The 144,179-nt window shown below is 37.0% G+C and overlaps 1 protein-coding gene across 1 annotated transcript; it reads right to left on the bottom strand.

The window, feature by feature from the left end:
* Window positions 1-26,238: 26,238 nt before the first annotated feature.
* Window positions 26,239-105,795, bottom strand: LOC113306054. Its single transcript, XM_026555038.1, has 20 exons — window positions 105,276-105,795; window positions 105,080-105,177; window positions 104,579-104,670; window positions 104,309-104,432; window positions 50,513-50,745; window positions 49,933-50,425; window positions 35,693-35,797; window positions 35,376-35,471; window positions 35,189-35,271; window positions 34,995-35,066; window positions 31,208-31,275; window positions 31,001-31,064; window positions 30,885-30,900; window positions 29,637-29,705; window positions 29,442-29,505; window positions 28,522-28,600; window positions 27,807-27,896; window positions 27,457-27,545; window positions 26,663-27,138; window positions 26,239-26,364 (listed from the first exon to the last, which is right to left on the bottom strand). The coding sequence occupies exons 1-20, from the start codon at window positions 105,793-105,795 to the stop codon at window positions 26,239-26,241; spliced, it is 3,057 nt and encodes a 1,018-aa protein (XP_026410823.1).
* Window positions 105,796-144,179: the final 38,384 nt, after the last annotated feature.

Below are 144,179 nucleotides of genomic sequence, written 5' to 3'. Positions count from 1 at the left end.
GCCCAATTCAGTCAACTGTGGGCTTAATCAAAAGCCTAAGTTTAAGGCCAAAGCCCATTCACACTTCAAAGACTAACTGAGCCCAAGCTCAGTTCATTGTATTGTTATCAAACCCATTAGTACTCAAAGCCCAATTTAAGCCAAAAGGCTTCATAGCCCAATAGCAATTTAGGAACCCAATTAGCTAGAACACTCCAAAACACACCCGATCTCTGTGGATCGACCCGTACTTGCACGAGCTACAACTGACGACCGTGCACTTGCGGTATTACTGTAGGCCCCCGTTTTTATTGCGCTTAATTTTATACACATCTCCGGGCCCACCAAGTTTTTGGCCGGGGATAATTTTTAGACCTCTTCGAGGCCTGCCAAGTTTTTGGCGCCGCTGCCGGGGATTGGTGCTGTGTTTTTCTTGTAGTTTTATTAGCTATTTTTGCATTTCACTTCATCGCACTTGCATCTGCATCTGCTTCACTTCATTTGCTGTTGGACCTGCTGTTCTGAACCTGTTTTTCCTCTGCTGGGACGCCACCAAGGAAAAGAACCAAAACCCAACTGGGTTTTTGCAACAATATCAGAGCAGCTGGGCTGTGCTTAAAAGGTAACCCATTTAAGAGAACCCGAATTGTGGGCTTCCAATTTTTTAATTGTGGGCATGTAATATTAAAGCCAATTTTTGGGCTTCTCTTATTTTCTGTTGGGTTTGTAATAATTTATTTGTGGGCTTGTATTGTTTAATTTGTGGGCTTGTATTTAATTTTTTTGTGAGCTTGTTTAATTTGGACTTGTATTTTGTGTTCTGGGTTTTTAAACCCAGCTGAGCTTGTAACCGACCACGCTAGTTGAACTCGTTAGTGGGCCGAGTACCCAAATTCTAGGCCGAGATTTTGGACTCAGTTCCACCAAAAGTTTTCAACCAAGCGGAGCCAAAGCAAACGCAAAACAAACAGTGGGCGTGCTCCCATACAAAAACCAAATTTTATTTTCTTTTTTAAAAAAAAAAAAAAAAAAAAAAAAAAATTGCTCCCAATTTTAAAACCAAATTTTTTTTTACTCCCATTTCAAAACCAAATTTTCAAATGTCTCCCACCAAAACCAGAATTTTCCCAAAAATCCAAACCCTTTAAAAACCAAATTTTTGAAAACCCATTAAAACCAAATAGTGGGCTTTGTGTCTTTTCAAAATGGGCCAACCTCGTGCTCTCCATGAATACATGTATCCGTCAATAAAAATTCCATTATCATGTATTGTATTACCTCAAACCAATAACCCTTTTAAAATAAATGCAAGCATGATACAAATACTTCCTATATTTCGAGGGTTCGATTCTGAGAACCCCTATACTCATGTAAAAGAGTTTGAACAAATTTGTCGGACTATGCAACCTGATCATATGTCCGAAGACTCTCTGAAATTGCGTTTGTTTACATTTTCTTTAAAGGAAAGGGCCAAAACATGGTTTTACGGTTTGAGACCACAATCAATCACCACTTGGGAACAACTCACTAATCAATTTTTCCAAAGATTTTTTCCACATCATAGGACCATCGCTATTCGTCAAAGTATCAATTGTTTTGTCCAATTGGATGAGGAAACTGTTTTTCACTATTTTGAACGTTTTAATGATTTGTTGAGTGAATGTCCGCACCATGGAATTGAGAAGTGGAGACTTGTCGTCATCCTCTATGAGGGACTAGACTTTAAATCTCGAACCATGGTTGAGTCTATGTGTAATGGTGAGTTTATTGATAAATCTGTGGATGATGCATGGAATTTTTTAGCCGAGATTGCAGAGAAAACCCATCAATGGGAATCCGTTAGGGAAACAGGAACAACACCACATGATATGAGTCATCCCCATGAATTAGAGTTTTATTCTTGTAATAGCTCCGACCTTAGGATTGAAAATTATCCTAGATTGCAAAATCCCTATCATGATGATGATGATGATTATGATGTTATGTTAGAAGAACATGTCTATACTGAAAATGTTATGGAACCTTTGGGTTCAAATACATTAGGTTTCTCTGCCCCGACCTTAATGCATGATATTTCTTCTAGTATTCCATGTGATGTTTCCCCTGATGTGCCGATACACGAGAATAAATCTGTTGATGATGTTGATAATTCTGATTGTAATCTTGCCAATTTGATTGATGATTGTGAGCATGATGTGACATGTGTAGATGAGTTAGAAGATTTTGATTTGATTGATAATGATATGCCTATTCTTCTACCTAAGTCACAATCTGATGGCCTTCCACCCAACCTAGATTTGGTTTGTAACAAAAATTTTAAACCAACTTTTCTGAAAATTCCTAATCTAGGATTGGAACTGTGTGCCTCCCAAGTCCTCTTGGACTATTTTGCTTCAAAATATAACACTTTTAAAGAGCCACAGTTGGAAATTGCATGTTTGCCCATCCCGAAAACAGTCCATTTTGAGTTAGACCTTTTGAATCCTGAACCCCTAAAATTGTTAGATTTTGTGCTTAAAAGTGAACCTGTTGAAAATTTTTGGTTTAGGGGTAATTCATTCGGTTTTTCACTCTCACTCCCATTTAAGTCCAATTTTAGTGTTTTGAAACTTTCTTTGTCTCTACACTTTTTCTTTTGGGTTGATCCTCAACTCTTTAGATTGTTAGTGTATGGTGAATTTTTTGTATATAATCCAGTAGATAAAATTTCTTAAAAACCCCTTTTTTTCGTTTTGTATATATTTTGCTAATCCAATATGATCTCGGCTGAAATATGTTGGATTTTTGCCTTGAATAACGGAGTTTTAATTCTGCTTTCGCCGAAATCGGGTATTCTCTCTCCTTTTACTCTACTCAGCATGTCCCTTTCCATATGTTGCATTTTAATTCTTTCCATATTTTGAAACATTGAGGACAATGTTTAGTTTAGGTTTGGGGGTATAGAGTAGATACCATGATAATATGCCATAATTAAAAACGAACTCCTTCTTCTTTTTGAAAAAATTGAAAAATTCCAAAAAAATTGAAAAATCAAAATTCAAAAAAAAATTAAAAAAATGAAAAATCATAAAAAATGGAGCTCATTTACCTTGAAATGTTGACTCTTGTGCAAATATGTATTTTTATTAGGAGTCTTAGTCTAGATATTTAGGCACCCTGATTCTAGCACAATTCACATTGTGATAAGAAATTTGCACGCGCACGATCTACCAATACATGTATGGCCTCGATCTTCAAGGTGTTTGATAGGAAGTTATGATTGCCAATCACTTTAGAATACTGAACGAAACTTGACTAGCTTGTTCTTTGGTTGGTTGGGATAGAAGGTGGAGGTTACATTAAGAAAGACAACCATCGAATTTAACTGGGTGCATCAAAAAGGGCTACCTCTTGCAAAGTGTCATGTAATCTTTTGTTTCCTTTTGTATATGTATCAAAAGTGTTTCCTTTTCAAAAAATAAAATAAAATAAAATAAAATAAAAAAATGATGTATATATTCAGAAGAAAAAAAAAAAAAAAAAAAAAAAAAAAAAAAGAATGAAAAAATCAATCAAGTATTTATCAATTCCATCTTCTCTTGTTCCAAAAATAAAAGAGAGTCAATGTAAATAAGAGTCATGTAAAGAGTCATTTTTTGTTTGTAATAAGCAAGGAGGGTGTATGCCATTGATGTACAACGCGAGTAATTGTGAAATACCTCCAACTCATTCACAATTCTCGTAAAGTCCGGACAGCTAGCTAGATTTCGACCTTGGTTCTTAGCCTGAGAAACTATCTCTTGGTGATTAGTAGTCATAACATCCGATCTTTCTTTACACATGTGTAGATACACTTTACACTCTTATCACATGTCTTTTTTTTGTTATCAGTGCTAGGATTGTGCCTTCGATAGCTAGATTGACATCTCCATTTTGCTGTGAGCTTAACTGACTTGCACATGTCACATTTGATGGAATCTGAGCTTATATTTTGACCTAGGTTTTGTAGGTACACCTCTGGTAAACCTTCACGAGACTTCAACTCGTCCACTAGGGACACTTAGTGGTTTAAAAGGCTTAGTGCATACGCTAAATGCATTCGAGAGACCAGCGACAGTGGTATAGTTAGGATTTCCTTAGTTTTGTTTTACTTGAGGACAAGTAAAATTCAGGTTTGGGGGTATTTGATGAGTGCCAAATATTGTATATATTTGTCCCTTTTTGTTGGCATTTAACTCATCTTTTGATCATTAATTCTACATTTTATCCCATATTCTGTATTTTCATTGTTTTCAAGAATAAATATTTTTCTTACTTAATTTTGCATTTTTAGGTAATAAATAAAGTCTGGATGACTTGCGGAGCGGAAAAGAGCAGAAAAGTAGTGAAAAGCCGGGAGAAATCACGCAAGGAATCCGCGAAGAATGGTGCGCACAACCTCATTTTCTACACACAAAAACGCCTCCGTTCTCAGCCATCAGATCAGTTCTCAGAAGCATCCGATGGTCGATCCTTCATAGATCATCAAAATCTGAAGTCTCTGCCAAGCACCACAGCGCTGAAATTCCAAGCCTTCAGATTAGATGGTAGTTGAATCCAACGGTCGCTCCCTTGCTGTTCATCAAATCCCGATACTTCCGCCTTACACTACAACACCTAACCCCATCTAGAGCCGTTAACTTCGTTGTATCAAAAAATCTGACGGTCGCTACCAGCCTCTTCAGGAGGAACCATCCGATCCACCTACCAACTTCACATCCCACGGACCATCTCACGAAACATCACCTCTTGATGGACCCGCCTCACACCAGAACATCCCATACCCTAAAACTATCGAACCAACCTCATTCTTCCTCTTCCCTTCTCTTTCTTTTCCTTCTCCTTCACCCGACAGTTGCAGAGCTCTGCAACTCGAGCTCCTGCCTCTCTTCCTTGTCGCAACAGACACCACACCACACCGTACATCACCACCCCATCCCAAGTTTCTCCCTTGTCTCGTTTTTAGCATCAAACTAGGTTCTACAAGCTAGAACAGTGAGAAGCTAGGGTTACACAATCGAAAGAGGGGACAAAACTTGAAGAGACAGGAGCAGAAGAAGAAGATAAAGCATGGGTATGAGCTTAATCGCAGAGGGGACAACGAAATCAGAGAGTAATTTTGGGAATTTGAGAAAACCCTAATTGTACTGTCGATTGGAGATTTTTGGGGAAAATGGGTGTAAACCCTAATTTGATAATTTGGGTATAAAAGGGGAACTATTAGGTGAAGAGAGATTCATGCTGGACTAGCCAGTGTCCAGAACTTTCAAGTTCTGTTAAATTTTAATTTCAGTTCAATTTTAGTTCACTTTTCAATTTCAGTTATGTTCATGTCTACTATGTTCTGTTGATGTTACTGTTAATCCTGTTGCTCCCTGTTAGTGTTAGTTTATCATGTTAGGTTAAATTAATTCCTGTTTATGTTTCTGTTAATGTGTTTATTTTCATATCCTGTTGATGATCCTGTTAATTTGTTAATGCTCCTGTTATGTTAAACTTGCTGTTAGTTTGATGGAATGCTAGGCTAGATACCTTTGAAGCATTGAACTGATTGTGCAATGGAAGAAATCAGTGCTCATAGCAAGCTGATTATCTTGCCATTCTATTTGTGTATGCTTAGGTTGCACTGTTGATTGAGCATTGGGAGAAATTAGTGCTCATAGCAAGCTAATTCTCTTCCCATTCTTTTAGTATGCCTGTATTCTTGCCTTAGTTTTGCTCCATGTTAGCTTCACCATCCCCCCTGCCTTAGGCTAATTGCCTTTGTGTCACTTTCACTTTGCTCCATTTTGTTTTGTTTTTGTTCACTGTTTTGTTGCTGTTTAGTTTTTAATCTGTTTAGTCTTTGCTGTTTTTGCCAATCTTTTGTTCTCTGGTTTGCTTCCAATTTGGCCTAGAGCCACTGTTTACCACTCCTTGTGCTGCTGCTGCATTGCTGCCTTTTTCTTCTTCTTCTACTGCTGCAGCTGCTGCTGCAACCCCTTGCTGCATTGTTTTCCCTTCCCCTACAGCTGCTGTTGCTGTTGCTTTTGCCCTGCAGCTGCTGTGCAGCACTTGTGCTGCTGCCTTCCTTTCTCTTGCTGCTGCTGGTGCTCCTAGGCCTGCTACCTGGTGCTGCCACTCCACTTCTCCTGCCAAGCCAAGTTCAGTTCCTCAAAGGCCCAAAGGCCCAGATCCTTGACTGAATCCAAAATCCCAGAGCACAACTTGGGCTCATCAGAAGACCAAAACAAAAGCCCAAGGTTGAGTTCACTGAGGCCCATTTCATTAAGGCTCAAAGCCCAGTTTATTAAGGCCCAACCACAGTTTAGGTTAAGGTTAAAAGCCCAATTCAGTCAACTGTGGGCTTAATCAAAAGCCTAAGTTTAAGGCCAAAGCCCATTCACACTTCAAAGACTAACTGAGCCCAAGCTCAGTTCATTGTATTGTTATCAAACCCATTAGTACTCAAAGCCCAATTTAAGCCAAAAGGCTTCATAGCCCAATAGCAATTTAGGAACCCAATTAGCTAGAACACTCCAAAACACACCCGATCTCTGTGGATCGACCCGTACTTGCACGAGCTACAACTGACGACCGTGCACTTGCGGTATTACTGTAGGCCCCCGTTTTTTGCGCTTAATTTTATACACATCTCCGGGCCCACCAAGTTTTTGGCCGGGGATAATTTTTAGACCTCTTCGAGGCCTGCCAAGTTTTTGGCGCCGCTGCCGGGGATTGGTGCTGTGTTTTTCTTGTAGTTTTATTAGCTATTTTTGCATTTCACTTCATCGCACTTGCATCTGCATCTGCTTCACTTCATTTGCTGTTGGACCTGCTGTTCTGAACCTGTTTTTCCTCTGCTGGGACGCCACCAAGGAAAAGAACCAAAACCCAACTGGGTTTTTGCAACAATATCAGAGCAGCTGGGCTGTGCTTAAAAGGTAACCCATTTAAGAGAACCCGAATTGTGGGCTTCCAATTTTTTAATTGTGGGCATGTAATATTAAAGCCAATTTTTGGGCTTCTCTTATTTTCTGTTGGGTTTGTAATAATTTATTTGTGGGCTTGTATTTGTTTAATTTGTGGGCTTGTATTTAATTTTTTTGTGAGCTTGTTTAATTTGGACTTGTATTTTGTGTTCTGGGTTTTTAAACCCAGCTGAGCTTGTAACCGACCACGCTAGTTGAACTCGTTAGTGGGCCGAGTACCCAAATTCTAGGCCGAGATTTTGGACTCAGTTCCACCAAAAGTTTTCAACCAAGCGGAGCCAAAGCAAACGCAAAACAAACAGTGGGCGTGCTCCCATACAAAAACCAAATTTTATTTTCTTTTTTAAAAAAAAAAAAAAAAAAAAAAAAAAAAAATTGCTCCCAATTTTAAAACCAAATTTTTATTTTACTCCCATTTCAAAACCAAATTTTCAAATGTCTCCCACCAAAACCAGAATTTTCCCAAAAATCCAAACCCTTTAAAAACCAAATTTTTGAAAACCCATTAAAACCAAATAGTGGGCTTTGTGTCTTTTCAAAATGGGCCAACCTCGTGCTCTCCATGAATACATGTATCCGTCAATAAAAATTCCATTATCATGTATTGTATTACCTCAAACCAATAACCCTTTTAAAATAAATGCAAGCATGATACAAATACTTCCTATATTTCGAGGGTTCGATTCTGAGAACCCCTATACTCATGTAAAAGAGTTTGAACAAATTTGTCGGACTATGCAACCTGATCATATGTCCGAAGACTCTCTGAAATTGCGTTTGTTTACATTTTCTTTAAAGGAAAGGGCCAAAACATGGTTTTACGGTTTGAGACCACAATCAATCACCACTTGGGAACAACTCACTAATCAATTTTTCCAAAGATTTTTCCACATCATAGGACCATCGCTATTCGTCAAAGTATCAATTGTTTTGTCCAATTGGATGAGGAAACTGTTTTTCACTATTTTGAACGTTTTAATGATTTGTTGAGTGAATGTCCGCACCATGGAATTGAGAAGTAGAGACTTGTCGTCATCCTCTATGAGGGACTAGACTTTAAATCTCGAACCATGGTTGAGTCTATGTGTAATGGTGAGTTTATTGATAAATCTGTGGATGATGCATGGAATTTTTTAGCCGAGATTGCAGAGAAAACCCATCAATGGGAATCCGTTAGGGAAACAGGAACAACACCACATGATATGAGTCATCCCCATGAATTAGAGTTTTATTCTTGTAATAGCTCCGACCTTAGGATTGAAAATTATCCTAGATTGCAAAATCCCTATCATGATGATGATGATGATTATGATGTTATGTTAGAAGAACATGTCTATACTGAAAATGTTATGGAACCTTTGGGTTCAAATACATTAGGTTTCTCTGCCCCGACCTTAATGCATGATATTTCTTCTAGTATTCCATGTGATGTTTCCCCTGATGTGCCGATACACGAGAATAAATCTGTTGATGATGTTGATAATTCTGATTGTAATCTTGCCAATTTGATTGATGATTGTGAGCATGATGTGACATGTGTAGATGAGTTAGAAGATTTTGATTTGATTGATAATGATATGCCTATTCTTCTACCTAAGTCACAATCTGATGGCCTTCCACCCAACCTAGATTTGGTTTGTAACAAAAATTTTAAACCAACTTTTCTGAAAATTCCTAATCTAGGATTGGAACTGTGTGCCTCCCAAGTCCTCTTGGACTATTTTGCTTCAAAATATAACACTTTTAAAGAGCCACAGTTGGAAATTGCATGTTTGCCCATCCCGAAAACAGTCCATTTTGAGTTAGACCTTTTGAATCCTGAACCCCTAAAATTGTTAGATTTTGTGCTTAAAAGTGAACCTGTTGAAAATTTTTGGTTTAGGGGTAATTCATTCGGTTTTTCACTCTCACTCCCATTTAAGTCCAATTTTAGTGTTTTGAAACTTTCTTTGTCTCTACACTTTTTCTTTTGGGTTGATCCTCAACTCTTTAGATTGTTAGTGTATGGTGAATTTTTGTATATAATCCAGTAGATAAAATTTCTTAAAAACCCCTTTTTTCGTTTTGTATATATTTTGCTAATCCAATATGATCTCGGCTGAAATATGTTGGATTTTTGCCTTGAATAACGGAGTTTTAATTCTGCTTTCGCCGAAATCGGGTATTCTCTCTCCTTTTACTCTACTCAGCATGTCCCTTTCCATATGTTGCATTTTAATTCTTTCCATATTTTGAAACATTGAGGACAATGTTTAGTTTAGGTTTGGGGGTATAGAGTAGATACCATGATAAAATGCCATACTTAAAAACGAACTCCTTCTTCTTTTTGAAAAAATTGAAAAATTCCAAAAAAATTGAAAAATCAAAATTCAAAAAAAATTAAAAAAATGAAAAATCATAAAAAATGGAGCTCATTTACCTTGAAATGTTGACTCTTGTGCAAATATGTTTTTATTAGGAGTCTTAGTCTAGATATTTAGGCACCCTGATTCTAGCACAATTCACATTGTGATAAGAAATTTGCACGCGCACGATCTACCAATACATGTATGGCCTCGATCTTCAAGGGTTTGATAGGAAGTTATGATTGCCAATCACTTTAGAATACTGAACGAAACTTGACTAGCTTGTTCTTTGGTTGGTTGGGATAGAAGGTGGAGGTTACATTAAGAAAGACAACCATCGAATTTAACTGGGTGCATCAAAAAGGGCTACCTCTTGCAAAGTGTCATGTAATCTTTTGTTTCCTTTTGTATGTATCAAAAGTGTTTCCTTTTCAAAAAAAAAAAAAAAAAAAAAAAAATGATGTATATATTCAGAAGAAAAAAATCAAAAAAAAAAAAAAAAAAAAATAAAATCAATCAAGTATTTATCAATTCCATCTCTTGTTCCAAAAATAAAAGAGAGTAGTCAATGTAAATAAGAGTCATGTAAAGAGTCATTTTGTTGTTTTTGTAATAAGCAAGGAGGGTGTATGCCATTGATGTACAACGCGAGTAATTGTGAAATACCTCCAACTCATTCACAATTCTCGTAAAGTCCGGACAGCTAGCTAGATTTCGACCTTGGTTCTTAGCCTGAGAAACTATCTCTTGGTGATTAGTAGTCATAACTTCGATCTTTCTTTACACATGTGTAGATACACTTTACACTCTTATCACATGTCTTTTTTTGTTATCAGTGCTAGGATTGTGCCTTCGATAGCTAGATTGACATCTCCATTTTGCTGTGAGCTTAACTGACTTGCACATGTCACATTTGATGGAATCTGAGCTTATATTTTGACCTAGGTTTTGTAGGTACACCTCTGGTAAACCTTCACGAGACTTCAACTCGTCCACTAGGGACACTTAGTGGTTTAAAAGGCTTAGTGCATACGCTAAATGCATTCGAGAGACCAGCGACAGTGGTATAGTTAGGATTTCCTTAGTTTTGTTTTACTTGAGGACAAGTAAAATTCAGGTTTGGGGGTATTTGATGAGTGCCAAATATTGTATTATTTGTCCCTTTTTGTTGGCATTTAACTCATCTTTTGATCATTAATTCTACATTTTATCCCATATTCTGTATTTTCATTGTTTTCAAGAATAAATATTTTTCTTACTTAATTTTGCATTTTTAGGTAATAAATAAAGTCTGGATGACTTGCGGAGCGGAAAAGAGCAGAAAAGTAGTGAAAAGCCGGGAGAAATCACGCAAGGAAGCCGCGAAGAATGGTGCGCACAACCTCATTTTCTACACAAAAACGCCTCCGTTCTCAGCCATCAGATCAGTTCTCAGAAGCATCCGATGGTCGATCCTTCATAGATCATCAAAATCTGAAGTCTCTGCCAAGCACCACAGCGCTGAAATTCCAAGCCTTCAGATTAGATGGTAGTTGAATCCAACGGTCGCTCCCTTGCTGTTCATCAAATCCCGATACTTCCGCCTTACACTACAACACCTAACCCCATCTAGAGCCGTTAACTTCGTTGTATCAAAAAATCTGACGGTCGCTACCAGCCTCTTCAGGAGGAACCATCCGATCCACCTACCAACTTCACATCCCACGGACCATCTCACGAAACATCACCTCTTGATGGACCCGCCTCACACCAGAACATCCCATACCCTAAAACTATCGAACCAACCTCATTCTTCCTCTTCCCTTCTCTTTCTTTTCCTTCTCCTTCACCCGACAGTTGCAGAGCTCTGCAACTCGAGCTCCTGCCTCTCTTCCTTGTCGCAACAGACACCACACCACACCGTACATCACCACCCCATCCCAAGTTTCTCCCTTGTCTCGTTTTTAGCATCAAACTAGGTTCTACAAGCTAGAACAGTGAGAAGCTAGGGTTACACAATCGAAAGAGGGGACAAAACTTGAAGAGACAGGAGCAGAAGAAGAAGATAAAATGGGTATGAGCTTAATCGCAGAGGGGACAACGAAATCAGAGAGTAATTTTGGGAATTTGAGAAAACCCTAATTGTACTGTCGATTGGAGATTTTTGGGGAAAATGGGTGTAAACCCTAATTTGATAATTTGGGTATAAAAGGGGAACTATTAGGTGAAGAGAGATTCATGCTGGACTAGCCAGTGTCCAGAACTTTCAAGTTCTGTTAAATTTTAATTTCAGTTCAATTTTAGTTCACTTTTCAATTTCAGTTATGTTCATGTCTACTATGTTCTGTTGATGTTACTGTTAATCCTGTTGCTCCCTGTTAGTGTTAGTTTATCATGTTAGGTTAAATTAATTCCTGTTTATGTTTCTGTTAATGTGTTTATTTTCATATCCTGTTGATGATCCTGTTAATTTGTTAATGCTCCTGTTATGTTAAACTTGCTGTTAGTTTGATGGAATGCTAGGCTAGATACCTTTGAAGCATTGAACTGATTGTGCAATGGAAGAAATCAGTGCTCATAGCAAGCTGATTATCTTGCCATTCTATTTGTGTATGCTTAGGTTGCACTGTTGATTGAGCATTGGGAGAAATTAGTGCTCATAGCAAGCTAATTCTCTTCCCATTCTTTTAGTATGCCTGTATTCTTGCCTTAGTTTTGCTCCATGTTAGCTTCACCATCCCCCCTGCCTTAGGCTAATTGCCTTTGTGTCACTTTCACTTTGCTCCATTTTGTTTTGTTTTTGTTCACTGTTTTGTTGCTGTTTAGTTTTTAATCTGTTTAGTCTTTGCTGTTTTTGCCAATCTTTTGTTCTCTGGTTTGCTTCCAATTTGGCCTAGAGCCACTGTTTACCACTCCTTGTGCTGCTGCTGCATTGCTGCCTTTTTCTTCTACTGCTGCAGCTGCTGCTGCAACCCTTGCTGCATTGTTTTCCCTTCCCCTACAGCTGCTGTTGCTGTTGCTTTTGCCCTGCAGCTGCTGTGCAGCACTTGTGCTGCTGCCTTCCTTTCTCTTGCTGCTGCTGGTGCCTAGGCCTGCTACCTGGTGCTGCCACTCCACTTCTCCTGCCAAGCCAAGTTCAGTTCCTCAAAGGCCCAAAGGCCCAGATCCTTGACTGAATCCAAAATCCCAGAGCACAACTTGGGCTCATCAGAAGACCAAAACAAAAGCCCAAGGTTGAGTTCACTGAGGCCCATTTCATTAAGGCTCAAAGCCCAGTTTATTAAGGCCCAACCACAGTTTAGGTTAAGGTTAAAAGCCCAATTCAGTCAACTGTGGGCTTAATCAAAAGCCTAAGTTTAAGGCCAAAGCCCATTCACACTTCAAAGACTAACTGAGCCCAAGCTCAGTTCATTGTATTGTTATCAAACCCATAGTACTCAAAGCCCAATTTAAGCCAAAAGGCTTCATAGCCCAATAGCAATTTAGGAACCCAATTAGCTAGAACACTCCAAAACACACCCGATCTCTGTGGATCGACCCGTACTTGCACGAGCTACAACTGACGACCGTGCACTTGCGGTATTACTGTAGGCCCCCGTTTTTATTGCGCTTAATTTATACACATCTCCGGGCCCACCAAGTTTTTGGCCGGGGATAATTTTTAGACCTCTTCGAGGCTGCCAAGTTTTTGGCGCCTGCCGGGGATTGGTGCTGTGTTTTTCTTGTAGTTTTATTAGCTATTTTTGCATTTCACTTCATCGCACTTGCATCTGCATCTGCTTCACTTCATTTGCTGTTGGACCTGCTGTTCTGAACTGTTTTTCCTCTGCTGGGACGCCACCAAGGAAAAGAACCAAAACCCAACTGGGTTTTTGCAACAATATCAGAGCAGCTGGGCTGTGCTTAAAAGGTAACCCATTTAAGAGAACCCGAATTGTGGGCTTCCAATTTTTAATTGTGGGCATGTAATATTAAAGCCAATTTTTGGGCTTCTCTTATTTCTGTTGGGTTTGTAATAATTTATTTGTGGGCTTGTATTTGTTTAATTTGTGGGCTTGTATTTAATTTTTTGTGAGCTTGTTTATTGGACTTGTATTTTGTGTTCTGGGTTTTTAAACCAGCTGAGCTTGTAACCGACCACGCTAGTTAACTCGTTAGTGGCCGAGTACCCAAATCTAGGCCGAGATTTTGGACTCAGTTCCACCAAAAGTTTTCAACCAAGCGGGAGCCAAAGCAAACGCAAAACAAACAGTGGGCGTGCTCCCATACAAAACCAATTTTATTTCTTTTTTAAAAAAAAAAAAAAAAAAAAAAAAAAAAAAAATTGCTCCCAATTTTAAAACCAAATTTTATTTTACTCCCATTTCAAAACCCAAATTTTCAAATGTCTCCCACCAAAACCAGAATTTTCCCAAAAATCCAAACCCTTTAAAAACCAAATTTTTGAAACCCATTAAAAACCAATAGTGGGCTTTGTGTCTTTTCAAAATGGGCCAACCTCGTGCTCTCCATGAATACATGTATCCGTCAATAAAAATTCCATTATCATGTATTGTATTACCTCAAACCAATAACCCTTTTAAAATAAATGCAAGCATGATACAAATACTTCCTATATTCGAGGGTTCGATTCTGAGAACCCCTATACTCATGTAAAAGAGTTTGAACAAATTTGTCGGACTATGCAACCTGATCATATGTCCGAAGACTCTCTGAAATGCGTTTGTTTACATTTTCTTTAAAGGAAAGGGCCAAAACATGGTTTTACGGTTTGAGACCACATCAATCACCACTTGGGAACAACTCACTAATCAATTTTTCCAAAGATTTTTTCCACATCATAGGACCATCGCTATTCGTCAAAGTATCAATTGTTTTGTCCAATTGGATGAGGAAACTGTTTTTCACTATTTTGAACGTTTTAATGATTTGTTGAGTGAATGTCCGCACCATGGAATTGAGAAGTGGAGACTTGTCGTCATCCTCTATGAGGGACTAGACTTTAAATCTCGAACCATGGTTGAGTCTATGTGTAATGGTGAGTTTATTGATAAATCTGTGGATGATGCATGGAATTTTTTAGCCGAGATTGCAGAGAAAACCCATCAATGGGAATCCGTTAGGGAAACAGGAACAACACCACATGATATGAGTCACCCCATGAATTAGAGTTTTATTCTTGTAATAGCTCCGACCTTAGGATTGAAAATTATCCTAGATTGCAAAATCCCTATCATGATGATGATGATGATTATGATGTTATGTTAGAAGAACATGTCTATACTGAAAATGTTATGGAACCTTTGGGTTCAAATACATTAGGCTTCTCTGCCCCGACCTTAATGCATGATATTTCTTCTAGTATTCCATGTGATGTTTCCCCTGATGTGCCGATACACGAGAATAAATCTGTTGATGATGTTGATAATTCTGATTGTAATCTTGCCAATTTGATTGATGATTGTGAGCATGATGTGACATGTGTAGATGAGTTAGAAGATTTTGATTTGATTGATAATGATATGCCTATTCTTCTACCTAAGTCACAATCTGATGGCCTTCCACCCAACCTAGATTTGGTTTGTACATTTTAAACCAACTTTTCTGAAAATTCCTAATCTAGGATTGGAACTGTGTGCTCCCAAGTCCTCTTGGACTATTTTGCTTCAAAATATAACACTTTTAAAGAGCCACAGTTGGAAATTGCATGTTTGCCCATCCCGAAAACAGTCCATTTGAGTTAGACCTTTTGAATCCTGAACCCCTAAAATTGTTAGATTTTGTGCTTAAAAGTGAACCTGTTGAAAATTTTGGTTTAGGGGTAATTCATTCGGTTTTTCACTCTCACTCCCATTTAAGTCCAATTTTAGTGTTTTGAAACTTTCTTTGTCTCTACACTTTTTCTTTTGGGTTGATCCTCAACTCTTTAGATTGTTAGTGTATGGTGAATTTTTGTATATAATCCAGTAGATAAAATTTCTTAAAAACCCTTTTTTCGTTTTGTATATATTTTGCTAATCCAATATGATCTCGGCTGAAATATGTTGGATTTTTGCCTTGAATAACGGAGTTTTAATTCTGCTTTCGCCGAAATCGGGTATTCTCTCTCCTTTTACTCTACTCAGCATGTCCCTTTCCATATGTTGCATTTTAATTCTTTCCATATTTTGAAACATTGAGGACAATGTTTAGTTTAGGTTTGGGGGTATAGAGTAGATACCATGATAATATGCCATAATTAAAAACGAACTCCTTCTTCTTTTTGAAAAAATTGAAAAATTCCAAAAAAATTGAAAAATCAAAATTCAAAAAAAATTAAAAAATGAAAAATCATAAAAAATGGAGCTCATTTACCTTGAAATGTTGACTCTTGTGCAAATATGTATTTTTATTAGGAGTCTTAGTCTAGATATTTAGGCACCCTGATTCTAGCACAATTCACATTGTGATAAGAAATTTGCACGCGCACGATCTACCAATACATGTATGGCCTCGATCTTCAAGGTGTTTGATAGGAAGTTACGATTGCCAATCACTTTAGAATACTGAACGAAACTTGACTAGCTTGTTCTTTGGTTGGTTGGGATAGAAGGTGGAGGTTACATTAAGAAAGACAACCATCGAATTTAACTGGGTGCATCAAAAAGGGCTACCTCTTGCAAAGTGTCATGTAATCTTTTGTTTCCTTTTGTATAGTATCAAAAGTGTTTCCTTTCAAAAAAAAAAAAAAAAAAAAAAAAATGATGTATATATTCAGAAAAAAAAAAAAAAAAAAAAAAAAAAAAAATACAATCAAGTATTTATCAATTCCATTCTCTTGTTCCAAAAATAAAAGAGAGTAGTCAATGTAAATAAGAGTCATGTAAAGAGTCATTTTGTTGTTTTTTGTAATAAGCAAGGAGGGTGTATGCCATTGATGTACAACGCGAGTAATTGTGAAATACCTCCAACTCATTCACAATTCTCGTAAAGTCCGGACAGCTAGCTAGATTTCGACCTTGGTTCTTAGCCTGAGAAACTATCTCTTGGTGATTAGTAGTCATAACATCCGATCTTTCTTTACACATGTGTAGATACACTTTACACTCTTATCACATGTCTTTTTTTTGTTATCAGTGCTAGGATTGTGCCTTCGATAGCTAGATTGACATCTCCATTTTGCTGTGAGCTTAACTGACTTGCACATGTCACATTTGATGGAATCTGAGCTTATATTTTGACCTAGGTTTTGTAGGTACACCTCTGGTAAACCTTCACGAGACTTCAACTCGTCCACTAGGGACACTTAGTGGTTTAAAAGGCTTAGTGCATACGCTAAATGCATTCGAGAGACCAGCGACAGTGGTATAGTTAGGATTTCCTTAGTTTTGTTTTACTTGAGGACAAGTAAAATTCAGGTTTGGGGGTATTTGATGAGTGCCAAATATTGTATATATTTGTCCCTTTTTGTTGGCATTTAACTCATCTTTTGATCATTAATTCTACATTTTATCCCATATTCTGTATTTTCATTGTTTTCAAGAATAAATATTTTTCTTACTTAATTTTGCATTTTTAGGTAATAAATAAAGTCTGGATGACTTGCGGAGCGGAAAAGAGCAGAAAAGTAGTGAAAAGCCGGGAGAAATCACGCAAGGAATCCGCGAAGAATGGTGCGCACAACCTCATTTTCTACACACAAAAACGCCTCCGTTCTCAGCCATCAGATCAGTTCTCAGAAGCATCCGATGGTCGATCCTTCATAGATCATCAAAATCTGAAGTCTCTGCCAAGCACCACAGCGCTGAAATTCCAAGCCTTCAGATTAGATGGTAGTTGAATCCAACGGTCGCTCCCTTGCTGTTCATCAAATCCCGATACTTCCGCCTTACACTACAACACCTAACCCCATCTAGAGCCGTTAACTTCGTTGTATCAAAAAATCTGACGGTCGCTACCAGCCTCTTCAGGAGGAACCATCCGATCCACCTACCAACTTCACATCCCACGGACCATCTCACGAAACATCACCTCTTGATGGACCCGCCTCACACCAGAACATCCCATACCCTAAAACTATCGAACCAACCTCATTCTTCCTCTTCCCTTCTCTTTCTTTTCCTTCTCCTTCACCCGACAGTTGCAGAGCTCTGCAACTCGAGCTCCTGCCTCTCTTCCTTGTCGCAACAGACACCCACACACCGTACATCACCACCCCATCCCAAGTTTCTCCCTTGTCTCGTTTTTAGCATCAAACTAGGTTCTACAAGCTAGAACAGTGAGAAGCTAGGGTTACACAATCGAAAGAGGGGACAAAACTTGAAGAGACAGGAGCAGAAGAAGAAGATAAAGCATGGGTATGAGCTTAATCGCAGAGGGGACAACGAAATCAGAGAGTAATTTTGGGAATTTGAGAAAACCCTAATTGTACTGTCGATTGGAGATTTTTGGGGAAAATGGGTGTAAACCCTAATTTGATAATTTGGGTATAAAAGGGGAACTATTAGGTGAAGAGAGATTCATGCTGGACTAGCCAGTGTCCAGAACTTTCAAGTTCTGTTAAATTTTAATTTCAGTTCAATTTTAGTTCACTTTTCAATTTCAGTTATGTTCATGTCTACTATGTTCTGTTGATGTTACTGTTAATCCTGTTGCTCCCTGTTAGTGTTAGTTTATCATGTTAGGTTAAATTAATTCCTGTTTATGTTTCTGTTAATGTGTTTATTTTCATATCCTGTTGATGATCCTGTTAATTTGTTAATGCTCCTGTTATGTTAAACTTGCTGTTAGTTTGATGGAATGCTAGGCTAGATACCTTTGAAGCATTGAACTGATTGTGCAATGGAAGAAATCAGTGCTCATAGCAAGCTGATTATCTTGCCATTCTATTTGTGTATGCTTAGGTTGCACTGTTGATTGAGCATTGGGAGAAATTAGTGCTCATAGCAAGCTAATTCTCTTCCCATTCTTTTAGTATGCCTGTATTCTTGCCTTAGTTTTGCTCCATGTTAGCTTCACCATCCCCCCTGCCTTAGGCTAATTGCCTTTGTGTCACTTTCACTTTGCTCCATTTTGTTTTGTTTTTGTTCACTGTTTTGTTGCTGTTTAGTTTTTAATCTGTTTAGTCTTTGCTGTTTTTGCCAATCTTTTGTTCTCTGGTTTGCTTCCAATTTGGCCTAGAGCCACTGTTTACCACTCCTTGTGCTGCTGCTGCATTGCTGCCTTTTTCTTCTACTGCTGCAGCTGCTGCTGCAACCCTTGCTGCATTGTTTTCCCTTCCCCTACAGCTGCTGTTGCTGTTGCTTTTGCCCTGCAGCTGCTGTGCAGCACTTGTGCTGCTGCCTTCCTTTCTCTTGCTGCTGCTGGTGCTCCTAGGCCTGCTACCTGGTGCTGCCACTCCACTTCTCCTGCCAAGCCAAGTTCAGTTCCTCAAAGGCCCAAAGGCCCAGATCCTTGACTGAATCCAAAATCCCAGAGCACAACTTGGGCTCATCAGAAGACCAAAACAAAAGCCCAAGGTTGAGTTCACTGAGGCCCATTTCATTAAGGCTCAAAGCCCAGTTTATTAAGGCCCAACCACAGTTTAGGTTAAGGTTAAAAGCCCAATTCAGTCAACTGTGGGCTTAATCAAAAGCCTAAGTTTAAGGCCAAAGCCCATTCACACTTCAAAGACTAACTGAGCCCAAGCTCAGTTCATTGTATTGTTATCAAACCCATTAGTACTCAAAGCCCAATTTAAGCCAAAAGGCTTCATAGCCCAATAGCAATTTAGGAACCCAATTAGCTAGAACACTCCAAAACACACCCGATCTCTGTGGATCGACCCGTACTTGCACGAGCTACAACTGACGACCGTGCACTTGCGGTATTACTGTAGGCCCCCGTTTTTATTGCGCTTAATTTTATACACATCTCCGGGCCCACCAAGTTTTTGGCCGGGGATAATTTTTAGACCTCTTCGAGGCCTGCCAGCAAGGTATACTCGGCCCGAAATACCAAATGTGTATAATCTAAGTCTATATATATAGCATAAGACTTTTTTCTTAAGAAGTAGGAGATAGAATAGATAGACTTTTGAGTGACAGATAAGTTCAAGTCTTCACATACCTTTTGTCAAGAAGTTCCACCGGTTCCTTGAGTAGTTCTTCCACTTGTATGATGAATAGCCATGAAGTCCTTGAGCTCAACTACACTTATTATCCTAGTCCGAGACTTAGCTATAATAGACTAGAAATCAAGACTTATAGTTTTGATCACTAACATTGACAAACATGCTTGATATAGCAACGCATGCGAGTTCGACCGAGCAGTGCTCTAACAGGAAGTAACTGAAAAATCGTGCGGAACTCAGACCATCCACCTCTAAGATTTACCGAATTAGTTCACTTCGGATGGTCAGATAGGTGATTAGAGAACATACCTTCACTGGCTACTTGTCTAACATTATCAAACTCATAATTTTTATCCACAACAAAATTTAGTCCTCTGACTGCGGTACTAGTAGATCCCCCCTCGTTATTGGAAATATCGCCAGCGGTAAAGCCATCGCTGCGATATTACCAATAACGCCCGCTAGAAACTTGGTCGCTCTGTGGTTTTCCCGTAATGGCACAATTGGTTTGCCATGCTAGTTGGTATGCCAAACCGCTATTTTTTTTGGCATGTGCATAGGAATAGGCTTAATGTTGGACAAAACTAGATCCAAACAAACGTTTGTGTCTGATAATATAAATCTTGTCAAAGCTATAAGCGGTACTCATGGGAAGATTTGAATCTTATTCAAGATTTTTTGTTTCTGTTTTGATCGGATTCAAGATTTTATTTTGCTTTTGTCACAACTATGTAAAACGGATTGTACGTATGTTTCAGGGGATTTAAATAAAGCAACTGATAGCCTTGCTAAGTAAGACCATCTCCAATGAGGGATTTATATCCTTGAATAGGGGAATTGCCATGTCTAATGGGATTGGGAATTCCCCAAAACCCAATTTCTCTCCCCCTATAAGGGAATTTGATTGGGGAAGAAGGGAAGTTGGGAAGCATTCTAAACAATCTGTCGATAAGTAAACAGAACATGGATAGGTATTCAGAACATGGATCGGTATTCCAAATACCGATTTGGTTCCAAATTTTTTCACCCCCGCTATTCAGAACATGTATCGATATTCATTATACCGATTGGCTCCACACTGTCCAAGAAACAAAAAAAGTTTTATTCTTTAAAAATGTTTTAAAAATGCTATATGTTAAGTTATTAAATATTGGAGGAAATGGTTTTCGCTAAACTGTTTCCCGATCATGAAAAAGTAACGCGATCATGTAACATTCAACCGATCGACATACTTTTTAGATGTAACATCATAAGACATGGTGATCCCTTACTGCTTTACACGTGAATTTTATTCGCTGCCACGTCGTATTTTAAGGGAATTTTACCTTCCCTCACCTGAGATGGTCAGCTTGTATACACTTTGTAAATATCACCCGGATGTCTCAGGGTTCCGAGTTTTCTTGTTGGGAATCTAAATTCCGCTTGTAATCATTAAAGTCTGATAGCGCATTTTGCTGACGCACTGAGAGTGCATGCAAACCTATTCACGGGTGGTTATTCACCCAGTTGAACATCCAACGCTTATAAGGGAACCTTTTGCAAGCCATACATCCCACACATGCACCTTTTGACATAACTAAAAGAAAATGCATACACAACTACAAAATTACAATGATTTGATAAATCATCTCTCTCCACGAGAGTTGCCAAAAAAGATGTCACATTAATACATTGATCTAAACAAGAAATCATCTCTCTTTATGCTCTTCATACCAGGTGAAAGACCCATTCTGCTGTCCAACTTGCATCATGCCAGTCCCACTTTGATTTCCCGCCTGCTATAAAAGAATACAAAAATGATAATGTTTTCCTTCCGAAAAGCAAACCTGACACTATACTGGGAAGTCTTTAAAACAAATAAATTAGTTAAATAGCTTTTGCTGATGTAATAAATACTAACAGCCAGGCAATCCATATATTTGTATTAGAATGATTATTCGAGGTTTTCTTTAAAGAGCGAGACTAGACCCATATAACCTTCCGAGTCTCCTAGATATATATAGAAAGTACAAAAACCATTAATGTGAAAACAAAACCAGTGTCAATAGGTATTACCTGGTACAAATTAAGTGCTGGAATCATTGACATTTGAACAGGTTGTCCGCAATTGTATGGGCCACCCAATGGAGGATACTTTTGGCTCAGTCCACTTGGACCTGAAAGACCCTGAAAACTAAGCATCCCATATGCATAATTAGGGCTGCACAAAACCGAACCATAACCGAAAACCGAAACCGAAACCGAAATTTTTTAACCGAACCGAACCATAACCATGTTTCTATGGTTCATTAATGGTTGTCAGTTTCAGATAACCGACAGTATCGGTTTCGGTTTAGGTTTTATCTCAAAACCGAACCAAAAACCAATCGGCTAACCGATTAATAGTGACCATAGGATTAAATGATTTTAGGCCGTGGATGGGGATATTTAACCCTAATAACTTACTTCACTCGACTGAGTCTTCTCTTCTTTCGTTCTTCCTCACGAGTCACGACTGAGTCTTCCCAGTCCATCAAAGTCCCACCATCACCTTCTTCTTCTTCTTCTTCTTCTTCATCTAGTTTGATAAGTAACAAATCTATCGAAGTCCTAATCACTAATCAGTCGAACGAAGATGGAGTAGAACTGTAGAAGAGACCGAAAATTGAAAAAGGTATTGTGTGTATCATTTGAACTGATTTTGATAAAGGTATTGCGATTGTGTATTTGTGTGTATCATTTGAAATGATTTTGATATTATGATTTTAATTATGATATTAGGGTTTGTAAAATTGAAAAAAATTGGGGATTTCAAATTAAGGTCATTTAGGTTGATTTAACAATGGGTTTTGCTTAATTTTTAATAAATTTTACAAGTTAATTCAGATTGAATTTGTTAGTGGTGGAGTTGTAATCTTAGGTGTAGATTTGAGCACAAGGACGGATTACGAAATGTACTTCTCGTTCCCGTCTGTTTTGATGCTTTGTTTGTGAATTGGATACTTGTTTTTGCTGTAGTTGATATTTGTATGCACTTGACCTGGATTTTTGCTATAGTTGATACTTGTTTTTGCTAGTATGCCGTTTAGAGTGGTTGTATATTGACATTGTTTAACTGAGTTGTTTTGTTTCCCTTTCTATTTATAAATTACGATTAAATTGCTAGAACAAATGCTAAATGCAGACTTGCTTTTTGACATAAATTACGATTAACATAAATGTATGGTTTATCACATTGCAGACTTTCTTTTTGACAATGCGAGGATCCAGTTCAACACCTACTGCCTCTGTTTCTTCTAATAAGCGTCCACCTCGACCTCCACCTAATGCAAGTTCAGATGGAGGTGCAAATTCAGCTGGAGGTGCAAGTGCTGCTAAAGATGCTAGTGTTGCTGGAGATGCTAGTGCAGATGGAGATGCAACTGAAGCTGGCATAAAAGTTACAGAAACACATAGAAATAAGCGTAAAACCCCTGAAGATGCAACTGAAGATGACACAGAAGTGACAGAACCAAAGGGAAAGAAACGTTCTGATGTGTGGAACCACTTTGATATGGACCCCAAGCCTTCGAAATATGCAAAATGTCGCCACTGTAAGACAAAGAATGTAGATCAGGGTACCAAGTATGGGACATGTGGTATGAATAATCATTTGAAGATATGTAAAAAGAAGCCCAAGGAGGAAAAAGGACAACAAACTCTTGATTTTCAACCGGCTAGGCTAGGAGAAGAAGGAAAGTTGGTTGCGACAAATTTTAATCAAGATGCATGTACAAAGGCAGTGATTTTATTTGTGATTTTAGATGAGCAGCCGTTTTGAGTGGTTGAAGGAGAAGGCTTCAAGGAACTTTGTAGGGTACTTGAATCCAGATTCAAGATCCCTTCTCATATGACCATTTCGCGGGGTGTATTAAATTTGTACGAAGCTGAAAAGGAGAAGATGAAGAACTACTTCAAGGAAAACAATGTGAGAGTTTGTCTCACCACTGACACATGGACCTCAAATGCCCAAAACAAAAGCTACATGGTTATAACTGCACATTTTATTGATAAAGATTGGAAGCTGCACAAACTGGTAATCAACTTTTTCCAAATTTTAGGTCATTCAGGTGAGGTAATTGGGAAGATGTTAGAGGAATGTTTGTTAGATTGGGAACTTCCTGGGGTTTTTACTATTACGCTTGACAATGTTAGTGCTAACGATTTAGCTATTGATTATCTAAGGGAGGATGGTCATTTAAAGGAGCAAGTGATTAGTTCAAATGGTGTACTGAATACTAAGTTTATACAAGTTAGATGTGCTGCTCATGTGCTTGCGCTTGTTGTGAATGCCGTCTTAGGAGAGTATCACATGGCTATTAAGAGAGTAAGGGAAGTGGTGAAGCATGTGATGAGTTCTCCTGCTAGGTTGAGTAAGTTTATGGATTGTGCTAAACAAGAAAAGATAAATTGCAGAAAAAGGTTTAGTTTTAGATGTGGATACAAGATGGAATTCTACTTACATGATGTTGGAAGCTGCTTGTAGATATCAGAAAGCTTTTGAAAGGCTAGCACGGGAAGATAAGGCTTTCAAAAAGAAGTTTTGTTTCAACGAAAGATCCATCCCTCCTGTATTTTCTACTTCTACCGGTGCTAGTGATGATGTTGACATGGAAGAAGCTTGTACTCTTGCTCATAACAAAGGAAAGAAGAAGGCCCCTCCTCCGCCTCCTATACATGCTCCATATATGGAAGATTGGGCCAATGCAAGATCATTTGGAAAAATTTTAAAGGTATTCTATGATTTGACTGGCAAGTTTTCTTACTGTACTCGTGTTACTTCACATGAGTTCTTGTTTAACGTAAGTGGCATTCATAGAACAATGAACACATAGGTAAAAAGTTCAGATCCATTTCTATCTGGTATGGGCACTAAAATGCTAGACAAGTTTAATAAGTATTGGCGAGAATATGAGAAAATGAACACTCTCATGTTCATTGCTGTTTTGCTTGATCCACGTGAGAAAATGAAAGGTTTAAATTTTATTCTTGATACTTTAGATATCACGGGTCCGTCATTACGTAAACACTTATCGACTTATGTGAGAACTGATTTTCAAGAACTTTTCGAAAAGTACAAGTGTCTCTATGCAAATGATGAAAACATGTCTAGTGCCACAAGTGATTGTAATAATGTTACTCAATCTTCTGGGGTTACTGATGATGAAGATTCCGCGTATGCTAGTCTAATAGCAGAGAGAGCAAGAGAAGATGAGGAGGATGTCAATGTTGAGGGTAAAACTGAGTTGGAGTTATATTTAGAGGAGAAACGTGAACCGAGAATTAGCCATACCGGTGTTCAGTTTGAAATTTTAGGTTGGTGGGGGACTAATAGTACAAGGTATCCTGTATTATCACACATGGAGAGAGATATACTAGCCATACCAGTCTCTTCTGTTGCCTCGGAATCTGCCTTTAGTACTGGAAGGCGAGTTATTGATTCATATCGAAGTTCACTGCTGCCTCAGACAGTTGAGGCGTTGATTTGCACGCAAAGCTGGTTACGAACACCGGTTGATCTTGATCCAAATACCTTAGGAACTGATGATGCCGAAGATGTTTCAGGTATTTTCTCTACTCACTTTTGTAAAATTCTGATTTGTTATCTACTCATTGTTTGTCACTTATTGATGTAATTTCTTGCAGAATTTTTAGGTTCTCTTGCAACTTCTAAGTTCATCCGCATTGACATATATGATGAAGAAGAAGAAGATTAAACTTTGTTATCGTGAAGTTGATTATAAACGATTTAACGGGTTAGCAGTAAGTTTTTCTAGTAGCACTATGACACACAACAGTATGATCATCCAAAACACCACTTTATGTTGGGCTTGTGTACTGACTTGTTTTCCATATGTATATTCCTTTTAATGAACCTTAAACTTTATATCCTCTGAACTTCGTAGTGCCCTAAGATATTGTGAATAGATATGTCTTTGATTTTTTATATTAAGTTGAGAAATACTTGCCTATAAATGTTGGTTAGCATCAGGTTATAGTTGTTAGTTACCTCAGTTTGACTAATCAGTAGCTGTTAATTGCTTATTCATAGCTTTGACTAGGTAGTAGACTCTTGACATTGTTTTCCTGCGAAATCCCCATTATGCCAATGAGAATGATTTACACCTGGTAGTTCAACTAGGTTGGAAGTTTTGATTCTGGGTAGGCCGTATTATGTACTCTGAGTATGGTTTGGGTTTGGTAGATCAATTAAAAGAGTGCAGAGAAGTGATCAGTCCTTGCTGCGAAAGACTTAGCTTATCGACTGAAAATGATTGGAAATATGTCGACCATGTGCTGCTGATCTTGTTTATTTTGCTTGGGAATGTTGTTATTTGTTATTGTTGTTATTGCTTGGGAATGTTGAAAATGATTTGTGAATCCACCATTTGTATGCTCATCTCTGTTTGTTTATCATTCGCAGGAGTTCCCGTGGAAGGAGGAGAGGTAGCTTGGGAGCCAGCAACTGCACTAGTTTTGTTTCAATTAATATGTAATTAAAATATGTTTGGGGTTTTTCTTAGCTCGATACTGCGAACCTGTATTATTTTTCAATTTCTCTTAGCAGAATGAATCTTTTCACACTGATGAATTGTAGTTAATGAATGGTTAGGACTCTTAGGAGGATTATTCGAGTTAAAGCACTGACACATTATTGTTTATAAATCATTCGGTTAACCAAAAACCGTCTGGTTTTTAACAAAACCGAATAGAAACCGAAACCAAATAAACCGAATAGGCTATACGGTTTCATTGGTTTTAATTATTGAAAAACCGAGTACATTGGTTTCGATTTAGGTTTTGCCAAAAACCGATAAAAACCGAACCATGTGCAGCCCTATGCATAATCACCATGTGGAGGTTGTTGTAGGGCATTGGCCGGTACAGATCCTGAATGCATTTGATCCATCATATGTCCGTATGGCATTGGCGGGACTGTCTGATTCATCGAACCTTGCATACCCTAAATGAGAAAATGCATCGAAAAGTTATTCTAGATCATAGTGAAAAAAAAGATCACCATGGTCAAAATATCTTATCACAAAGAAAGATGGGTTTCAATGTCTGATAAGCGATAGACAGACTAAAAATCAGCAGTCTTTTAACATGATTTTACTTTTCATGTTAAATAACAAATTCACTGAGCATCAGCCCTAGATGAACTACATTTGGGTATTGCAAGAGCTTGTATAATGATTTATACATTAAGACTTATAAGAAGATCAAAACTTCTGCATAACCTGAGAGAGACAGATAAATACCATTTCACCGGGCATTGGTGGCAATTGTTGCGAGTTAGACACAGAGAGCATGAGCAAGAAACCTGCCATTTGGGGAGGGCGAGACAAATGAGAATGTGATATCAGCGGCATATTTGAGGGTGGGACTTGTAAAGAAGGTATTTGCTGTTGGTATGGTTGATGATGTTGTTGTTGTGGGGGCAGCATATGAGGAAAAAACTGATGATAAGATTGACCAGGGGCAAGAAGGGATGGATGCGAACCCAGAGGAAGCTGAGGTGGCCTCACAAGCATAGAAACTGGAAAAGATTGCCGTTGTTGCTCGCCTCCGATCCGCTGTCTGAATGGCATGGATAGTCGCATTGCAACTCCAATACCAGGAATGGCTCCTTCATTTCGAGGCAGACCAGTAGCGAAAGGTCCAGTCGATGGGCCATCAGGTACTGAGAAATTACTGGGCACACGACCCACCAGAGCAGGATTGTACACATCAAATCCTGAAAATGCTCGCAATAAATCAACCAACGGTCACAGAGAAATGGAGGTAATACAGACAAGCAAGGATTTTCATAGATTAATTACAAGATATACACTCAAAACGGTCAAATACTTCAAAAAAAAAAAAACGGTCAAGGAAAGATAAAACAGGAAGGACATAAAAAAGAAGAAGGAAAATCCGAGGAAGCGAAGCAGAAGAATTATATGGTATGGAGAAGAGCATACGAATGGGCCTCTTGTCTCAACGTAAAGGGACAAGATGGACATTTTATTAAAACAATCTTAAAAATGACCATAAGGAAGGTGTAAAACCAAACCTTGCTCATATCCTGTATTGAATCTATCCCAAGGAGGATCTCCTAGTCTATTTCTACACCAAAACCTTGTTGTATGATCATTGCTACTGCTGCATCATTAAAAGAAAAAGAAGAGTGAGCCAAATCCTGATGCACGAAATACTGTACATAGTCGAAATGCTTTGTATAGTCGAAACTAACTAAAGGTTGGTCAAGATAGTTATTAATAAAACTGGCAGGCAACTATAGACCAAATGCTTTGTATCTTTTATGAATAAAGAAATGTAGGCGCACTTCAGTCTGACCATTTAAGGTAAGAAACCAAGACTAAAGCTCATCCAGTAATAATTACAAAAACCATGAAAAGTTACCTGCAAAGATTATAGCCACTAGGATGACATGCAAGGCCCCGTACACTATTTTCATGTGCCCCAGTTATTTCGACCTGAGCAGTATCATGCCTGTTCATCGATATAAAAATCACACACTTATTATGTAATGTTTTAATCGAGTAAATTAAAAACTGTAGCATAAAGATATTGCTCCTCTCCACTGTATCGTTATCAATATTTCAAGGGATATTTTGATTTTGGGTCCCATAAAATGGTATACCTTTGCATTTGGAGCCTAACTTTGTCCAGCTTTGAGTTTGGGTCCCGATCAAAGGTTGACTATTCTTGACCATCCAACAATCAGTTAAATATGGGTTATTTTAACGAAAATATTACTTTTTATTTATTTACTAACTCTACCAAGTTATCCAAGACAGTGAAATGACTAACGAAAACGTTTTATTTTTGTTAAAATATCTCATATTTAACTGATTGTTGGATGGTCAAGAATAGTCAATCTTTGACCGGAACCCAAACTCAAAGCTGGACAAAGTTAGGCTCCAAATGTAAAGGTATACCATTTTATGGGACCCAAAATCAAAATGTCCCATATTTCAAACAACTGGAGTACTTTTCATCATTTGACTAAGACTTCCAAATAAAAAACTCGAGAATTACTAGCATGGGTAAGTAGAAACAGTAAAAGATATAATGGAAGTAATCAGTAATAGTTGATGATGGAAAAGATGGTTACGCAACGAGCCAATGGAAGATGGACGCATCAAAACTGCCGCTGACAAAGTAATCTTCGTGGAAAGGATCCCATGCAAGAGCTAGCAAAACAGAAAGAGCATAAGTGGAGAACGTTCCATCTTTGGACCAAATGAAAAGCAAAAATCTCATGTGGTTCAATGTGCCAATGACAATAAAATCCAGAAAACATACTGAATATAGATTCCTTATCAAACAAAACACAATTGATCTTTACTTCCCAAATTATTGGCTATTTAAGCACAAAACTGAAAGTAAGCATTTCATCTGAAATTCGCTTCTGTGGAGAAGAGGTGTTAAAGGTTAAAAGCTGAACAATGTTTGCCTGGTGAAAGGTGCGACTAGGCTTAGCTACATACCAATTGGAGAGGCATTTCCCATAACCAGACAACTGAATTCAACACCCGCATTTTATTTATAATAAATGAAATCTCATTGTCTCAGGTTATGGGGTTTTAGGTGAACCTTCTTATGCAGAAAATAATTTAGCCTCAAGTCTAACTTCTATATGAAAACAGCTTAGTTCCAAATCGCTATAATAGTTTTTCATGTGATTATGGCTAGGCATGAATTTAATAATTCATAAGATAACATCAGAGGAACCAATAAATATCTCCATTAAGCATCAACAAGCAACCTAACGAGAGTTCTAAGCGACCAAAAATTATTTCCACTCACTTACCTCATTGAATACATGTTTCGTACAGATAAATATAACATGTTGGGTACGAATGAACAGAGTTCCTGGTACGAATGATATGTGACACTCTGCACCATATAGATTTTAAGTTGTATAACCAAACCAATTTTAGTTCCACATCCATATGTCCAGATGGACATACAAGAAGTGAGAGATCTTAAGAAAGTAAGGAAATAAAGGAAAAGTGAAGAGGTATTACTAACCAGTTACATCGTTCCAATGTCCACGAAAGGATCGAAGCTCTTTCACAGCTCTAACATCATAAAGCTGAACATCGACAAGGAAAGCGTGTCAAGTGTCAACCAATAAATTAGCAACAAAAAAAAAATGTTTTACGCCCAGGGTAAAAATTGATAATGGCATGGTGCATTAATTGACACTATAGTCATCAACTGCACCTTGATGAGTTGATCCTCCGAAGCTGTTAGTAGCCAGTTACCATTCTGATTCCATTTAACACAAGTAACCTATTATAGGGGCGGCATGGTTATTAGAGGGCGGCAGTGTGATAGTAATGTCCCTCTAGTTAGTTAAGGGATGTCCTATAAAAGGTGTAAATTAACTAGATTACCCTATCCATTTTTTAGCCTAAATCAAAGCTAAATTTAAAAATTGTTTTCTTTCTTCTTCTCTTCTCTTCTCTTCTTCTTTCTTCTTCTCTTTCTTCTCCATTAAAATTTCATCATCTTCGATTAATCGACGATTCGAAAATTAATCAAGTGTAGTGTAATGACTTATACGAGGTATGTTTTGAAAACCCAGTTACAATTTGATTTATTTTGTTCGATTTAAGTTTAATTTCTATCAAAAATTAGGATTTTAGATGAAAATTTAAATTGAAATTTCTGGGTTTATGTGAGTTATGGTTGCTTTTAACTCAATTACAAACCATAACTGGATATTTTGATGTTGTTACGGTTGGTAATAGTTCAATTACCAACCGTATGTTCTTATATCTGAGAATTTTCTTCAGTTACGGTTGGTACCCATTTTAGTTTACGAACCGTAACTCAGTTACGGTTGGTATCGAGCATTTAGTTACCAACCATAACTCAGTTACGGTTGGTATTGAGCATTTGGTTACCAACCGTAACTGAGTTACAGTTGGTATCGAGCATTTAGTTACCAACCGTAACTGGTTTTACGATTGGTTTTTCTTCAAATTTAGCCAGTTACGGTTGGTAGTTCATCTTTTACGAACCGTAACTTCGATTTACGATTGGTTATGAGCAAAATTCCAACCGTAATTAGCTCTGAAAATGTAAAAAATATGAATTTTTTACGTATTTTAGATAACTTTGAGCAACAAAAAGCTAGTTGGGACTAATTTAGAAGTATACGCGATCATTTTCAGGTTCTGGTTCTTCATTTTGTTGGTTAATTTCTTCAATTGATTGAGATTGACCTTCTCTTCTAAACTTTTTTTTTTAACTCTGAAAATCTGATTTTGGTTTTGATTTTGAGTTAATATAAGTGAAATTAATCATTAACACTAAACTTGATTATCATCATTAAACTAGGTTATCAATTATGAGGATTAACTGTCATTTCCAGTATTTTTTTTATAAGGAACACCTTGAATGATCATGTAATGACCCTTTTTGTCCTATTAGAATGCCGCCCCTCTAATAAACCATGCCAAACACTGTCTTTTTATGACCAAGTTTGCAAAAGAAGATTAGGTTAATGTGCATGGAAAACCAAACAGCCTATGGAAATGAGAACAGTTAAGCTTCAAATGAGTAAACAATCAAAATATACTTGCAACGATTGAAGCTCTTTCCCAGACTCAGCATCCCAGAGTTTTACAAGATTGTCTTTGCCACCTAATGCAAAGGTAATCAATCCAGTTTGAGATTGATAGCTAATGACTTGAATACAAAAATGTACATAAAAATTCCCATAAGAACGTTGACACCTGAATCTAAAGAACATATTTAAGTATAAATGTAGGCAAAAATGAACTGACCTGAAGCTAGTAATGACTTTGTTGGGTGGCAATCGACACTCTTAACATTCCGACCATGGCCTGCCATAGTTCAAAACAGCCATATCTCTTAGCAATTTTCATGCATGCTTAAAGCTCATATGATACTCTCAGATATGCAGAAGAAAGCAGTACTATGTCACAGATCGCCAAAAAAAAAAACAAAAAAGATACAAGTGTGAAATAGTTCTTCAAAATCCGTAAACATTAATGATGCCATTTACTTAGGGAGAAATGCTTAAACTGACACAGCTAATGAAAATATGATAATTAGAAACCATACTTTGTCATGATAATCTATATCAGGGTGTGCAGAGAAGATCGTCTCATTGTGGTAGATAGTGTGGTAAACATTATCTCGTATGGGTGAAGATGCTACTTTGGATCTTATAGGGAGCTTGTGAGAGTTCTTATGTTCGATCACGTTGTGGTGAGTCGATGGATTGATTTAGTCAATCAGTTGTGTAATTCTCAGTGGTGATTCTATAATGAATAAAGATGTCGTAGCCGTTTGGTGGATGTAGACAATATTACACACATTATGTATATTGTTGAACCACGCTAAATCCGTGAGTACTTTACTTCTTGTTGCTTTGTTTATGGCTTGCATCTATGTGGTTCTCTTTCTCTTCTTCTTATCCTAGATCATAGTAAGGTTCATGGAGCAATCCGAGAGATCAAGTGTTTCTTGTTAGCTAATATGTTTCCGCAAGATTAGCACGTAGATGGCTCTGAACCCCAACAATTGGTATCAGAGCATTAGGTTAGATACCAATTGCCCCGACAATTGGTATCAGAGCTATAGGTTGGGTAGAAGATTTGAAGAGAAAGTTTTGGATTTTCTGGTTGGAAGAAATTTTGAAGACGAAAGATTTGGTTTCATCAAGTATGTGAGGATTTGATGTTGCAGCTTCCGAAGATGCAGAGTTTGATGTTATCAAGTATGTGTAGGATTTGATTTCATCAGTTTTGGATACAAAGTAAAGTAAGCGTACCTCTAAAGGAATGAGATTATATCAGGTGATCTACATTCGATATGGTCAAGATGTATGGTCTTGATGTTTATGGTGCTCTACGTTGGAGATTTGACATTGATACTTATTGGAGCATAAATCATATACATGGCTTCAAGTAAGTTTATTTATTCTCTATACTTCGTACCATATTCTTGTAATCTGTTTGAAAGACCTAAGTAGATTGGTTTTCAATTAATCAGTGTTTGCTTGGCAAGACACAAGAAGGAAAGAATATCATAGTTGGGATACAAATTTTTGGTTTGTATGTTTGTGGAATTAAAGATGGAATATTAGCATATCAAAGTCTCATTATTGTTCCATATCAAGGGAAACAATAATTTGGTTATCAATCGTCATCAATTGGATTCTGTTGCTGCTTGTATTTAACCTGAAGTTGAAGAATGTGAAGATGGATTCATACTCGTTCTTCCTTAGTTGTTTGTTACAATAAGGATATGGGAAAATCTCGTTGTAGGTTTCGTTTTGGAAATATTGTCCGTTGGACAGGGTTTGATATATTCCAGAAGTGAAGAGTTTGATTCTCAGTCTTAGTATTTGAAGCATGTGGCTACAAATAAGTTGCAGGACATGGATCATTGGATGAGATGTGATATTGTTTGTGGTGGAGCTATGGATTCTTATTATTGTATAAGAAGCAGTTTGTCGACACAGTTTGTTAGGGTTCGTTTATCTGTGTTGAAGTTTGACATTATGTCGGGTTGAACAATATTTTCTGGAGTTTCTCTCGTACTGTTTCCGATGGAGAAGCTAGATAGTTTGTGATATTTTGATTCTTGTCGATGACGTTCAATCGAAGAGTTGTTTTTGTTATACACCATTTGAAGTCGATCGGAGCTAGTTGAAGTGCAAGATCGTTGTGAGAAACAGGTTGGTCTATTTGTATTGCGGATACGTTATTATTTTGGTAAAGACCCATTGTGAGGAATTAAAAAGGTATCGCTTGGACACTTCAAGAGTTTAAAGAATAAAGATACAATACTACAATGTGTATGGTGGTGTGGCTACGGGAGCTAGCGCATACTACTTGGAGAAAACACGGTGCATGAATTCGAGTGGGCTACAATTTTGGCGTGTTTTTCCTTCAACCTTTTATTATGCATTGGCTATTTGATTTCCCGATGATTAGTGTGAGACTTTCTGTTGGAGAGAGCAACATTATAGCAATGATAATATTTGGGGGTTTGCTCATCTGCTATAGTTATTGAAATTGATTTCAATAGTGAGAGCCTGTAGAGATGAAGGTAGAAATTTTCTATTGAGAATTTTTTTTCAGCAACAATATAGTTTCCGTCAAGTTATAAAAACAACAGCGTCATGAATTTCTTGGAGCTTGAGGAAGTTACCGAAGGTTTCAGATTATGGCTGGGTGTGATTGGGCCTTTGTGTGAGGATGAATTATCAGATTTCGAACGTTGGTGTACGTTTTTGGATCAAGATTGGTAAAGGGATATGCATAAGACAGAATGTGTGACTTTATGCATTGTTACGAGGGTAGCAGTGAATTCTTCGACGATGGTCACAGTTTTATCCGAGTCCGATTGTATTGTGGTTTGACTGTCATGAAGTCGAAACTACATGCTTGCTTAAGAAATTTATAAAAGACTATCTTGACAATTATGCCTGTAAAAGGACATTGTTGTCAAAGCCCATTGAAGTTGCTGAGGTGATGTATAAAATGATGGTGTGTCAGTTGTTGAAGTCTCTGTGAAGCTGGACACGTGTTTGGTATGTATGCAATGGTTGGAGATATTTTGATCTTTTCTAAAGGAATAAAACTGAATTGGGGAAATATGATCGTAGAATCATGATCCAATCGGAATAGGCTCGTAAAGCAAGATTCATAGATATGAGCTCGAGATTGGCACGCAGTGGAAATGATTCATGGATTGGTTGTATTTGGTGCCAGTTAGAGTCATGCTCAATATGCTTTGGTACATACAAGATAGTTAGTTTCTTGGAAGCTAACATGGAGGCTGGTTTATTATAAACTAACCTGAAGTATCTCGTTAACTCGCTTTCGTGGGCATGCTCGTGGAAAGGAGCAAGTGCGTGGTCAGTTGTTTGAAGAAGCAATTGACGTGGATGGAGTTTAGAGACAAAATTGAACATTTTGGTTATGCTAAGGTAATGCTTAGGCAGACGCATGGAGGCTACTATGGTAGTTTTATTTGATAATCGATTAGTTATGGATGTCAACCCTAACGGATGTGGTGCGCAACTTGGAGTTAGTGACTTAGAAGAGCGGAACATTAACTTAGGTGGAGCAAGGCAGGCCAAGACGGAGCTGTGTTCGTAGTATGGAACAAGTTCGAAGGTGGCGAAGGCTCAAAGGCGCATAATAACTGTAACTAAGTTCGATTGGTAGCATATGGACAACGATCGTGTATGGTCTGATTGAGTTGGCATGCAATAAACTATAATGGTGCCAATAAATGTGGAGTTGTGAACATAAAGGAGTAAGGTGTTTCTCAAGATGTTGCATAACGGATGATCATATGATGATAGTTGTTGAGATGGTCAGATTTTTTCCCGTGGTGGAGATTTTTACAATCACCGGTAGGTTGGATTGTTAAGTCTGAGTTGGTGACGTTCAAGTTTGGTTTGCTCTCTTCTGGTGGAGGTTCTACGAAACAAATTTGGATCAACTACATTTCGGTTTGATTCCTATTGAGGATATGTAGGCAACCAGTGATGGTGCAATCGATATTCAGAAGATGGAGGGATAACAGTACCTTAAATCGCAGACTAATTCCTTATGAGCAGATTTATTTATCTTGAAATTATTCAAGCTACTTCCCCAACACCTAACCCGATGGTAAGTAACAAATATAAATATGTTAAAAGTCCATAAAACTGTATCCTCGTATAAGAAATCATGCATTTTGGAATAACAAAACAATCATATGTAATAGGTCGAAAATCACACTTTATTGTGCCTAGATCATCCCCTGTAACCATCCAATTCCCGTTGTGACTCCATACCATAGACCTAATTGCTTGATCGTGAGCCTATTTGAACGGACATCCAACAACAACAAAACATTGAGTATGTAGATTAGATCAGAACAAATATTTTCAAAAAGAAACAAACAAGTGAAGTGAACAGTACAAACCTGAAGAGTCATCTCGAAGTTAAATGATTGTCCATTCCAAATAGTTATTTCACCTCTTTGCGAACCAGTTAAAAGATATCTCCCTGAAGGAGTCCACTTTAGTAGACGAAAAATTGATTTTCTTAGAAAAGATGATACCTGTCAACTAATAACATTTACTGTATCATATAAATGAACTCATGTTTTACTGATCAGTCTCCCGCTCGGTACTGATAACATGGTGCATTTCCTTCTCCTATTGTCAGATGTGTGCTTTAGAATAGCAAAACTAAGAGCTCCATACATTGATGAAATTAAGTATCACAAAAGAAACTTACCAACAAACGATTTATTGAACACCTATTTTTATCAGTGGATGCATGAACAAAGTTTGCAGCAAAACTTGTCGATGGATTATCTGCATTGACAATTCTCGGCAGCATCTGCACTGTGAACACCATTTTTCTAGCGTCACAATCAATCGATCAAAATGATATAGAAATATGAAAAATAAGAGGTAATTAGGATATAACAAACAAGATATAAACATATGAAGACATAAACACAAGTGATTTACGTGGTTCGGCTATGCCTACATCCACGGGGTAATGATAGTAACGATTTTATTAAGTTTGGTCTTGATTACAGAAGTTATGAATCCCCATTAGAGAGGGAATTCAGTGAAATTTTTCAGTAACGAAGGTATACGAAGGTAAAACGAAGGTTGGAGACCAACCCATATATTATTCCTCTCTTCAGACGTAGTGGATTTCTTCCTCCTCCTTAGCTAACTGAAAATCTGTCCCCTTTTTCTTCCTTATCTTCTCCCTTTTTATAGGAAAAAGAGGTACTTCTTTATTACAAAAATGACATTAGCTTAGTTTCTAAGCACTCTTGGAGTTTTTATAGTATATTGCGTTGCTTTGTTATTATCTTGCTCCAGCTTCTAATCACCATCCACGTGTCAAAGCATTTTATAGTGTATGCAATTTTCCCCTTTTCTTGAGGGTTGTTGATGAAACAATATTTGAGAAAAAACACTTCCACCTGGTTCGTCATTGCAGTGGTTGTTTCCTCCATCTTCTCTTGGTCGAGAGGCTTTTTCGCTCCTCGTGGAAGAACTTGGTGAAGAATATATCACAACCTTGGTTTTACCTATGTCAGTATCAAAGTAGATGAAGGTTCTTCAACCTATTCTTCACCGACTTGGATGATCTTCATCACCCAAGTCGATGGTACTTCATAGCGCCAATCGGGCAGCAAAAACAACTTGTTCATCATAGCATCAGCAGCTTCGGTACGTCTCCCACTAAGTAACATCTCTTCGGCAATTGGTATGCATTAATGTAAAATGAGTCTATCGTTGATCCATGTGTCGGACTTTGGATTAGCTACTCTTTGCGTCATCTTCGTGCCTTGGAAAAATAAGAAAGAGATGCCCAACATGACATGCCTTTTCTTGAGGGTTGTTGGTGGACGATCCTTGAGAAAAATAACTTATGCCTTGCGCTTTCATGCTTTTATCAGTGCTTCTTTCTTCTGACTTCTATGCTCCTTGCGGTGGAATTTCGGTGAAGAATATGTTGCGTTGCAGTATATATACTTGCCCCTATTCTTCATCGAAATTCTGAAACGTCTCCGCAAACCAAGAGTTTAAATGTGTTTTACCTTTTCTTTCTGACGCGTGATTTCTGGTACTTGGCTTGCCCCTCGTACACTTCGAGTTAAATGTACTTCACAACACTACTTTAACAACAACAACATTCAGCATCAGTGTTGTGTACAACAACAACGACAGGTTCATATTTTGGGTGTGTCACTGCGACAACAACGTCATATCAGCAATGAAAATTGCGAAGCTGTTCTCGTCTTTGGTATTGATTGGGCGAAGATTAGGACCGAAGTCTCTTCAACCTTCAATCTTCTTTTTTCTCGTTGTTTCGTGATTGGACCAAGGAGCATGCTCTCGTCATTGTTGTGGAGTGCAGATGGGAATTTGTACTCTCTGTGGAGCCTTGAGTTGAGCGTGCCTCCATTGCTAAAAACTTTAAATATTTTAAGTGATAAGCATTATTAAATCAACATAAAGTGTTTTGAGCAATAACAAACTCATTTAATGCTTGTATGGTTGCTCTTGCCCCTGCATTGTGCAGATTTATGAATTCCTTGCGGTGATCACGATGAGTGTTTGAGACCATAGTGTCACGAAGGGATTACCTTGTGTTACGTTTGGGACCTGTTACCCCGTTGGCCAATCCCAGGCCAGGGAATTACCGAACGGTGGGGGTCTAAAGCATGATAGGTATCTCTTTCTGTTGGATGCCTTTCCCCTGGTCATACACTCATAGACACATACGGGGGAGTCCGGAGAGATTGCATATAAATTATTTCCCCATTATGATGATATATGACCGGTGGTGCTTGCCCCGGTTCTCAATTATATACGTCGGTATCCAAAAAGAGTGGTGGTGCTTGCCCCGGCTCTTTAGGATATGCGATATGCGAAATGAGGTTACGAGGTGTATGCATATGTATTATTTATGAAAATATTTTCATGTGTATTTATAATATATATATATATATATATATATATATATATATATATATATATATATATATATGCCATTTTCTATAGTTAGAAATATTTTATAAATGTATGCATATGCATTTTAAAATGTATGTGAGTATTGTCGAAACGTAAGGGATAAAAATATTTTGCAAACTCTTTTAGTTGTGTGTGTTGTATGTATGCCCCCTTTTGGTTTCGGAAGCTGGTTGACGAAGCTTGTGAAAGTAAAAGTGATTGACCATATTTTTTACCGACTTGGGTGATCTTCATACCCCAAGTCGAAGGGCCTTTGTTCTCAACTTGCTAATGTGTTGTTGTTAGTTATTGAAGACTAATTATTATTTCCTAAAGTTAGTCGTGGTTATTTAGGGAAGGAGTTTCCTAAGAAGGATAGGATTCTTGGTGTCCAAGTTTGTAACCTATATAAATAGGTAACTAGGCTTTGTAGAATAATTGTGTAGAAAACGATTAAGAGATCGGTGAGAGATTTCTTGTATAGCTTTTAGGGCTAAAGCTAGGGTTTCGTTGTAAGAGCATATTAGTGAGGAACAAGAGACAAGGTTATCGTCTCGGGTAATTGTTGCGGTGTAACCAAGGGTTTGCTGGGATTCACACGACCTTGTAATCGTTTTTCTTCATAGTGGATTTGAGTTGGTGCCGCTCAAAGTGGACGTAGACAATATATACAAGTTGTATGTATTGGTCGAACCACTATAAATCTTGTGTCTTGTGAGTTGATTTATCTTTCTCGTATTATTATAGTTGCTTGTGCTTGGCTTACTTATTATTCATCATAATATCTCAAGATCCATTATTTCGCGGTTGTCAGTGATTCCATAAGCAAATTCTGACAACTGGTATCAGAGCTCGGGTTAGAGCTTTAGGGTTTATCGTAGTACGATTGGAGTGGGAGTTATGGATGATAATAACGAAAGTACGGTAGCTAGGGTTAAAGTTTTTAATGGGAAGAACTTTGTGTTTTGGAAGTCTCAGATGGAAGACTACCTATATGAGAAAGACCTTGTTGATCCATTGGGTGGAGTTGCGAAAAAGGGAGCACGCAAAGATGATGAATGGAAAACTCTTGATCGCATGTGTGTAGCCGTGATCCGTAGATGTATAACGGAGGAAGTCTACAATAACGTACAAGAGGAAATTAGTACGAAGAATCTTATGGATAAACTTGAAAAGTTGTATCAAAAGTTATCAGCCTCGGGGAAGATTATGTTGTGCGAACAATTATTTAATCTGAAGATGCAAGAAGGCGAAGCGATTTCAGCACAACTTGAGAAGTTTAAATCAATTATTTCTCAACTTTCAAAAGTTAGTATTACTTTTGATGATGAAGTTCAAGCTTTAAGGTTGTTGTCGTCATTACCAAAGAGTTGGGAAACCGCAAGAACAACCATTAGTAATTCCGCAGGTAGCGAGAAGTTGAAGCTTGATGATGTGCAACAAAGGTTAATTGCTAAAGAGGAGAGAAAAATAGAACAAGGTTATGTTTCTAGTTCTTCAAGTTCGGTCTTAAGTTTGCAACAAGAAGATAGAGGCAGAAGTTCAAATAGGAACGACAACAACAAATCCATATGGAAGTCTAGAGGAAAGTCTAGGGGGAGATCTCAATCCCGGACTAGAGGTGTTGTTGAGTGTTGGGCGTGTAAGAAAGTAGGACACTACAAACGCGATTGACCGGAAAACAAAGGTGCTAATAATGGTGGAAACAAAGGTATCAAGAAGAGGTCAACGTAGTTGCAGCTGCGGAACCGGTGAAAGTCCTTGTTGATAACAAGAAGGTTTTCGACTACTCTCTGATGACAAGCAAGATGAGTCTTGGATTATAGACTCGGGATCTTCTTTCCATCCAACGGGTGATAAGTGTATCATGATATCTTATAAAGAAGGATACTATAGCCAAGTATTCTTAGGTGACGGTAATGCATACGACATCATTGGTTTGGGTGATGTGATCTTGAAAGTCAACGGTTCGACATGGAAATTGAAGGATGTACGACACGTTCCAAATTTGAAGAAGAACTTGGTGTATGTGCGCCAAGTTTGTGATGATGACTGTGAAGTTGTGCTTGCGAAACACAATTGGAAAGTGAAGAAAGGAGCTATGGTATTAGATCGTGGAGTTAGAGTCGGTACTCTATACCGGACTTCAGATGGAACTACTTTAGCAGTGGCTAGTAGTGGTGAAGACACTAACTTATGGCATAGAAGATTAGGGCACATGAGTGAGAAGAACATGAAGATTTTATGTTCGGGAGGATATCTACCTAAGGTGAAGTCTGTTGATATGAGTTTTTGTGAAGACTGTGTTCTTGGAAAGAAAAAACAGGTTAGTTTCAGCAGAGGCGGCAGATCCTTAAGAAGTGAGAAACTTGATTTGGTTCATACTGATGTATGGGACCAATTGATGTTGCATCTCACAACGGGTTCCAATATTATGTCACCTTTATTGATGATCACTCAAGGAAGGTGTGGCTGAATAAGTTCGAGGTGTATGAAGTGTTTAAGAAGTGGAAAGCTTTGGTTGAAACGGAAACGGGTCTGAAGTTGAAGTGTTTAAGGTCAGACAACGGTGGTGAGTATGACAAAACAGAATTCTTACAAATATGTGCTACAAATGGAATTTGTTTGGAGAGAACAGTTCCAAGGACGCCACAGGAGAATGGAGTAGCAGAACGTATGAATTGGACGTTGAATGCACGTGCTAGGTGCATGAGGTTGCATTCTGGTTTGCCCGAGACCTTCTGGGCACATGAAACAGAGACGGATGCTTATCTAATCAATAGGACACCTAGTAGTCCATTAGATATGAAGATACCAAAGGAGGTTTGGACCGACAAAAAGGTAAATCTTTCATATTTGAAAGTTTTTGGTTGTGTTGGTTATGTTCATCTTAGTCCCGGTGAGAGGTCTAAGATAGGTGCTCAAGCAAAGAAGTATATATTTCTTGGTTACGGAAATGACGCTTTTAGGTATAAACTTTGGGACTACGAGGGTCACAAAGTTATTAGAAGTAGAGACGTCACTTTTAATGAGAATGAGTTGTACAAGGACATGAATAAAGCACAAGTTGAAGATGTCGGATGAAGAAAAGTCGATAAGGAGTTGCATATCAATATTGATGATGGTTATGGAAAAAGTGTGGTATAAGAAGGGCACGGTGTCGCTGATGGCAGAGAAGTACAAGGTGAAGAGAATTCTGCTGCAGTGGGAGTTACTGATATAGTTCCACAAGAAGTACGAAGATCATCAAGAACTCCAAAACCAAACCCAAGGTATGCTCTGAATTATCTATTACTTACGGATGGAGGTAAACCTGAAGATATTAAAGAAGCACTAGCGGCTGATGATTCATGAAAGTGGCAACTTGCTATGGAAGATGGGATGAATTCACTTGAGGAGAATGACACTTGGGTGTTAGTAAAATTACCAAGAGGTAAGAAGGCGTTGCATAACAAGTGGGTTTACCGAATGAAATCTGAGGAAAATGGAGAAATTCGCTACAAGGCGAGGTTGGTTGTGAAAAGTTATCAGCAAAAGCCTGGTGTTGATTACAACGAGATATTTTCTCCAGTTGTGAAGATGACTACTATACTAGTGGTATTAAGTCTAGTGGCTTCTAAAGATCTCTACCTTGAACAGTTGGATGTAAAGACATCTTTTCTTCATGGTGACCTAGATGAAGAAATTTACATGAAGCGGCCAGAAGGATTCATAGTAAAAGGCAAGGAAGAGATGGTGTGCAAGCTAAAGAAGAGTTTGTATGGTTTAAAGCAAGCCCCGAGACAGTGGTACAAGAAGTTTGATAACTTCATGCATAGAGGTGGTTACTCACGGTGTAATGCAGATCATTGTTGTTACTTCAAAAGGTGCGGTTCTGACTACATCATATTATTACTTTATGTGGATGATATGTTGGTTTCCGGAACATCTCTACAAGAAGTTGAGAATTTGAATAAAGAATTAGCAAGTGAGTTTGCTATGAAAGATCTTGGTGAAGAAAAGCAGATTCTTGGTATGAGGATCATAAGAGATAGATCTAAGGGTGTACTTATGCTTAGTCAGGCTGAATATATTGAACGAGTGCTGAAAAGGTTCAATATGGAGAATGTTAAACCAGTTAGTTCTCCACTTGGAAGTCAAATCCGTCTTTCAAGTATGCAGTATGCGAAGACAAATGAAGAAAAGGAGTACATGGCTAACGTACCATATTCTCCGGCTATTGAGAGTCTAATGTATGCTATGATGTGCACGAGACCGGATATTGCACATGCAGTGGGAGTAGTGAGTAGATATGCAAGCAACCCAGGAAAATAACATTGGGAAGCTGTGAAGTGGATTCTCAGGTATTTGAGAGGAAACAAAAACGTACCATTGTGTTATGGAAAAGGTGGTTCTATCTTGAGGGATTATGTGGATGCAGTCTTCGCAGGTGATGTAAATAAAAGGCGAAGTACGACCGGTTATGTTTATACTATGGGGTCAGTTGCAGTGAGTTGGAACTCACGGTTACAGAAGTTGGTAACATTGTCTACTACGGAAGCTGAGTACGTAGCAGTAACAGAAGCGAGCAAGGATATGATTTGGTTACGAGGTTTGTTAGATAAGTTGGGAAAGGAACAACGAGATAGTGTTCTGTTTAGCGATAGTCAAAGAGCTATGCATTTAGCCAAGAACTCAGCGCTAGGACGAAGCATATAGATATTCGTTATCATTTCATTCGGGATCTCTTAGAAGAAGGAGAATTGAAGCTCGAGAAGATTCTTGGTGTGAAGAATCCAGCGGATATGTTTACCAAGGGAGTTACATCAGACAATCTAAAGCTCTGCAAGGCTTTAGTTGGTCTCTCAGAATGAGGATCTGGGAGGGGAGCCGCACTTACGTGAAGATGCTTTAGCACCGTCAATCCAAAGTTGAAGAAAAATAAGAATTGAAGACAATCAATGAGTCTTCAAAGTGGGAGATTGTTAGTTATTGAAGACTAATTATTATTTCCTAAAGTTAGCCGTGGTTATTTAGGGAAGGGGTTTCCTAAACCGGCTAGGATTCTTGATGTCCAAGTTTGTAACCTATATAAATAGGCAACTAGGCTTTGTAGAATAATTGTGTAGAAAACGATTAAGAGATCGGTGAGAGATTTTTTGTATAACTTTTAAGGATAAAGCTAGGGTTTCTTTGTGAGAGCATATTGGTGAGGAACAAGAGACAAGGTTATCGTCTCGGGTAATTGTTGTGGTGTAACCAAGTGTTTGCTGGGATTCACACGACCTTGTAATAGTTTTTCTTCATAGTGGATTTGAGTTGGTGCGGCTCAAAGTGGACGTAGACAATATATACAAGTTGTATGTATTGGTCGAACCACTATAAATCTTGTGTCTTGTGAGTTGATTTATCTTTCTCGTATTATTATAGTTGCTTGTGCTTGGTTTACTTATTATTCATCATAATATCTCAAGATCCGTTATTCCGCGGTTGTCAGTGATTCCATAAACAAATCCTGACAGTTGCTCATTGATCAGCTTTATGTATAGCTGGTGGAGCTGGTCTACTACATTGAGGTTTGACCTACACGCCGATTTTGAACTTCTTTCATCATCTTTATGAGACTCGGAGATGTGCCGCTTCGTACGCCCATTTTAGTGTCTCCATGAGGCTCCTTCATCGAGCAAGTGCTGCACCTGACTTCAAAGCCTTTGGTTATCAACGTCCAGCTACTATGCTTCTTTATGGTAGAACTTTGAGATGCTGTGGAGGGTGGCTTCGTTGGTTATCTCTTGAGTACCAGAGTTGTGGGGTTTATGAATCCCACCCTTATGATCGGACTTTGCACCGTCATCGGTCTTTGTATCTTCCTTATGGAACCTTGGTTCACCTCCATAGGGTCTGAGTCATCGTCCGGGTTTGGTTCTTCGTTGAAAGATTCCTCTTCATCGTGATACTTGTACCTCATGTAGTTTTAACATCGAGTATCCGCATCATGGTACTAGGAGACTGGAGCTATCATAGTTGTCGTCGGGTTTAAGCTACGAGCCGGGTAAACCGAGCTTCAGGTTTCTTACGTCCGTCTTGACACCCTCGTTGCGGGATTTGACATCTTCACGATCGCAATCTTTGCAAGATTTGACATCTTCATCATCGTCATGGGACTTGCATTATCGTCACTTTGGGTACCCTATCCTTCGTTGTGACGTTTGTACTGTTAATATACATTTGAGCTGCTGCGGTGGGGGGACTATCTTCGAGTTGATTTTGTCATCATCCGAGTGGAGGGTCTATCCAAACAGCACCAACGTCTGAGCTTATGCATGTCTTAGGAGTTGTTGAGCTTGAGCACCGTGCATCTCTGGACGTCATCTTTGCCATGCATCTCTGAATTTGAGCTGCTGCTGGTCCTTTTTGGTGCTGATCATTGGAGCGCCGTCACTTGAGCATTCCACCAAATGAAGTAGTCTTTGAAGTAGTTTCTGATAGAGAACACCATTCTACAGCAATGACTATGAGCTTTGGGTATCGTACGGGACAACTGGTTGATATCCTGCTCCTTCGATCTCCTTGCTTGAACTTGGGTTTGGATTATGTAGCAGCATTATCGTGTTGTATTCTAGACCATCATTGGAGTTGCATCATCGTACTGGAGGCTCGTGGTTATCCTTGGCTGGGAGGATGAAAGCTTTATCTTCGGAATGGAAGGTCATAGCCGTCGTTGCCGTTATCAGATTTGATCTATGTCAGACCGACTGTGCTTCGGGTAATTTTGGTTATCGGAATTCGCATCGGCATATGGCTTTACGTCTTTGGACTTTGGCACACGTTTTCGTACAGAACACATCGTCACGAAACTTTGGCTCATCGTAGCAAAAGATTGTATATCATCGTCGGCCGACTTTATACCTTCGTTTGTTATGAAGCAGTGACATAGATCTTCGTAAGAGATGTTTCAGCAGCCTTGTCGTGTTATACTCTTCGTTTCTTGGATGCAAAGAGTCCATGTTGGGATTTCACTATTAAGGTACCTTGAATTGAGTTGTTGATTGTTTCATAGCATCGGCCCTGCTATGAATCCTACTTGGGAGATCATTCATTAAGTTGAGCTGCGATTTTTCTTCACGTCATTTACTGGAGTTGCATCATCGGAAAAAGAATCGGATCTGCATCATCAGGCTGGGAAGCGGAGCTGTTTCTTCATCGTTGTATTTTGCTTTGTTGTCACAAGACTTCACCTCTTCGCTATTGAACTTTGGTTCATCTTTACCAGACTTCACACTATCATGATATTTGTACATCGCGTAGAAGGTAGGTCAACCCATCGTCGTCGACGTCAGACCTGGCATCTTCATGCCATCGTCGATATCAGACTTGGGTTAAACCTCGGCTTTTATCTGTATTCCAACAATAGCTGTTAATTGAGCTTGAGCTAAACTTTTTTGGTTGCCTCCACTGGCATTTTAGCTTGGTCATCCGACTGGGATCCGGACTGCAACACTGGATTTGGGGAGTTATCATCGAATTGGGCTGATCTTCGTCAGAGGTATTATTGGGATGGGGCTTGCCTCTTAGTCGTCGGGCTTTACCAACCCTGGAATGAATCGGTGCTATCATTGCTTGGAGGATCATTAATACCGGCGTTGGATTTGGTTCATTGTCAATGCTGATCGTCTTAGCTTGACTTTGGCTCCTTAAGAGTACCTGAACTGTCTTCTGCATCGCAGGAACCGTGAATTGTTTCACGGACTTTGGTTAATTGCTGTTTGTGTTGCTCCAGCCGGGTCGTATTCGCATCGATGGTGCTGAAAGTTAAATTTTGCCCCTTGATTGTGGATTAGTTCTTCGGTTCCTTGTTGCGATGGGAGTATTCTTCCTTGCTAGCTTGTCTCCTGAATATAGCATTTCCACATCAACGATGAGATACTCGATAGCATGTCTCAGCAGCAGGGATGCTCCACGTCGCAGATATATAGCCTTTGTCATTGCCGTTGCATGTTTCATAGCCTTTGAAGAGCCTCGGTTGCTACTGACTGAGCTACTCCTCATCAGCTAGCAGGCGCATATCTACTTCTTTGATCCCTACTGGGGTTCTCCCTATTGTTGGTATGGCTTGTAGAGTTGTTATCTCAATGTCCTCCAAACAGCACCGTCGTTCGAGATACCGCCTGTCTTAAGATTTGCTGACGTAAGTTCCTTACATCTTCTTCGTCCAGCTTTGATTCGTCGTCTGGTTTACGTTGTTCAAAAGACTTTGCATCGTCATTTGGTTTTGATGTCATCGCCATTGGGCACAGATCATCCAGTTGCTTGTGCGCCAACTCTATCTTCGGAGTCGAGCTTAGGCTCATCGTCTTCTTCGTCGTCAAGAATAGATCATCGTCTTTGTACTTTGGATCGTCGTGGAAATCTTTAGCTCTTCGTCCTCATTAGGATTGAACCATCGTCCTTGGGCTTTGCTTCGGGATTCTTTGATCATCGGTTCTAGACTTTGGTTCGTTCGGTGGTTATGAAATGGCGGCTTTACAGCATTATTGGACTCGAGTCGTGAAGCTGCAGATTTTTGGTTGCACCATATGGTTCGGCATGGTCGTGAATGCTTCAGCAGTTAGAGATTGCATCGTTGTTGGAATTGCATCTTGGCGATCGGGTTTTGTACTATCATTTTTGGCGGCTTTGCATCTTCGTATCAGAGTTAGGGATCGAAATTGCACTTTGGCTTATCGTCGCTGGCCTTTGGGTCATCGTCTTTTGAATTCGTCTCAAGACTTTGCAGCATCGGTATCGAACTTTGGTTCACCTGCTTCAGAATTTGAATCATTATAGCAAGGCTTTGGCTTATCATCGTTTTATGGGTTGACATCATCGTCACAGGTCCTCGTGCATCTTTTGCAGTGATGTAGGTCCAATCTCCAATTTGAACTGCTGCTCTCTCCACGAATTGAGTTGTTTAAGCTGGTCTGGATTTGCTGGGTCTTTCGTTTGAACTGTGGGAGCGATGACTGAAGCTACACCGAAGAATTTTTATTATCGTTGCATCGCCGTAGATGCCATGCCATTGGTCGCAGACCTGCGAAAAGATGAATAGAAAAACTTGCAGTAATCTCTTGAATTGAGCTGCGAATTCTCAACGCTTCGTCCTATTCCGTCATTTTTTAGCTTTGGCAGTTGGACGAATTATTGTCTGAGGCGATGATTTTGTTCTTTCAGCTTCGTATTTCCACCAGTGCAACATCGGGCTGGCCAGGACGCTTATCATCGAAACCGAGCAACATTATCGTACTTAGATTCTAACGGCAACAGCATCCGGTTGAGAATCAGAATTGTATCATCATTGTTGGCTTTGGGTTGTCCTTTGGCTCATTGACTTTAGTTCCTCGTCATCATCGGGGTTGGACCATCGTTGCTGAGGTTGAAGAGCCTTCGTGATACTTTGGTCATTTACACCATCGTCGCAGGCATTGCCTCACCGGAGCTGCATCACTGTACATCGGGTAGCTCATTGTTCTTTTTGGTTTGGTCCGTTATTAGTACTACTCCATCGTCGCAAGGCTTATCTTCATAAGCACAAGGACGGGATCTATCATCGGAGCCTTACATCGAAGCATCATCTTCTTAGCTCATTCGTTGGGATGCTGGTACAAAGTAAGATTAGAACAAAGGTTAATCAAAAGCCTACTTTTAACTTTATTGATTCATAAAAACTAGGAAGTAAGATAAGAAAGCATTTTCTGACAAAATAAAGTAGAGAAGATACAGTAGTTTGACTTTTATACTGACATTTGACAAAGTAGATAAGATAGAGACACAAAGTACAAAGAATAAAGTCATAAAGTACGAAAGATAAAGACATAAAGTAATGAACTGTCATCCGACATCTGAAACATTTTTTTTTTATCAAACAACTATAATCATCGAGTCACCTTTACATCAAAATGAAGGAAACCCGAAGACAATAATCATTGAGTCATTTTCTCGAACAACACAAAAGGCAAGGTTATAAGGACCCATTTTAGAAAACTCCATCGAAGGTTCGAAAATTATGATATCAGAACGATGATAGAAGCTAGTACAAGGCTTAAATTAAGTTAGAAAACGAAAATTTCATTGCACTTTAATTCATTTTCCAGCCAGTAATGACAAACAAGTCTTTTATCTTAAACACTAAGTCTAATCTTAAAAGAGACGTGAAGAAAGTAAATAATCAGGGAACCACAAGGGTCTTGCAAAATGAAAGATGTCGGGATGGGAATCAACAGAAATATTAAGAAGCACTTTCAATGATTCATTAAACCATTTATACCATTCAAAATTTATCAGTATCTCAAAATGGAGGAGCTAACACAGATACAAATCAAAATATGAGATCGAAGTGGCATAAAGGTACACAATTCACAGTAGCAAGGAAAAAGAGGTTTTCTTCTTTCAAACAAAAACTTACAAGACCTTATTAAAAGCTTAACAAATAATATTTGAGATATGGGTATAATAAATCCATTAAACAGAAAACAAGTTCAAAAGATTGATTCACTGGATCATCGTGAACAGTGACTTAAAAATCAGTAAAATGGAAAACTGATTTCAGAAACTTAGCAAAAAGTTTGAAAAATTATAAAATGGAGGTAGAATAAATTCTTTACCCAATCCATGTTTCTAGCGTCAAATTGTGAACTCCATTTTTCTAGCGTCACAATCAATCGATCAAAATAATATAGCAATATGAAAAATAAGAGGTAATTAGGAGATAACAAACTGTTGGAATATTTTCAACGCCGCTAACCAAAGGGGGGTCCTGGGGGGCATCGCCGATAAAAGCCTGTTCGAAAATTTCGAATCCAAAAGACACCATTGATGTCTGTTGATGAAGGAACCTGACGTTTCGTGAATAGAAACCTGTTGGCGAATAAAAAAACCTATTCCCAACAGGTGCAAAACCCTTTATAAATAGCTTCTCCCAGTTTCGTTTAACATATAAGAAAAATCAATCTGTTTTCTCTATTTCAAAAAGCATCATCAGAAATCAGAAATCTCTTTGTGTGTTCTTGATTGAATCAAGGGGTACAAACCTTGAATTCAGTTTTCGTTGCAGGGCTTTCATTGTATCCTGAAGGCAATATTTCGCATACCTGTTGTAATCGCCAATTGTTATTGGGAGGGTAGAAATATTTGTCTAAAAGAAATTTATACAAGCCTTGAAAGTTTTGGAGTGCAACAATTTCTTCTCTGTGTCATTCATCCTTTGTGAAACCCATTTTTTTTTCCAACACAAACAAGATATAAACATAAGAAGACATAAACACAAGTGATTTACGTGGTTCGGATATGCCTACATCCACTGGGTAATGATAGTAACGATTTTATTAAGTTTGGGTTTGATTACAGAGGTTATGAATCTCCATTAGAAAGAGAATTCAGTGAAAGTGTTCAGTAACGAAGGTATAACGAAGGTATACAAAGGTAAAACGAAAGTATAACGAAGGTATGCGAAGGTAAAACGAAGGTAGGAGACCAACCCTGTTAGTGGATTTCTTCCTCCTACTTAGCTAACTAAAAATCTGTCCCCTTTTTCTTCCTTATCTTCTCCCTTTTTATAGGAAAAAGGGGTACTTCTTTATTACAAAAATGAGATTAGCTTAGTTTCTAAGCATTCTTGGAGTTGTTATAGTGTATTGTGTTGCTTTGTTATTATCTTGCTCCAGGTTCTAATCACCATCCACTTGTCAAAGCATTTTATGGTGTATGCATGCACATTGACAAAGAAGAGAGACCTTAATTTGTATGCCAACATTCTTAACATCATGACCACGGACAAGGACGCACTGAAACGCTGGTACTCAATTTGGTATTACTTACAGGCAATAAGCAGAATAAAACTGTATATTTTGACACTGCCCCTGGTCAGACAATATGAATGACTAGGGGAGGAGCAAAAAAACATGCAGAAACAAATCTATCACTTCTCTCCTATGCATTTCATTACAACAACAAAGTGCTTCAAAAGAGAAGAATACTTACCTCTGTTGCTGCATCTGAGATAGGTTGCAACACAGTCCTATCCCTTGAATCTACCAGAGAAGCACGGATCCGGATCTCATGTCTGTATCTTGACTCTGATAGTTGGTCCATGCTCCACGATATTGACCACATATAGACTACTCTTATATAATCATTCCATCCATCATAATCATCATCGCTTTCATACCCCTCATATATCTGCAGTTTTATCATTCTCTTTTGTTGAAGATGGTACACGAATTGGTCTTTACCCGGCCTCTCAAAGAGAACGAGTCCACCTAGAATCCCCTTTAGATGAAAATACGGATGTATAGGAAATACTTTATGATCGATAGAGATCAGTCTTATCCAAGAATCTTGGACAGCATAATCCTTCATGAGCCATACTTGAGCACCCTCTTGGTCACTCCAATATAGATATAAAGCACCTCCAAGTGCACACATCTGTAATTCAGTGGTACCCAAAAGTTCATGCGGCATCTGGAGTTGTCTCCTGACCTCAGTTTGAATATCAAACGATACCAGCAGGAATTCGTGATTTCAATTGGTTTCCAGCCAGTGGAGTTTACCATTGCAAAACTGTAGCTCTCCCTTGGGAGCATGTACAAATTGGATACTACTTGTCTTCCATATGTCTGCCTTTAGGGAGTAGACATTCAGATCAGCAGATCTAAACGATGTAATCACCAGTGTTCCAACTCTATGATCTTCATTTTTTGGGTCATAAGAGAACCCATATCTAACATCCACAGTTTCTATATCAAAACTTTTTCCCGTTCTAAAAGAAGGGTTCTGGGAGTCTTCTATAATGCCCTGTGTAAGAGTTCCATAAAATCATATCTTTAGACGCAGTTATGTAACAGACTAACCCGTGTTCGCAGCCGACAAAGAAATGTCTTTTAAATTCGAAAGGGTAGTCAAGGTCAATGGGGTTATCATAATCTACTTTGAATCCAAGTTAGGAATTCGCCGAACTATTCGAGTTTCACTCAAACTCATCCATCAGATTTGCTGATCCAAGCTTTTAATTTTTCCTTCACAAAAAATATTGCGAATGTGAGGACTCGAACCTGAGTCTCAAGGTCCCAAACCGAGCACCAAACCATTGTGCCAATACTTAACGCACGTCAGATTCTTTCTATCTTTAATATATAATGTGTTATACCATTTTTATTTCATATTAAAATTTATTTTTCACCTTCTAAACCAATTATGTATATTAAATTAGTCTTTCATATTATAAATATTGATTAATTTATTATATATGTCTGCCGAATTTTGTTTTCCGAACTCATATCTCAAAAACGAATTATACACGTACGTATGTCGTTCCGCACTACTACCCAATCACAAACGTTGACCGAATTTGTGACCGAATTTAATTTTTAAAAATCTGAATAATATCCGTACTTTTGTCGTTCCGTATGTATGCCGGATCCCAAATTGCTAACCAGGCTTTGAATGACTCGGGATTATACTTCGTGTAAACTATATCGTCCTTATCAAGATTTTCTACCAGGACCCCTAAGTTACAGTTACCAAAAACATGCTGCGATGAAGCTTAAAAAGATAGGGGTTTGAGAACAAATCCGACCAAGATTTGGAGACACACCTAAACCGTGCGATTGAATCAATGGGCAGTCGAGACAAGATGTTGATGATGATATCCTCCGGAATTTGCGACATAATTCAATTATTCAGCTACCACCACGGCTTCCAATTTAGGGTTTTTGTGTAATCAGAAGTTTAAGCAGAGAAAGGAGCAAACTTTGTGTTATGGTTTCAGTTAGGGTTCGTGGAAAACCTATTTCACTTTTCAAATAAACGAATGGGAGCAGAATTTCTTTTCTGTTCTTCCGTTTGATAAGAAAGAATAGGGGGAATTAGGTGTTGGAATATTTTCAACATTACTAACCAAAGGGGGGTCCTGGGGGGCATCGCCATTGATGTCTGATGATGAAGGAACATGACGGTTCGTGAATAGAAACACCTATTCCCAACAGGTGCAAAACCCTTTATAAATAGCTTCTCCCAGTTTCGTTTAAGATATAAGAAAAATCAATCTGTTTTCTCTGTTTCAAAAAGCATCATCAGAAATCAGAAATCTCTTTGTGTGTTCTTGATTGAATCAAGGGGTACAAACCTTGAATTCAGTTTTCGTTGCAGGGCTTTCATTGTATCCTGAAGGCAATATTTCGCATACCTGTTGTAATCGCCAATTGTTATTGGGAGGGTAGAAATATTTGTCTAAAAGAAATTTATACAAGCCTTGAAAGCTTTGGAGTGCAACAATTTCTTCTCTGTGTCATTCATCCTTTGTGAAACCCAATTTTTTCCAACATTAGGGTTTGAGTTCAAATGAAAGAAACAGAGCAAAATCAGATGGTTTGGGTTTTTTTTTCTATTCTTTTGTTTGATAAGAAAGAATTCAAATAAACGAATTGGAGCAGAATTTCTTCTCTGTTCTCCCGTTTGATAAGAAAGAAAAGGGGGAATTAGGGTTTGAGTTCAAATGAAAAAAACGGAGCAGATGGTTTGGGTTTTCTTTTCTATTCTTTTGTTTGATTAGAAAGAAAAGAGGTAAGTATAAATAATTTAAAATAGAGATTGGCGAAACTAGCCGTTATAATAGTAACGCGAACGGGGAGACTGAGTTTAACCGGTTCAATTCATCTCTTTTCTCTTTGTTTTTCGGAGTGTTTGTCACTTGGATTCGCCCTCATGACCGATGTAGCTCTCGTGACCAAAGTAGTTAATTCCGGATTCGGTCTATTTCGGTCTGGACTGATATACTGGGTCAACTTTATAGGGGGGAGATTTTTGGTTGAAATTTCGGAGTAATTATGGAAATTTTGTTTTCGAATTTTGTACCTACCTATAATATGTATATCATACATTTTTCACACATGGATATAATAAAAAATACCACCAATTTTTATAAAAAGAAACAAATATTCATTTAAATAGTAGAAAACCAAGATCCGTACAGATTTGAAAACTTTCAACGGAGATTTCCGGCTACTTCTGGAAAATTTCGGCCGAGTCAACAGAAAATCAACCAAGAATTCCGGTCAATTCCTGTCAAATTTCGTCTCGGTGAAATCAAACATTTCTCCACCTTGAATACCAAAATCGGAATTTCCGGTAGAATTTCGGCCCAAATTATGTTAAATGATCCAAACTTTTGAGATGGGCTCCGATATCTAGTTCATATGGCATATAATTTATACAATTTGATATGAAGTCTAAATTATTTTTGGAAGTATGTTGTAATTACAACCTGCCCAAAATGTGCATCATGAACCTAAAATCTGAACTAATGGCAAGAGTGATATCCCCTTTACAATCAGCTTATGTATCAGATAAACTTATCTTAGATAATATCTCTCTTGCTCATGAGATTATCCATACACTTAAAAGGAAAAAGAAAGGTGATAGTTATTTGGCATTGAAGCTCGACATGTCCAAATCTTTTTACAAGCTAGAATGGGATTTTTTTCATTGAAGTTATGAAGAGAATAGGCTTTAGAGAGAAGTGGTTTTCACTCATTTATCAGTGCATATCTACTACAAAGATTTCTATCTTGCTTAATGGTTCTCCTTGTATACCATTTCATCCCACCAGTGTATAAGACAAGTACTAGTTTCCCACCAACGGTACTAATAGAGCTTGTCAATCCCAAAGAAGACTTTAAACTGAGCGGCCGTAAGATATTTCTCCTAATTAGGTTACTTTCCTCTCCGAATAGGAGGCTTCACCAGTAACAACACAACCGAGGAAGTTTATTGTCACGAAGGATTAGTTTGCTAGAAATGCAAACTTCAAGTATTTATAGACAAGGAAGTTTGGACAACAAGGAATTTCCAAAATCGAAAATATTCTCAAGATATTCATTAAAGCTCAGACTCGGTTTCTATAATTCCTGGAAATGCTCTATCCAAAATATTGACCGAAAATCTCTTTGGAAAATCTCTAACTAGTAAATGCACATTACTAATTCTCATTTTCTTAAAATAAAATTAACAACCTTAATTAAAAGATTCTTAACTTATTTATGTTTCGATCCTGGGAATTTCTTCCTTTAGCTATTAAGGAATAACTTTGAACAATTAAAGATTAACCTTTATTGCACGTGTTCAAAATATGTCGACATCCTTACTTTGTAAGTCCTCTTTCATATTTACAATCTTGAAACCGATTTTCCACACTTCCAAACAAGTTTAGAATTGGTTCATGTCACTTTCAAGAACTATGTGATTGATCAAGAGCACTCAATCACAAATCATGGGTTTAACGGTTCTACCAAAACAAGTTTCGGTTCTACCTCCATGTGAGTATTGTGCATAGTCACACTAGCTTTCCAAAATCCGGTTGACTAGGTACTAGGATTGGTCCCCACATATATATGGTATCTAACTTGAATGTGTTGCACATGTCCATAGGATCGGTTCCCCAGAGTTGGTCTTACACAAATCACAAACTCGATCATACCATATCAGGTGATTACTTAAGATCGGTTTCACTAATAAAAGTCATACCAATACAAAAGTCATGCCTTTGTGAATAGTTTTACCAAGAACACAAACAAGTCATGGGCGGTTATACTAATCACACATATTGGTTGTTCAAAATATATGCAATGAATAACAATACAAATAACGCATGGTAATTTTCTTTTCGATTCACAAAACAAGTTCATGAATTTACTTCCTTAAAACAAATGTAAAATATTGTTTCCTAGGATGAAATCCTCACCTCATACCCATACATAATCACAATCGCATTCAAACTATTATGTCGATGTCTTATCTACAAAGTTTAATGGTTAAGCAATAAACCTCATATTGTATTCCTTAATACTATGTCTATCTAGTGTTCAATCATGCTTCGCAATTTTGTTTTCAATACGCACGACTTGAAAGATACGCTAGGGAATGAAACAGTTCATGTCAAATATCATTAACCTCAAGTGGAAGGATGATGTTGTCGTTGTAGCTCCTTGATTCTTCACTTCTTCAAGTCTTCGCAATACCTGTAATGTCTCATATCCTAATACTTTCAAGCTGACCTATACGAAGTTAAATCTAGTACATAATCAAGCGACTATTAAATGAGTTTTGATTCACTAAAATATGACAACCAAACTTGACATACCAAATCTTGGTGGGTTCAACCGAGCTATGCACTAACAACTACCAAAACAGTTAAGTTTATTTTCCCAATCAATCAATATAGATCTCAATGAGAAGCTATAAAGTGATGCCGATCTAACACAACTAATCAATCGAATAAACCCAATTCTAGTTGGATCCCAGCCGATCAAGGTTTGTGCACACACAAATATATGAGAACTAATCAGAAATATTCTTCGTCTTCAAATTTTCTTTAATCTTCAATAATAACCTGCACAACACACTTGAATCTCTTATTATCAATCACACATAAAACAGAGTCTGTTAACAATGGATTATCACAAGATGTATTTAGATCTACAAACAGTTCTAAAGATCCCGTCGATACTTCGATCTAGTTTGAGTGAATCTTATATCAGAAGAGAAGATTCTCAAGAATAAACAAACTAGGTACATTTAAAGTTTCAACAACCGTTAGTCAATCAAACCAATTGAAAACTAATAACACTACAATTATCTAGTTTCCCACCAACGGTACTTGTAGAGCTTCTTGATCCCACCGAAGTCTTTAAACGAGTGGTCGTAAGATATTTCACCTAATTAGGATACTTTCCACTCCGAATAGACGGCTCCACCAGAAACAACAAGAAATGAAGTTTGCATCGCTCTTAGGATAGTTTGCTAGAAATGCAAACTTAGGTATTTATAGACCAAGGGTGTTTGGATACCAAGGAATTTCCAAAACCGAAAATAGTCTCAAGATATGCAATTAATAGCAAAATTCGGTTTTCCTAATTCCAATAAATGCTTGTCCAATATTTCTGAAATCTCTCATTATAAAATCTCCAATTAGTAAATGCACATTAGTAATTTTTATTCTCTCGAGATATGCATTTAATTGTTGGTAATTAAAGCATATAAAACCAAAAACCTTAATTAAAAGATTCTCAATTTATTTTGGCACAGGATCTCCTTGAGTACTAAGGAATATCTTTAAACAATAAATGATAAGAGTTGTTGTACGTGTTCAAAGTATGTTGACATCTCTTCACTGTAAATCCTTATTCATATTTACATGGATTTACATTCTTGGAATCAGTTATACCACACTTCCAAACAAGTTTAGAATTGGTTGACCTGTATTCCAGGATAACTATGTGATTGATCAAATATCAAATCACATACATGGGTTCAATCGGTTCTACCAATCACTAGGAACGGTTATACCTCAATATGGAAATATTTGTGATCGGTGGCACAAGTTACCAGGACCAGTTACATCAGTTATTAGGACCGGTTACCATGTTCCCATGGTATTGCTTGTGATCGGTCACACCAGTTACCATGATCGTTTGCACCAATTACCAGGATCGGTTACCAATTACAGGGATGGATTACACAACACTTTATGATCGGTCACACCAATTACTAGGATCAGTTACACCAATTACTAGGATTGGTCACACCAATTACAAATATTGATCATACCATCTCATGGTGATTACTTAGGATCGCTTACACTAATTAATAACAATCACTCATACCAAATAATAAGTCAGGCATTGTGATTAGTTATACCAAGATACATAACAAAGTTACGATCGGTTCTACCATATCACACATATTGGTAATCCAAAGATTTGCAATGAATAGCCGAACCAATAAGCCTAATGATTTCCCTTTCGATTCATAAAACATGTTCATGAATGTACTTCCTTTAAACGAATGTAAAACATTGTTTCTTAGGATGAAATCTTCACCATAACCCTTTCACATAATCATAACAGTATATACAAGACTATGTCGATGTCATATCTACGAAGTTCAAAAGATAAGCATTATTCTTCGTAGCCTTCCCTAATACTATGATCATACAAGTATGAACATGTCACATCACTAGAGTATTATACAATATGTACAATATATACAGCTTCGCATTTATGTTTTCAATATAGCACGACTTGAAAGATACATTAGGAATGAAACAATTCAAGTCAATATTACTAACCTCAAGAGGAAGGATGATGTCCTTGTTGTATCCTTCAAGTCTTCAGAGTAATACTTGTATGTCTCAACATTCCTAGACTTTCTAGTCTAACCTAAACAAATTTGATTCTAGTATATAATCAAGCGACATTAGATGAGTTTTGACACACTAAAATATGACAACCAAACTTGACATACCAACACTTGGTGGGTTCAACCGTATATAGTCGTCATGTTAGAGTTTTACTAACATGTCAATTACAAATTGGTCGTTGTTGTTATTAGTTTACCACAACGACAAATAAAGTGACCATTATGTCCAGGTTAATGTCCGTTTTTTACGTAGATTCATCATCATGTTGAATATATTTTAACGTACCGACCACAGTTTTGTCATCATCATTTTCATTATATTACCTTGACGACTATGGTCATCAAGAAGTTCCAGGAAATTGTGATTTCTGGACCTTTTAGTCGTTAGGTTTAAGATTTTCTAACATGAGAACATACTATTAGTCATCATTCTTTCGAATGTACGATCATGCCAACTATTCACCAGAATTTTTGTCACAAGGTCTTCAGACTAAACTGGTCATCAATCTGACAAATTTATACCTTGACGACCCCGGGAAAAATTCGAACTAGTTTTGTCAGACTGTAACAGTCGGTATGTTTGTATGATAATTATTTTCAGAGCAATGCTCGGTTGAACCCATAAGTTTTGTTATCTGAAGATTGTTGTCAATATTAGATGATCAAACTATATCTTGATTTATAGTCTACTAAGTCAAGTCTCGGACTAGGTTAAATTGTAGTTGAGTATCAGAGATCACCCTTGAAGACTGAAGATCGACGAATGTATTTGGAGAACTTTTATATCAGGTATGTGAAGACTGAACCATTCTATTTTACTCAATTTACCATTATTTTTATCTGTTGGGACTATGTCGTATGACTTATAGTAGAGTTACAAAGAATAAGTTTCGAGTCAAGTTTGTCTTGTGAAAAATCTTGAAATATGATTTAGTAATTAAATGTTCAACGGTCCTTTAACAATATTAGTTATATGAATTAATTTTTGGATCAACTGAAAATTGCCCATGCAAATGATTCGTCACGTGGGAATATTTCAAACATAATAAAAGAGAAATATGAACTTACTGAGAGTTCTATTAAGGGAAGGTTAACGAACCAGTTCGCAAACCATAGATATCTGAGTTACAGAAATATAAATAAAGTTGGCGAACCAATTCGCAAACTGTAAGTTCAGTTGGGTACAGTTCACTAACCCGGTTGAAAAACCATGGTGAACTGAAATTTTAGTTGGATACAAACTAGATAGCAGTTGGCTAACCCGGTTCACGAAATATGGTCAACTGAATTCCAGAGTCTTGTACGTTTGGCGAACTCGGTGTACGAACCGTTGCACCCTGACTCGTGAACAAGCCATGTGGTTCACAAACCGTTGTACTAATTGTCCTGACATATTTAGCAGATTCTTAAAGACTTATTATTTTAATATGTTTAGCATTGCTAGATTTATCTTAAACACTTATAGGACTTCATTGATCACTTAAACACTTATGTGTGTGTGTCATGATTTAATTTTTAGTTGTATGAATGAACATCATAGCTTTCAATTATTTGGCTAACTTGCCAAACCGAAGAGTTATTATACACGGTTTCATAACTGAACCTATATGTATATTCTTCAATTATATTTTGAAGACCTAAAAGTGTTTTCTTGATTCTCAAGTTATCTTAGCTTGAATTCTAAGCTTACCTTGGCCTTAAAAACTATAAATAGAGAAACTCTTTCAACCGAGAAATTCAATCCCTGACACTTTGTTTCCTAGTTGATTCTAGAATTACCCTATATTGACCCAGGTTTCCTCTGAGAAACATAATTAGGTCTACGACTGAAAGACTTCACTTTGGGGATTCGTGAATCCAGGTCCGACTATATTTACCTTGATAGTTTGTGTATCCTGATCTTTCTTTACTGCTATCAGTTTCTCATAATCTCTCTCAGGAAAGATAGATAGAAATTGCAAAGTTTTCTTCGTCTTAGACTTTGTGATTCCTCAAGATAGATATATAAAGATTGATCTTAATTGATCTTTATACGATTGTTCTTGAGAGGTGGTAAAAGATCCAGGATTCTCATCTAAGTGAATGTAAGTGTTCTAGATTGAGGTTTTCTAACTTTATCTATTGCAAACATATTTCTACACACCTTGATCTCTTGATCTAAACGAAATTTTTAGAGCATTGGTCGGTTGAACCCGCCAATTGTTGGTATGTCAAATTTGGTTGTCATATTTTAGTATCAAAACTCAATTAGAGTCGCTTGATTGAATGTACTAGAGTCAACTTCGTTTAGGTTAGACTAGAAAGTATAGGAATGTTGAGACATACAAGTATTACTCTAAAGACCTGAAGATCGTGAAGACATATCGACTACAATGAACACATCATCCTTCCACTTGAGGTATTGTAATACTGACTTGACTTGTTTTCATTCCTATCGTTGCTTTCAAGTCGTTTAAGATTGAAAACATAACATCCGAGGTTATATTTTAGTATTTAGTATTAAACTTGGTCATTTTATTATGATCAAAGTTTCAAGGAAGAATATTTGATTACGAAGTATAACGTTTATCTTTTGAACTTCATAATGTGTTAGATAGATTAAAACACTTACAAACCACATACATCTTCCAAAAATAATACAGAAAATCCCAGGATAATATTTTCTCCCAATCAATACTATCTTCCAAAAATAATCAAAGAAAATACGAATAATAACTCTATTTTTTGTTTTCTTCAAAATCTTCAAACAAAATCTTCTCTCTTTAACGAAAATATCTTTGAGAATAATATCATTTTATTTTCCTTCACGCGAAGAAAATGAGTGACCCCCTATCCAGAGTAGGGGTCCCTTTAGCAATTGAGTGCCTTTAGTAATTGTGAGGTGCCCTCATTAATTTTTCCGGGTGCCTCCAACACATTTTCTAGATTCCTTTAACACTTTTCTGGGTGCCTTTAGTAATTTTCTCAGGGAGTGTAAATATCACTTTTCGAGCTAGCAAGAGCTTATTTCCTCAAAAACACATATAAAGACATAAAAACTCATAATAAGTACAAAATAAAGTACCAAAAATACATAGAATTGAGATCAAATCAGACACAAAAAATGTGTTTGTCACCCCGCCCAGACTAAAGCAAAGGAAATGACTCAACAACAACTCAAACAACAAGGTAATTAACTAAGTCGAGTAATACTCGAACCGAAATGGTAAATAAATATACTGGGTATTACACTTGTCTATGAGGGGCTGGGAACGTCAGAGGTCTGGGATTTAATATATTCCACAGCCGAGGGAGACTCCGAAAATAATACAATTACCTCTTGGGGAGTTAGACCTACGAATGATATAAACACTACCGTTCTTTTAGCTTTGCTCACGTCCGTTTCATATTTTTATGCGAGTTTGGTGGTATTGTAATTCCCCTATAGGGAATTTAGGGTTCGCTGAATGGAATATAGGTAATTAGTTGTCATTTCCTAACAACTGGCTTTTTCAGAACAATTAGCTTCAGAGTTGGCAGAAAAATCTGCAGTTAAGCATTAGACGGGAGTAATCTATGGATGGATGACCTCACGGGAAGCTGCTGATGGATGACCGTAACGGTGCCCATTGAAAAACCCACAACGCCGGATGACTGGATTGTCTAATCATGGACAATATTGGTGAAGGGTCTGGTCATTACAAATATGCTTCTAAAAAAACAAACACAAACTTTTTTACCGTCAACACTAACAAGAAAAATAAATACAAGGGTCTGGTCATTACAAATTTGCTTCTAGAAAAACAAATACAAACTTTTTTTTACCATAAACACTAACAAGAAAAATAAATACAAACTTTTTACTGTCAACAGTAACAATAAAAATAGACAACACGCATTACTCAACTCAACATATTCTATAATTCATTTTATGGAGAAAAATATTCACAATAACCTATTGAGCAGAACATATCTACAAGTCCTAATTTTGCAAAAAAAAAGATCAGTAAAAAGAGAAAAAAAGAACAATAATATTTTTCCTTTGCTAACTTTTCTTCAGTAAGTGACTTTTCACCATTTATATGATCTCAATGTTGCTGCAGTAATAGGTTAGTTGAGACTTGTGAAAGCAGATTTCAGACTTAATTTTAAAACTAAAAATATAGCAAACTCACAATAAAAAGATATACGAAAATTTTAAAAATAGACTAAGGCTCCGATTCCACTATTCCTTCTAGTTGATTGATTTATAATGAAATTTCAAGAATTATTATTAAGCTCTTTTGTCGTTAATTCACTATTAATCTTTAAGGTATCCAAATATTAAATTGTAATCCCTAAGCATGAATTATCGAAGAATTAATTCTAAGCATAATACATCACATTGATTCACAACTAATTAAGAAAACCAATTTTATCTTTATGTTGATCCTAGTGAATTAAATTAAAGAAATTGTAAAAATAAATTACCAATCAAGCATAAGTGAATAGTTTCCTACATTGCCCCAGTCACGCGAGAATTAGCTCATCATCATGTTGGAAACACGCTCAAAATTCATTTTTATTACTCAAAGGTGTTCAAAAAAATGAAATGGGAGAAAAACAATAAGACCGGGTTTGTAACACTTATGTTTGTTACAAACCTAACTGTTATATAGAACGATATATATGAAGTGTCGCTGCTACTGTATCACTACGACTGTCTCTTAGGGTCTAATGTTCTTCGTTTTCTTCACAGCAGCATAAATGGTGATTCTCTTCAACTCAAAATTCCTCCACTTTGTAATGTTCTAAACTCTCCCAAACTCTCTGTAACCTTTTCCTGACTCCCGTAGACCCTTTATATACCCTACAACGATCGGAATCGCGCTCAATCACTTCAAGAAATCCCATCATCACTCGGCAGTAAAGAAAATATTCTTGGGAATATTTGATGTGATTTTTAATTGTTGTTATAGTGATAAGATTCGTTCAAGACTTGTGAAAGCAGATTTTAGACTTAATTTTAAATAAAAAATATAGGAAACTTAAACAAAAGTGATATGAAAAATATGGAGAAGACTGGGGCTACGGATTCCACTAATTACCAATATCAAAGAGATTTATATTTTCTAATTATAATTATGCAAATCCTTCGTTCCAATTGATTTTTAATATTGCAAAAGTTGATTTTTTAGAAATAACAATTGTAAATCGAAAGTATGGGACATCAAAACTCCAGGCTAGCATGCTCCATCAATTGAAATAACAAATGTTTAACAAAACCCATTTTATCTATTTATTTATCAAGGCAAATAATCATGTAATAATTGCATAAATTAAATAAAATAGAGATTACCACATTTCATTGGCGAAATAGCTTCCTCCGTCGCCCCAGAGGATGGGTTTAGCTCATCATTGTGTAAACTTGCTCAAAATATTGATTCATGCTCAAAATTTGTTTACAAAGATGAAATAGAGAGAAAATAATGAAAATCGGGTGTTTGCAACGTTTATAATTGTTTCAAAACACTGTTACAAAGAACGATAAAAAAGAACTGTTGTTGTTGTATCTCTGCGACCCTCGTGTGGCTGTCGTTGTCACTGTAGCATGAACGACTTCCTCTGGTGGTCTTTTGTTCTTCGTGTTCTTGGTGCAGCAGTAGAAATAGAGTTCTGAAACTCTTGATTCACGCCTCCTGATCTCTCCTCTCAACCCCAAACTCTCCGTACCCCCTTCTATGTGATCCTAGGAACCTATTTATACATCATTGCGACATTGAATCTCCCAAAATATCTTTATTTAATCCCATTATTTCTTTTATTCTCGAAAATATATTGTTTCCAAAAATCGTTTTCCTACGCGTCTGCAACTGTATTTCTTTCCTTCTATACCTTCTTCACGCTCCAAAATATCGATCAACTCTTTCAAACACGTGTAATACACGTTTAAATTCCTCACAACTCGTGCAAGCTCATGTTTTTCCTCCAACTCCCTGTTTGGATTAAACCAAGTTATCCAGCCAAGTTTGATCGAAACAAACACCCATACTAGCTCTGTTAGGACATATCACAACTACCCATGAAGTTTCAACGATTGAATCACACAAAAACTCCTCTAAACATTCGATCGAACTTCTGCCAGTGAAGTGAAATGTTATCCCCCCAAAATTGGTTTTTTTGAATTTGAGAAGCAGATGTCCTCCCCCTAATCATGTACGTGTTTCCCTTTAGCACTTGCCTTATGGGGTGCAAATAGTAATTTTTGGGCGTAAATAGTAATTTTTATGGGGTTTCTCCGGCACATTTTTGGGGTGCTTCCGATGCATTTCTGGGGTGCCTTTAGTACTTTATCCTGGCGTGTAAAACACCACTTTTCGAGCCAATTTTGCCGCAAGAGCTTATTTCTCTATAAATACCTACAAAGACATAAAATAACAAAATAAATACAAAATCGAGCACTAACAATACATAAAATTGAGACATATTAGACACATAAATGCGTCTATCAACACCCCCAAACTTATTATTTGCTAGTTCTCGAGCAAATCAAAACTACAAAATAAAAATGACTACACTTAGCACGTGCAGCAAGCCGTTAAACCGCTAGGTGGCCCTAGCGGCGGAGTGTTGTCTCCGGAGGGTTTACCAGAGGTGTACCCACAAAACCTTTACTCCAGACCCTAGATATCTATGCAGAACCTTGAAAGGAACTAAAGAATCTCCTTGGTTGGCATACTCTCATTGACTACAGGAGGAAGTACCCTGATGCGAAATTCCAATTGTTGTACACGAGTTTGCACTCAGCATACTAAAATTCATATATAAGTGACAGATCTCTACTCAGATAGTTTCTGTACATCATAACCGGAGTCAACCAATCACATGGAAAGATTAAGAAGATGGATAAAGAGATGGTTAAAAGTGAACGGTGTTTCCCATATCTGCCTGAAGGCCTCTGCCAAGGTGAACCTATCCTAATGGACTGAGATACCGGTATGACTAATATCAACACATCTGGCATATACAAGGGAACCAGTGGTCGATAAACCTAACTCTAGGTCAACACAACTGGCATATACAAGGGCACCAGTGGTCGACTTTATTGAATTTATTCCGGTTGGTCTGATGGTCTGTTTTTTTTTTTGGCATCTCAATCACTCTATTCCACCCTAGCAATGGTAACAACTTGAATCGTGTGCCCCACCAAATCACTTAAATAAAAAACAGAAGGATTAGGATTCAACGAGATATGGCGAAACTACCATGTTATTTTTTAATTCTAACACCTGAGCTCTGTGCTTTTATGAATAGACTCTTTAGATGTTTCCTCAACTCCTACAACCAAAATGTTCCCATCCACTTAGATTGGTTAGTGCCAACCTTAATAAGAATAACTTTCTAGGCTCTGGAGTTTATTTATTGCAACTAAAAGCTAACAAAAAGTTTCTTCCCCACCCCCAAACTTAAATCTAACATTGTCCTCAATGTTTCTAATGAAAGAGCAATACCAAACAGTAAAGTAACATGAGGAATTAGTAAAGAGAGGTCGGAAAGATAGTACCTGGGTGAAGAGAGAAATCAAAAACTAATATACAACATACAATCGCCTCGATGGTCAATCAAGGGTAAACAGGGTCCTCCAGAGGGACCTCCTCAATATCACCTGTAGGAAAGGGCTCTAAAAAGGGTTTCAATCTCTGACCGTTAACCTTCGAAGAACTACTACCATCCGGTGTCTCGATCTCAAAGCTCCATGAGGAAAGACAGTGCGAACAATAAAAGGACCCGTCCACCGAGAACGTAACTTCCCAGGGAAAAGATGCAAGCGGGTATCATACAGAAGAACTTTTTGACCTGGAGAAAATGACTTTCTTAAGATATTTCTATCATGCACAAGTTTCATTTTGTTCTTATACTCCTTAGCACTATCGTATGCATCTCTACGAATCTCTTCCAACTCATTGAGCTGGAGTTTCCTATGGGCTCCTGCCTTGTCAAGTGAAAAATTTAGCTGCTTAACAGCCCAATAAGCTCTATGTTCTAACTCAACAGGTAAGTGACATGCCTTGCCATAAAGTCGATAAGGTGACATTCCAATGGGGGTCTTAAACGCAGTACGGTAAGCCCATAAGGCATCAGTAAGCCTAGACGACCAGTCTTTCCGATTAGGATTAACTGTTTTCTCTAATATACGTTTTATCTCCCTATTGGAAACTTCTACCTGACCACTAGTCTGTGGATGATACGGGGTAGCTACCTTATGTGTAATACCATATTTTTCATCAAAAGCCTAAAAGGTCCATTACAAAAGTGCGACCCTCCATCACTAATTATAGCTCGCGGTGTACCAAAACGTGTAAGTATATTATTTTTCAAGAACTCAATCACAACCCTATGGTCATTGGTTTTACACGCAGCCGCCTCAATCCACTTAGAGACATAGTCTACAGCGACAAGGATGTATAAGTTACCAAAAGAATTAGGAAACGGACCCATAAAGTCAATACCCCACACGTCAAAGACCTCCACAACTAAAATAGGGTTCAAGGGCATCATGTTCCTACGGGAAATGGTTCCTAATTTCTGGCAACGTTCACAAGTCACACAGTAACTGTGGGAGTCTTTAAACAACGAAGGCCAATAGAATCCACACTGCAATATCTTAGCAGCAGTTTTCTTAGCACTAAAGTGACCCCCACAAGCATGATCATGACAAAAGGAAATAATACTGGACTGGTCACTCTCAGGTATACATCTCCTAATAATCTGGTCTGGACAATACTTAAACAAATAAGGATCATCCCAAAGAAGTGCTTAACCTCAGCTAAAAACCTAGAACGATCTTGTTTACCCCAATGTTGGGGCATTCGACCAGTAACAAGATAGTTCACTATATTCGCATACCAAGGTAATTGGGTAACAAAGAACAATTGTTCATCAGGAAAGCTATCCCTTATAGGAAGGGAATCATCAGGGGAACTAACAACTAGCCTAGACAAGTGGTCTGCTACAACATTTTCGGCACCCTTTTTGTCTCTAATGTCTGGAGAAAACTCTTGCAACAAAAGGATCCACCTAATCAATCTAGGTTTTGTATCCTTCTTAGACAAAAGATATTTCAAAGCAGCATGATCAGTATATATGATGATCTTAGAACCTAAGAGATAGGGTCTAAACTTGTCTAAGGCAAACACAATGGCTAACAGTTCCTTCTCGGTAGTGGTATAGTTCAACTGGGCATCATTCAGAGTTTTGCTAGCATAGTAAATCACATGAAGTAATCGCTGACCTAGCACAACACCAATAGCATAATCTGAAGCATCACACATGATCTCAAAGGGTAGGTTCCAGTTGGGTGCCTGGACTATGGGGGCGGGGGTAGTGAGTAAATTCTTAAGCTTCTCAAAAGCCTCTAAACAAGCATCATCAAAGACAAACTTAACATCTTTTGCAAGCAAATTGCAAAGAGGTCTAGAAATTAGGCTAAAATCCTTAATGAATCGACGATAAAAACCTGCATGCCCTAAGAATGACCTAATATCTCTTACGGTTTTTGGGACCTGTAAAGTCTTAATAAGGTCAACTTTGGCTTTATCTACCTCTATACCCTTAGAAGATACGATATGCCCTAAAACAATTCCTGAACGAACCATGAAGTGACATTTCTCCCAATTAAGCACTAAATTTTTTCCTTACACCTAGTCAACACTAGTGACAAATGATGCAAGCACTCATCGAAAGACGAACCAAACACTGAAAAATCATCCATAAAGACCTCTAAGAACCGTTCTACCATGTCAGAAAATATGCTCATCATGCAACGCTGAAAAGTCGCAGGGGCATTACAAAGCCCGAAAGGCATGCGTCTATACGCAAAGGTACCAAAGGGACAGGTAAAAGTGGTTTTCTCCTGGTCTTCTGGGGCAATAACGATCTGATTATATCCAGAGTAGCCATCTAAAAAGCAGTAGTAGTAGTGACTATGTCCAGCTAATCTCTCTAGCATCTGGTCGATGAAGGGAAGGGGAAAGTGGTCCTTCCTAGTGACCTTGTTCAATTTCCTATAGTCAATACAAACACGCCAACCCGTGGTCACTCGGGTCGGGATTAACTCATTGTTATCATTCTGGACTACAGTAATACCGGATTTCTTGGGTACAACCTGAACGGGGCTGACCCACTTACTGTCTGAAATGGGGTAGATAATGCCTGCATCTAACAACTTAAGGACCTCGTTTCGAACTACCTCTTTCATATTAGGGTTTAGTCGACGTTGCATCTCCCTAGAAGGTTTGGTATCACTCTCTAAATAGATCTGATGCATACAAACAGTGGGACTTATACCCTTAATGTCAGCTATGGTCCACCCTAAAGCTTCCTTGTTGTTTTGAAGGACGGTTACTAGCCTACTTTCCTGGTCACTATCCAAGACGGAAGAAATAATCACAGGTAAAGTCTCAGACGGGCCTAAAAACCTATATTTCAGGGAATCTGGCAATGGTTTTAGGTCCAACTTAGGAGGCTCTTCTAATGAAGGAACTAGGGTAGACTTAGAAACTGGTAGTGGTTCGACTTTAGGTTTCCATCCATTACTAGTATCTAACAAAGGGGTTGAATCTAACAAAGCATTCACCTCATTAATCACATTATCATCATCAAAATCAATCCCAAAGTGAGCTAGGCATTTCTCTAATGGATCTTCTAACAAAGTGTTTGGTAATGACTCCTCGACTAATGTTCCTATCATGTTCACCTCTTCTATGTTCGAGTCATCTAGTTCAGAGGGTAGCTTACTAATATTAAAAATGTTCAGCTCAATAGTCATATTACCAAAAGACAATTTCATAATACCATTTCGACAGTTAATGATCGCATTGGATGTAGCTAAAAACGGGCGACCTAAAATTACCGGTATCTGGTTCTCTGGGTCAGGGACAGGTTGGGTATCTAGGATAACAAAATCCACTGGATAAATAAACTTGTCAACCTCTATGAGAACATCCTCGATCACACCACGAGGAATTTTAACGGACCTATCAGCTAACTGAAGTGTCATCTGGGTAGGTTTCATCTCACCAAGTCCTAGCTTAAGGTACACATGATATGGTAGTAAGTTCACACTAGCTCCTAAGTCAAGCAACGCTTTCTCAACACGGTATTTACCTATTGTGCAAGAAATGGTAGGGGACCCTGGGTCTTTATACTTAGGAGTAGTGGTATTCTGAATAATAGAACTCACCTGACTAGCTAGAAAGGCTTTCTTCTGGACATTAAGCTTTCGCTTTCGCGTACACATATCCTTGAGAAACTTGGCATAAGAGGGAATCTGCTTAATTGCATCTAGTGGAAGGTTGATAGTTACCTGCTTAAAAACCTCCAATATATCATTAAAATTGGACTCCCTCTTAGTTGGAACTAGCAGCTGTGGGAATGGGGCTCTAGGGACAAAGCCGGGCTCAATATGACCCTCATTGGTCTCTTTAGAGACTCTATCAGTCTCCTCAGTTTCTGGTTCAGAAGGGTGAACTACATGTTCACTATCAGGCATGGAAACCTTGTTGTCTCTCACTCTACCACTCCTAAGGGTTTTAATAGCATTCACATGATCAGATGGTCTTTCACCTATTTCATTAATTCCTCTAGGGTTGGGTTGAGTCTGACTAGGAAACTTACCTCTTTCTCTTAAAGACTCATTTATCTGACTAACCTGGGTTTTCAACTCGGAAATAGCCTGAGAGTTAGCCTGACCTATTCTCTTATTTTCTTCTAAACCTTGAGCAACAGATTGCTGAAACTGCACAGTGTTACGAGTTAACAAAGCAAGAGACTCTTCTAAACTCATAATCTTCTTATCCGAAGGGTTCTGAAACTGTGCCGGAGCTGAAGGATTCTTAGTATAGCCAAAACCTGGGGGAACCTGAGCATTACTAGACTGACCTTGATTCTGGCCCTTGGACCAAGAAAGGTTTGGATGGTTTCTCCAGCCAGGGTTATAGGTTTCTGAATATGGGTCAAACTTCTGTCGGTTATCAAACCTAGTGTTGTTATAAAGAGCATTGGCTTGCTCTTCAACAACATGGCCTTCCCAAAAAGGCTCATTTCTTCCACTACTACCACTAGAATGACCTAATTCTAAGGCTTCTAACCTTTTGGCTATAGCTGCTATTTTGGCATCTGACTCATAAGATCCTTCTACCCTATTAACATTTCCTCTACTTAGAAGGATTGTTTTCTGGGGTTCCCTACTATTTTCCCATTGTTGGGTCTTATCGGCGATTTCATTCAAAAATGTCATCGCTTCATCAACAGTTTTATTCTCAAACCCACATGTGCATAAGGACTCAACCATGGTTGTTGTTAAATAATCTAAACCCTCGTCTGAACTAACCTAACCTTCTCCAAACCATGATGAGGACATTGAGATATCAAGTCATTGAACCTTTATAAGTACCTATATAAAGATTTTCCCTCTTATTGGGCAAAAGTACATATTTTTGTCCTAATAGACGATGTTTTATGCCTTGGGAAAAACATATGTGTAAAGGCAGAAGTAAGTTGGTCATAGGTTTCAATTGACTCAGAGTCCAAACTATACATCCAAGATTTGGCTTCATCTTTTAAGGAAAAGGGGAATAACCTAAGTTTCAACGCATCATCACTTTGGTTTTTAATTTTCAGAGTACTACAAACTTCCTCAAATTCCCTAACATGAAAATAGGGGTTCTCATTCTCCTTCTCTAAAAACATTGGGAGCATCCGTAAATTCCCAGGTTTCAGTTCATAATTTGCCTCGGTTTCAGCTAACTTGATACAAGATGGACGAGAGGTCCTAGTTGGGTTTAGCAAAGCTTTCAAAGTTGCCATTTCTGGCACTACCAAAGGACTAGGAGTACTAGGGGTACTTTCATCACGAAGAGACAGATTCTTAAAACTGAAGTTTCCAAAAACGGGGCTCTCAAAAGAAGAGTCTTCGAGCTCCCCGCCTTCACAAGAAGAACTACTAGGTTTGTCACTAATCAGACGACCTAGAGTGTTTCTTTTCAAAGCCCGTTTTAAAACTTCGGGCATACACTAGAAAAACAAAATTAAAAAGAGAAGTCCTAAAAAGGAAGGGATATTCTATGCAGACACAAACAAGGCTGACTCCACCACAACAAACCTACTGATTTCTAGCAAACAAAATGCATGATGGCTCCACTTAGATTGTTTCTAGACCAGCTTCTAATCCTTCGAACGGGAATTCGTTACAATTTAAGCAAACCCCTCTGGAATCAATCCGAGTTAAAGTAAGTTGAATAGAGGCGAGGGAAGCTCGGTGGAGCTTTGATACCCAAGGCCTCACCGGTATTACAAGGCGGTGCAGTCACGCATTCAACTTACAAAAACCGTCAAGAACTTCGAAGTACGCGTAAAAGAGTAACCAATATTTTTCGAATGACTTTCCTGTTAAGCTTGTTACCCTATCGGTCTCGTTCTAGTCAAAATTTTAGGCTTAGGTTCGCGTTTGGTGTCGTTTTCCTAAGGCGGGAAAGAAGAGAACGGTGATGAAATCCGAACCCTTATCTTGTATGGCTAGTCCTTGCCCTTTACTAGGAAATTAAAGCAGTTGTTTTCAAGTCCTCAACATATATGCATACGAAGGAAGACAATAACTCGCTGACAGGGGATTCACGAGTGTTTCGACAAACTTACCTCTCGTACCAGACGGAGGATGAACCTTTGTAGTCGACTCGGGCCACGACTCCTATGTCATGTACGAACCCGAGGGGCCGAGGTGATATCGTAATCACCGTCCTTTTATGCAAATAGTTTATATTTAAACTACCCTTCCGTAGGGTTTAAAAAATAATGTCCCGAAATTTAAAGTCCAAAGTCCAAAAATATAAAGTGCAAAAGAAAAAGAAAGTCTAAAAAATAAAAATCTACAAAAATAAAAATGTCTCTTTTTTTTCTCTCTTTTTTTTTAAAAAAGAAAAAAAATCTTCTTCTTTCGCTCCTTTGGCTTTGCCTTTTACTCGAAGTCTTTAAGTGTTCACCAAAAGCTTTGGCAAAATTTTCTTTCGCTCCAAATTCCGAATTCTGTAAGAAAAAGACAAAAACCCAAAAACGTAAAGAAGAACAAATAAAAATAAAAACCAAAAAAAAAGAAAATCTAAAAACTCTAGCCTAAAGACAAGTCCGCGTCGGCGGAGCCAAAAATTGATGTGATTTTTAATTGTTGTTGTAGTGATAAGATTCGTTCAAGACTTGTGAAAGCAGATTTTAGACTTAATTTTAAATAAAAAAATATAGGAAACTTAAATAAAAGTGATATGAAAAATATGGAGAAGACTGGGATATGGATTCCACTAATTACCAATATCAAAGTGATTTATATTTTTTAATTATAATTATGCAAATCCTTCATTCCAATTGATTCTTAATATTGCAAAAGTTGATTTTTTAGAAATAACAATTGTAAATCGAAAGTATGGGACATCAAAACCCTAGGCTAGCATGCTCCATCAATTGAAATAACAACTGTTTAACAAAAACCATTTTATCTATTTATTTATCAAGGCAAATAATCATATAATAATTGCATAAATTAAATAAAATAGAGATTACCACATTTCATTGGCGAAATAGCTTCCTCCGTCGCCCCAGAGGATGCGTTTAGCTCATTATTGTGTAAACTTGCTCAAAATATTGATTCATGCTCAAAATTTGTTTACAAAGATGAAATGGAGAGAAAATAATGAAAATCGGGTGTTTGCAACGTTTATAATTGTTGCAAAACACTGTTACAAAGAACGATAAAAAAGAACTGTTGTTGTTGTATCTCTGCGACCCTCGTGTGGCTGTCATTGTCACTGTAGCATGAACGACTTCCTCTGGTGGTCTTTTATTCTTCGTGTTCTTGGTGCAGCAGCAGAAACAGAGTTCTGAAAACTCTTGATTCACGCCACCTGAGCTCTCCTCTCGACTCCAAACTCTCCGTACCCCCTTCTATGTGATCCTAGGAACCTATTTATACATCATTGCGACATTGAATCTCCCAAAATATCTTTATTTAATCCCATTATTTCTTTTATTCTCAAAAATATATTGTTTCCAAAAATCGTTTTCCTACGCATCTGCAGCTGTATTTCTTTCCTTCTATACCTTCTTCACGCTCCAGAATATCGATCAACTCTTCCAAGCACGTGCAGTACACGTTTAAATTCCTCACAACTCGTGCAAGCTCATGTTTTTCCTCCAACTCCCTGTTTGGATTAAACCAAGTTATCCAGCCAAATTTGATCGAAACAAACACCCATACTAGCTCTGTTAGGAGATATCACAACTACCCATGAAGTTTCAGCGATTGAATCACACAAAAACTCCTCCAAACATTCGATCGAAATTCTGCCAGTGAAGTGAAATGTTTTCCCGCCAAAATTGGTTTTTTTTGAATTTTAGAAGAAGATGTCCTCCCCCTAATCATGTACGGGTTTCCCTTTAGCACTTGCCTTATGGGGTGCAAATAGTAATTTTTGGGCGTAAATAGTAATTTTTATGGGGTTTCTCCGGCACATTTTTGGGGTGCTTTCGGTGCATTTCTGGGGTGCCTTTAGTACTTTATCATGGGGTGAAAAACACCACTTTTCGAGCCAATTTTGCCGCAAGAGCTTATTTCTCTATAAATACCTACAAAGACATAAAATAACAAAATAAATACAAAATCGAGCACTAACAATACATACAATTGAGACATATTGGACACATAAATGTGTCTATCTATATTTTCTTACCTTTTTAATCTCCTCCATGCGTGATTTTCTTCTGGAACACTCCCTACACATTCCATAACAGGTTGAACATGCTTCGTACTTGAGTAGTACACACATAAACACGGAGAAGAATAACGAAATCTCGTGTATTTCTCCTCCCGTAACCGTGTTGCTCTGATTTTTTTGTCTTCGAATATCTAGGTCACAGTGATGCTGACGAGGGAATAATAGGTCGTCAGATAAACCTCACAATCGCGTTCCTCCTAAAAAAAAGGATGCTGACGAGGCTGATGACGAGGATATGCCACAGTGCTTTAAGTGTAAAGGTTTTGGTCATTTTGCAAATGAATGCCCTAATCGGAGAGAATACACTGGGAACAAAGGTCTTGTTATAACACTTGATGAGATGTCTGAGATCTATGATTCTGATGAAGATAGGAAATCAAGTGTCGATCTTCTATGTGAGAACGTTGATTTTGATAGTTGTAGCAATACATATATCAATCTTGATGGTTTCGGTGAAGAAGAGAATCCAATCAAGCTGGAAGAATCAACTGACCCATTCTTTGGAAACTCTGATTGTAATGTTTCAGGATCTACTATGTATCTAGCTGCGTTCACATCACAGATACCTGAATACTATCCGAGGTTGATGTGCTCGTTGTATTCTCAAAAGGGTCATGAACTGTCAAGATGTTACAAGTACAAACATCAAGTGACGCACGCCAAAAAACTTCAACGAAGAGCAAATCGATTGGCAAGAAAGCTTAAACTTGCTCAGAAAACCGCTGAGGTATGTAGGATTTTATCTTCGTCTAAGAAGTTGGTTTCCAAAGACAAAATAAGACCATTAGAGAAGAAGGTATGGTCAAGACGCCTTGATAGAAAAAAGTCAGAGGATTCCTCTCAATAGGGAAATGGTGGACAAATTGTTGTTCACCACAGCACAAATTGATTGTGTTGTTTGGTAAATCTTGTCTCATGTGCCTGATCAAAAGAGACAAGTTTGTGAACGCACAGGCTTTAGAAAAGTTTTTTTTGGTTCGCTTTTCCTGTCTATCAAATAAGGGGTTATTTTTGTCAATTATACTCTTTCTAGGGTTTTAGAGTTGGACGTCCACGAACCTTTTTAAAGGTTTCGAACCTTACATTCCTTTTTCCTCTCTGATATCCTTTTTATCTTAAGACTGCTTTATGGGATTGTGAATTCCACTCACAAAAATCAGTTGGTTATGACTGTTCTATGTAGCATCATGTTTTTGGATGGAAAAGATGTCAATATGATTGTTAATCCATCAATCAAGGAAAAAGTAAAATATCCAGCATCTCCTTTGTTAAAAAGAAAGAGGAGGAATACAAGAAAGCCAACGGCTTCCCTTTCTAACTCTCAGAAGTTTTCCGAAGTTCCTGATGAGTTAAAGGAAGTAGATATTGGTGAAATAAAGTCTTGTCTTTTAAGATCTTTGGAAATTCAGAAAGCCCTGGTTCGACATCACCAGCCAAGACGGTTTGTTGATATTAACTCCTTTCTTCACGAACCTTATGTTCCAATGGCTGTTGACGATAAGGATCTCGGGAATGATAAAGAATTTCTCAAAGACATTGTTTCCTAGTATATCTTCTTTTTGGTTTAGTTGGAAGAATAACTAGTGCTTGGAATAACAATGATTGTGACTACACATAGCTATTATTTTTCATCTTCTTGTATTATTTTTTAGGTTTATTGGTTTTAAATTCTAAAAATATTTTGAGAATGATGGTTTGCAGTATTTAATCTTATGATTTGTTATATTGAAATTTGTTATGGGATATTGGTGTTTACGTCCGTGAACTATGTTGTCCCATATCTTGTCAAAAGTAAAGTCGTTTGTGATCGGTATTCACGTACTGGTAAAAGAATGAATGGACTTTTGACAAATACAAAATTTAATCCTATATTGTCAATTCTTTAATGGAAGATAGGTTAAAATATTTTGTGTTCAAGGATTATGTCTATTAAATATCGTTGTGAAAATAGTGATGAAAGATAGAATGAATCCTTATGTATTCCACGGTATTGATCTTCATTGATCCGTATTTTATGTATTACTGTGAGGCTCCGTAATGTGTCTTATGTTGAGCATGATACAACTAAGTTGATTAATTTTAGATTAGCCTGGTTGGTTGTTCCGTAAGGTATTTTATGTTAAGCGTTTGTGAACTAAATTAATCATCTTGTTTGGTTATTTAGTTATTGCTCCGTAAGTTTTCTTATGTCGAGCAAAACAATTGACAATTAAATTGATTACTTTTGTGATTAGTTTAATTATCATTCCAATTAGATTAATTATGGATTTTTTTGTAATTAGTCTAGTTGAGTATTCATATATTCCATAATTTTCCTTGTGTTGAGTATATGAACGACTATCCTAATCATTTTCTAATGGTTATGTTAGTCATATGTTTCGTAAGTTTACTTATGTTGATCATAATCAATTAAGTTGACCACCTTGTATGTTTAATTTGATTGCGTATTCCGATTAAAATAATCATGGGTTTACTTGTGATTAATTTGATTGAGTTTTGGATATAAAAATCATTCTTATGGTTTTGGTGTCCAATAAAAATCCTTTGTTTCTTTCGAAATTAAGGTCGCTCTTGTTGTTCCCTTGGGAATGACATCAAATGGGGGAGAGTTCTTTTGAACTTTTGCTTAATGGTCATATCTTGAGGGGTGTGCTGCTGTGGAATTTTAGAGGGGTTATCTTGTATCTTTAAACTCCTTGATGAATGTTATTAGCTTCGGCTATATGATTGCATCTAAATAAGATGATGTGTATTGTTTTCTTTTAGTCATGAAATGGCTCTTACGGAAATTTCATTATGATCCCGTTCTTGTACCTTTGCCAATTGGGAGAATTAATATGTAGTTCACACTACAAATACTTATGGTTTTCGGATCATTATGTAAGGGGGAGTGGTTTCCATGTGAGATGGAGTACTGACTAAGGGGGAGTGATACATATCACCATAGTATTATTGTTGAAGTTGTGATACAATTGGACTTTGACACTGTGTAATAATACTATGACACTGTATAACAATGATCGAGACAAATGCTTTCTCATTTTTATAGCTACGGATATTCAACAATGGTGATGCTAAACTTACAACCTTTGGGATCATTAAAGTACTTGGAAGGACGAAGATTTCAAGGAATATTGAAGATTAGACATGTGGAATAGGATCTACTAAAGGTTTATTATCTTTTTTTTTATTTCATATGTATTGGTAGTTTTGTCACTAAAATTGACAAAGGGGGAGATTGTTAGAGAACTTCTCGGTCGAACTCGCATGCATTGCTATATCAAGCATGTTTGTCAATGTTAGTGATCAAAACTATAAGTCTTGATTTCTAGTCTATTATAGCTAAGTCTCGGACTGGGATAGTAAGTGTAGTTGAGATGAAGGACTTCATGGCGATTCATCATACAAGTGGAAGAACTACTCAAGGAAACAGTGGAACTTCTCAATAAAAAGGTATGTGAAGACTTGAACTTATCTTTCACTCAAAAGTCTATCTATTATATCTCCTACTTCTTAAGACAAAAGTCGTATGATGTATATATAGACTTAGATTATACACATTTGATATTTCGAGCCGAGTATACCTCGCCTATATATATCTCGAAATATGTGTTGGTAAGCGTTTCGCTTCGACCATGTTTTTCTTTACCTAGTGACGCAAGCCATGATATGTTTCAGTCATCTTAAAAATTGCTTTGACGAGAAATAGTATAACAACTATATAACGTCCTCTAAGAATGTTTCAATGATTGGAATGAGATTTTAGATTACATAACCAATAATGGACATAAGTATGTTGTGGAAACACATATGTGCATAATTCCTATACTGGAAGAATAGCTAGTAGCCAAGTCCGCGAACTGCCGAAGTTCTCAAACCCGAGAATTTCTGCTGGAGTTAACAAACTGCTTGCGTGAGCCCAGTCCGCGAACCGGCGAAGTTCTCAAACCCGAGAATTTCTGCTGGAGTTTGTAAACTCTATCCAGTACCTTAAGTCCGCGAACCTAGTCTGCGAACTTGAGAAAGGTTATATATATGAAGATGATTTCTGAACTTAAACTTATAAATACTAAGGAATGATTTTGCAAACCGTGGCTATAAAGTTCATGAACCGATTCATGTGAATCAAATCATCTTTGCTTCAATTGTGTCTTGTGTAGTACATGATATTTCCTTGCAATTGAACAACTCTCTAACTAGTTCATATGAGTCATTTGAACTAGTTATGGTGAAGAAGAAAATGGTTGGTATGAAATGATTAAATGGCTAACCTTTTGATTGACTATTGTTGAACCAACAATGCACACGTTTGGGTACGGTTAACAAACCTAGAAGCGTGCACTTCATTTGTGTATAAAAAGCTAAGATTTCGATCTAACGGTTGAGATATATTAGCTTGAATCTAAATCAGGTTTTCATCTAACGGTGGATAGTGTTTGCTTTGTGAGCAAGGTGAAACCCTGATTTGAAAGACTATATAAGTGGACATCTAGAAACTCTACAAACCAATCCCCGAACCTTACGTGTGATACTAGTTTGCGTGCTAGAGTCGGTTCTCCTTTAACCTTTGGTTTTCTTCTTCTAAAACCAGGTTAACGACTTAAAGAATTCATTGGTATTGTGAAGCCATACCGATACTACTTTTATCGTAGTTGTGTATTATGATCTCGCATCTTCTATCGTACAAGTACAATCATATTGATTGGCTTGAGATTAACCTCTCTGATAGGCAAGATATAAAAAGTAATCACAAACATCTTCGTCTCATCGTTTGTGATTCCACGACATCTTGTTTCGCTACCATACGATTAAGATTTTTATGAGGTGATTGATTAATCTAGGTTGTTCTTCGGGAATATAAGACCGGATTATCAATTGGTTTCTATTCACCTTGATTTTATATCAAAAGAGGAAACAAAAACTTTAGGGTTTTTCTGTGGGAGACAGATTGATCCTTTAATAGACTTTTCTGTGTGAGACAGATTTTTTTATTGTCAAAGCCTGTGATTTTGGGTCGTATCAACTCTTAGTTGTGGGTGAGATCAGCTAAGGGAATTAAGTGTGCAATATCCTGCTGGGATCAGAGGCGTAGGGGTGCAACTGTACCTTGGATCAGCGGGAGACTGATTGGGGTTCAACTACAGTCCATTTTGAAGCTAGCTTGGAGTAGGATAGTGTCTGTAGCGGCTTAATACAATGTGTATTCAATCTGGACTAGGTCCCAGAGTTTTTTTGCATTTGCGGTTTCCTCGTAAACAAAACTTCTGGTGTCTGTGTTATTTATTTTCCGCATTATATTTGTTATATAATTGAAATAATACAGGTTGTGCGTTTAGATCAATCAATTGGAGAGTCCGACCCAACGGTTGTTGATTGATATTGATTGATCCTTGGATATTGGTCTTTGGTACCGTCCAAGTTTATCTCTCTTTAATCGAGACTCGCAGTTTGCTTGAGTAAGATTAAATTGAGAGATTGAGATACAAACTCTTTGATATATCTTTTTATTGATTGAGTCTAATTGTCTAGTTGATTCTCATAAAAATTATATTGGAGTTTGTCCAACAGATTGCTAATCGAATTGTTGGGTGTGGTTGTTAGACCCCCGCTTTTTCAAGATGCAATCATAAAGCCGAAGATAAATGCATTCATCAAGGAGTTTTAAAGATACAAGATAACCCCTATAATATTCCACATACGCACTCCCCACAAAGATTTGGCAATAAAGCACAAGTTAAATTAAGAACTCTCCCCCATAAAATGTCATTCCCGAGGGAACAACAAGAGCGGCCTTAATTTCAAAAAAAAAAAAAGGATTTATTTGGACATAAAAAATCACATACGAATATGAATTTGAATCCAAAAATACTCAATTAAATTATCCATAAGAGAACCCATGATTAATTTAATCGGAAATGCTCAACATAAGTGAACTTGTGGAGACTCAAAAATACTCAATTAGATTAATCACAAGAAATCCCATAATTAATCTAATCGGAATACACAACCAAATTAACCACCAAAAGTAATCAATTTAATTGGTCATGCTCGACATAAGAGAATTTATGGAGCAACAACTAAGTTAATGATAAGAATATAATCAACTTAGTCAATAGTGCTCAACATAAGAAAACTTACGGAGCCTCACGGTAATACATAAAAATATGGATCAGGGAAGATCAATACTGCGGAATACACAAGGATTCATTATATTTTATATCACTATTCGCATAGACATAATCCTTGCAAACAAAAGATTTTAACCTATCTTCCATCAATAATGACATAATAGGCTTAACTTTTGTGATGTCAAAAGTCCATTCATTCTTTTATCAATACATGCATATCGACTTATGAAAGACTTAACTTTTGACAAGGTATGGGACAATCATAGTTCACGGATGCAAACACACATATCCCATAACAAATTGCAATATATAAAATCATAAAGATTAATACTGCAAAAATCATCTCCCAAACAATTTTATAATTTAAACAAATAAACCTAAAAACATGAAGATTAAAACGTTCGACATAGCTATGTGTAACCGCAATAATGGCTGTTCCAAACTCTATTTATTCTTCTAAACAAAACAATAAAATAAGATTTACTAGGCACTAAGACCTTTGAAGAATTCTTTATCATACCCCAACTCCTTGTCGCCAACAACCATTGGGACATAAGGTTCATTAAGATAGGAGTTGATATCAATAAACCTTCTCGGTTGATGTTGTCGAACCAGGGCCTTCTGAATCTAATGAGTCTTAAACACAAAATCCTTTATTTGTTGAATCTCCTTTCGCATCTCCTTCAACACTTCAAGAATGTCAAAAAACTTCTGAGAATTTGAAGGAACGACTCTTGGCTTCCTCACATTCCTTCTCTTTCTTTTCAAGGTTGGAGGCAACGGAAATTTTTATTTTTCCTTCATGATTGATGGTTTAACAATCATATTAACGTCCTTCTCATCAGAAGACATGACGCTTGGAGTATCCATAAACGTATGGGTTCGTGAGAGGAATCACAATATAACTCAACAAGTAGTCTTAAGAAGAAGGAGGTTTTAGGGAAGGAAAAAGGATTGTAGGGTTTCGAAACCTTTAAACAGGTTCGTACACGTCCAACTTTCAACCCTATAAATAGTAGAATTATCGATAATAACCCTCCTTTATTGATAGACATAAAACTAAGAAAATAAGAAGAAAAAAACAAAACTTTTCTTAAAGCCTGAGAGGTACACAATCTTGTCTCTTTTGATCAGGCACATGAGACAAGATTTATAAATCAACACAATCAAGTTGTGTCGCGGTGAACAACAATTTGTCCACCATTTTCCTCTTGAGAGGAATCCACAGACCTCTGTCTATCAAAATTATTTGACCATACTTTATTTTCTAATGATCTTGTTTTGTCCTTGGAAACTAACTTCTTAGACGAAGATAAAATCTTACATACCTCAGCGGTCTTCTAAGCAAGTTTAAGCTTATTTACTAATCGATTTGGTCTTTGTTGAAGTTTGTTGACCCTTGAGAGAACAAAACGAGCACATCAATCTTAGATAATATTCAGGAATCTGAGGTGTGTACGCATCTAGGCACATAGTGGAACCTGAAACATTACAAACAGAGTTTCCAAAGAATGGGTCAATTTTTTTTCTTCCAGATTGATTGAGTTTTCTTCTGAAAGAATATTGAGATTGATATATATATTTGATGGTATTTTTACAGTGGTTGTATAAGTGGTAAGTAATGGTTCGTTCAAGACTTGTGAAAACAGCTTTTTTAGACTTAATTTTTATAAATAAAAATAACAAACTCGAATAAAAAGTGTTGTGAGAATTATGGAGAGACTGGGGCTAGGATTCCGCTATTTACCAATTCTAAAATGATACTAATTATAATCATGCAATTTCACATGTTCAAATTGATTCTCAACTATTGCAAAAGTAGATTCTTAGAAACAACAAATGTTAATCCAAAGCATGAGACATCAAAACCCTAGGCTAAGCATGTTCCATCAAAAGAAAATACAACTGTTTAACAAAAATCATAAAATCTATTTTCAATCTAGGAAAATAATCATAAATAAAAATTGCACAAATTAAATAATTAAGAATTACCACTTTTTCATTGGAAAGATAGCTTCCTCCGTCGCCCCCAAGGATTGGGTCTAGCTCATCATGATGGAAGCACGCTCAAAGTATGATTTCATTACTCAAAATGTGCTTACAAGGATGAAAATGTATGAAAACAGAGATTCGTAACACTTATAATTGTTACAAGTGATACTGTTACAGAACGATACTAAGAAACTGTCGCTGATACGGTAGCGCTGCGACCCTCTGTGGATTGTCGTTGTCACTGTTGATAAACGACAATTATATTGGGTCTAAAGTTCTTCGTGTTCCTCACTACACCAGCAGAAAACTCGTCTCTGTAACTCTGGTTTTCTCGGCTTTGTATGCTCTAAACTATCCCAATTCTCTCCTCACTCTCCATATATAGTCGACAGGAACAATAATAACTCCTCATCGCTCCAAAATAATCTCACAGTAAATACAATATCTCCGGAATATATTGTTGTTTCCTTTTCTTCACGTGCATGTGTTAAAATGCTGCAGACACTCTCTAAACATGCTGGTACACGCATATGATTGAGTCAACAGGCTGTAGAAACACGCAAACTTTCCAAATATCACCACAGAGTCCGAGTGTCTCTCCTGCACGTGAATGCCTTGTTTTGTCGAGATTGATATGAAATCTTCACACACGCCTTCTGCATCATCTAGACCCTCTAATATATAGCACATAATCCAAAGAGTATAATTCCTCCCAAACATCTCCACATATTCTCCAACAGAAGCCGATAATATATCTTCTTCTCCGTTTTGGTTGAACTGAACAAAATTTCCCTATATCTTCGAAATCACAGCTCATACCAACCTTCTTTGGTCGTGACAGGGTGTTTCCAACCAATTCCCACTTGAAAATCCTACAAAATCTCCACCAGAACCGATCCAGAAATCTCCGCAAAAAGCAGCTCTCTTTCCCGCCAAAACTGTCCAATCCGTGAAGAAGAAAGGGTCACCCCTATCCAGAGTAGGGGTGCCCGTAGCAACTGATGATGAATAGAAAATAGGGTGTCCCTTATCAACTGGATGCCCCTTAGTAACTGAGGTGCCCCTTATCCAAACTGAGGGTCTGAATAGCGGGTGTCCTCCGGAGGTGCCTTTAACAACTTTTCGAGTCGATTTATCCAAAAACACCTACAAAAACATAAAACACCAAATTAGTACAAAATCGAGTACCAACAATATTGAAAATTAAGGACAATGTAGGCACAAAAATGTGTCTATCAGTATTGCTACAATTATCAAAATCAATATTTTCACCAAGAAGTGCAACACTTGATTTCTCGTCTTCATTAGAATCATAGTTGTCAGGCATTTCATCAAGAGTTGCAGCAAGATCTTTGTTCCCAGTGTATTTTCTACGATCTAGGCACTCGTTTGCAAAATGACCAAATCCTTTACACTTAAATTACTGAGGCATATCCTCGTCATCAGTTTCATCTGTGTCCTGTTTTTAGGAGGAATACGATTATGGGGTTTGACTGATGCTTTAGGATTATCTCTGGAGAACCGTTTGCTTCTCTTAAACAGAATATCCCTAAACTGTCTTGTGATCATTGAGACTGATTTTTCAATATCTCCGTCTGATGAATCGGTCTCAGAGTGATCATCTTCAGAGATATACATTTTTTTTTTACTTTTATCAAGTAATTTCGTGTCCTTTAGTGCTTTGAACGCAACATCCTTATATTTGGATGAATGATCGTGATCAAAGATCTTAAGCTTCCCAACCAGTGTATTTCTGGAGAGATTATCAAGGTTATTTCCCTCAATGATGGCATGCTTCTTAGAGTCGTATCTAGATGACAGCGATCTGAGAATTTTCATCACGATGTCCTTTTCAGGAATAGTCTTACCCAATGCAAATTATGCATTAACAATTTCAGACACCCTGTGATTAACTCATCAAATGTATCTTCATCTGCCATACGAAGGTTTTCCCAATCGGAATTAAGGTTTTGAAGCCTAGCTTCCTTTTCACTGGAGTTACCTTCAAATACAGTTTCTAAGATATCCCATGCATCTTTAGACCCCGTGCAATTTGACACATGGTGCTGAAGATTTGGGGTAATGGCATGTATAATGGCATTCAAACCGTCGGAAATTTTCTTTGCAGCAAGTATCTCGGCAGGACTGTATTCACCAATATCCTTGGGAACGTTGACATCTCCAACTTCCACAACGGGAGCATTATAGCCATTAACAACATATACCCATGATTGAAAATCACGTGCTTGAAGAAAAGCTCGCGTAGCAATTTTACACCATAAGTAATTAGAGCCATTGAATATTGGTGGTACATTAATAGAGATAGCACCTCTGTCCATAGAGTCAGATCGCTACAAACACAAACTTGTAAGGTCTTAAACGTGTTTTCCTTCTCTGATACCAATTGAAAAAGTGAGGATACAAAAATCACACCCAATATTTCGCTTAGCCATCTATATGGACAAACTCAAATATACTTTCAAGAGAATCAACAAGACTCAATCTTAATAAAGTATATCAAAGAATTATATTATCTCGATCTCTCGATTTGATCTATACTCAAGCAAATAGAAATCTGCGAGTCTTTATCAAATACTAGAGAGATAACTTGGATAGTACCAAAGACCAATATCCAAGTGTCAATTAATTTAAATCAACAACCAAAGGTCAGATATGCTAATTTATTAAACCTAACGCACAAACTGTGAAATTTCAATTATAAAGATAAACAATATAATGCGGAAATAGAAATAACACAGACACCAGAATTTTGTTAACGAGAAAAACGCAAATGCAGAAAAACCTCGGGACCTAGTCCAGATTGAAAACACACTGTAATAAGCCTCTACAGACACTAGCCTACTACAAACTAACTTTGGTCTGGACTGTATTTGAACCCAAATCAATCTCACACTGATCCAAGGTACAATTTCACTCCTTACGTCTCTGATCCCAGCAGGATACTACGCAGTTGATTCCATTAGATGATATCACCCACAACTAAGACTTGCTACGACCCAAAGTCGAAGACTTTAATAAACAAATCTGTATCACACAGAAAAGTATACAATAATAAATAAATCCGTCTCCCACATATATACCTACAAGTTTTGTTCCGTCTTTTGATAAATCAAGGTGAACAGGAACCAATCGATAACTCGGACTTATACTCCCGAAGAACAGCCTAGTATTATCAATCACCTCACAATAATCTTGATCGACGCGGCGAAAAAAGATATTGTGGAATCACAAATGATGAGACGAAGATGTTTGTGATTACTTTTATATCTTGCCTATCGGAGATTTCAATCTCAAGCCAATCGTTGCGATTGTACTCGTACAATAGAATAGAAAGATCATATCACACAACTACGAGAAAGTAGTATCGGTCCGGCTTCACAATCCCAATGAAGTATTTAAGTCGTTAACCTGGTTTTTAAGAAGAAACCAAAGGTTAAAGGAGAATCGACTCTAGATAACACAACTAGTATCACATGTAAGGTGATTAGGTTTCCCAGTTGCTAGAGTTCTCCCTTATATAGTCTTTCATATCAGGGTTTGCAATCAATGTTAGCTTAGTAACAAAGCATTCAATATTCACCGTTAGATGAAAACCTGATTAGATTCAAGCTAATATCTTTCAACTGTTAGATCGAAAACTTAGCTTGTTACACACAAATAAAATGCATGTTTCTAGGTTTGTGTAACCGTACCCAAACTTGTACATTTGTTAGTTCAATAATAGTTAACCAAATGGTTAGCCATATGATCACTTTCATATAAACCATATTCTTCTTCACCATAACTAGTTCGAATGACTCAAATGAACTAGTTAGAGAGTTGTTCAATTGCAAGGATATCTTATGTAACTACACAAGACACAATCGAAGCAAAAACGATTTGATTCACTCGAATCGGTTCATGAACTGTATAGCCATGGTTTGCAATTTGCATTCCTTAGTTTATATAAGTGAGTTCACAGACGATCGTCTTTATATATAACCAACTCAAGTTCGCAGACTGGGTTCGCGTACTTAAGTTCCCGGACTGGGTTCGCGGACTTAAGTTCCCGGAAGGAGTTCTCAAACTCAAGCAGATTTTCTCGAGTCGAGAACTTCCGCCAGTTCGCGGACTGAGTTCACGGCTCTTGTTCCGGTTCTCTTGATCAACAAAGTTCGCAAACTTCGGTTCAAGGAATAAGAACTTATACATATATGTGTTTCCACAGAATGCTTATATCCATCAATGGTTATATAATCTAAACTCTCATTTCAATCATTGAAACATTCTTAGAGGACGTTATATAGTTGTTATTCACAAACCATTTCTCGTCAAAGCAATTTTCAAAGTGATTGAAACGTAACATGACTTTCGTCACTAGGTAAAGATGAACTTGGCCAAAGCAAAAGCTTACCAACGCATATTTCGAGAAATAGATAGGCGAGATAAAGTCAGCTCGAAATACCAAATGTGTATAATCAAAGTCTATACATATAGCATACGACTTTTGTCTCAATAAGTAGGAGATAGAATAGATAGACTTTTGAGTGACAGATAAGTTCAAGTCTTCACATACCTTTTTTTCGAGAAGTTACACCGGCTCCTTGAGTAGTTATTCATCTTGTATGATGATCCGCCATGGAGTTCTTGAGCTCAACTATACTTTATATCCTAGTCCAAGACTTAGCTATAGTAGACTAGAAATCAAGACTTATAGTTTTGATCACTAACATTGACAAACATGCTTGAGATAGCAACGCATGCGAGTTCGACCGAGCAATGCTCTAACACTTGGTTCTTCAACATTACTCGAAATCTTTGTCACTTCCAAGTACTCCAATGATTTCAAATATATTCAATGCAGCATCATCGTTGTTAAAGATCCGTAGCCATAACAATGAGAAAACAATAGATCTCAATCATTGTAACACACTGTCATAGTATTATTACACAACATCAAAGTTCAATTGTATTACAACTTCGACAACAATACTATGGTGATATGTATCACGCCCACTTAGTCAATACTTCATCTCACATGAAAACCACTCCCCCTTACATAATGATCCGAAAACCATATGTATTTGTAGTGTGAACTACACATTTAATCTCCCCCTTTTTGTCAATAAAATTGGCAAAGGTATGAAAACTAGTGGGATCCTAATAAAATTTTCATAGAGACACTTCATGACTAAAAGAAAGTACATATCAACTTTTTAGAATCAATCATATAGTCGAAACTAAATGCATTCATCAAGGAGTTAATAAAGATACAAGATAACCCCTATAATATCCCACAAGGATTTGGCAACTAAGCACAAGTTCAATTAAGAACTCTCCCCCATAAAATGTCGTTCCCGAAAGAACAACAAGAACGACCTTACTTTCACAAGAAAAGAAGGATTTCTTTGGATATTAAAAAATTACATAAGAATATGAATTTGTATCCAAAAATCTCAATTAAATTAACCACAAGAGAACCCATGATTAATTCAATCGAAAATGCTCACATAAGAGAACTTACTGAGCCCCAGAGTATTTACATAAAAAAATATGGATCAGGGAAGATCAATACTGCGGAATAAACAAAAATTCATTTTATTTTTTTATCACCATTTTCACAATGACATATAATAGACTTAATCTTTGTAAACAAAATCTCATCCTATCTTCTATCAATATTTTCATAATGACATAATAGGCTTATTTTTTGTTTTTCAGAAGTTCATTCAATCTTTTATCAATACTTGCACATCGACATGTGAAAGACTTAACTTTTGAGCATGTATGGGACAATCATAGTTAACGGATGCAAATACACATTGTTAGAGCATTGCTCGGTTTAACCCACCAAGCATTGGTATGTCAAGTTTGGTTGTAATATTTTAGTGAACCAAAACTCATTTAAAGAGTTGCTTGGTTATTTAATAGAGTCAACTTCGTATAGGTTAGCTAGAAAGTTACTAGGATATGAGATTTACAAGTATTACGTGAAGACTTGAAGAATGTGAAGAAGTAAAGAGCTACAACGACGACATCATCCTTTCTCTTGAGGTTAGTAATATTTGGCTTGAACTGTTTCATTCCTAACATATCTTTCAAGTCGTGCATATTGAAAACATTACTGCGAAGCTATGAATTAAGGAATTACAATACCAAGTATAACGTCTATCTTTTGAACTTCGTATATAAGTAATCGACATAATCGTATGAATGCTATTGTGATTATGTATGGGTATGGGTGAAGATTTCGTCCTAGTAAACAATGTTTTATATTCTTTTAAAGGAAGTACAATTCATAAACTTGTTTTATGAATTGAAAGGGAAATCGCTAGGATTATTGGTATTGTTATTCGTTGCAAATCTTTAGACTACCAATAAGTTTGTTTAGTATAGCCGCTCATAACTTGTTTATTTATCTTGGTAAAACTATTCAGAAGGGCTGACTTTTGTATTGGTATGACTTTTATTAGTGAAACCAATCTTAAGTAATCACCTGAGATGATATAATTGATATTTTGTAATTGGTATGACCAACTCTAGACATTGGGGAACAGATCCTAGTAAGAGGTGGAACCGATCACAAGTATGTGGAATCGATCCTTGTAAGAGGTACAGCAAGTCTTAGTAATTGGTAACCGATCCTATGACTTGTGCAACCGATTATGAGTAAATACCATAATTATGTGGTAACCGATCCTAGTACCTAGTCAATCAATTTTTGGAAAGCTAGTGTGACCGATCCTAGTACCCACATGGAGATAGAACCGGAGCTTTATGTTTTGGTAAAACCGTGAAACCCATTAATGGTGATTTGATAGGATAATCAATCACATAGTTCTTGGAAGTCAGATGAACCAATTCTAAACTCGTTTGGAAGTGTGGCAAATCGGTTCCAAGATTGTAAATATGAAAAAAGATTTACAAAGTAAAGATGTCGACATACTTTGAACATGTGCAGTAATTCTTATCTTTTATTGTTCAAAGGTATTCCTTAATAAGTAAAGGAGAATCTCGGATCGAAATAAATTGAGAATATTTTAATTAAGATTTTTAGTTTTATATGCTTTTAGTTTCCAGCAATTAAAATTCATATATTTAGAAATAAAAATTGGTAATGTGCATTTACTAATTGGAGATTTTTTACTGAGATTTCGATCAATATTTGGACAGAGCATCTCCAGGAATTATGAAAACCGAATTTGTAAATATATTGCATATCTTGAGAATATTTTCGGTTTTGGAAATTCCTTGGTGTCCAAACTTTCGTGGTCTATAAATATTGAAGTTTGCATAGCAAACTAATCCTCAGTGAAAAAGCGGGGGTCTAACAATACCACACAATATTTCGCTTAGAAATCTGTATGGATTAACTCCGAAATACTTTCTAGAGAATCAACTAGACAGTCAGACTCAATCTAGGTAAAAGTATCTCAAGGAGTTAATATCTCTCTCTTGTTTTGATTTACTCGAGCTAATAAAAATCGGCGAGTCTTTATCAAATACAAGGAATAACTTGGATGGTACCAAAGACCAATATCCAAGGATCAATCAATGATAATCAACAACCAAAGGTTGGATATACGAATTGATGATCTAAACGCACAACCTGTATTATTTCAATTATAAAGATAAAACAATATAATGCGGAAATAGAAATAACACAGACACCAGAATTTTTTTAACGAGGAAACCGAAAATGCAGAAAAACCCTGGGACCTAGTCCAGATTGAATATACACTGTATTAAGACGCTACAGACATTATCCTACTCCAAGCTAACTTCGGACTGGACTGTAGTTGAACCCCAATCAGTCTCCCACTGATCCAAGGTACAGTTGTACTCCCTACGCCTCTGATCCCAGCAGGATACTGCGCACTTGATTCCCTTAGCTGATCTCACCCACAACTAAGAGTTTCTACGACCCAAAGTCGAAAACTTGATAATAAACAAATATTTCTCACACAAACAAGTGTATGAAAAGATCAATCTGTCTCCCACAGATAAAACCTAAAGGTTTTTGTTCCGTCTTTTGATAATAATCAAGGTGAACATGAACCAATTGATAATCCGGTCTTATATTCCCAAAGAACAGCCTAGAGTTATCAATCACCTCATAACAATCTTAATCGTATGGTAGCGAAACAAGATGTTATGGTCAAAAACAATGAGACGAAGATGTTTGTGATTACTTTTTATATCTTGCCTATCAGAGATGTTAATCTCAAGCCAATCAATCTGATTGTACTCATACGATAGAAGATGCAAGATCAGATCACACAACTACAATAAAAGTAGCATCGGCCTGGCTTCACAATTCCAATGAAGTCTTTAAGTCGTTAACCTGGTTTTAGAAGAAGAAAACCAAAGGTTAAAGGAGATTCAAATCTAGCACGCAAACTAGTATCATACGTAAGGTGTGGGGATTAGTTTTGCACAATGCTAGATGTCTCCTTTATATAGTCTTTCAAATAATGGTTTGCAATCAATGTTAGCTTAGTAACAAAGCACTAAATATCACCATTAGATGAAAACCTGATTTGGATTCAAGCTAATATCTTTCAACCGTTAGATCGAAAACTTAGCTTGTTACACACAATTGAAATGCACGTTTCTAGGTTTGTTAACCGTACCCAAACGTATGCACTTGTTGGTTCAACAATAGTTAACCAAATGGTTAGCCATATGAGCATTTCATATCAACCATGTTCTTCTTCACCATAACTAGTTCAAATGACTTCAAATGAACTAGTTAGAGAGTTGTTCAATCGCAAGGAAATCTCATGTACTACACAAGACAAGATTGAAGCAAAGATGATGTGATTCACTTGAATCGGTTCATGAACTTTATAGCCACGATTTGCATACTGCATTCCTTAGTATTTATAAGTATTAGTTCACGTTCATCATCTTTAGATATAACCTACTCAAGTTCGCGGACTGGGTTTGCGGACTTAAGTTCATTGAAGGAGTTCACAAACTCCAGCAGAAATTCTTGGACGAAAACTTCCATCGGTTCGCGGACGGAGTTCGCGGAATTGGCTACGCCACATTCCGTTTCTCTTGATCAACAAAGTTCGCAAACTTTGGATCAAGGAATAGGACTTGTACATAAATGTGTTTCCACAACAATGTTTATGTCCACCATTGGTTATATAATCTAAACTCTCATTTCAATCATTGAAACATTCTTATTTCGAGATATAGATAGGCGATATATACTCGGAAAAAAAATTTCAAAGTGATTGAAACATAACATGAATTTCGTCACTAGGTAAAGATAAACTTGGTTGAAGCGAAAGCTTACCAACACATATTTCGAGATATAGATAGGCGAGATATACTCGGCTCGAAATACCAAATGTGCATAATCAAAGTCTATATATAGCAAACGACTTTTGTCTCAAAGAGTAGGAGATAGAGTAGATAGACTTTTGAGTGATAGATAAGTTCAAGTCTCCACATACCTTTTAGTTGATGAAATTCCACCGGTTCCTTAAGTAGTTCTTCGTTTTGTATGATGAATCGCCATGGAGTTCTTGAGCTCAACTACACTTTCTATACTAGTCTGAGACATAGTTATAGTAGACCAGAAATCAAGACTTATAGTTTTGATCACTAACATTGACAAACATGCTTGAGATAGCAACGCATGTGAGTTCGACCGAGCAATGCTCTAACAATCTCCCCCTTTGTCAATTTTAGTGACAAAACTATCAATACATATGAAATAAAAAAAAGATAATGAAACTTTAGTAGCTCCTATTCCACATGCCTAATCTTCAACATTCCTCGAAATCTTCGTCACTTCCAAGTGCTCCAATGATCCCAAAGGTTGTAAGTTCAGCATCACCGTTGTTGAAGATCTGTATCTATAACAATGAGAAAACATAGTTCTCGATCATTGTTATACAGTGTCATAGTATTATTACATGGTGTCAAAGTTAAATTGTATCATAACTTCAACAATAATACTATGGTGATATGTATCACTCCCCCTTAGTCAATACTCCATCTCACATGGAAACCACTCCCCCTTACATAGTGATCCGAAAACCATATGTATTTGTAGTGTGAACTACATATTAATTCTCCCCCTTTTTGTCAATAAAATTGGCAAAGGTACAACAACAGGATCATAATGAAATTTCCGAAAGAGACATTTCATGACTAAAAGAAAAAATACATACCAACTAATTTAGATGCAATCATAAAGCCGAAGCTAAATGCATTCATCAAGGAGTTTAAAGATACAATATAACCCCTCTAAAATTCCACAGCCGCACACCCCTCAAGATATGACCATTAAGCACAAGTTCAAAAGAACTCTCCCCCATTTGATGTCATTCCCGAAAGAACAACAAGAGTGACCTTAATTTCAAAAGAAAAGAAGGATTTTATTGGACACTAAAACCATAGGAATGATTTTTATATCCAAAAACTCAATCAAATTAATCATAAGTAAACAAATGATTAATTTAATCGGAATACACAAACAAATTAAACACAAAAAGTGATCAATTTAATTGATTATGCTCGACATAAGTGAACTTACGGAGCTACAACTAAGTTAACAATTCGAGAAAGATTAGCTTAATCGTCCATATACTCAACAAAAACTTATGGAATATTGTAGTATATACATAAAATATGGATCAAGGATGATCAATACTGCGGAAAATACAAGGATTCATTCTAGCTTCAATCATTATTTGCATAACGACAATTAATAGACATAATCCTTGGCACAAAATATTTTAACCTATCTTCCATCAAGAGTTGGCAATATAGGCTTAACTTTTGTATTTGTCAAAAGTCCATTCATTCTTTAATCAATACATGAATATCGACAACAAACGACTTTACTTTTGACAAGGTATGGGACAAACATAGTTCACGGACGTAAACACCAATATCCCATAACAAATTGCAATATATAAAATCAAAAAGATTAATACTGCAAAAATCATCTCTCAAATAGTTTTTAGAATTTAAATCAAATAAACCTAAAAAACATGAAGATGAAAAATAATAGCTATGTGTAGTCACAATCATTGTTATTCCAAGCACTAGTTATTCTTCCAACTAAACCAAAAAGAAGACATACTAGGAAACAAATAAACTTCTATGATGCATTTCACTTACATTTGAAAATTCTTCTCATATTCCCTATATTCATCAAGCTCATCTTCGATTAGATCAATCATAGATTCAAGATTATCCATCTTTTCTTCAAGTCTTTTGGAGGAAGCTTCGCTTTCACTTTTCAAGGCACGTACTTGATCCAAGACAAGATTCATGGTTAAGGAGAGCTTATCAAATTGTGAGACTGAAGGATTCTCATCAGAAGATGAGATACGCTTGTCATAAAACACTACGTTATCAGAAGAATCAAAACGAATCTTCTTAGAGGGAAACAGAACAGTCCATACATCACTTTCTTTGCTTGAAAGACTAGAGGAGGACATGATAGATAAGGTAAATGAAATGATCACGCAGAAGAGGAGAAACTTCATTTTAAAGGAATGAAGATGAAGAATTTCCAAAAAAGACCTTTTACCAAACCCTAACAGAATTCGGTTATTTCCAGAAAAAGTCTTTTAAAGAGACAGAAACCGTACATGAACAAAAACGGTACAAGAGGAGAATAAACGAAAACCGAATACTCCTAGAGATTTAACAGACACATTCCAACACAACCCTCTCGAAAATCATGATTTTTGACTAAGAGGGATAGACGAAAGAATCATGAACAACAAGATTACAGATCATAATCATTCCAATCCAATATAGGACTGGGATATATCTCGTGAGGGGGGGAGTTATTTGTTAATCTAAGTTTTTGCTTATTCTTTAGGAAAGGAGAGTTATGCACATCATTCTCTTCCCTTTTAAACACAGTTTTGAAGAATTTGATTGTTGATTTGCGCAAATCCTGCATCACTTTTTGAGGAAAAAAGATTTCATAGGAGATTTCTTTTTCTTCTTCTGCACACAGCGTTTAGCACAACATGACTGATTTTGATCATTCGTGCTAAGATGATCCTGATTTTTGCACAAGGAAACCGAGAGTTTTGGTAGCATCTTGTGTTTTTCTGTATCACCCTTGTTGTCAAGATGACTGGAGAGTGATACATAGTCAGGTGACATTTGCTGATACAGCTTATGAGACACGGTCGGAGTTATTCGACATGTCATATAAGAATCATAATTGTGATTTTCAGCAAAGAAATTAAGAGAACAATCACAGATTTCATCCTCAGGAAAATAATCAAGAGTATTCATCCATGCTTTAGTTATCTTATTCACCTCAGTATCTGGACCTTTGGAAGTATGAATACTTTTACAGCACGCGAGACCAGTTTTGTTAGTACAGTTTTTCTGAACTCTCTTATCCTCCTTTTTGATTGATCGAACTTCTTTTTGAGACTTTCTTTTACTTCGTCTAAGAATTTTCTTAAGCTGTTGTATAAACCGAGACAACGTAGAAACATATCAATTCTCTTTTTTCTTATCAATCAATTTAGGACGGTGAGATTTTCCATCAGGAGTAGTAACATGACTACTAGACAAGTGATGTTTATCTCTTGATTTAAGTTCGCGATCGAAAATTTTAAGTTTCCCGACAAGCGTATTTCACGAAAGAGTATCAAGGTTATTTCCCTCAACGATGGCATGTTTTTTAGGTTCGTATTTAGATGGAAGCGATCTGAGAATCCTCATCACAATTTACCTTTCAGTAATAGTCCTATCCAATGCACATGATGCATTAAAAATTTCAGACATTTTGTGATAAAATTCATCAAATGAATTTCTTCTGCCATATGAAGGTTTTCCCATTCGGAGTTAAGGTTTTGAAGCCTAGCTTCCTTTTTGCTAGTGTTACCTTCAAATACAGTTTCTAAAGTATTCCAATCATCTTTAGACGTGAGCATGAAGCCACATGGTGTCGGAGATCTGGGGTAGTGGCATGCATAATGGCATTCAAACCGTCGGAGTTTTTCTTTGCAGCAAGTGACTCAGCATCAATATATGTACCAATGTTTTTAGGCATGGTGGCATTTTAAACTATAACGACGGGAACCTCATAGCCATTAACAACATAAACCCATGATTGGAAATCACACGATTGAAGAAAAGTACGCATAGAAATTTTCCACCATAGGTAGTTTGAGCCATCGAAGACTAGTGGTACGTTTACTGAGATAGCACAACTGTCCATCGAGTCAGATCGCTACACATACAGACTTATAAGGTCTTGAATGTGTTTGCCCGCTCTGATAACCAATTGAAAAAGCGGGGGTCTAACAATACCACCCAATATTTCGCTTAGCAATATGTATGGACTAACTCCGAAATACTTTCTAGAGAATCAACTAGACAGTCAGACTCAATCTAGGAAAAATAACTCAAGGAGTTAATATCTCTCTCTTGTTTTGATTTACTCGAGCTAATAAAAGTCAGCGAGTCTTTATCAAATACAAGGAATAACTTGGATGGTACCAATATCCAAGGATCAATCAATGATAATCAACAACCAAAGGTTGGATATACGAATTGATGATATAAACGTACAACCTGTATTATTTCAATTATAAAGATAAAACAACATAATGCGGAAATAGAAATAACACAGACACTAGAATTTTGTTAACGAGAAAACCGTAAATGCAGAAAAATCCCGGGACCTAATCCAGATTCAACACACACTATATTAAGACGCTACAGACACTAGACTACTCCAAGCTAACTTAGAACGGGACTGTAGTTGAACCCCAATCAGTCTCCCACTGATCCAAGGTAAAAATTGTACTACCTACGCCTCTGATCCCATCAGGATACTGCGCACTTGATTCCCTTAGATGATCTCACCCACAACTAAGAGTTGCTATGACCCAAAGTCGAAGACTTGATAATAAATAAATCTTTCTCACACAGACAAGTCTATGAAAGGATCAATCTGTCTCCCACAGATAAACCCTAAAGTTTTTTGTTCCGTCTTTTGATAATAATCAAGGTGAACATGAACCAATAGATAATCCGGTCCTATATTCCCGAAGAATTGCCTAGAGTTATCAATCACCTCACAACAATCTTAATTGTATGGTAGAGAAACAAGATGTTGCGGAATCAAAAACAATGAGACGAAGATGTTTGTGATTATTTTTTTTATCTTGCCTATCGGAGATGTTAATTTCAAGACAATCAATCTGATTTTACTCGTACAATAGAAGATCCAAGATCAGATCACACAACTAAAATAAAAGTAGTATCGGCCTGGCTTCACAATTCCAATGAAGTCTTTAAGTCATTAACCTGGTTTTAGAAGAAGAAAACCAAAGGTTAAAGGAGAATCGACTCTAGCACGCAAACTAGTATCACACGTAAGGTGTGGGGATTAGGTTTTCACAATGCTAGATGTCTCCTTTATATAGTCTTTCAAATCAGGGTTTGCAATCAATGTTAGTTTAGTAACAAATCATTCAATATTCACCGTTAGATGAGAACATGATTTAGATTCAAGCTAATATCTTTCAACTGTTATATCGAAAACTTAGATTGTTACACACAATTGAAATGCACGTTTCTAGGTTTGTTAACTGTACCTAAACGTATGCACTTTTTGGTTCAACAATAGTTTACCAAATGGTTAGCCATGTGAGCATTTCATTTCAACCATGTTCTTCTTCACCATAACTAGTTCAAATGACTTCAAATGAACTAGTTAGAGAGTTTTTCAATTGCAAGGAAATCTCATGTACTACACAAGACACAATTGAAGCAAAGATGATGTGATTCACTTGAATCGGTTCATGAAATTTATAGCCACGGTTTGTAAACTGCATTCCTTAGTCTTTATAAGTATTATTTCACGTTCATCATCTTTAGATATAACCTACTCATGTTCACGGACTGGGTTCGCGGACTTAAGTTCACGGAAGGAGTTCACAAACTCCAGCAGAAATTCTCGGACGAAAACTTCCGCCGGTTCGCGGACTTGGCTACGCCACATTCCGTTTCTGATCAACAAAGTTCGCAAACTTTGGTTCAAGGAATATGACTTGTACATAAATGTGTTTCCACAATAATGTTTATGTCCACCATTAGTTATATAATCTAAACTCTCATTTCAATCATTGAAACATTCTTTGAGGACGTTATGTAGTTGTTACACCATTTCTCGTCAAAGAAATTTTCAAAGTGATTGAAACATAACATGACTTTCGTCACTAGGTAAAGATAAACTTGGTTGAAGCGAAAGCTTACCAACACATATTTCGAGATATAGATAGGAGAGATATACTCGGCTCGAAATACCAAATGTGTATAATCAAAGTCTATATATAGCAAACGACTTTTGTCTCAAAGAGTAGGAGATAGAGTAGATAGACTTTTGAGTGATAGATAAGTTCAAGTCTCCACATACCTTTTAGTTGATGAAGTTCCACCGGTTCCTTGAGTAGTTCTTCATCTTATATGAAGAATCGCCATGGAGTTCTTGAGCTCAACTACACTTTCTATCCTAGTCTGAGACTTAGTTATAGTAGAGCAGAAATCAAGACTTATAGTTTTGATCACTAACATTGACAAACATGCTTGAGATAGAAACGCATGCGAGTTCGACCGAGCAATGCTCTAATAATCTCCCCCAATGTCAATTTTAGTGACAAAACTATCAATACATATGGAATACAAAAAAAATAATGAAACTTTAGTAGCTCCTATTCCACATGCCTAATCTTCAACATTCCTCGAAATCTTCGTAGTTGTTATCAGATTGCATAGTTTAAACAATTACTTTCGTAGTTATTATCATATTGATCTAAGAACCTGACAAAGGAGTTTATTGCGACAAACGGAAGAGCCTTTTGTCAAACTCATATCACTTTTTTGAAAAGAGTTGTCGCCGAACAAATTTGTTGTTCCTTTAATGTTTGGAATACGAACCAAAGGAATTGTTCCAAGTGCATGACTTATTGCAAGTTGGAGGCGAAGGGATACAGACGGAACTAGGTGAACCATAGGTTTAGTTGCTTGGTATCAACTATACGAAGTTGGTTTAGATTTCGTATAGCGGCTTAATCCTGAGAGTATTCAATTCTGGACAAGGTCCCGGGGTTTTTCTGCATTTGCGGTTTCCTCGTTAACAAAATCTTGCTGTGTCATTTACTTTTATTTTCCGCAATTATAATTTTTTATTATTATAATTTAAAGTAAATTACACAAACGTTAATTCATATTTACTTGATAAGTAATCCTATTGTGTTTGGTTAAGTCCGAACCTTTTTATCAAGTAAACATACTTCGTTGTTGTATTGTCTCGATCACATATCCATAGTCAATGATGCAAGTTATATTTTTTTCATATTATCTCGATCTCGCATCTATAGACGATCACACAAAGTGTGAACCGATTAGTTATATTCTCTCGACTCAGTCCATGGACAATCACTTTCGGAGAAAGGACTTATAGGTCGAAAAGTTTTAGATTGAGGTATATTTGGGTACCTTCGTTTTTTCAATTGGTATCAGAGTATGCAAACACAAAAAAGATCTAACAATATGTGTTTGGTGTGATCCAAACTATAAGAAATTGAATCTAATGGTTGATTCAGTTAACATAACGGCAGGATTTGACTACTTCAAAAAATCGTGGTGGAAGACAGAATGAAGCATGTAATACTCTTATTTCTAAATGTATTAGGAATTGGAATTATGTCTATGTATGTCTTGAGGGACTTACATAATCAGTAGTATATCATAGGATTGTATATCATTGCCTGGATACTAACATGTTTAGTAACAATGATACAATGCTCTATGAGACAGGTTGTATCTCGAAAATGCATAAGATTGCTCTCAGAATTTTTTATTATATGAACCATGGCTATTGTGTTCTTGAAAAATATGGAATCTTAAATATATTTTGGATATCCTATCAAAGTATATATATGTACATTTTTAGATCTAAGACTGTCAATGTATCGCTACCTAGGATGTGATTTTGGAAACCGTGTAACCTTACAAGGAATGATTTTTCAGTTCATAATTCTATTAACAATGGGTTGCTTCATACACCTCACAACTGTTTTAATGAAGCAAGTGATCTTTTGAAATATTACAGGGTTTATGATTCTAATGGTATTTTTAACAAATATCACATGATGTTCAAATTTATCTATGCATACTCTATTAGAAAATTCTTGAGTGAATTTCAAATGATGTTATCAAATTTTGGTAATAAAAGAGTAAACAGATTTTTGGAAAGAAACATAGAACCAATCCGAGATAAAGATCCAGACCATGAAAAACCGGTTTTCCAAAAGGAAGACCTAGATATAAAATCGGAATTGTTTCCCCACAAGCCTCGGTTTCCGATTTTGGTAGAATTTCCTAAAGCTAGTTATTTACGGTCATTGATATCTATTCTTCCTATAAAAGATAATCTCTTGCTATGTGTACAAACATATTGGGGAAGATTGATCGAAACCGTAACTAGGGTTTTTCATATTTTTGCAAGTATGAGAAAGAGGAAATCAAGAGACACATCATCTGATGACCGAGTCAGATACAATGATATTGATAGGATCAGATTTCCTAACAGTATTGATGACAAGCATGAATTTACTCGATTTTTTGATAGATCATGCTTTAGGAAATACGAAACTCTCAAGAGTATGGAATTCACTACTGAAAATAAATTCGATCCAAATGTCCAAGATAAGGATTATGTGAAGTTTGTTCAAGATCGGAACTGGGGAAAGCTTTTTGATTTTGAAAAATATTCACCTGATATGGTAAGAGTGTTTTAAGCGAATATTCATAATGTTGATCATAAAAATCTTAACTTTGTTACTCTTGTTGGTCAATGACTCTACTATGTTGATCATAAGACAATTTCTAATGTTGTTGAGTAAAATGTGGAATGTAATCACTTGATTACTGGAGTTGAAATTGAGCATGATACCATTTCAGCACATCTCATTGGAAGATCGACAGAGTGGGAAAATGGTAGATTACCAACAAAAGATATACCCTTCCACCTAAGGGTATTCGGTAAACTTGCTTTAGCAACCTTATTTGCAAGCACTAGAGATAAGTCAGCTTGGGACAAAGAATTTTACAGAATTTGTTTATTTTATGTTAAAAGGAGACTCTCAAATTGATTTTGTGGAATCATTGTCAGTCAAAGGATCAAAATCTCAGATTCTATTTCTTCCTCAGGAACAAAGAGGCATCTCGGTTTTCCATGTATAATTACAGAGATTTGTGAATTCATCGCGGGAGATGATTTTGATGACAAGAGTAGCATATGGTTGTCTCTAAAAAGACTGTATGTCAAATGATTGGAGGTCAATCCAGTAATAAAACGGTTGAAAGTATTTCACCGAATTCTAACAACAAGTATCTCCTAGCTCATCTTGAAACTCTTGGTAAACAACTTGACTGTTTTCAGAAACAGTTGGGCTTTGCTGCTCGAAAAGATCCAGAAACTCTTAAAGGAATTCTAAAGTTTGAATCAGTGTTTTGGAACCAAGAATCGGAAATAGAAGAAGAGCATCAAAAAGTACTTGATCACAAGGAATGTTCCTCCCAATAATTAATTCAGAAAAATAGACATCAATTTTTGATTTCTTTCAATAATTATATAAGATCTATTATGAATAAAACTATTATTTATGAATAAAATTATTAGTTTATATTTTTTTCTTGTGATAGTTTTCGACTACATAGCCTGTGCTTGAATGCTTTATATTATTGCTATGTATGTTTATGGGATGTTTGATTTCGGTTTTCTTGAACTTAATATTCGATCTCATGTGGTGTGAACCCTTATGGTTTGGGTGAATTTTTGGTTTAGCGGGATTAAGTTCTAGCCCATGTTGGCAGGCTTTATCAAAGGATCATAAGGGTTTCCGGTTGAAACTAATATGTGAAAAAGTCACATTATGTTGAATCGTTTGGTTAGCATAAAAGCATATGTGTTTCGAGGTTTTTCAACTTTTGCATCGCATTAGTTAAAACCAGTTTTCAACCTTTCTCTGGTAAAGGTTAGTGTTTGTTGTTGTTCTTTTGTCTTGCAAGAGGATGACAACACAATGATATTCCTCCCCAGGAAGATGCGAAGAAAAGGAGAAGAGGATACGGAGCTTGAGGTAATGAATTTGTTAGTTAATCGTTTTCATGTTTAAGAAAAGCCTGATTTTATTGCATATATTTATTGCTTTTGCTTAATAAAATTCCTGTATAATTGATGTTTATTCCATTATTTATGTATGGATGTGTGTGTGTGATTCAATTATTTCCGGTTAAGAAAAAATGTTGTTATCTTTCTTTATGGTTTGGTATCAATTGTTTAGGCTTACGAAATTTCGGTGCAATTGCAGTACTTTAATGTCTTTGTTTGTTTCAGTTGCTTCCCGTTGAGGTAAATAATTATGCAAGTTGATTTATTTGGTTTATATGAATTGTTTATGGCTTAACAAAAAGTTTTCGAGATGAATTGTTTAGTCCAATTCGATTCCGGATAAGAGAAACTAAGTTAATTCTGATCTTAGTTAGAATTATGAAAGTGGAGGTTTTCGGTTATTCAAGTTTAATCGAATTCCTTAACAAGAAATGCTAGTTAACTAACCTAGTACTTGTCTTGTTTAAAAGTGAAAGGTCTAAGTTATTATTTGAATAATTAGAACCTGATGAGAAAAATATAGTTAATTCTGATCTTTATTTTGGTCTTATCGAACAAACGATTGTATTTATACAATCGGTTTAGCAAAAGAACTAAGGTGCTTAGTCAATTTTTGATTTGATAAACTATTAGGGAAAATTGCTTCGGGCAATTGTTTCCTTGGTAACATATCAAAACAAAATTATTTTGTAGTTTCGGTTTTGATATTGATTATCTAAAATGGTGTGTGGAACCCTCGTGCTTAACTATTATAGGTTGCACGTCTTTTGAGATTTGTAAGATCCTTGCAATTTGTCTTTTATTTGCTCGTACCTTTGTCATTTTGTGACAAAAATGGGGAGAAATATATGGAGTAAACAAGTGATTTGGTATCACTAAGGAAAGGACAATGGTGCTTAAACGTTATATTTAACGAAAGAGTAAAGCATAGACTAAGGGGGAGTAACATATCATATTGATACTTGTAGTTATATAGACTACAAAGGAAATAACAAAGATGTGCGGATTGAAAATCTACCTATCTTACCTTTAGGGAGAGTATTAGCTTTGTTATTATAATGTCAACAACGGCGTTTATGGATTGAATGTATACAAGTTATTATGTTGTTGAAACTTGGGATCAAGCGTGAAAATGCGGGGGTATAACAACCACACCCAACAATTCGTTTGGCAATCTGAGAGGACTTAATCCAATACGCTTTCTAGAGAATCAACTAGACAGTCAGACTCAATCTAGAGTAAAGTATATCAAAGAGTTTAATATCTCTAACTCTTAATTCAATCCGCAATCAGCAAATAGAAATCTGAGAGCCCGATTAAATAACAGGAGTAACTTGAACGGTACCAAAGACCAATGTTCAAGTGTTCAACAACCCAAGGTTGAATATTCTAATTGATTTATCTTAACGCACAACCTGTGATATTTCAATTATATAACAAAATATAATGCGAAAAAGAAATAACACAGACACCAGAATTTTTTTAACGAGGAAACCGCAAATGCAGAAAAATTCCGGGACCTAGTCCAGATTGAACACCACACTGTTTTAAGCCACTACAGACACTAGACTACTACCAATTAACTTCTGACTGGACTGTAGTTGAACCCTAATCAATTTCACACTGATTCAAGGTACAGTTGCGCTCCTTACGTCTCTGATCCCAGCAGGATACTACACACTTGATTCCCTTAGTTGATTTCACCCACAACCAAGAGTTGCTACGACCCTAAGTCGAAGACTTGATAGACAAATCCGTCTCACACAGAAAAGTCTATAGGATTGAATAAATCTGTCTCCCACAGAAATAACCAAGAGTCTTTGTTCCGTCTTTTGATAAATCAAGGTGAACATGAACCAATTGATAACCCAGACTTATATTCCCGAAGAACAACCTAGAATTATCAATCACCTCACAATAAACTTAATCGACTAGCGAAACAAGTTATTGTGGAATCACAAACGATGAGACGTAGTGTTTGTGATTACTTTTCTATCTTGCCTATCCGAGATAAATCTCGAGCCAATTATTTCAATTGTACTCAACACGATAGAAACAACAAGATCAGATCACGCAACTACAAAGATAATAGTTGGGTCTGGCTTCACAATCCAATGAAGACTTCAAGTCGTTAACCTACAGGGTCTCGAGAAGAAACCTAAGGTTAAAGGAGAATAAACTCTAGTTATGCAACTAGTAACACACATGATGTGTGGGGATTAGGTTTCCCAGTTGCTATAGTTCTCCTTTATATAGTTTTCAAATCAGGGTTTGCAATTCAAGTTACCTTGGTAACAAAGCATTCAATATTCACTGTTAGATGAAAAACCTGATTCAACCAAGCTAATATCTTTCAACCGTTAGATCGAACTTAGCTTGTTACACACAAATGAAATGTACCCCTCATTTAGGTTTATGTAACCGTACCTAAACGTGCACAACATGTTGGTTTGACGAGGTGTCAACTCGCAAATAATATTCTCTACTTCTCTGTAAACTAACTAGTAGTATACAGATAAGTAGGATCGTCCCAAGGGAGAGTTGAGCTAAAGTTTTCAATTCAATTCAATTTCTGAATGAATAATGCAAGACAATGAAACAAATGCAAATATGAGGATGAGAATGATCAAAGACTCTTTCTAAGCCACAAAACGTGAATCTTATTGATATAGCTAGTTTCTGCAAAGTATCTTTACTAACAACCCTAGAATATTTAGTACGCTCAAATATCCCGCTATTATCTCCTAAGTTCACCGGATACGGAAGCGCTCGACTACCGGATTCTACTTGTCGAGTTTCCTAGAAGTACGTTCTCTAGGTGTGACTTAAACAAATGCCTTAAGTTTTATGAGATAAGATTGTTCCTAGTGATAAAATAAAAATCATGAATTACCTACTAGTGTCATTCAATACATACGAGTATTTAACAAAGTCCCATCGTCAATACTCATATAGTGCTACTTGTGTTTAGGTTTTCTAGACAATTACGGGTCGAAGAATTCCTAACTAGCAATAGAACTATCAAATAACCATTCAATTTGCAACTTAAACAATTGAGAAACAATTCATAAACACTTTTAGCATAGTAGAGAATGAGCAATAACAAGAAAACTCGCAAGAAAAAGGCTTTTTAAATATCAATTGGAGTTCGGACGTCGAAATCGTCCCTAATCAAGATGCAATTAGCTACTGGAGTTCATGGTAAACAAAGCAAAACAACAAATGGAAAACAGAAATACAAAACCAAACAAACAGCAACTGATGGTTGTGGTGGAACGATGTAGCTAGTAGTGGTGAACTCCGTGGCCTGGTAACAATGGAATGATGATGGTTGCTGCTGTTGTAGTAGTTTCCTGCAGGTCTGCTGCCTTGGTGCTGTGAAGTGGTGAGATGCAGGTGATGGATGGAAGGTGCTGTAGTGGATGGAAGATTGATCTGAACTCCAGCTGCTACAGTTGATGGTTGTATGAATGGATCTGGTGGGTGTATGCAGGTAGTCTTGGAATGGAATGGTATGAAGTGCTGGTGATGTGCAGATGAGGTGAAGTGTTGAACTGGTGGAGATGATATACAATGGAAGGTAATGCAGGTGGTAATAATGGTAATGGAGATGCAAGAGAGATGCTGGCCGTATGCAGGTGGATATGCAGATGGTGGTGGTGGTTCAGCGAGCAAAGCTCACTGAAACTAGGGTTGCGGCAGTGGTGAAGGAGGGGGTATGAGATTTTTTATTTTTTTTTTGTAGCTTTCAAGGTCTCTCTTTTATAACCTCAAATCCCTGGATTATCGAAGTGGGAAGAAACCCAACTTTCCTTATTCCATCTAAACTCTAATTCACGTCTTAATCTCCTCCGTTCAACACAAGATCGCACAGCAGAAACTTCATTTAATGTCGGCAAGACTCCAAATTTTTTACTAAGTTCCCTTGCTGCCAAAACAGACCCAGAACCTCCTCAAACTCTAACCAACGTGCCGTGTATTTCTTAGTTTCTGAATCAGTTCGCTGACCCTTTGCAAACAATGACTCGGACCATGGCAGTAACTCCTCTTCTTTCGACTATTTTAGATTCACAAACTCTGCTCAAGACTAACCCGTAATCAGCCACTTCTATGCCTTGTTGTTGTGTTCTCTCGACCCTTGATAAGCAGCCACAAACCATGGCTAGCAGCTGTACCGAAATAGGGCAAAACTGGCCGTGACTGTAATTGCAGTGAGAAATAACTCATTCAGGCATTTCTACAAACAATATACGTGCCTGACTTTGACAATGGAGAATTGCTGCACTGTTGATATCTTAACATTTCCATATCTCCTTCCCTATAAAAACTCGCATTCAACAACAAACCCATTCTTCATTTCCTTCTCAGCTTCGAATTCCATGTCTTTAATCTCCATTACTTCAGCGACAGTAACATCAATTTCTCTCCAGCTTTCTCGCTGGTATTTCAGTTCAAAACAAATCAATCTTTCATAACTTCATATCACTGATTCATTCTCCATGTTGACCTTGTAAATCTCTCGCAACCCTTGACAACAGAGAATTGAACCATGGCTAGTAGTGACGGCAGGAAGCTTGGTCAAACTGGGACTTGTGTTGACCTTGTAAATCTCTCGCAACCCTTGACAACAGAGAATTGAACCATGGCTAGTAGTGACGGTTCTTGTTCTTCATGGTTCAGTGAGAAGAAATCTGGGACTTGTGTGTTTACTCGACCTAGTTATAGGAGTGTTTTTTTTTACTCCGTCAATAAAATAGATTAAAAAGCAAAACTTGTACAGGTCCTAGGCTATAATGAGTTAGCCATGGGCTACCAACAAAACTAGCCTATTTAAAACGGAAATAAACCTCACCCGGCCATTTTACAGAAAGCATAGAAACTGGTCTCCCCTCATAAAACTCAAAAATGTCCTCATCTAGCAAACATGCTTGCTTAGCCGAAGCATCTGCAGAAAAATTAACTTCCTATATTTATGAATGTAGCGAATATTGGAGTAAAAACTCCTCGCCGATCTCCACTTCTGATTTAATTGCCAAGGTAAACCCTCATTTTGGAAAGCTTGAATGCAACTCATCGAATCGGATTGTACGCAGATACTCCTAAAATTCCACTTTCTGGCCAACATAGCACCATATATAACTGCGCACACTTCCGTATAAAAGTTTGTCTGCAGTCTCAGGCCAACGCAGAGGACACCCAAAACAGCTGCATTTGCATCACGAAAAGTAACACCAGCACCAGTCGGGCCTGGATTTCCAAGGGACGCACCATCACAACAAATCATGATTTCATCTTGGTTAGGAGGAAACCACCTTACCTCAATTGGAGAAGACACTTTGCACGATCTATGCCTCACTTTGAAATAATTCAAGATACGTAAATCCTCCATTGTATTATTTATATGGCCCTTCATCCGTATTGAATTATCACGAATTAACTGATAAACTCTACCTTTAAAGCCTATCCAATGAACAACAACATCTTCAAAATAAACTTTGTTGCGCAGCCTCCATAACTCCGTAGTGATTTCAAGATTAGCAACCAACCACGGATCCTTAATCATTCTGCTGCACCCTTAGCAGCCTTATACGAAGCCACCAAATCTTCTCTTGGTTGCAAATTAAAAATATGAGCCGCCCAAGCCCAAATTCTCTTGGCAAATCTGCACTGCCAAGTAATATGGCTAAGAGTTTCGCAATCCCGTCTACACAAACGACACATTGAAGGAAAACACCTTCCAGTCTTCTTAATGACATTACCATCACTAGCACAACGCTGCTTTTCCCAGATCTTCCAATATTGAACACTTAGAGTAGGGTGCACAACTGGCCGAGAAAACAAAGTTGCAGTTGGCAGAGTTTCCTCATTCTCTCTAATGGCAGCCTTTACAGATTTAACTGAGAAGACTCCTTTGCTATCTAAATCCCAAATCTTATAATCATCGCCTTCAGCAATAATAGGCAAGTTTCCAACATCAATATTGAGCCGAACCATCAAATCCCGAGTGCTTTGAGGAATATCCCAAGCACCATCAAAAATGATATCACTAACCTTAGCCTTAAAATCATTAGGGCCTTTGGAAGTAATACATAATCTCTTCGCAATCGAAAAATCACCAAGCCAGTTATCAAAGAATAAGGAAGTATTAGCGCCATCACCTATAATTGTCCTAGTGTGTTGCTGCACAAAATCATAAACCCACCTGATTCCATGAAAAACCGCAGAACCCAGTTTGTAATCAATCAAAACTCCATTCAATTTGAAGTACTTCACCCTCAAAAATCTATCCCAAGTCTTGTCCGAGTCACGAATTGAAATCCATAACTTCATAAGCATAGCCTTGTTAACATCAACCAATCTTCTAAGGCCTAGACCACTTTCACATCTTGAACAGCACAGGTTGTCATACAACACCGTAAAGAACTTACGTTTTTCCGCATCACCCGACCAAAGAAAATTCCTAATGGCCCTCTCAACATATTTAATGATATTGCAAGGTCATTTATAAACATCCATAGAGTGAATAGCATAGCTAGCAATCACCGATATGATCAAAACCAGTCTAGCTTGAAAAGATAAAAGTTTACCCTTCCAACCAGCCAACTTGTTCATAATCTTTTCAACTACCTTCCTGATATGAATGTGCTACACAATGCCAGGCTTCAATTGAATTCCCAGATATTTATCCGGAAATAAGGCTCTTTCCATGCCCAAATAATTAGCAATAGCAATACTCCGAGAATAAGTGCCACCGCCGTAATAAAATTTGCTCTTCGCATAATTTACGCACTGACCTGAAGCCTTCTCATAGACACTAAGCATAGACTTCAAATTTTGCAAACTATGAAGATTACCTCTGCAGAAAACCAGAATATCATCCGAAAAGAGAAGGTGTGTTGGAGCCACACCTTTCTTACTAACCATGTTGTGCATACTTCTATTAGCAAACAATTTAGAGAAATTACGACTCAAAATATCTTCAATAAGAACAAAAATCAAAGGTGAAAGAGGATCACCTTGGCGCAACCCTCTAGTGATGCTAAAGAAACCTTCTGGACTGCCATTTATTAGCACAGAAATCCTTGCCGAACTAAGAATATTATGAATCCAAGAGCACAAGGTTTCAGAAAAACCATATTGACGGAAAACTTCAGTTATAAACTCCCAACTTACATTATCAAAAGCTTGAGCAATGTCAAGTTTTAAGCCGACATTACCAAAGTTCCTTGGCGTAGAAATCTCGTTAATCAATTCAGACGCAAGAGCTATATTTTCATGAATGTTCCTTCCCTTCATAAAAGCCACTTGTTCTTCAGAAATCAGTCTATTCAGAACCGTAACAAGTCTGGGAGCCAAAAAATTTGTAATGATTTTGAAGAAAAAATTACTCAAACCAATAGGCCTAAAATCCTTAATAGCATCCGACCTTGTGTTTTTTGGAATGAGAACAGTAAAACTAGAATTAATGCCATTAGGAATTTTCCTCATCAACCAACAATTTTTAATGGCACTAAAAAGATCAGTAGCAATAATATTCCAACAATGTCTGTAAAAAGAACCTGGGAAACCATCTGGGCCAGGCGCCGAATCCGCTCCCAAGTCAAAAACAGCTCCCTTAATCTCGTCTAGAGTTGGCACAGCATCCATAAAATAACTCTCAGGGACTTAGATTCTTTCATGTTCAAACTCAAACAAATTTGGATCAATGACAGACGCTCCACCATTAAACTTATCCTTATAGTGATTGACAATGAAATCTTTAATTTCATCCTACAAAACCAAAGTAGAGTTAGATGAAATCCGAAGTTCAGATATTGTATTTTGACTTCTACTCATACGAATGCTATTATAAAAAAATCGAGTGTCTTGGTCACCATCCTCCAACCAAGTAACTCTTGATTTCATCTTAAGTATTACTGCAAAATCAATCCGCATATGCATCCATCCACAACATTCTTGGCATCTGCCACCTTAGTGAATTGGACTTCATCCACCGGATCTAAATCTAAAAGATCATTTTCAGATTCAAGACTAAGTTCAGCCTGTTTCAAACGAAATTGAACATCAACAAACACAGTTCTATTCCATAGCTTCAAGACTTCCTTCAAACGTTTTAACTTTCCAGCAAAAACAAAAGGAGGCGTACCAACAAGGCGCAAATTCCAGTTATCTTCTACCAGCTTCATAAAACCCGGATGATCAAACCACATCTTCTAGATTCTAAAAGGAGCTCTTGCCGGCCTTGGACTGTCAAAAGCAAACCCAAAAAGAGGGGAATGATCTAAACAGATCCTTAGCAAAGCTTTGCACCTCCAATTTTCATATTTGTAACTCCAAGCATCATTCACAATCGCCCTATCATTCCTTGAAACAATACGACGATCACCACTCTGACAATTATACCAAGTGTATTTTTTTCCAATCGAATCCGCTTCCACTAGCCCATTATCAGAAATCCAACTTCGAAATTCATTCATATAAATACTTAAAGTTGGCCTATCGCCCTTCTTTTCATCCAGACGAAGAACACAATTAAAATCGCCAAGCACCAACCAAGAAATAGATATAAAACCAAACCCCAATTGTTGCCACAATAATCTCCTTGTAACCGGATCACAAGAAGCATGAACAGCCGTAATCCAAACACCATCAAAGTCTAAATTAATTGCTTGTTTAGAGGAAGATAAAATACCTGGTCTTGCCAAAGAATTCTTCCACATAACCCATATGTTACATTTTTCACCAGCGTCCTCATTAGTGATAACATCTTCAGAAAACTCATCCAATCTCAAAGACCTAACAAAATGTGTAGTGCAAAAAACTTTCGGTTCTGCAATAGAAATAACATTAGTTTTGTGCAAGTGATAGAGCTCCTTTAACTTGGCCTTTGCACCATCTTTGGCCAAGCCTTGAGCATTCCAATAGAAGACCTTCACTGATTACCCCTATCACGTGGAGGGCTTGCTGGACCCCTTAATTTCATCTTATTTCTTGTTTCAACATGGCTAGTATTGTCCGAAGGTTTAGTGCCCGGTTTCTTTTTTGGTTTAGCTTTTGTAGTGCCAGCCGCTTTCTTTTCCAAAGTTTCTTTCTTCAATTTGTCTGCTGCTGCCTTCTTTTCCCGCTCCTCTTGATCCATCAGAGCACTCCATTCAAGCTTCTTAGATTCAACATCTACAGGATTAGTACTTGGTTGTGAAGTATCAGGAGGCATAACAGAAACAACCTCGTCCGCCTCTTTTTCCTCAGTGCCAGAATAAAATCTGTTTGATAAAGTTATATTATCAATAGAATTTGCCAGAGATGATGTTCTATATGTTTTAGTAGCAGCACTAAAACCAGCCTCGTCAATAGGTTCCAACACAGAATTTGTAGGGAGCAAACCTGTAGATATAGTTTCAACAAGGTTTTCAATATTATCTTGAACAAAATTGATCTCAGTTTGCTTCTTCTCCTCAAGGGCCAGATTCCTCTTCTCTAGAGATAGTTTTCTAAGAGTCTCAACCCTAGTATGCGCCATTTCTTGCTCAATTCCGGCCACCTCCGCATCTCTCTGCAAATCATAAGTCCTTTTCTTCAACTCTTCAAGTTTTTTAATGGCATCAAGTTCTTCATCATCCACCAAGTCAACATCCTCAGAAGAAGTCGTGACTAAAGCATCATTTAAAGCACCATCATTAAGTATCTCCGCAGCAACACAATCATTGCGTTCAGAAGAAGCGCAATCTTTGCGCTGGCTTGCGCTATCTTTGCATTTCTCCGAAATATCACTATGCAGAGCATCATCAGACGCACCCACATTGTTAACTGTAGGAATAGATTCATCAACAACACTCGTTGAAGGGCTATCAATATATCTATGGGTTCTAGAAAAAACCTTTGTAATTGGGACTTTCGTTGTTGGAATAAGTAATGGTGGCGTAGTTTTTGCGTCGGATTGATCCACCAGATTTGGGACTTTATCCTTTGATATTTTCTCCTTCTTCCAAAAATTTTGAACTCAGCAATCTTAGCTTCAATTTTGTTCTTGATCTATGGATCCTTTTCAGCATCAGCTTGCTCTTGTAAATCTCTACGTTTCTTAATACGACACTCAGCATTAATATGACCAATGGATATGCAGTGATCACAAAATCTAGGCCGATTAAGGATTTCATAATTTTGAACAAAAGCTTCCTCGCCATCTTCACCATTAATAATAATCTAACCAAGTGGCTTCGAGAAATCAATATCAATAAAAAACCGCAGCAAAATAACCATACTCATAATTTAAGGTTCGCGGATCAACCGCACATGGCTTACCTAAACCTTTAGTCATTCTAAACAATGATTCCTCATCCCAATATTCCCATGGAAGAGCTGGAAAACGAACCCAAACAACAGCCCTTGTAACCTTGTCCGACTCAGGATCAAACATTAGTGTCCATGGCTGAATTTTAAGCTGTTGCTCATTAATCTTCCAAGGACCATCATAGCTAACCCTCTTGCGATCATCCTCATTGTCTAACTTGATAACAAAATAACCTTTAACCCATGGAATAAATTGAACAGAGCCTCCCAGCTTCCATTGATTCAATAATTCCCTCTTAACAACATCAAATTTGAGTGTTCTAAAATCTAAACGACCAACCAAACTAAACTTCCAAACAACTTTAATTCTAACATGAGTTTCACGCGGAATTGTAATAAAAACTTCACCTGTTGATGTTCTAACTGGAGGATGTGACAAAGAGTCCGCATCAATCTTAGAAAGAACATGCGTTATATTCTTAACTATGGATGCCCATGATCGATTACCACTATCACCAGCAACCATATTACCATCTACAACCTGTTTTCCAGACCCGCTAGAATTAGGGTTATGGTTAGAATTTTTCTTCGGCCTATAGAACTGTCGTGATCTTGATTTCGAGCGTGATCTAACATGGTTAGCATTGTTGAAGAAACGACCACGTGCATGATATGCAGGCTATGATTGTTCTCCTAAATCAGGCGGAACTTGATTTTGCGTCATGAACGCGCAAAGCCGAGAAAACGTGAAACGCAAAGAAAGGGAAAAAAACCGGAGCTCCTTCCCGTCCAAACCCTAGGTTTTGCTTTTTTTAGTTTTAGGAGTGTACAAGCTGTAAATGAACATGGTGCCCCTTAACGAACGTATGCATGTGTCTAGCATTCCTCAGCTGGAGTGGAAATCACACCTGCACCTAGTGATTCTTCTGTTTGACACTTTTAATCCCAGCTTTCCTGCTAACTTCAAGTCCACCCGTGCCTAATGCTGCATAACAATGAATTGAGTTTATTTTTGCCTTCTTTTTTGTCGCATGACTCCAAAATACCTATAAAATGGAAACGAAGCATAATATACAAAAATACAAGAGAAATAGTCGAGAAAAACGTAAGAAATTGACATTCAAAAGATGTATTTTAGGCACTTATCATGGTTCACAAATATTTAACCAAGGTTATCCATATGATTACTCTCATATCAACCTTATTCATCTCAACTATAACTAGTTCAAATGACTCAAATGAAACTAATTAAAGAGTTGTTCAATTGCTATAGAAAACACAATTGAAACCAAATCGGTTTTATTCACTTGAATCAATCATGAACATTATAGCCACGGGTTGTAAAGATTGCATTCCTTATGATTTAAATGTTTAAGTCCATGAACTGGATGATTTGACAAAGTAACCATCTTAAGTATGTGTACAGGTATGCGTATTTAAGCAACCGGATTTGAGTTTGTTTAGTTTCCAAACTCAGCAGAATTTTTCGGTTCCAAAACTTCCGCCAGTATGCGTACGGGTGTAGATGGGAAAAATTATTTGTTGGTTTTTACGGGATTGAGGAGATGACTATGCGGAGAAGACTCCTTGAAACGAGAAAATGCTCAACTTCACACAGATGCACTGCAAGAAGGGAGTGCTTTAAGTTCGAGAGATCAATCTGTAGGACTCCGGCCTAAACCAAGACAATGGCCGTTCCAGAGTCAATTCGGTCACAAGAGAGGATGGGTTGATCTGTAGGAGGGAAGCTGAGAAATGTGTGAGATCAATGGTGATCGAGATTGTAGGTGTATTGTGTATTCTGCGTAAGAAAGTTCTGAATGATTGAATTTACTCAGTTGAGAGTGATTGCTCAGACGATGAGTTCGTGTAGACGAAAGATTGTCTGTATGAACTTGTCGAGAAATTCTTGTGTAAACGAATGTTGTTTCTTTTCAATCATGATTCAGAGGCCTTTTATATTGCTGAATTGAAAACACCATGATCCCATGAAGTGTGACAGTTTTTGGAGTCAAAGAGTGGGGAAGTGAAAATCGTGTTGAAAACCAGTTGCTCATCGTGCGGAGACTTGGTTAACTTCCACTCACTACTTTGATAACTCCTCCAACTGATTGCACGACTTTCCCATATTCTCATCGTGTGTATGAACACACGTGTCGTAGACCGCCAGACCAAAACCCTATTTAATATCCCCCATGTGACACGATTGACATCTCGTGATTGTGGAGTCAGTTGCTGACTTTATGGGACGATGAGTCCTTGTGTTGCTGAGTTGAACGTGACTTTGCAAATATTCTGAGACTCATGAATTGAAATGTTGATACAGAGGTATAATTATGTTGGTTGTTAAGGTGAGCAAATATTGCTCGTATGAGCAAATGTTGCTCGTTTGATAAATTGTTGAATGTTGATAATCAATATTAATGGACTGAACAAATATTGAATATTGATAGTTGAACCAATATTCATGGACTGAGCAAATATTGAATATTAATAGTTGAAGCAATATTCATGGACAGAGCAAATATTGCTCGTCTGAGCAAATGTTGCTCATTTGATGAATTAATGAATATTGATAGTTGAACCAATATTCATGGACTGAGCAAATAATGCTCATCTGAGAAGATGTTGCTCGAATTATTGAATATTGATAGCTGAACCAATATTCTTCAGTGCGAACAAATATTGTTCATCCGAGCAAATGTTGCTCATTTGATGAATTGTTGAATATTGATAGTTGAACCAATATTCCTGGACTGAGCAAATATCGCTCATCTGAGCAAATGTTGCTCGAATTATTGAATGTTGATAGTTGAACCAATATTCTTCAGTGCGAACAAATATTGTTCATTTGAGAAAATGTTGCTCATTTGATGAATTGTTGAATATTGATAGTTGAACCAATATTACTTAGTCTGAGCAAATATTGCTCGTCTGAGCAAATGTTGCTCATTTGATGAAGTATTGGTAGCATGACCAAATAAATATTAAATTAAAATACTGGCGACAAAACCAAGTATAATTAATTAGAGTGTTGATCACGGGATCAACATAAAATTTAGTGTATGAATCTGGAATTATGAACCTTGAACTCAAAACCCTAATTTTGATCAATTGCTGAATTGATGATTTATTGAAAATCATTTATGAAATGTAGTAGGGACGGCTACATGGGATGATGAATCGAATATGTAGCACCCAGATGCTGAGGTGAGCAAAATATTAAAGTCTCTTGAAGACCAATTGGTGAAAGGATGATTAAATGCTGGTTTAATCATTTGTTGTTGAGAAATAATGCTCGTCTCAGCATTAGGTGTTAAAACCTAACTATGAAGAGATGAGAGACCGACCAAGGAATCATGAAACCGGCCTTGGTTGGTCATGGGATCGTCTGTTGATCATTTTTATGAAGTTCCAAGTTGTTTGGAAGAGTTTTGGACCTAATACGTGCAATTGTGCAAATTAGGTCAAAATTATTAAAACACGTGGGACCGGCTATTTGCAAGCCTCAGGGCCGGCCTTAGTCAGTTAAGGAGACATTCCCGCGTCACCATAATGTTCGTATCTCAGTCCTGAGAGTTTCGATATTTTCCGGTGTGCGTTTGAGCAACATTTTGAGAAAATATGAAGAAATCAGGGATTTTGCTGAAACCGTGAAACTTCATGAGATGAAGGAATAAAATTATAAAATAATGAAGGAATCATGGGGTGTGGGATTGGCTAGGCCAAGGCATGCCGGCCGTCCAAGGAGCCAGTCCCAAGGAATTTTTTCCTAATTTATAATATTTTCATGATTTTAGGGAAATATCATAAAATCAAGAAGTTTGTCGAAACCAAGAAATTTGTTGAAATCAAGGAGTTTCTATGAGATGGGAAACATAAAAAATAATAATGATAAAATAAGGGGCGTGTAGGACCGGCTATGGCTTGGTCCCACGAGTTTCCCTAATTTTTATATTATTTTTCATGAACTTGAGTGAAATTTCATGAATCCAAGGAGTTTGCTGAAAATAGAGAATTTCCTTGAAGTGAAGGAGTTTCCATGGGATGAGGAAACAAAAAATATTAAAATAATAAGACACGGGCGTGTGGGAATGGCCACGGCCACGGGTAGGGCATGGCCGGCCAAGAGCCCGGGTCCCGTGCGTTTTCTCCCTAATTTATAATATTTCATGAATTGAGAGAAATATCATGACATCAGGGAATTTTCATGTGATGAGGGAAATAATAAAATAATAAGGAGTCATGAGGTGTGGGACTGGCCACGGCTAGGGCATGGCCGGCCAGCTAGTGGACCTGGTCCCGCGACACCTTTCCTAAATTTTATTATTTCTTTGATACGAGGAAACACCATGAGACTGTGGAGTTTCCTTGAGACGAAGGAGATTTGCTCAAATGAAGGGATTTTCATGAGATCAAGGAAAATAATAAAAATATGATAAAATGTAAAATTGGACATGGGACTGACCACGACACGACCGGCCGGCCGGTGGGCCCCGTCCCCAAGCGCCTTGATTAATATTTTATTATTTATTATTTCTTCCTATTTTGCATAGGTTCATCGTTCCTTCGTGTTTTCGAATGTTCGTTCATGCATTCAGGTGCTCGTTTGTACATTATTGCTGAATACACTTGCATCATTTTAGTCGGGGCTTACTCGATAGTTGCTCAGATGCCCGTACGTTGAATATTTATCACTAACCCGTGGAATTCTGCTGGGAAGAACCACAAATTGAAGTGACAAAATATTACGAAAAATCGTAGAATATTGTTGAATATTCAGTTAACGATTAGAGATAATTAATTGATGGCTCTATACTAGTAGGCATGTTGTCTAGAAGCATTAATTATCTGAGAATTGAGAGATATGAGCTTGTTGAAATGTCATATTTCTCTTATATAGTCAGGGAAAACTTTGTTGCATCCTGAAGACGTTATTGCTCTATACTAGCAGGCATGTTGTCTAGGAGCCGTCCAATCTTTCGATTCTATATAGAAACAATTACTGAAATTACTCAATATTCATGAGATGTGTCGTTGCCTCAGCTGAGAGACTACGCATCTTCATATACTCTGAGAGATAGCAATCTCAGCCAGAGATTTCATGGCATGAGCTTTCATGCTTCAATGAGAGATATGAGCCTCAATACTCATCTGATTGCCGGATCAGGAGCATGTATAATTATGGTTTTATGATTTTAACCTTTGTCGAAAATCCACCATCTACAACGGGTACGCAAACTTAAGGTGACTAGTTAAGAGTTTGTCAAAACCAAACTCAGCAGAAATTTTCGGTTCGAAAACTTCCGCCAGTATGCGTATGGGTACGCATATTTAACCTGTCTCCTTCACCAATTTCGTATACACACATATGCATACACTTGGCTCCCGGTGTATGGATTTATACACTAATGTGCGAACACACTATATATTCTTATATTCAAACATGGTTACATTCTCAACTATTTATTTCAATCATTGAAGCATTCTTCTATAATGACAATAGTCATTTTCACACACTATTAGCATCAAGCAATTTTCAAGATATTGAAATAATCATTATCAAAACATTCCAAGCCCACATCAAATGATTGTATCATACAAATCATGTAAGATGTTACTCGACAATTTTCTCATTATATAAGACGAACTTGGTCGAAGCGAAAGCTTACCAACACATATTTCAAGAAATATGTAAGCGAGATATACTCAGCTCGAAATCTCAAATGTGTATAGAGAAAACTATATCTTAACACGACTTATGTCTCAATATAGGAGATAGTAGAAATAAACTTTTCCAAGTGATAGATGAGTTCAAGTCTTCACATACCTTTTGTTGAAGAAGTTCCACAAGCTCCCCTTAGTAGTTCTTCGTATTCAAATGATGAACTCTGTGAAATCTAAACTCAACTACACTATCTATGTCCTAGTCCGAGACATCTATAAATAGGCTAGAAATCAAGACTTATAGTTTTTATCACTAATACTGACAAATATGCTTGAGATAGAAACACATGCGAGTTCGACCGAGCAGTGCTCTAACAATATCCCCCTTTGTCAATTTTAGTGACAAAACTATCAATACATATGGATTACAAAATAGATAGAAATTGTATCTTCTCATCCAAATGCTTGATCTCCTTGGAATCTTCAACGCGGCTCGAAATCTTCGTCACTTCCAAGTACTCCATGATCCTAGAGGTTGTAAGTTCAGCATCACAGTTTTTGAAGATCCGTAGCGATAATTGTGAGAAAACAAAAATGCTCTCAATCATTGTTATACGGTGTCATAGTATTATTACACAGCATCAAAGTCCAATTGTATCACAACTTTGACAACAATACTTTGGTGATATGTATTACTCCACCTTAGTAAATACTTCATCTCAACATGAAAACCACTCCCCCTTACATAATGATCCGTAAACCATATGTATTTGTAGTATCACGCTACACATTAATTCTCCCCGCTTTTGTCAATATAAATTGGAAATGGTACGAAAACTAGTGGGATCGTCATGAAATTTTCACAGAGATACTTCATGACCAAAAAAGAATACCATATCGACTTATTTATATGGCATCATAAAGCCGAAGCTTAATGCATTCATCAAGGAGTGTATAAAGATACAAGATAACCCCATAATATTCCACAGCCGCACTCCCCACAAAGATTTGGCAATTAAGCCCAATTTCAAAATGAACTCTCCCTCATAAAATGTCATTCCCAAAAGAACAACAAAGGCGACCTTGCTTTTACAAGAAAAGAAGGATTTCTTTTGGATAACTCAAATCACATGAAAACATGAATTTGCATCCAAAAAATTCAATTGAATTAATCACAAGAGAACCCGTGATTAATGCAATTGAAAAAATACAACCAAATTAATCACAAGAAAATCCACGACTAATTTAATTAGAATACACAACCAAATTAACCACAACGTGATCAATTCAGTTGGTCATGCTCGACATAAGAGAACTTACGGAGAAACAACTAAAATAACCAAAAGAGAATGATCAAATTATTTGGTCATGCTCAAACATAAGGAACCTTACGGAGCAACACAGTATATGCACAAAGATGTGGATCGGAGATCGACCAATACTGCGGAATAAACAAGGGTTCATTGAATTTTCTATCATTATTTGCACAATGACATATAATAGACTTAATCCCTGTAAACAAAAGTTTTATCCTTTCTTCCATCAAAACAATGACATTAAAGGCTTTAACTTTTGTAATGTCAAAAGTTCATTCTATCTTCTATCAATACATTCATACCGACATAATAGAGATAACTTTTGAACAAGTAGGGGACAGTCACAGGTCACAGACGTTAACAACATATCCCATAACAGTTTGCAATATAAAATCATAAAGATTAAATTGCAAAAATCATCTTCTAAAAACTTAGAATTTAAATAAATAAATCTAAAAACATTGAAGATGAAAATCGTTGGACATAGCTATGTGTACTCACAATAATGGCTATTTCAAACCCTAGTTATTCTTCAAAAAACAAGAAGAAAAAATTTACTAGATATTGTAGAGCTTTCTCAGGGAATCTACAGAGAATTCCTTCTCATTATTGAAAAAGATATTGATAATGGGATCATTCAACTCCTCCAAATCTTCAAAAATATCATTTAACTCATTAAGTTCTCTTTTCAGTTCATGCAGAGTGTTCTTTATTAGTAGTGAGAGGTATCTCTTATAGAAGAAATGATTCGAGGTTTTAAACCATTTCTTTTCCTGATGAAATCCTCCACCATAGCCCTAAAGTTATTATCGGAATGACAAACAGATAATAGGCAGTTAGAGGAAGAACCTGGATCATCAGTCGTGTTTTTCGCCTTTCTTTTCCTTGAAGAAGCAATTCCTTCACACAGATAGACATCAACTGCTTCTAAAGCATCTCTATTCATGGTACCTCTAGTTATAGGGGCCATGAGACTGTATCTTTAGAAAAGAAGGTAAAGAACAATGATGTTCACAAATGAACATAAATAGACTTCATGATAGCAAAACCCTAAAGGACCTTGAAAAAGTCTTCACGGTTCATGATCCATTATCAATCTTAACAATAAAATATTTACTTGCTCAATATGGAAAAGAAAAATCAACAAAATATTTGCAAGACTTGAATCAACTTGAAGTAATCCTTATTTTTCAAGTCCAAAATAAGGATACGATTTATCACTATGGTTTAGATAGTAATAGAGTGAACAGAGTGTTCAAATATTGTGTCACGGGGTGACGTTTCAAGGTTTGTTGAGTAAACAGACTTACCTCATCTGCCTCTGATTCTTTTGGATTTCTTCTTGTACCTAGACGTCTCTGACTGCTTCTCTATAGTCAGATTTATCATTTGCATGTCATCTTGAAGTTTGGTAATTCTTTTACAGTTCCTCTTGAATCTCCAACACTTACTCTGGACATGGCTTGTACTTCCACAAAAAGAGCAGAGCAAAGAGGATTTGCTTTGTATATTTGATACCTGTTTATCACAGCGCTCAGGTTTGATTGATCCAAAGCTGGTTGGAACAACCGAGTTTGTTGTGCTTACAGTCTTTCCTTTGAACCCTAAACCTTGTGTGTTTCCAATAGCCTTTTGACCAAATAACATTGTTGAAATTTTTTCTGATCTTCCTAATAACCGTTTCAGGTCACACTTGAGAGAATTGATCTATTTTTCCTTTAGTAATAGGGTTCTGGTGAATTCATCATTAAGACATTCATTCTCAAGAGATTTCACCTGTAGTGATGACTCAAGTTTATTCAACAATTCTTTTAGTTGAATATTTTCCTGGTGAATTTCTTTAAACTTATCCAGAAATTCTAGGATCTTAGTCTTAGATTCGCATTCCAAACTGGAGTTTGAATCACCAGAAACTTATGCCGAAAAGGCCGAGCTTTCCTTATACACTGCAGTAGTATGTAATCCATAGTGACACTGAGATTTTTCTTGACTTGAATCATCAGAAACAATCGAGAGAGAAGACAATCTCTTGCATCTTTTGCTTGTCATATTACCATATCCTTGATCTTTTGAGTTATCAGTGATTTATTAAAATCAACATGACTAGAACATCATTCATCAGCCTATGAAAATTAGAGGCTTCGCTTGGAATGATTACAACATTGAATGCAGAAGTTCTGACTGTACTCTGATCAAGTTTAAGTAATTTATCTTTCCCACAAGAGTACTTCTGGAAAGAATCTCAAGGTTATTTCCTTCAACGATGGCATGATTCTTAGAATCATATCTAGATGGCAGCGATCTGAGAATTTTTATCACAATGTCCTTTTCAGGAATAGTCTTACCCAATGCAAAAGATGCATTAATAATTTCAGACACTTTGTGATTAAACTCATCAAATGAATCTTCATCTGCCATACGAAGGTTTTACCAATCGGAATTAAGGTTTTGAATCGTAGCTTCCTTCTCACTGGTATTACCTTCAAATACGGTTTCTAAGATATCCCAAGCATCTTTAGACCGAGTGCACCTAATCACATGGTGCTGAAGATCTGGGATAATGGCATGTATGATGGCATTCAAACCGTCGGAGTTTTGCTTTGCAGCAAGAATCTCGGCAGCATTGTATTCACCAATGTTCTTTGGAACGGTTGCATTCCCTACCTCCACAACGGGAGCATCATAGCCATCAACTACATAAACCCTTGATTAAAAATCACGCGCTTGAAGAAAGGCACGCATAGCAATTTTACACCACAAGTAATTTAAGCCATCGAAGACTGGTGGTACGTTTATAGAGATATCACCTTTATCCATATCAGATCGCTACAAACACAGACTTATTAGGTCTTTAATGTGTTTGCCTGCTCTGATACCAATTGAAAATGCGGGGGTCTAACAACCACACCCAACAATTCGTTTGGAAATCTGAGAGGACTTACTCCAATACACTTTCTAGAGAATCAACTATACAGTCAGACTCAATCTAGAGTAAAGTATATCAACGAGTTTAATATCTCTAACTCTTAATTTAATCCGCAATCAACAAATAGAAATCTGCGATCCCGATTGAATAAGAGGAGTAACTTGAACGGTACCAAATACCAATGTTTAAGTGTCAATCAATGTAAACCAATAGCCCAAGGTCGGATATTCTAATTGATTGATCTTAACGCACAACCTGTGATATTTCAATTATATAACAAAATATAATGTGGAATAGAAATAACACAGACACCATAATTTTGTTAACGAGGAAACCGCAAATGCAGAAAAACCCCGGGACCTAGTCCATATTGAACACCATATTGTATTAAGCCGCTACAGACACTAGCATACTACCAATTAACTTCGGACTGGAATGTAGTTTAACCCTAATCAATCTCATACCGATTCAAGGTACAGTTGTGCTCCTTACGTCTCTGATCCCAGCAGGATACTACACACTTGATTTTCTTAGTTGATCTCACCCAAAACTAAGAGTTGTAGACTTGATAGACAAATATGTCTCCCACGGAAAATTCTATAGGATTGAATAAATCTGTCTCCCACAGAAATACCTAAGAGTTTTTATTTTGTCTTTTGATAAATCAAGGTGAACAGAAACCAATTCATAACCCGTACTTATATTCTCGAAGAACAACCTAGAATTATCAATCACCTCACAATAAACTTAATCGATTATCGAAACAAGTTATTGTGGAATCACAAACGATGAGACGAAGTGTTTGTGATTACTTTTCTATCTTTCCTATCGGAGATATAAAATCTCGAGCCAACTATTTCAATTGTACTCAACACGATAGAAACATCAAGATCAGATCACGCAACTACAAAGATAATAGTTGGGTCTGGCTTCACAATCCCAATGAAGTCTTCAAGTTGTTAACCTACATGGTCTCGAGAAGAAACCTAAGTTAAAGGAGAATCGACTCTAGTTATGCAACTAGTAACACACAGGAGGTGTGGGGATTAGTTTTTCCAGTTGCTAGAGTTCTCCATTATATAGTTTTCAAATCAGGGTTTACAATCCAAGTTACCTTGGTAACAAAGCATTCAATATTCACCGTTAGATGAAAAACCTGATTCAACCAAGCTAATATCTTTCAACCATTAGATCGAACTTCGCTTGTTACACACAAATGAAACATACCCTCATTTAGGTTTATGTAACCGTACCTAAACGTGTACACCATGTTGTTTCAAAAATAGTTAACCAAGGTTAGCCATATGATTACTCTCATATCAACCTTATTTATCTCAACCATAACTAGTTAAATGACTCAAATGAAACTAGTTAAAGAGTTGTTCAATTGCTATAGAAAACACGATTGAAACCAAATCAGTTTGATTCACTTGAATCAATCATGAACATTATATCCACGGTTTGCAAAGATTGCATTTCTTATGATTTAAATGTTTAAGTCCGTGAACTGACCAATTTGACAAAGTAACCAGCTTAAGTATGCGTACTGGTATGCGTACTTAAGCAACCGGATTTGAGTTTGTTTATTTTCCAAACTCAGCAGAAATTTTCGAAGGTGACTAGTTAAGAGTTTGTCAAAACCAAACTCAGCAGAAATTTTCGGTTCGAAAACTTCCGCCGGTATGTGTATGTGTACGAATACTTAACCTGTCTCCTTCACCAATTTCGTATACACACATATGCATACACTTGGCTCCCGGTGTATGGATTTATACACTAATGTGCGAACACACTATATATATGCTTATATCTAAACATGATTACATTCTCAACTCTTTATTTCAATCATTGAAACATTCCTCTATAATGACAATAGCCGTCGTCACACACTATTAGCATCAAAGCAATTTTCAAGATATTGAAATAATTATTATCGAAACATTCCAAGCCTACATCAAATAATTGTATCATACAAACCATGTAAGATGTTACTCGACAATTTTCTCATGATATAAGATGAACTTGGTCGAAGCGAAAGCTTACCAACACATATTTAGAGAAATATGTAAGCGAGATATACTCAGCTCGAAATCTTGAATGCGTATAGAGAAAATTACATCTAAACACGACTTATGTCTCAATATAGGAATAGTAAAAATAGACTTCTTCAAGTGATAGATGAGTTCAAGTATTCACATACCTTTTGTCGAAGAAGTTCCACAAGCTCCCCTTAGTAGTTCTTCGTCTTGATGAACTCTGTGAAATCTAAGCTCAACTACACTATCTATGTCCTAGTCCGAGACATCTATAAATAGGCTAGAAATCAAGACTTATAGTTTTGATCACTAACATTGACAAACATGCTTGAGTTAGCAATGCATGCGAGTTTGACCGAGCAGTGCTCTAACAAAGCGTATATGTAATGAATTCTTGTAATTGGTTTATCCATACGATGTAAGAGCTTTGTCACTAAAATTGATAAAGGGGGAGATCGTTAGAGCATTGCTCGGTTGAATCCACCAAGCATTGGTATGTCAAGTTTGATTGTCATATTTTAGTGAACGTAAACTTATTTAATGAGTCGCTTGGTTATTTACTAGAGTCAACTTCGTATAGGTTAGCTAGAAAGTTACTAGGATATGAGATTTACAAGTATTACGTGAAGACTTGAAGAATGTGAAGAAGTAAAGAGCTACAACGACGACATCATCCTTCCTCTTGAGGTTAGTAATATTTGACTTGAACTGTTTCATTCCTAACATATCTATCAAGTCGTGCATATTGAAAACATAACTGCGAAGCTGTGAATTAAGGAATTACAATACGAAGTATAACGTCTATCTTTTGAACTTCGTATATAAGTAATCGACATAATCGTATGAATGCTATTGTGATTATGTATGGGTATGGGTGAATATTTCGTCCTAGTAAACAATGTTTTACATTCTTTTAAAGGAAGTACAATTCATAAACTTTTTTTATGAATTGAAAGGGAAATCGCTAGGCTTATTGGTATTGTTATTCATTGCAAATCTTTGGATTACCAATATGTGTGTTTAGTATAACCGCTCATAACTTGTTTATTTATCTTGGTAAAACTATTCAGAAGGCCTGACTTTTGTATTGGTATGACTTTTATTAGTGAAACCAATCTTAAGTAATCACCTGAGATGGTATGATCGATATTTTGTAATTGGTATGACCAACTCTAGACATTGGGGAATAGATCCTAGTAAGAGGTGCAACCGATCACAAGTATGTGGAATCGATCCTTGTAAGAGGTACAACAAGTCTTAGTAATTGGTAACCGATCCTATGACTTGTGCAACCGATTATGAGTAAATACCATAATTATGTGGTAACCGATCCTAGTACCTAATAAACCAATTTTTGGAAAGCTAGTGTGACCGATCCTAGTACCCACATAGAGATAGAACCGGAACTTTATGTTTTGGTAGAACCGTGAAACCCATTAATGGTGATTTGATAGGATAATCAATCACATAGTTCTTGGAAGTCAGATGAACCAATTCTAAACTCGTTTGGAAGTGTGGCAAATCGGTTCCAAGATTGTAATATGAAAAAGGATTTACAAAGTAAAGATGTCTACATCCTTTGAACATGTGCAGTAATTCTTATCTTTTTTTGTTCAAAGATATTCCTTAATAACTAAAGGAGAATCCCGGATCGAAATAAATTGAGAATATTTTAATTAAGGTTTTTAGTTTTATATGCTTTTAGTTTCCAGCAATTAAAATGCATATCTTTAGAAAATAAAAATTGGTAATGTGCATTTACTAATTGGAGATTTTTTACTGAGATTTTGGTCAATATTTGGACAGAGCATTTCTAGGAATTATGAAAACCGAATTTGGAAATATATTGCATATCTTAAGAATATTTTCGGTTTTGGAAATTCCTTGGTGTCCAAACTTCCTTGGTCTATAAATATTGAAGTTTGCATTTCGAGCAAACTAATCCTCAGAGATAGCAAAACTACCTAGTTGGTGGAGCCGTCTATTCGGAGAGGAAAGTACCCTAATTAGGCGAAATCTCTTACAACCGCTCGTTTTAAAGACTTCTTTGGGATTGGGAAGCTCTACGAGTACCGTTGGTGGGAAACTAGATAATTGTAGTTTATTAGTAGTTTTCGATTGATTTGATTGACCAACAGTTATTGAACTTTGATTGCACCTAGTTTGTTTATGCTTGAGAATCTTCTCTTTTGATATAAGATTCACTCAAACTAGATCGAAGTATCGACGGGGATCTTAGACTGTTTGTAGATCTAAAGACGTCTTGTGATAATCCATTGTTAACAGACTCCGTTATGTGTGTGATTGATCACAAGATATTCAAGTTGATTATGTGCAGGTGTTTATTGAATATCTAAGAAGATTTGAAGACAAAGAAGATTTATTATTTGAGTTCATAAACTTTGGTGTGCACAAAACTTGATCGGCTAGGGATCCAACTATAATCGGTTTATCTTTGTGATAACCTTGATTGATTAGTTGAGTAGATCGGAATCAATACGTTTTTCTGTGATTCAAAGCATTGATTGCATAGTCTAAACAATTACTTTGGTAGTTGTTGTTAGTTTGATCTAAGAACCTGATAAAGGAGGTTATTGGGATAAATGGAAGACCCTTTTGTCAAACTCATATCACGTTGTTTGAAAAGAGTTGTTACCGAACAGATTTTTTGTTCCTTTACTATTTGGAATATGAACCAAAGGAATTGTTCCAAGTGCATGACCTATTGCAAGTTGGAGGCACAGGGATACATACGGAACTAGGTGAACCATAGGTTTAGTTGCTTGGTCTCAACTATACGAAGTTGGTTTAGATTTTGTATAGCGGCTTAATCCTGAGAGTATCCAATTCTGGACAAGGTCCCGGGGTTTTTCTGCATTTGCGGTTTTCTCGTTAACAAAATCTTGTTGTGTCTTTTACTTTTCTATTTCCGCAATTATTATAATTAGAAGTAAAATACACAAACGTTAATTCCTATTTACTTTTAGCAATCCTATTGTGTTTGGTTAAGTCTAAACCTATTATCAAGTAATCATACTTCGTTGTTGTATTTTCTCGATCTTGTATCCATAGTCAATCACGCAAGTTATATTTTTGTCATATTGTCTCGATCTCGTATCCATAAACGATCACACGAAGTGTGAACGGATTATTTGAATTGTCTCGACTCAGTCCATAGACAATCACTTTCGGAGAAAGTACTTATAGGTGGAAAAGTTTTAGATTGAGGTATATTTGGGTACCTTAGTATTTTCACACATATCCCATAAAAAGTTGCAATATATTAAACCATAAAGATTAATACTGCAAAATCATCTTCCAAATAAACTTTAGAATTTAAATAAATAAATCTTGTTAGAGCACTGCTCGGTCGAACTCGCATACATTGTTATCTCAAGCATGTTTGTCAAATTTAGTTGTCAAAACTATATGTCTTGATTTCTAGACTACTTATAGCTAAGTCTCGGTTTATGACAGTTTAGTGTAGTTGAGCTCCAAAATCCATGGCGATCATCTTACAAAGACGAAGAACTACTCAGGGAATTAGTGGAACTTCATCCGACTAAAAGGTATGTGGAGACTTGAACTCATCTATCACTCAAAAGTCTATCTCTCTATCTCCTACTCTTGAGACAAAGTCGTATAAGTATGATAGTTTTCATACATACACATTTGCTATTTCGAGCCGAGTTTACTCGCCTATCTTTTCTCGAAATACGTGTTGGTAAGCTTTTGCTTTAACCACTTTTCATCTTTATCCGTGAAGAAAGTCATGATGACATTTCGATCTTGAAAATAGCTTTGATGACGATAGTCATGAATGACGATTGTTATAACATTATAGAAGAATGTTTCAATGATTGAAATGTATAGTTGAGATTATGTAACCAACTATAGATATAAGCATATATAGTGTGTTCGCACATTAGTGTATAAATACATGTGCCGGAAACCAATTGTGTGCACTTATGCATGCGACATTGGTAAATGAGACAGGTTGGGTACGCGTACCCGTACGCGTACTGGCGAAAGTTTTCCAACAGAAAATTTCTGCTGGAGTTTGTATTTTACAAACTGTAAAGCCAGTCACCTTAGGTACGCGTACTCACGGAAGTTTTCAACCGAAAATTTCTACTGAGTTTCCAAACTCAAATTCGGTAGCTAAGGTACACGTACCCGTATGCGTACCCAAGCTGGTTATTTCTCAAATCGGGAGTACATGAACTTAAAACAATAAATCAATAAGAAATGCAATCTTTGCAAACCGTGGCTATATTTTTCATGAATTGATTCAAGTGAGTCAATCCGATTTTGTTTCAATTGTGTCTATGTATAAAGACCTAAGCAATTGAAAAACTCTATCAACTAGTTCTTATGAGTCATTTGAACTAGTAATGAGAAAGATGAATATGGTTGATATGAAAGTACTCATATGGCTAACCTCGGTTAACTATTTGTGAACCAACCAAGTGTACACGTTTATGCACGGTTACTCAAACCTATATGAAACACATTTCATTTGTGTATAACAAGCTAAGTTTTGATCTAACGGTTGAAAGATATTAGCTTGGAGAAATCAGTTTTTTCATCTAACGGTGAATATTGAATGCTTTGTTACCAAGGTAACTTAGATTGCGAACCCTGATTTGAAAATTATATAAAGGAGACATCTAGCAACAGGAAAAACTAATCCCCACACCTCCCGAGACCCTGTAGGTTAACCTTAGGATTGTGAAGCCAGACAAATCTACTTTTCTTGTAGTTGAACGTTCTGATCTTTCCATTTTCTATCGTATGAGTTCAATTGAATAATTGACTTGAGATTATATCTCCGATAGGGCAAGATAAAAAGAAATCACAAACATCCTCGTCTCATTGTTTGTGATTCTGCAACATCTTGTTTCGCTACAATACGATTAAGATTGTTGTGAGGTGATTGACGATACTAGGCTGTTCTTCGGGAATATAAGTCCGGATTATCAATTAGTTCATGTGCACCTTGATTTATCAAAAGACGAAACAAAAACTATTAGGTCAATCTGCGGGAGACATATTTACCTATCATGGACTTTTCTGTGTGATACAGATTTGTTTATTAAAGTCTCCGACTTTGGGTGGTAGCAACTCTTGGTTGTGGGTGAGTCCAGCTAAGGGAATCAAGTGCGTAGTATACTGCTGGGATCAGAGACGTAAGGAGCGCAACTGTACCTTGAATCAGTGTGATATTGATTAGGGTTCAACTACAGTCCATACCGAAGTTAGTTTGTAGTAGGCTAGTGTCTGTAGCGGCTTAATACAGTGTGGTGTTCAATATGGACTAGGTTCCGTGGTTTTTCCTGCATTTGCGGTTTCCTCATTAACAAATTTTCTGGTGTCTGTGTTATTTCTATTCCACCATTATTTTTCGTTATATAATTGAAATATCACAGGTTGTACGTTAAGATTAATCAAATAGAATATCCAACCTTTGGCTGTTGATTTAAATTTATTGACACTTGGATATTAGTCTTTGGTACCATCCAAGTTATTATCCTTGTATTTGATAAAGACTCGCAGATTTTTATTTGCTTGAGTAAAGATCAACTCAAGTTAGAGAGATATTAACTCCTCGATATACTTTTATCTAGATTGAATCTGACTATCTAGTTGATTCTCAAGAAAGTATATTGGAGTTAGTCCATATAGATTGCTAATCGAAATATTGGGTGTGGTTTCTAGACCCCCGCTTTTTCAATTGGTATCAGATCAGGCAAACACGTTTAAGACCTCAAAAATCTGTGTTTGTAGCAATCTGACTCTATGGACAGATGTGATATCTCTATTAACGTACCACCAGTCTTCGATGGCTCTAATTACTTATGGTGTAAAATTGTTATGCGAGCTTTTCTTCAAGCACGTGATTCTCAATCATGGGTATATGTTGTTAATGTCTATGATGCTCTCGTTGTTGCAGTAGGTAAAGTTAATGTTCCAAAAAATATTGGCGAATATGTTGCTGCTGAGATACTTGCTGCAAAGCAAAAATCCGACAGTTTGAATGCCATCATACATGCCATTACCCCTGAAAAAGCGGGGGTCTAACAACACCACCCAATATTTCGCATAGCAATCTGTATGGACTAACTCCGATATACTTTCTAGAGAATCAACTAGACAGTCAGAATCAATCTAGATAAAAGTATCTCAAGGAGTTATTATCTCTCTCTTGATTTTATTTACTCGAGCTAATAGAAATCAGCGAGTCTTTAATCAAATACAAGGAATAACTTGGATGGTACCAAAGACCAATATCCAAGTGTCAATCAATGTAAATCAACAACCAAAAGGTCGGATATTCTAATTGATTGAACTTCAAATCACAACCTGTATTATTATAAGTATAAAGATAAAAAATATAATGCGGAAATAGAAATAACACAGACACCAGAATTTTGTTAACGAGAAAACCGCAAATGCAGAAAAACCCCAGGACCTAGTCCAGATTGAACACACACTATATTAAGCCGCTACAGATACAAGCCTGCTCCAAGCTAACTTCGGACTGGACTGTAGTTGAACCCCAACCAATCTCACACTGATCCAAGGTACAGTTGCGCTCCCTATGTCTCTGATCCCAGCAGGATACTACGCACTTGATTCTGTTAGCTGATCTCACCCACATCTAAAAGTTGCTACGACCCAAAGTCAAAGACTTGAAAATAAACAAATATGTCTCACACAGACAAGTCTATTGAAAGGACCAATCTGTCTCCCACAGATAAACCCTAAGGTTTTTGTTCCGTCTTTTGATACATCAAGGTGAACATGAACCAATTGATAATCCGGTCTTATATTCCTGAAGAACAACCTAGAATCATCAATAACCTCACAACAATCTTAATCGTATGGTAGTGAAACAAGATGTTGCGGAATCACAAACAATGAGACGAAGATGTTTGTGATTACTTTTTATATCTTTCCTATAGGAGAAATCAATCTTAAGTCAATCAATCTGATTGTACTCGTACAATAGAAGATGCAAGATCAGATCATACAACTATGATAAAAGTAGTATCGGTCTGGCTTCACAATCCCAATGAAGTCTTTAAGTCGTTAACCTGGTTTTAGAAAAAGAAAACCAAAGGTTAAAGGAGAATCGACTCTACCAAACAAACTAGTATCACACGTAAGGTGTGGGGATTAGGTTTGCACAAATGCTAGAGTTCCTCTTATATAGTCTTTAAAATCAGGGTTTGCAATCAATGTTAGCTTAGTAACAAAGCATTCAATATTCACGTTAGATGAAAACCTGATTAGATTTAATCTAATATCTTTGAACCGTTAGATCGAAAATTTAGCTTGTTACACACAAATGAAATGCACATTTCTAGGTTTGTGTAACCGTACCCAAACGTATGCATTAGTTGGTTCAATAATAGTTAACCAAATGGTTAGCCATACGATCACTTCCATATCAACCATATTGTTCTTCACCATAACTAGTTCAAATGACTCATATGAACTAGTTAGAGAGTAGTTCAATTGCAAGGAAATCTTATGTAACTACACTAGACACAATTAAAGCAAAGATGATTTGATACACTTAAATCGGTTCATGAACTTTATATCCAAGGTTTGTAAACTGCATTCCTTAGTATTTATAAGTATAAGTTCAAAACAATCATATTTAGATATAGCCTCACTCAATTTCGCGGACTGGGTTCGCGGACTTAAGTTCCCGGAAGGAGTTCACAAACTCCAGCAGAATTCTCGGATCGAGAACTTCCGCCAGTTCGCGGACTTGGCTCACGCCACATTCCGTTTCTCTTGATCAACAAAGTTCGCCAACTTTGGTTCAAGGAATAAGGACTGATACATATATGTGTTTCCACAACAATGCTTATGTCCACCATTGGTTATATAATCTAAACTCTCATTTCAATCATTGAAACATTCTTAGAGGACGTTATATAGTTGTTACACCATTTCTCGTCAAAGCAGTTTTCAAAGTGATTGAAACATAAAATTACTTTTCGTCACTAAGTAAAGATAAACTTGGTTGAATCGAAAGCTTACCAACACATATTTCGAGATATAGATAGCCGAGATATACTCGGCTCGAAATACCAAATGTGTATAATCAAAGTCTATATAAAAAAACGACTTTTGTCTCAAAGTAGGAGATAGCATGGATAGAATTTTGAGTGACAGATAAGTCCAAGTCTCCAGATACCTTTTTGTTGATGAAGTTCCACCGGTTCCTTGAGTAGTTCTTCGTCTTGTATGATGAATCTCCATGGAGTTCTTGAGCTCAACTACAGTTTCTATCCTAGTCCGAGACTTAGCTATAGTAGACCAGAAATCAATACTTATAGTTTTGATCACTAACATTGACAAACATGCTTGAGATAGAAATGCATGCGAGTTCGACCGAGAAATGCTCTAACAATCTCCCCCTTTGTCAATTTTAGTGACAAAACTATCAATCCATATGGAATACAAAAAAGATAAAGAAACTTTACTAGCTCCTATTCCACATGCCTAATCTTCAACATTACTCGAAATCTTCGTCACTTCCAAGTACTCCAATGATCCCAAAGGTTGTAAGTTCAGTATCACCGTTGTTGAAGATCCGTAACTATAACAATTAGAAAAAATAGTTCTCGATCATTGTTATACAGTGTCATAGTACATAACTTCAACAATAATACTATGGTGATATGTATCACTCCCCCTTAGTCAATACTCCATCTCACATGGAAACCACTCCTCCTTACATAATGATCCGTAAACCATATGTATATGCAGTGTGAACTACATATTAATTCTCCCCCTTGTTGTCAATAAAATTGGCAAAGGTACAAGAACGAGATCCTAATGAAATTTCCGAAAGAGACATTTCATGACTAAAAGAAAAATACATACCAACTATTTTTAGATGCAATCATAAAGCCGAAGCTAAATGCATTCATCAAGGAGTTTAAAGATACAAGATAACCCCTATAATATTCCACAGCCGCACTCCCCTCAAGATTTAACAATTAAGCACAAGTTCAAAAGAACTCCCTCCCATTTGATGTCATTCCCCAAAGAACAACATGAGCGACCTTAATTTCAAAAGAAAATAAGGATTTTATTGGAAATCAAAAACCATAAAAATGATTTTCTATATCCAAAAACTCAATCAAATTAATCACAAGTAAACCCATGATTAATTTAATCGGAATACTCAATCAAATTAAACACAAAAGTTATCAATTTAATTGAAAATGCTTAACATAATAGAACTTACGGAGCTACGACTAAGTTACCCATAAGGAAATGATTAGCTTAACCGTTCATATACTCAACATAAGAAAAACTTATGGAGTAATGCAGTATACACATAAAATATGGATCAGGGAAGATCAATACTGCGAAACATACAAGGATTCATTTTATCTTACATCACTATTTGCATAAAAACAATCAATAGACATAATCCTTGTTAACAAAAGATTTTAACCTATCTTCCATCAAAAATTGACATAATAGGCTTAACTTTATATGTGTCAAAATTCCATTCATTCTTTTATCAATACATGAATATCGGCAACGAAAGACTTTACTTTTGACAAAGTATGGGACAAACAAAGTTCACGAACGTAAACACACATATCCCATAACATATTGCAATATATAAAATTATAAAGATTAATACTGCAAAAATCATCTCCCAAAAAGTTTTAGAATTTAAACAAATAAATCTAAAAACACGAAGATGAAAATAATGGACATAGCTATGTGTAGTCACAATAATGGCTATTTCAAACTCTAGTTATTCTTCCAACTAATACAAAAAGAAGATTTACTAGGTAAAATAAAACAACGAGAAACATGATTTAAAACATCCTAAACCTTGTCAGCAACTAGAGATTGAACATGGACGAGCCCATCAGTTGCCTTTTTTAGTTCGTTTTTCAGAAAATCAAGTTTCCCTGTTGCAATTCCGAGTTGTTCACGTACTAGTTCAAATTCTCGAAGAAGATTTCCTACCAGTTGTAGTGATATCTGAACTGGTAGTTTGTTTTCATGATCAACAGCATGAAAGCATGTTACGTAAACAGGATTCAACTCAATAGTCTTGCCCTTCTCGACTTCATCATCCTTGTTGCTTTCATCCATTGTGCACACACAAAAAACTCAGTAGAACGTTTTGACCTTATGGAACATTGTATTTAAGGCGTTCCATAAAAACCCTAGAAACCACGACATCTGTGTGGGTCCGATGTACGTGTACTTGTGGTCAAAACACATGTGAGACAAGGGAAAAAAAGAAGCATAATTGTACAAGAATGAGTCAATTTTAAGTGTGAATTGCCGAGAGGTAAACACTTGGAGGAAGGGTGAAGGAGCAAGAATTCTGAAAGAAAACTTAAAGATCATTAACAATGAACACAATACAACCCTGACAGCTTTCTCAAGATGAGAATCTCGAGAACAATGAGCATTCTTCTTTATTTAAAAGAGGGATGCAGTTTTAAGCAGTCATGGTATATTAAGATGAGCATCTTGCTCATCAATATTCACTTCTTATTTTCCTTTTCCAAGGGTATTTAGAGAAAAATTACTTGTCATAGATGAAGAAGTTTTATCAAGAGAAAAATTAGGAGTACCTGAGTCAACTGCTTTCCATGTTTTCTTGATACTCCGTTTGAGTCTATTACACTGATTTTCAGTTCTGAGACTCGATTGTTGATATGTATGAAGTATGGAGTGGAAGTCTTGGATTTGCATACTTCTTCAGGGAGAGATGAGGAACTCAACTTTTCTTTCTTTCTCTTGTGCCTTTTTTTTCTTTTCAGAGTAGTTTACAAGGTCAGTCACTCTTTTTCCACTCTTCCTTCTACCATTGTAGGCATTTTTCGTTTAGAACACACAATTAAGAAAGGACTTATCACAGTACGTTCCTTGAGTGTTGAAAGTGCCTTTTAATCCAACAATGTGGAATACCGGTTTAATAACTTCTTTAGACATCCATGCAAGAATGTTATGAAGCTTCTCATTCCTCAACCGATAACGACATCTTCGCTTAGAATGCCCTTTATTTCCGTAATAATAGCAGTTAAAGGAATTATTTTTAACCGTTCTCTTGTGAGCAGATTTAGAAGAAGCAAAAACCTTGTTTTTAGAACCATTGCAAGCTTCCGAAAGATTTTCACATGAAGAATTATCACTAGCTTTAACAAAATTGATCTTACTAGCTTTTGGAGCGTCTATTCCTTTATAGCCAAGACCACGTGTATCACGATGTTCTTTACATGCTCCAAGCATATAAGATAATTTTGTAGAGCTAGAATTGAATCTACTCAGACTCTCTTCCAGTGATTTTACTTTATTAAGAGCAGCTACAAGATCATTCTCCAAGGATTTTTCTTTGGCGAGAAGATTGCGCTCTTTGTCATTAAAACGTTTTTGTTGAGAGTCATATCTTGCTTCAGTTTCTGAAAGTCTTTCTTTCAACACGAAGAGATTTCGACAAAGATTATCACATTCAGATTTTTTTGTGCACACATCTTCTTCACGATATTTAACGGTAGATTGTAATAGTTTATATCCACCATCATATCCTTTAAAGAGTTTTCTCAACTTTCTGTTTTCTTGACAAAGAGGACCCATGTATTTACTCAAGCAGGTTGTTGACTTATTTTCTTTCAAAGAACGGTCAAACAACTTGATATATTGAGAGACTTCCTCATCAATACTTTGTCCGTATTCTGAATCACTATCATCCGAAAGATCATCCAACTGTTCATCAAGAGATTTTTCCCAGTTGAATGCGGATTCAGTTGATGGACAAGGATTAGAGTTTTTCACAGAAGTTCCGGAACTTTGAAACTTACCTGAATGACTCTGAACTGATGTTGCGTTATCATAGATGGTGCTCTTGCCCATAGAGTCAGATCACTACAAACACAGACTTGTAAGGTCTTAAACGTGTTTTCCTGCTCTGATACCAATTAAAAAAGCGGGGGTCTAATAACACCACCCAATATTTCGCTTAGCAATCTGTATGGACTAACTCTGATATACTTTATAGAGAATCAACTAGACAGTCATACTCAATCTAGATAAAAGTATCTCAAGGAGTTATTATCTCTCTCTTGATTTGCTTTACCCGAGAAAATAGAAATCAACGAGTCTTTAATCAAATACAAGGAATAACTTGGATGGTACCAAAGATCAATATCCAAGTGTCAATCAATGTAAATCAACAACCAAAAGGTCAGATATTATAATTGATTGAACTTCAACGCACAACCTGTATTATTTCAATTATAAAGATAAACAATATAGTGCGGAAATAGAAATAACACATACACCAGAATTTTGTTAACGAGGAAACCGCAAATGCAGAAAAACCCCGGGATGTAGTCCAGATTGAACACACATTGTATTAAGCCGCTACAGACACTAGCCTACACCAAGCTAACTTCAGACTGGACTGTAGTTGAACCCCAACCAATCTCACATTGATCCAAGGTACAGTTGTGCACCCTACGTCTCTGATCCCAGCATGATACTACGCACTTGATTCCCTTAGCTGATCTCACCCACAACTAAGAGTTGCTACAACCCAAAGACGAAGACTTGGAAACAAAAAAATCTGCCTCACACAGACTTGAAAGGGTCAATCTGTCTCCCACAGATAAACCCTAAAGTTTTTGCTTCGTCTTTTGATAAATCAAGGTGAACAGGAACCAATTGATAATCCGGTCTTATATTCCCGAAGAACATCCTAGAGTTATCAATAACCTCACAACAATCTTAATCGTATGGTAGCGAAACAAGATGTTGCGGAATCACAAACAACGAGACGAAGATGTTTGTGATTACTTTTTATATCTTTCCTATCGGAGAAATAAATCTCAAGCCAATCAATCTGATTATACTCGTACAATAGAAGATGCAAGATCAGATCACACAACTATGATAAAAGTAGTATCGGTCTGGATTCACAATCCCAATGAAGTCTTTAAGTCGTTAACCTGGTTTTAGAATAAGAAAACCAAAGGTTAAAGGAGAATCGACTCTAACAAACAAACTAGTATCACACGTAAGGTGTGGGGATTAGTTTTGCACAGATGCTAGAGTTCACCTTATATAGTCTTTCAAATCAGGGTTTTCAATCAATGTTAACTTAGTAACAAAGCATTCAATATTCACCGTTAGATGAAAACATGATTAGATTCAAGCTAATATCTTTCAACAGTTAGATCGAAAACTTAGCTTGTTACACACAAATGAAATGCACGTTTCTAGATTTGTGTAACCGTACCCAAACATATGCATTAGTTGTTTCAACAATAGTTAACCAAATGGTTAGCCATATGATCACTTCCATATCAACCATATTATTCTTCACCATAACTAGTTCAAATGACTCATATGAACTAGTTAGAGAGTTGTTCAATTGCAAGGAAATCTTATGTAACTACACAAGACACAATTGAAGAAAAAATGATTTGATTCACTTGAATCGGTTCATGAACTTTATAGCCACGGTTTGCAAACTGCATTCCTTAGTATTTATAAGTATAAGTTCAAAACAATCATATTTAGATATAACCTCACTCAAGTTCGCGGACTGGGTTCGCGGACTTAATTTCCCGGAAGGAGTTCACAAACTCCAGCAGAATTCTCGGATCGAGAACTTCCGCCAGTTCGCGGACTTGGCTCACGCCACATTATGTTTCTCTTGATCAACAAAGTTCGCAAACTTTGGTTCAAGGAATAATGACTTATACATATATTTGTTTCCACAACAATGCTTATGTCCACCATTGGTTATATAATCTAAACTCTCATTTCAATCATTAAAACATTCTTAGAGGACGTTATATGGTTGTTACACCATTTCTCGTCAAAGCAATTTTCAAAGTGATTGAAACATAACATGACTTTAGTCACTAGGTAAAGATAAACTTGGTTGAAGAGAAACCTTACCAACACATATTTCGAGATATAGATAGGCTAGATATACTCGGCTCGAAATACCAAATGTGTATAATCAAAGACTATATAGCAAAATGACTTTTGTCTCAAAGTAGGAGATAAAGTAGATAGACTTTTGAGTGATAGATAAGCTCAAGTATCCACATACCTTTTTGTTAATGAAGTTCCACCGGTTCCTTGAGTAGTTCTTCATCTTGTATGATGAATCGCCATGGAGTTCTTGAGCTCAACTACACTTTTTATCCTAGTCCGAGACTTAGCTATAGTATACTAGAAATCAAGACTTATAGTTTTGATCACTAACATTGACAAACATGCTTGAGATAGCAACGCATGCGAGTTCGACCGAGAAACGCTCTAACAAGATCTAAAGAGGCGTGGGATATCTTAGAAACCGTATTCGAATATAATACCAGTGAAAAGGAAGCTATGCTTCAAAACCTTAATTCCGATTGGGAGAACCTTCGTATGGCATATGAAGATTCATTTGATGAGTTTAATCACAAAGTGTCTGAAATTTTTAATGCATCTGTTGCATTGGGTAAGACTATTCCTGAAAAGGATATTGTGATGAAAATTCTCAGATCGCTGCCATCTAGATACGATTCTAAGAAGCATGCCATCGTTAAGGGAAATAACCTGGATAATCTTTCCATAAATACGTTGGTTGGTAAGCTTAAGATCTTTGATCATGAACACTCATCTAAATCCAAGGATGTTGCGTTCAAAGCACTAAAAGACACAAAATTACTTGATAAAAGTAAATATGTGTATATCTTTGAAGATGATCACTCTGAGACGGATTCATCAGATGAAGATCTTGACAAATCAGTCTCCATGATCACAAGACAGTTTAGGGATCTTATGTTGAAGAGAAGTAACGGTTCTCCAAAGATAAGCCAAAATCATCAGTCAAACCTCATAATCGTATTCCTCCTAAAAACAGGGACACGGATGAAACTGATGACGAGGATATGCCTCAGTGCTTTAAGTTTAAAGGGTTTGGTCATTTTGCAAACGAGTGTCCAAATCGTAAAAAATACATTGGGAACAAATGTCTTGCTGTAACACTTGATGAGATGTCTAACATTTATGATTCTGATGAAGACAAGAAATCAAGTGTTGCTCTTCTATGTGAAAATATTGATTTTGATAATTGTATCAATACATACATCAATCTTGATAATATTTTAGAAGAGAACCCAATCAAGATGGAAGAATCAATTGACCCTTCTTTTGGAAACTCTATGTTTAATGTTTCAGGATCTACTTTATGCCTAGCAGCTTGCACTTCACAGGCGCCTGAATCATCTTATGCGTTGACATGCTCCTATTTTTCTCTCAAGGGTCATGAACTTTCAAAGTGTTTCAAGTACAAATACAAGATGAGATATGTCAACAAACTTCAACGAAGAGCAGATCGTCTAGCTACCAAGCTTAAGTTAGCGGAGAAAACAGCTGAGGTATGTAAGATCTTATCTTCGTCGAAGAAATTAGTTTCCAAAGATAGATTTAGACCATTAGAGAAAAAAACATGGTCTAAACATAAGGGAAGGCAGAGTTCCATGAATTCCGACCAAAAGGGTCATGGTGGACAGATTGTTGTTCACCACAGCACAACTTGATTGTGTTGTTTTGTACATCTTGTCTCATGTGCCTGTTCAAAAAAAAAAACAAGATCTTGCACACTTCAGGCTTTAAAAAATAAATTTTTTCTTAGTTTTTTTTTTTAGCTTTGTATTGTTTGGTTTTTGGAATTCCTCCATATCACTGTTGATATTGGAAGAGTCTGAGTTTGCCAAAAGTAGAGGGTTATTATCGACAATTCTACTCTTCATAGGGTTGTAAGTTGGACATGTATGAACCTGTTTAAAGGTTTCGAAACCTTACATTCCTTTTCCCTTCTCTGATATTCTTTATATCATAAGACTGCTTGTTGAGATTGTGAATTCCTCTCACAAAACCGGTTGCATAAGGGTACTCCAAGCATCATGTCTTCTGATGGAAAAGATATCAACATGACTGTTAAGCCATCAATCACTAAGGAAAAGAGAAATCTCAATTTCCTCCGACTTGAAAAAGAAAAAGAAGGAATGTGAGGAAGCCAAGAGTTGTTCCTTCAAACTCTCAGAATTTTTATGATGTTCTTGAAGAGTTGAAGCTGGCAAGAAAAAGGATTCAACAAATAAAGTCTTGTGTTTTAAGACCGTTAAAAATTCAGAAGGCCCTGGTTCGACATCATCATCCAAGAAGGTTTATTGGTATTGACTTCTTCCTCCATGAACCATATGTTCCAATGGCTTTTGACGACAAGGAGTTCGGGGATGACAAGGAATTTTTCAAAGATCTTAATGTCTAGTAAATCTTCGGATAAGAATTTTTTTCTTATTATGTTTATAAGAATAACTAGGGTTTGGAATAGCCATTATTGTGAGAACACATAGCTATGTCCAACGTTTTCATCTTCTTGTTTTTAGATTTATTTGTTTAAATTCTAAAGTTGGTTTGGAAGATGATTTTTGCAGTATTAATCTTTATGATTTTATATATTGCAATATGTTATGGGATATGTGTGTTTGCGTCCGTGAACTATTATTGTCCCATACAGTGTCAAAAGTTATCTCGTTTTTATGTCGATATGCAAATATTGATACAAGATCGATGAACTTCTTGACATAACAAAAGTTAAGCCTATATTGTCAATTCTTTGATGGGAGATAGGTTAAAATCTTTTGTTTACAAGGATTATGTCTATTCTATGCCATTGTGCAAATAGTGATCAAGATAGAATGAATTCTTGTATATTTCACAGTATTGATCTTTGCATGATCCATATTTTATTGTATATTGTGCGGCTCCATAAGTCTTCTTGTGTGAGAATTTCCAACTAAACTAATCATAGATCATTTGTGGTTATTTTGGTTGAGTATTCCAATTAAATTAATCATGGGTTCTCTTGTGGTTAGTTTAATTGAGAATTTTGGATACAAAATCATTTTGTGGTTTTTGGTGTCCAAAGAAATCCTTCTTTTCTTGTAAAAGTAAAGTCGCTCTTGTTGTTCTTTCGGGAATGACATAAAATGGGGGAGATTTCTTTTGAACTTGCACTTAATTTCCTTATCTTTGTGGGGAGCGCGGCTGTGGAATTTTGAGGAGTTATCTTGTATCTTTATAAACTCCGTGATGAATGCATTTAGCTTCGGCTATATGATTGCATCTAAAAAAGTTGATATGTGATTTTCTTTGGTCTTGAAGTATCTCCATGAAAATTTAATTAGGATCCCGTTTTCGTACCTTTGCCAATTTTATTGACAAAAAGGGGGAGAATTAATATGTAGTTCATATTACAAATACATATGGTTTTCGGATCATTATGTAAGAGGGAGTGGTTTTCGTGTTGAGAAGAAGTATTGACTAAGGGGGAGTGTGTTTGAGGGTGAAAACCGTTTCTGCTGTTTTTGGTAATTTTAGGTGTGTTGATGAGAAACGAATTAAAACCCTAAACAATGCACTGCGCGGGAGTACTTTAGATTCGAGAGATCAATCGGTAAGACTCTGGCCTAAACCAAGAAATGGCCGTTCCAGATTCAATTTGGTCACAAAGTGAAGGAGAAGGGTTGATCTTAGGGAGGGAAGCGAATAAGGTCTTTGAGATCAGAATGTTGAATTATGAAAGTGTGGTTGTTTATGACTTGTATCAGAATCTTGAGCTGGCATTCAGAATGGAATCTATCAGCTCTTGAAGGTTTCTGGATATTTGTGTTAACACTTGCGTTATTCGTATTGGTGACATAGGCTGAAAGCCTATTTATACAAGTCATTGAGCGTAAACATCTGATCTCGTAGGAAGTGGAGGAGATTGAGTAATGGAGTAGTGGGGTTGTGTAGGTGGTGGTGATCGCCACGTTTCCACTATGGGGGAAAATCGGTCACTCTTCCACCCACTACTCTCATTACTGCTGACCATCTGTCTTTTCCTAACATTTTCTCGTAATGGGCGCGTTGCACGCCGCACACTATAAACTGCCAGACCAATACCCAGTGAGCATCCCCTAGTTTGTGACACGTTTGATTTCTCGAGTAAGTGGGTCAAGTCATGGGACTTGCCGTAAAGAATAGCACGTTACACTATTAGGTTAAACAACTAAGTTGTTTGTGAAGCCGATATAAGATATCGTTTATACTCGATGCACGTGAAGCATCGCTTTTAAGCAGCTCAAAATAGTCGATGAAGCATCGTTGTTTTAAAGCTCGTTTAAGTTAGTCGCGAGTCGATCGTCTCAAAAGAAGAGCGTGACCGGACATGTTTGGGCAATCGTTTGGTAGCTCCAGGGATGAGTTATTTCTTAGTCGATTATTCCTTGCGTAAGGGGGGTGGTCGGTGATCATTGACACGCACCATATATTGCTTAATACTCAATCTAAGCCGTCCGGCCAAGTCGGCGAAGACGGACGGACGAGATGGCTTTGAAACAGCGATCAACTGTCGCTGATTTAGGGTTTGGTGGCCGCGCGGCCACCCTGTTTTAACTGATCGAATTCAAGCGTTGTGCGCTGATTCGAGTAGGACGATTGGATATATGTGAAGAAGATATTACAGTGAGCGTCTTGACATCTACTGGGTCATCTAAAATCAGATCTAATCCACTCGATTTGGTTGGCGAAAACGAGTGGTCACGATCGATTTGCGATAGTAGCATACTGCCGCAAATAAAAATTAGGGTTTCAGGAAAGCCGCGTCCACCCTAGTTCGATCAAGCGATTTGCTGCCTCATTGACTTCCCACAGGTAAGTCGATCGAACGGGGACAATGTTGGGCCGGCGGTGATCTTATGTGCACTTCCTTGATCGTCCGAAATGCGATCTAAGCCGTCCAAGTAGGCTGGCCAAGTTGGACGGACACGATCGATTTGCAACAGTTTCTTACCGCCGCACCCTAATTAGGGTTTTGGAAACAAACGTGTTTGCCTTAATTTGGGCAAACGATTTGCTGCTCTATGAACTTGTCGTGGACAGGTCGATTGAGCAGGGGGAAAGTCGGGCCGTCAATGTGCATGTAGGAGCCTCTTTGATCATTCCAGAGAAGATCTTAGCCGTCCAGCTAGGCTGGCTAAGTTGGACGGTGATGATGCATTAAAGACCTTTTTTAACGGTCTTAGCTCGTTTGAGCTAGTTTCTTAACAGCGCGAACACCCATAAGGGTTGACGCTCGTAGTGCTTAGGAATTCACCTAGTGGAACTTGATCGACTAGGGTACTAGTGGGCCCGCTGGTGGTCACCATGGTGATTGCCTAGCTCTGTTAGGAGTAGGCTACACTTGTTGGATCATGCGGACAAATTGTGTGGCTGTGATCGTTTTTTGAGACTGATATAGACAGTATGGATTTTCCTTTGGGGGATTTAAACGAGTTCGATCGAGCTAGCTTCTAAAAGTGCGTCGATACGAAGATCTCTTTGTCAGAGAACGATGCAGCATGTGTGAGTACTTTCATGCAGACTTCAATACCAACACTTCGGGAGATTCATGCTGCTCTGCTGAGAGTAAACATTAATCGTCATGTCATGCCAACATTGAGGGTTTTCTTGCAGAACATGGCGTAGGAAAATACAAGGCGCACAATGCATTAAATGGATAATGCTACTAGGAAAACACATAGAATATTCGGGATTGTTGCACCATTCCGAATGAATTCCATACATATGGAATTGTTCAATGAGTGAAGAGGTTTTTTGCACTCATCACTTCTTAAATGGCTTTATACCCTTGCAGGGCGTCAGCGCATTAAATACAAGGTTTTACAATTTTATCCCTATTCGAAAAACCACCATCAACATTAAGTCCCCTGCTTAGCACGTAACGGTGACATTGTTGCGAGGTGAGCAATGGATGGTGACGGTTAAATATAAAACTTGTGAGGCAAGGTAGACAGATGTTACCAGGATAGAGGCCGGCTAGGTCTTTGAGCAAGATACGCTTAACGAAGTATCAAAGCTTGCAGTGATCGTCCTCCTATCATACGTCAATTGCCTCCAGATAGATTTTGAAATTTGCTAAACTCCATTGCGCTCGATTGCGAGAGGCCTTGACTTAAGTTGCTGATAAGCACGTAAATGCTACATTTTGTACCCATATTTATATTAGCTAGGACTCGATATCCCGCTAATAAGGTTATTTTAGTGCTTTTGTTGAGGCTAATTAGAATTTGGGGCAAAAATGACCGAATGATACGACAGCACCAAAGAGATTTCTTCTATCGGCCACTTCATTCTCTACGTTGGCACCAATTAATTAACTCATGGCCAGGGAAGGATACATCAATGAAGCACGTGAACCACTAGTGCAGTTGTTAAAGTAAATGGGACGTGGTGCTGTTGAATAAGAAAATAGTGGATGGCGTGTCAACTACACCACAACTCACTTTGTATGAAACCAAGAAAATATTCTCATTTCTCATTCCATACCAAGCAGCCGTCGTGGGTCTGAATTTGCACCAGAAATGTTGGCTGAGTGGATTATGTTGCGAAGGGGGTTGAACTGATTTCAAGTGGTTAATGGCAGTTCATACTACTGGTGTTAGCTGTGATGGTCGTGTGGGCAGAGTTTAGAGTGTATAGAGATGGCAGTACGTAAACATTTCTTTCAAGGGGTGAATCTATTGATGGTGTACGCAGGGATGAACATGAGTGCTGGCAGCTGGCTTATATGGCCTCGGTGATGTTTGATAATGAAGTAAAGGCATACTTTATGGGTCAGATCGATTGCATCCTTGCAGGTGGTGGCTGGATTTACGAACACAGATGCATGTTGGCTGAGACGATAGTGATGTTTGAGTTATGATAGCAACAGATGGAGTTCAGGCTTTTTCTCGTAGTCAGAATCTCGAAGTCAGAAGCATCAGCAGCAACAATGAGATTTAGGAGTTCGTATGTGGTCTGAAATGGGTCTGTTTTTTGCAAATCAATGGTGGTGATTGATGGGTTTCGGGTTCTCGAACTGGTGGTGGTAATGCTAACAGCGAGAAGAAAGGTACTGAGTTGGCTGTTCTGGTTAACGGACTGAGTATCGAACGTAGATGTTGCAGTAGATGCTGCAGTTGAAGTAGTTGAATTAGTCAGGGACTGAAATATGCCTCGCTGGTGACGAGTGTTTGGATTTGGCAATCGGCAATGGACCCGAATGGACTGGGCCTTGGCATATGATGCTAGGTTTTATTTTAGACCGGAGGAAGCACCTATATGAAGGAAAACGACTGAAAGTGAAGGGAGGCCGGCTGGAGTTCTGTTTTGGGGAAGGAGGCGGAGCCGCAACTTGACAGAAGAATAGGGTTTGTTGTTTATCGTTTTCTTTTGGTATGACTTGTTTTCTTTTCTATGACTTGCTAGTTTTTCATGTTAGTGTGAAAGGATGAAGTTGTAACTTGATTTATTTGTGTTTTTGAAACAAGGGTTTTCTATTATATGAGTTTAATAAATGTGTTTTGTTTCTTTATCAGTGATTTACCTTCTAACTAGATTTTTCGTGTTCTATGCCACGTATAGTCCATCGTTAGATTAGTAGAAGAATTCATTGAACCTTAGTAATAATCGAATTATGAATTTCGTTTGACTAGTTATGCCATGTATATCTAGTGCTTAAGAGTTCTACTTTTAGGTGAGAGCAAACAATCTTTTGATAATTATTGTCGACATTTTAAATGAAATATCTTCTGTGTTAATATCCTTTGTGATTGTGTGTGTA

This window comes from Papaver somniferum, chromosome 8 (assembly GCF_003573695.1).
Source record: "Papaver somniferum cultivar HN1 chromosome 8, ASM357369v1, whole genome shotgun sequence".
Taxonomy (NCBI): domain Eukaryota; kingdom Viridiplantae; phylum Streptophyta; class Magnoliopsida; order Ranunculales; family Papaveraceae; genus Papaver; species Papaver somniferum.
The sequence above is the reverse complement of the archived record's forward strand: the minus strand, read 5'-3'. Positions and strand labels throughout refer to the sequence as shown.

Bases quoted from the DNA above. Each gene is read 5' to 3' on its own strand.
- LOC113306054 (XM_026555038.1), bottom strand. From the start codon at position 105,795: ATGATTAAGGATCCGTGGTTGGTTGCTAATCTTGAAATCACTACGGAG. The intron at 27,897-28,521 runs GTAACCATCTTT...ATCGATGAACAG, and splicing joins ATCTTCCATTGGCTCGTTGC to GCATGATACTGCTCAGGTCG. The intron at 26,365-26,662 runs GTATTTATCTGT...TTTCTCATTTAG, and splicing joins CACCAATGCCCGGTGAAATG to GGTATGCAAGGTTCGATGAA.